The 116,773-nt window shown below is 43.4% G+C and overlaps 2 protein-coding genes across 2 annotated transcripts in view; both read left to right on the forward strand.

The window, feature by feature from the left end:
- Positions 1–3,885: 3,885 nt before the first annotated feature.
- On the forward strand, positions 3,886–80,462 carry KIF5C (kinesin family member 5C). The gene is made up of 26 exons (XM_053982644.1): positions 3,886–4,068; positions 32,444–32,534; positions 35,663–35,736; positions 37,697–37,801; positions 40,452–40,500; positions 41,827–41,882; positions 42,729–42,816; positions 45,228–45,352; positions 47,742–47,846; positions 48,576–48,724; positions 51,998–52,146; positions 54,819–54,994; positions 56,803–56,871; positions 60,169–60,375; positions 61,193–61,339; positions 64,213–64,401; positions 67,220–67,337; positions 67,922–67,998; positions 68,934–69,043; positions 69,846–69,947; positions 70,499–70,559; positions 70,900–70,971; positions 71,537–71,641; positions 75,524–75,740; positions 76,708–76,821; positions 80,062–80,462. The coding sequence occupies exons 1-25, from the start codon at positions 3,943–3,945 to the stop codon at positions 76,812–76,814; spliced, it is 2,874 nt and encodes a 957-aa protein (XP_053838619.1). The 5' UTR covers positions 3,886–3,942; the 3' UTR covers positions 76,815–76,821; positions 80,062–80,462.
- A 5,140-nt stretch (positions 80,463–85,602) lies between these two features.
- The window catches only part of LYPD6B (LY6/PLAUR domain containing 6B), a 49,412-nt gene continuing 18,241 nt past the window's right edge, over positions 85,603–116,773 (forward strand). Inside the window, 1 exon segment of the mRNA XM_053983163.1 lies at positions 85,603–85,962. Coding sequence (XP_053839138.1) covers positions 85,603–85,962 — 360 coding nt within the window.

The raw sequence follows: 116,773 nt of genomic DNA on the forward strand, positions 1-116,773 counted from the left end.
TTTAACATCCCTTTCCCCTGAGCCACATCTGAGCACCGATGACACCAAGATATCAAATTTCCTGCCTCTGGCCGCCGCTGAGGCCCCGGGATCAATGGGATGTGCATTAGCGCTGCTCTCCCTGCTGACAGCTCCCGCCCCTGGCCAGCACCGGTGTCTGCTCCTTGCACGGAATTGTTCAGCACAGCAGAAATTCAACCTTGCTGCTTCCTCCTGCAGCTCCCTCCCAAATCCAGAGCCCATTCCTGGAGCCTGGAAGCAGTGAAAGGGAGCAATGGTAATGCTGAAATGTTCCCTTGATGCCTCAGGTTTTGGCTTTTATTTAAATTTCCAGGCTCTGTGCTGCTTTGGTGTGCAGCTCTGAGCTTCACATGAAGTGTTGCTGAGCTCTCTGCACAGAGCAGGGAGACAAAACAATTCCTGCTCCAGCTGGGCACCAAGGACAAATGATCCAAAGCTCAGGCCCAGGAGCACAAACAGCGTGGGCTGCAGAGAGAAAAACAAGCAGGATGGGACTTGATCACCTCAAGCTGGAAGTGGCCAATGAACTGCAAGGTGCAAATGGAGCAGAGCTGATCCCAGTGAGAGCCCCCGGGAGCGCTCGTGCATTTTGGGACCATTTGGGTTCCTCTTGGCTGCAGCCCTGGCTGGGCTCTGGTGCTGCCCAAGGTGGATCCATGGAGGAGATCCTTTAATAAATCCCTGCTTTGTTCTGTCACTCTGCTCTGGGGCAGCCTGCTCAAGGTGTCACCCCCATTTCTGTGGCATCACCTCTGTCACAATCCCTGTCACCTGTCCCCTCCCTGGTTTTCCTGCAGCCTCAACACCTTGGCTGCCCTGGAGAGAAATGGAATTTTCTCATTCCTTGATGATCCCAGTCCTCGAGGAAGGGATTTGTTATTCCTTTATTATTCCTATTCGTTATCCTGATATCTTGGGGTGTTTACTGAACTGAAGTTGGCTCAGCTGGGGAATTTCTTCAGGAAAGATCAGAACTTGCTGTCACACCATAGCTGATCTGCCAGGGTGAGCTAAACTGGGGAGCTGGAGAGCTGGGAAAGTGGGAAAAGGAGAGAACATCCAGGTTCTCTTTCTGTGGTGCTGGTAGGGAGGCAATTTTCATATGTGCAGGTGTAAGTAAGCTCAGAAAAACGTATACCTAAGTGGATTTCTTGCAAGTGTACAGCTGAAAAATGACATGGTTTGAGAGGTGAAAGAAATGAATGAGGGTGAAAACAATAAAGTATTTAAGCTCTGCTTTTCTGTATTTTCATGGTTTTTATAAAGCAGGTTCCCACCAAGCTGTCCATCCCACCTTCAGGCACCCAGCCCAGCCTGGGAGCAGCTCACAGACCCAGGGAGGTGCTGATCACCCCCAAATCTGGCTGAAAATTCTCATTCCTACCAGGCTGCTTCACCTGATCTGGTGGTAAGCAGTAAAACCAGCAGCAGCTGGGTGACAATTCAGTATTGTCTGCACTCCAGACAATGTCACGTTGTTTGTGACAAAGCTGCTGGGAAAAGATGGCTCTCTGCATTCTTCCTGATGGCAGATTATACCTGCTCCGAGAGAAAAATCGAGTTTTGCTTATCTCACTCCAAAATGAGCTCTCCATAATGGAGGAAAATAAGGATTAATTCATCCAAAGACTTGTCTCTTATGACTAAGCCCCTACTTGTCATGACTAACAAATTTGCTATTCAGGGTAAAAGCTTGAAACATAAGAGAAATAAAAGGGATAATTGGTAATCCATGGGAATAAATCCCATTATGTAATAATGGCTTATCACATGCTGCACATTGCTAACTCTCCCCCATGGAATTGACTTTAAGAAGGGTGTGAGAGGCTTTGTTGCCAGCCTGCTCCTCACGTCCACCTCAGGTAATGACTGCAAGGAAGGGAGATTTCCATCAAAATGCTGCAGGATTGTCCACCCTCATCTTAATTGTGCAGCTGAGGGTGACTGAACGAAACTCTGGTGGAAACCAGGCCCAGGAGTTGCTGGAGCTTCTGCAGCTTCCCAGAAGACATCATGGATGTTTGGGTTCTTCTTTAAGCAGGAGATTCTTGTCGGGAGAAACTGATGGAGGAGGAGGAGGAGGAGGAGACTTCCCGTGGTATTTCAGACTGTTTCAAATCCTGTGAGTGCAGGGAAATAAATGAGCCAGGAGGGAGAGCTGCAGGTGATTTCAGCAGGTAAGGAAGGAGCGTTTTTAGGGAAGGAGGATGAGGACAGCCCCCGTGGTGAGGAGGAGCAGGCTCCAGGCTGCTTTTCCCAGATGCTGATTCACCACTGGCTGCATCGTGACAAAACTTCGTGTCAACCAAACAAGGTCAAAGCGTCACCCAGAGGCACCACTGCTCCTGCTGCTCTTCCCAGGAACAGGCACGGAGCGACATTCCAGGGAAAATATCCTTCAACCTGGCCGTAGATCCAGCTGTGGCAGAGGCAGAGGGAGAAAAACGCTGAGGGGAGATGCCAAGGGCAGCTTGGAGCTTGGAGAGGGGCTCTGTTGGAGCAAATCCAGAGGATCACCACGAAGCTGATGTGGAAACCAGAGCACCTTCCCTAGGAGTCAGGCTGGGAATGCTGGGGAGAAGGTTGTGTGTGTGGGGAGCCCACAGCAGGCTTCCAGCAGCTGGAAGGAGCTGGAGAGAGACTCGGGGAAATTTAATTTAGATAGATGGAAGGAATCCTTCGCTGTGAGGGTGGGGAGACCCTGGCAGAGATTGTCCAGAGCAGCTGTGGCTGCTCCTGGATCCCTGGAAATATCCCAGACCAGGCTGGATGGGGCTTGGAGCAACCTGGGAGAATGGAAGGTGTCCTTGAAGGCAGCGGAAAGTGACCCTGGGGACAGAGGAAGGTGTCCCTGGGCAGTGGAAGGTGACCCTGGGGACAGTGGAAGGTGTCCTTGGGGACAGAGGAAGGTGTTCTTAGGCAGTGGAAGGTGTCCCTGGGGCAGTGGAAGGTGTCCCTGGGCAGAGGAAGGTATCCCTGGGGTGCTGGAAGGTATCCCTGGGGTGATGGAAGGTATCCTGGGGACAGTGGAAGGTGTCCCTGAGCGGAGAAGGTGTATCTGGGCGGTGGAAGGTGTCCCTGGGATACTGGAAAGTGTTCCTGGACAGAGGAAGGTGTCCCTGGGGTGATGAAAGGTGTCCCTGGGGTGATGGAAGGTGTCCCTGGGGTGATGGAAGGTGTCCCTGGGGCAGTGGAAGGTGTCCCTGGGGTGATGGAAGGTGTCCCTGAGCAGTGGAAGGTGTCCCTGGGGTGATGGAAGGTGTCCCTGGGGTGATGGAAGGTATCCCTGGGGTGGTGGAAGGTGTCCCTGGGGCAGTGGAAGGTATCCCTGGGGTGATGGAAGGTGTCCCTGGGGTGATGGAAGGTGTCCCTGGGGCAGTGGAAGGTGTCCCTGAGCAGTGGAAGGTGTCCCTGGGGTGATGGAAGGTGTCCCTGAGCAGTGGAAGGTATCCCTGGGGTGATGGAAGGTGTCCCTAGGGCAGTGGAAGGTGTCCCTGGGGTGATGGAAGGTATCCGTAGGGCAGTGGAAGGTGTCCCTGAGCAGTGGAAGGTATCCCTGGGGCAGTGGAAGGTATCCCTGGGGTGGTGGAAGGTATCCCTGGGGTGATGAAAGGTATCCCTGGGGCAGTGGAAGGTGTCCCTGGGGTGATGAAAGGTGTCCCTGGGGTGATGGAAGGTGTCCCTGGCCGGTGGAAGGGCCACCGGCGGTCCCGGGGCTGCTCGGGGTCGCTCCGGCGCATCCCCCGCGGGCGCTGCGGGGGGAGGCCCCGCGGTGGCCGCGCAGCCGCGCCCGAGCGGGGCCGGTCCGGGGCGTGTCCGCGGGCTCCGAGCGGCTGCCAGGGCTCCCGGCCCCGCCCGCCCGGCGGCCCCAGCCCCGCCGCTGCCGCACCTGCCCCGCGCAGCCCCGGGCCCGCCGCCGCCATGGCGGACCCCGCCGAGTGCAGCATCAAGGTGATGTGCCGCTTCCGGCCCCTCAACGAGGCCGAGATCCTGCGCGGCGACAAATTCATCCCCAAATTCAAGGGCGACGAGACCGTGGTCATCGGGGTGAGTCTGCCGCATCCCGCGTCCCGCTGCCGCCCGCTCGGGCGGGGCGAGCATCCCTCCTCTCCGGGCGAGCATCCCCCCCACGCGCTGCCCCCCGAGCGCTCCCGGCGGGTCCCCCCATCCCCTCCATCCCCCCCATCCCTCCATCCCTCCATCCCCCCATCCCCTCCATCCCCTCCATCCCCCCCATCCCTCCATCCCCCCATCCCCTCCATCCCGCCAATCCCCCCCATCCCCCCCATCCCCTCCATCCCCCCAATCCCTCCATTCCCCATCCCCTCCATCCCCCTAATCCCCCCCATCCCCCCAATCCCCCCCATCCCTCCATCCCTCCATCCCCCCAATCCCCCCCATCCCTCCATCCCTCCATCCCCTCCATCCCCCCAATCCCCCCCATCCCTCCATCCCCTCCATCCCTCCATCCCCCCAATCCCCCCCATCCCTCCATCCCCCCCATCCCCCCAATCCCCCCCATCCCCTCCATTGTTGCCGCAGCCGCGGAGCGGGATGGGGGCGGCAGCGCTGCCCGCGCCCCCCCCGGCCGGGCTGCCCCCGACCCAGCGGGCGAGCGGCGCGGGGGTCCCCGCGGGTGCCGGGGGTCTCGGGGGAGCCGGGGGGCGCGGGGGAGCCGCGGGCTCGGGCGCTGATGTCATGCCGGGCACTGGGCATGCTCGACTGGGGCGGCCGCCCGCGCCTCCGCCGCGCCCCTGCGGCAGCGCCGGCACCGGAGCTGCCCCGGGGCCGGGAGCCGCATCCCGGGATCCCCATCCCCATCCCCAGCCCGGGATCCCCGTGCCCGGCGGCGGCACGGCGCTGAGCAGCGCTGCGGCATTGCCACCCAAGTTTGGGTGTTGTTTTTTTTTTTTATTATTATTTCCGCGTTTAAAACGACGAAATGGACCCAAATCGCCTCCCCCCGGCCCGGCCCTGCGCGCCCCCCGCGCTCTGCTGGGGCTCGGCTGCTCCAGGGCTTTAATGGGAACAAAGGGTCGGGATGCGGCTCCTTCCCAGCCCAGCACCTTCCCTTTCCCCTTTCCCTCTCCCTCTCCCTCTCCTTTTTCCCTCTCCCTTTTCCCTCTCCTTTTTCCCCTTCCCCTCTCCCTTTTCCCTCTCCCTCTCCCTTTTCCCTCTCACTTTCCCCTTTCTCTCTCTGTTTTCCCTCTCCCTTTTCCCTTTCCTTTTCCCTTTTCCTTTTCCCTCTCCCTTTTCCCTCTCCCTCTCCCTTTTCCCTTTCCTTTTCCCTTTTCCCTTTCCCTCTCCCTTTTCCCTCTCCCTCTCTATTTTCCCTCTCCCTTTTCCCTCTCCCTCTCCCAGAGCAGGTCCCTCAGAGAGCAGCGCTCAGAACCCCCCGGTGCTGCTTTGGCTGGGGGTTCAGGGGCAGATTTTTGGTTTAGCCTGTTCTGTGGTGCTTTATTTCATATATCTTTATTATACATATCATATTATATATAAATATTTCATATACTGGTCCTCTGTGACATCTATTTCCTATACTGGTCATCAATAACATGTTCTGTGCTGTATGGTGATGAAGAGACCCTGCAATTAATTGCCAGCAGAGCTCCTTGCACAATTTGTTAAAACCCTTACCAAAACCTTGAGGCCCTCAGAAACTTTGCTGGTGAAAGTTGCAGAACAGCTGCGAGAAACAAACAAACAAACAAAAAAAAAAAAAAAAAGGTGAATTATGAGCATGAACAGCTTGTGGTTGTTATTTTTTTAATATGAAATGCCCTCTGTCCTGCCAAATTAATTGTCTTTCTGTGAAGGTTAAAGCTGTGGCACCCCCAGCAGCCTGTTAACAATAGAATAATCAAACTGGTTATCAATCTTGGGCAGCAGCAGAGGGCTGGATTTGGCCAGCAGATATTGGGAGGGAAAATGTCTCTGTGCCATTGTGATGTTTGAGAAACAAATGTCAGCAAGTTCCCCTCCCCCTAAATAAATAAGCCCTCAGACATATTAAAAGCAGATTAAAATACAGCTCCTGTAAATCCTTTACAGCGCTGTGTTTTGAAGAGAATTGGAGTTTAGAATTCTCTTTTCCCCACTCATAATGTGTCTTTGTCTAGAAAGTATCTGTTGGCTGGGAAAACAGTAACTGTGATGGTTTGGAAAAAGATTTTTTTTGTCTTGCAGGCAGGAAATAATTCGTTTGGTGAGGGTAAAAAAAGGAAAAAAAAAAACCCAGCAGCTGGTAATTTCCTACCATGGAAGTTAAAAAAAAATAGAGAGAAACAAGGAAAGTGCATGTATTTCTTGATAAAGATATTTCTTTTACATGGATATTCAAGTTGGGGGGTGGTTTGCTATCTTGAAAAATCTACTCAGAAGCTCAGAGTTTGCCTTTCCCTTCCTAAGGCAAAAATTGTAATTATTTAGGATTTTAATCAGCTCAACTAATGCAATGTGTCCTCAAATCCAGCTTCTGTTTTCCGAGGAGGAGCCATCAGCTGGAGCTCGGTGGGAAGGGCTGTGCTTTGGTGGAGTGGAAGGGAGCACAGAAATCTCCCCTTCTTCTTTGTCCTCTTCATTTGCAGCCCTGAGCTCTGGTGTAACTCGATCCCCAGTGGATCCCACTGCAGTAGGAGTGGGAAGTGCTGCTGGTTTTTTAATTATTTTTATTTTTATTTTAATTAGTTTGGAGTGGCTGCTTTGCTCCAACAAAGAATGCCTGGCTGGGGCAAGGAGTCCTGATCTGTGGAAAGGCACCACCAGAGCAGAGTTCCTTAGGAAAAGTAGGATTTCAGTCTTCAAAAAGCTCTTGGGAGCAAAAATAAGCCAGGACCAACCAGTTTTGTTTTGTTTTTTTTTGTTGTTTTTTTGTTTTACTATAGCATTTGAAAGCACTGCAATGCAGCTTTTATTTTTGATCCGTGGATTGGAAAGAGAAGGGTTCTATTAAAATTTAAAAAGACCAAACAAAACTATCCACTTCCCCTCGGAGGAATTATGTCATCATGTAAGAAAAAAATAAAATACAACTGATTTAAGGGAAACATCTAATTTTTTTTTTTTTTTTTTTTTTTTCTGACTAGTAAGTCCGAATAAATTTATTTCTTCCCAGTAAACACGGGGAAAAGGCTTTCTCCCTGAATTTCCCACTGTCATCTCCTGTTACACTTCCCTGGGGCCTTGGGCAAAAAAATTACAGCTGATGACTTGGTATTTCTGGGAAGGAGCAGCAAAGAGGGGAAGTTTAACCACTTAGGCTGGAGTTTCCTTAGGCTGGGCTGGGGCTGTGTGAGCAGAGCTGCCCCAGGGCAGTGTCCTGACTCCTTTCCAGCTGGATAAATCACTGGCATTGGGATCTGAGCCCGGGTTTTGGGATCTGAGCCCTGGGTTTTGGGATCTGAGCCCCGGGTTTTGGGATCTGGGCCTCGGGTTTTGGGATCTGGGCCTCGGGTTTTGGGATCTGAGCCCTGGGTTTTGGGATCTGAGCCCCGGGTTTTGGGATCTGACCCCCGGGTTTTGGGATCTGACCCCCAGGTTTTGGGATCTGATCCTTGGGTTTTGGGATCTGATCCTTGCGTTTTGGGATCTGACCCCTGGGTTTTGGGGTTTGGTGTCTCCCGTCCATCTGTGTGTGAAGCACGCAGGGTGAAAACCTTTTCCCTTGAATTCCCCTTTCCTCCAACCAGACAAAAACTCTGTGTTTCCGTTCTGCCAGGACGTCTAAAACCCAAAAAGCCTTGGAGGTGAATCTCCCCCTGTGAGCAGGGCAGGAAAAGGGGATAAAGGGGATAAACCCAGGGCTTCCCTCTGCGCTTGGCTGCCCAGGAGCCTCACCGGGCTGCAGCTTCCTTTTATCTCCCTCTGCTCCTCTGCAGCCTCAAGGTGACTCTCTGGTGGATTGTGCTGCCTGACAGACCTAAAAATGTGGTTTTCTGGCTGCCTTGCTGCTCGTGGGGAGCGTGGAGCTGTTTGCCCAGCAGCTCCCGGAGCGTGGCCGTGTCCTGCTCCTCCAGGTGCTCCTATCCCCGAGCACCTGGGAGGGAAGGATGCAGAGAGCCTCAGCACCTGCTGGGATAATCCCTGGGCTGCGTTTTAGGGTTTGGGTTTATCCTTCCAGCCAGCTCTGATGGGAAAACAAATAAGAATTTAGTTGTGGAGGGGAGTGGTGGTTTCAGGTTTTCACCTCCTTTTTTCTCCTAGCAGCCAGCACGGGGCTGGTCCGGGGGGGGTTGTTCAGGCAAACATCTCCTGGTGGGAAGCAGAACATCCCAAAGCAGCTCGGGAAGCTCCTGTTGTTCCCGGGCAGGGACAAAAGGCTCTCCACCGTGGGGTCAGCTGCTCCTGGCGCTGGGAGGGATTTGTAAAGCCCGGCTTAGCAGGAGCTGCTGAGCTCTGCAGAGTCCGGCTCAGGCAGAGCCTCCCCCTTCCCCTCTCTGCCCATCCCGGGGGGGCTCCAGCCCCGGGGAAATCCAGGAGAGCTCCTGGATCGGTGGCAGGACCGCCCAGGACTGGGATTTACTCGCGGGGGGGGGGAGATTCTGTTGTCTCTCCCGTGAAATATTGCACATAAATAAGTGATGTGGCCCAAAGCAAACAAACCATCACCTGATCCTGCTGTGCCTGGTCACTGCTGCTCTGCAGTGTCACATTCCAGGGGAGGAATTCCTGTGCAGGGCTGAGAGCTGGATCAGCCTTGTGGGTCCCTTCCAGCTGGGAATATTCTGTGACAGGAAGGAAAACAAACGTTGGTGGCCGATTCCTGTCTGAGCAGGGTTGTGCTTTTGTTTAATTAATTTTTTTTTTTAATGCTTTCTGCTATAAGTACTTTTTGGAATGTCTTGTGGAGAGCTTCTCGCTTATTTTCATCCCTTTATCTTTTATTCCATATGTATATAAGTGAAGCCAGCAGAGTTTGTGCTAGTGAAGAGCACGTTCTAAAATCCCTCCTGTACAAAGACCTCTGAGTGCTGTTAAACACTTGTCACTCTGTGGGTAAAACAGACCTTAAAAAAATCAATAAATCCTTGAGATAACGAGCAAATGGCTGGTTTAAAAAAATATAAAAAATTAAAAATTAAAATATAAAAAATATAAAAATTAAACAACTGCCCTGCTGGGATTTTTTTTTTTTTCTTCTGTGTGTGCATCTTTTACCAAAAGCCAAGTGTCCATCTCTGCCCCCAAAGTCACAGCCCCTGTGCCTGTGGAGGATTTGTTCCTGGTGTGACTATAAAAATCTCCTGCCAGGAGCTCCTGCTGGATGGGAGATGTGAGGCTGTGTCTTGCTGGAAGAACTGGCAGAGAATGGGAGGTGCTGTTCTCCTTGCTTTTTCTGTTCTTTCCCAGCTCCTCTTTTCCACTGAGGACTTGTTGGAAAATCCCAGCTCTACAGAGACAGGGCAGCTGAGAGGGGTTTTAAAAGATTTTATTCCATTTTTATTCCATTTTATTCCATAAAAATCTTTTAAAAGATTTTTAGTCCCGTAGAAGGGTGAGACATAGAATGGTGCTGAGTTTTACATCTCTTATCAGAAACCACCCCATTTCCTGGTTGCAATCCCTTATAAATGTTTTTCAGCCCTTTAGCTTTTCCCACACAATGCTGCTCATACTTCTAACACCAATCACCTGTAATTTTTCCCCCACGTGGTCCTGCTACAACGCATTTTTCACAGTCCTAATTCTCCAAAATGCCTGGTCATGGTTTGAAGCTTGTTGGAACTTGTTTCTAGTTCAGTCTCTCTCTCCACAATGCCATCTCTATCCCATTCCTTCCTCAGTCAGCACACCTTATCTCAGAGTTTGCATGCAAGCTTTATTTTTGTGTACAAACTTTTTGTCCAAGGCTGTGTGAGCTTTCGGGCAGGTTTTTGGGAATCCTTTACAAACCCAATCCTCACAAGGACCGGGCAGGGTTTGGTTTGGAAGGGAGAAGGACTGGGTTTGGGTTTGCTGAGAAGGACTTTGGGGATACAAACACTTATTTTTTTTTCCCCCCAGTTCCTGGGGAATTGGTGTTTTCAGGCAGCTGCCAAAGGCTTTTGTGGGAGCTGTGTGTCCCACAAGTGTGCCCACCCTCCCTGCACACCCTGGCATTTTCCTGCAGCCTGGAATAACGCCTGGGTCTTGCTGCTGCTTCTGATTCCACGGAGGAGCCAGGCTTGATGTGCTCATCCCCTGTGGCTCTGGTGCTTTCAGGTCAGACTATTTCCAGAGCTCAGCACTGACAGATCTGGCTCTGGCTGGTTTTATTTTTCCCTTTGGGGTGGTTTTGCTCCGTAGGTACCTCGGGAAGGAGCAGAACCCTGCGGATCGCGTCGCTGTTCCTTTGGGAAAGAGCAAACACGGGCTGGTCCCACTGGGTCGGGATCACTTTTTTATTCCCTGCACAAAACCAATGCCATTTGCTGAAGAACTGGTGTGGCTGCTCAGGGAGCTGCTCCCAAGTTTGGTATTTAAAGCAACTCCTGTGCTCCACACTTGTTCTGGGGGGAAGATTACAACCAGGGGCCTGATGAGGTGACTGAGGAGGGGTTTGGTTCTGGTTTGGCAGTGTGTTGGTAAAGGATGGAACTGTTCTGGGGCTGATTATCAAGAAATATTTTAATTTCTTGTGGCAGGGAGACTCCCATGAAGCGCTGAAGCAAAGGTGCCGTAATGTCAGTGGAAAAAAACATCTGTACTGATAAGGATTTCTCCAAATATTCTCCTTTTCCACTGTGCCTTTGTCTAATCCCACAAGCACGGGTTTTGGGATCAGTGGCAGCCAGTCCAGCTCCTGGGATTCTGCTGGAACTGCCCCACGTTTGGGAGGTGTTCCCAAGACAGGGACACTTCCCAATAAATTTCAAACCAAACTCCTTTTCTGCTTGGCCCGTTCTTGCTGGGTTTAAGCCAGTTCTGTGGGGACAGCGTGGTTTGGGGGGGGTTAGTTTGATTTTCCTCTGGCTCCTCAGCTGTTCTCCCTCTGGAATGGGCATTCCTGCTCTGCCAGGCTTGTCTGTCAGGGCTGAGCTGGTCCAGCAGGGATCAGGATGTGTTTTATGGATGCAGCTGCTCCTGTGTTTGCTCTCCTGTTTTCTAAAAGAGTGGTGAGAACTCAGGTGTGAAAATGTCTTCTGTGTGTTGGTGGTGCTGCTGGAAAGATGATTTACTCGAAATGAAGAGCACATTTCCTCACCCAGGCGATTTCCCTCTTGTGTTTTCTCAGGGCATCTTTTTTCTCCCTTTTCCCAGTCCCCCGTGGGCATCCTTCTCCAAACCTATCCCATCAAAAATATGGATTCTTCCTTAAACCTTCAGAACCTAAAATACAGGTGATGGATTTCAACAAGCTAAACTGTCAAACCACAGGGAAAATGGAGTTTTAAGCCACCCTGTGTTGTCTTTTCCTCTCTGGTACCTCATTTTTTTTTGGGATCAGAAGGTTTAAACACTGAGCATCATTCCTGGGTATAGTCCCAGTCCTTTTCCTTCCCCTGGGATGCACCAATCAACCACTGGGGCTTGGATTTGTTTTGGCAAGTGTTTGTTGAGCCTGGTGCGGTGAGATTTGGGGTTTTTGGGGTTTTTTGGGGTTATTTGGGGTGCTTTCTGTGCTCCACTGCAGAGGGTTTTTCCCGAGGCTCCCTGCCCCAGGGAAGCTCCCGTGTGTGCTCAGGGTTTCAAACTGTGCCAGGAGAATCAAAGCTGTTCAAAAAGAGAAAATTAGGGGAGCAATGCCATTTGTAAGGCTCTAATGTTGATCAGCTTTTCTCTTTTTGTAGAAGTTTCTGTGGGGAAACGGGCTTGGGAGTGATATTAAATTTTGATTTTTATTGATTTTTATGTATTTAACTTTGATTTTTATTACTCTGCTGCTGACACCCGTGGTATTATCCTGGGTGTCCTTCCTGTTGTCACGAAAATGCCTCACTTAGGATTTGTTTTCTTCCAAAATTCCTTGTTCTGTGCTGCCTGAGGTGTCTCCAGGTATTGCCACATATTCCTAAAAACCCCACACGATCCCATTTCCCCCTCAGCTCCCATGGCTTGGGGCTGCTGAGGCTTTTTTGGTTAAACTCTGGCTGCTGTCGTTGAATGCAGAAGCTGATCTGGAATTTTGGTGTGAATCTTTTCCTCCTAAGATCCCTCCTAGACAGTTTGCTTGTAGTTTGTTTTATTTTTCTTAACACCCCAAAGATGCTTTTGTGCCTGTTTCTGTTTGGTTCTTCGAGTCACCCATACTTACCTCCCAAATATTCTCTTTATTTTCCCTTTTTTTCCTTGATTTGGTGTTGCTGCAACCTTTTAAAAGCCAGGTGTGGAGGCAGAAAAGAGATTTGGAGTTGCTCAGTAATGGTTTGACACTTTGCATTTGCCTGTGGTGTTGCCAAAGTTTGTTTTTCCAGCTCCCCTGGAAGGTGCACGGTGCTTGTGTGTGAACTGAAAAAAAAGCCTTAATTCAGTTTTATTGGGGTTTGCAGTGTGAAAACATTGCATAAACAATCCTGGCAAACACAGCAGCAAAAAATTACCTCGGAGTATCCAAAATGGGATCTTTTACAGCCTTAAAGGTGTGGAGTCTCAGGCATGGGGTTGCTGATGGATTTCTGGGTTGGTCCATCCATTTCTATATATTTATGGCCTCTTTGGTTTTTGGATTTAGAAGAAAAATTAAAAATTTTCCATTTTTATGGGAAATGCTTGTGATTGTTATCAGATTCCTGTTAAAATATCAATAATTGGTGACAGGACAGCTTCAGAAAATGTCTATTTTCCAACTGTGAGACAGAGCCTCGTTGACACCAAGAATGTGGGATTTTCTTTCTTTCCCCCCCCCCCCATGAGAAATGAGTATCCAGAGACAAAAACTTAAATATTTAATAGTATTCTTTGCTAAAAGTGATTCATTTTTTCCTCTCTCTGCTGAGAGAACTCCCTTTCCACTGCCTCGTTGTGATGATGGACAGGAGATGCTCTGGGCTGGTGTAAAAATCTCTCTCCTGGCTCAGGGGATGGAGTGAACCCTGGAAAACTGGGCTGGTTCTGAAGCTGCTGCAGAACATTTCTCTTCCTCGAGGAGGATTTGATACCAAAACCACATTAAACCACCCCAAGGCCTTCCACACCTTTTTTTTGCAGTACCAAACATCCCCGAATTTCCGAGATATTCTTGCTATGGCAACAATTTCCAGTCAGCAAAATACGGTTTTTGGCAGGTCCTGAGCTGAAAACCTCTGGTTCTGAGGGGTGAAAGTTGAATTTCCAAGCCACACTGACACCCAGGAATTATCCTGGCTGCTGAATTATTCCCCCATTTAGGAGAGGCTGAGCAGGAGAGCATTTCTCTGAATTGGGGGAACTGGGTTAGGGAGTATTTTTAGCCAGGCCTTTGCAGAAGTTGGGTTTTTCTGCAGCTGTAATCTCTTTTTTTCCCCTGCCTGCACTGCTGCAATCTCTGCTGGATTTAGAGCAGGGAGATGAGGGGTGATGCTGCAGCTTCTCCCAGGGCTGGGTGAGGGGGGGGTCTCACCTCATTCACTTGGGGAGGATCTGCCAAAAATCCTCCCAGAAAATCACCTGGATTTCTGTTAATGCACCTCCAGTCACATCCATCCTCTGCTTCTCTCTCCCATGGCCTTTTATCAACATCATCACCTTTTATTTTACTCCCCCCCTCTCTCCTTCTCTATTATTTCCCCCTCTCTCCTTTTCTATTACTTTTCCCTCTCTCCTTTTCTATTACTTTCCCCTCTCTCCTTTTCTATTATTTCCCCCTCTCTCCTTTTCTATTATTTCCCCCCTCTCCTTTTCTATTATTTCCCTCTCCCTCATTTTCTTTTATTTTCCCCCCTCTCTCATTTTCTTTTATTTTTCCCCCCTTTCTCCTTTTCTATTGCTCTTCTCCCTCTCCTTTTCTATTATTTCCTCCTCTCTCCTTTTCTATTATTTTCCCCCTCTCTCCTTTTCTATTATTTCCCATCATCTCCTTTTCTATTATTTCCCCCTCTTTCCTTTTCTATTATTTCCCCCCTCTCCTTTTCTATTATTTTCCCCTCTCTCCTTTTCTATTATTTCCCCCTCTCTTCTTTTCTATTACTTTTCCCTCTCTCCTTCACTATTATTTCCCCCTCTCTCCTTTTCTATTACTTTTCCCTCTCTCCTTTTCTATTATTTTCCCCTCTCTCCTTTTCTATTATTTTCCCCTCTCTCCTTTTCTATTATTTCCCCCTCTCTTCTTTTCTATTACTTTTCCCTCTCTCCTTTTCTTTTATTTTCCCCCTCTCTCCTTTTCTATTATTTTCCCCCTTTTATCTTTCATTTTTGCATTATTATCTCCCCTTTTATCTTGCATTTTGCCTGCTTTTCTCCTCTCAGGACCTCTCCCTGTGCTTTTTGTGTTTTCTCCCCCATTTCTGGCTCACCCACAAACACCCACTGCAAAGCTGCTGCCCCTTGGTCTGATTTTTTCCCTCCCTTCACGGCGTCTTTCACAGTTTAACTTCAAAGCAAAAGCCAGCTCAGCGCCACAAACAAACCCCAAAAGCAAAATTAATCTCAGTGCTCAGGAGCACGCGGAGAAACATTTTCCTGGAGAGAAAAGAACGTTTGCTCGTGCTGGTGCTGGAGGATTTATTCTCTGTGTGGCTGGCTTTGTGCGCAGCCCAGATTTTCTGAGGATTACGGGGTAAACTCGGCCATAAACTTCAAACAAAGCTCTGCCAGCAGGAAAAAAAAAAAAAAAAAATGTATATATATATATATATTTCTGTGCCTCGTGGGATGCTGGGGCTGGGCAGGAGGAAGGTGGGAATGCTGGGAGGGGCTGGGGGAAAAGGCAGCCTGAGGTGGTTCTGTGCCAGAATGGATCAGAGTGAGTCACTAAATGTGGCATATTCGTGCTTGCCTTGAAATGAGCCATTCTTTATTTCATATATCATATATACCATAAAATATTGACTAGATACGATATACTATATAATAGATATGCTATATAATAGATGATATGTGATTTATAATATATACTATGTAATATATACGGCATTATAGATATAATATATATTTATATATATAATATAAATGCATCATATATAATATATAATATACTATATATAGTATATAATATATATAATATATTATATACTATATATAATATATAGTATATATATAATATTTATAATATATATAATAGATGTAATAGATGTAATATATAATATAAACACAAGATTATATTATATAAACACATTATATATATAACAATATATAATATTTTAATATATATATATTATTATAATATTATATTATTATAATGCCATTGTCATATATTATGATATATTAATGTAATATATTGATATGCAATATATTAGAATAATTGAATAATACGGATATTATTTATATATGATATCTACATTATATATTATATATGTTATATATTAGATATTATATAGTATATAGTATATAGTATATAGTATATAGTATATAATATATAGTATATAGTCTATATATTTTTATATATTTTATATATTTACATTATATATATATATATATATATATATATATAATATATATTTTCCCCCTCTCTCCTTTTCTATTATTTCCCCCCTCTCCTTTTCTATTACTTCCCCCCCCATTATATATATATAAAAAATATATTATATATAAAAATATAAATATATATTTTATATAAAATAAATATAAATAGAAATAGAAATAGAAATAGAAAGATATTTCAGATTTTTGGGGCTGTGGGAGCTGCCTGGGCATGCTTCAGGCTGATTTGGGGAAATTCATTTGGGGTTCTCTGCAAGGCCAGAGCCTGGAAGCTGCAGCAGCTGCTGGGCTGGGAATTGAGAGCAAATTCTCCTGTGCTGGAGAGAGGCACCTGCAGCCCCTGGCTCTGGGGTTGGCTTTGTTTGGGATTGTTAAAATGAAAATACTGCGCAGTGCTGAGGGGGCTGGAGTCCTGCAGAACGGCTTGGGGCTTATCAGGAAGGGCAAGTGCTTATGTTAATATTTAAAAATTCTTCTTCTCCTTCTCCTTCTCCTTCTCCTTCTCCTTCTCCTTCTTTTTCTTCTTCTTCTTCTTCTTCTTCTCCTTCTTCTTCTCCTTCTTCTTCTTCTTCTCCTTCTCCTTCTCCTTCTCCTTCTTCTTCTTCTTCTCCTTCTCCTTCTCCTTCTTCTTCTCCTTCTTCTTCTTCTTCTTCTTCTTCTTCTTCTTCTTCTCCTTCTTCTCCTTTTTCTTCTTTTTCTTCTTCTTCTCCTTCTCCTTCTTCTTCCTCTTCTTCTTCTCCTTTTTATTCTTTTTCTTCTTCTTCTTCTTCTTCTTCTTCTCCTTCTCCTTCTTCTTCTCCTTCTTCTTCTCCTTCTTCCTCTTCTTCCTCTTCCTCTTCCTCTTCCTCTTCTCCTTCTCCTTCTTCTTCTTCTCCTTCTCCTCCTTCTTCTCATCATCATCACCATTATTATCATTATTATCATTATTAATTTTTATAATTTAAAATAACAGTTTATTAAGTTTTAACACTGTATTTTTTTACAATAATTTAAATAATTATTTAGTCTTTTATCATCTTACTGCATTTTAATAATTTAAAATTTTAAGAATTATTTTAATAATTAAAAAAAAATTAAATCATTAAGATTTTTTTTTTTTTTCAATCCTGTATTTCTTGCTGCAGGAAGGGTCACGAGCCACAGAAATCTGTTTTTTCCCATTTAAAAAACCCCAAAAAATCAGCAAAGAAAGGGCAAGCAGTGCAGCTGGAAAAGGGAACTGCAGCCCTTTGTGCTGTGGGGGGCGGTGCTGTGGGGGCGTTTTGCCAGCTCAGAAATGGCAATTTTATTCACATTTCTTGTTGAATGAATGAATGAAGGAAATGAATCAATAGTAGTGATAAATTCAATTTAATTCATTTAATAAATAGCATATCATTATATATATTGATATCTATAATTATATATAATAGAATATATTTAAGATATAAAATATGTATAGATAATATATAATAAATAATTATTGTATATCTTGATATATAATAATATATAATTATACATATTATATATATAAATACTAAAATATATAAAGAAATTATATAAATATAAATATATAATAAATACATGAATAAATATTATATATAATATATGTTTTTATATATTTATATATAATATATTATATATATTATATATATTATATATAATATTTAATCAATTATTTATTTATGATATATTTATATTTCTATATATTTACATATACATAGATACATATACATATAGACACATATATATATTTATATATATTATATAAATTATATATATAAATATATATACATTAAAAATTAATTATACATAAATATAAAAATAAATATTTATATTTATATATTATTTATATTTATATATTATCTATATAATATATATTTATATATTATTTATAGATTATATATTTTTATATATACATATATAAATGTAAATATAAATATATAATAATGAATAAATATTATATAATATATATTTATATAATATATAATATATATATTATATATTATGTATAATATTTAATCATTTATTTATTTATGATATATTTATATTTCTATATATTTATATGCACATATACATAGATACATATATATACATATATATAATTTATATATATGCACATATACATAGATACATATATATATTTTTATATATATATAAATTATATATATAAATTATATATATACATACACACATATATATTTATATATTATATATATATATTTTATATACATATAAATTTTATATATAAATTAAATATATAAATTATATATATATATATTAAAAAATATATATATATCTGAACGAAATGAATTCCTTTACCAGGGATGCAGAACTGCAATGCTCTGTGTTCCTCCTGCTAACGGGTGCAGAACCGGGGGAAGCAGCAATTCTGCTTTTTTGTGCTTTTGTGAGGGGTTTTTTGTCTCTCTTTTTATTCTAATTACTGGTGGAATTTTATGAACGGGGACACTGAGCATCACCAAAGCAAGCACTGCTCGAGGCCCTGCCCCCACACATAAACAGCTTTTCCAGACAAATAAAATACATTTTATTTTAGGTTTTTCCTATTTGGGCTTTCCTAGACCCTGCTACATCCGGGAAAGAATCCTTACTTTTCCAAAATACGATTTAAATTTACGATTTTTGGTATCGTTAGCTCTTTCCCACGTGCTCGTGCTTGAGGAGGACACGTATTTAGGGTGTGGCACGGGAATTGAGGAAGTATTTCAGGTGTGCTATGGGGTTTGAGTAGGGTTTTTGGGTGTGGCACAGCGTTTGAGCAGGTATTTGGGGTTTGAGCAGGTATTTGGGGTGTGGCACAGCATTTGAGCAGGTATTTGGGGTTTGAGCAGGTATTTGGGGTGTGGCACAGCATTTGAGCAGGTATTTTGGATTTGAGCAGGTATTTTGGGTCTGGCTCAGGATTTGAGCAGGTATTTCAGGTGTGCTATGGGGTTTGAGTAGGGTTTTTGGGTGTGGCACAGGGTTTGAGCAGGTATTTGGGGTTTGAGCAGGTATTTGGGGTGTGGCTTGGGATTTGAGCAGGTATTTGGGTTTCAACAGGAATTTTGGGTGTGGCAAGGGGTTTGAGCAGGTATTTGGGGTGTGGGATGAGATTTGAGGAGGCACTTCAGGTGTGGCACGGGGTTTGAGTAAGGTTTTTGGGTGTGGCATGGTTTGAGCAGGTATTTGGGGTGTGGCACAGCATTTGAGAAGGTATTTTGGATTTGAGCAGGTATTTGGGGTTTGAGCAGGTATTTGGGGTGTGGCACAGCATTTGAGCAGGTATTTTGGATTTGAGCAGGTATTTTGGGTCTGGCTCAGGATTTGAGCAGGTATTTCAGGTGTGCTATGGGGTTTGAGTAGGGTTTTTGGGTGTGGCACAGGGTTTGAGCAGGTATTTGGGGTTTGAGCAGGTATTTGGGGTGTGGCTTGGGATTTGAGCAGGTATTTGGGTTTCAACAGGCATTTCAGGTGTGCTATGGTGTTTCAGTAGGGTTTTTGGGTGTGGCACAGGGTTTGAGCAGGTATTTGGGGTTTGAGCAGGTATTTGGGGTTTGAGTTGGTATTTCGTGTTTGAGCAGGTATTTGGGGTGTGGCTTGGGATTTGAGCAGGTATTTGGGTTTCAACAGGAATTTTGGGTGTGGCAAAGGGTTTGAGCAGGTATTTGGGGTGTGAGCAGGTATTTGGGGTGTGGCTTGGGATTTGAGCAGGTATTTGGGTTTCAACAGGAATTTTGGGTGTGGCAAAGGGTTTGAGCAGGTATTTGGGGTGTGGGATGAGATTTGAGGAGGCACTTCAGGTGTGGCACGGCGTTTGAGTAAGGTTTTTGGGTGTGGCATGGTTTGAGCAGGTATTTGGGGTGTGGCACAGCATTTGAGCAGGTATTTTGGATTTGAAAAGGTATTTGGGTGTGAGCAAGTATTTTGGGTATGGCTTGGGATTTGAGCAGGTATTTCAGGTGTGCTGTGGGGTTTGAGAAGGGTTTTGGGTGTGGCACAGGGTTTGAGCAGGTATTTTGGGTGTGGCATGGGGTTTCAACAGGAATTTTGGGTGTGGCATGGGGTTTCAACAGGGATTTTGGGTTTCAGCAGGTATTTCAGGTTCGGCATGGCATTTGAACAGGATTTTTGGGTGTGGCATGGGGTTTGAGCAGGTATTTGGGGTTTGAGCAGGTATTTGGGGTGTGAGCAAGTATTTTGGGTGTGGCTTGGGATTTGAGTAGGTATTTCACGTGTGCTATGGGGTTTGAGTAGGGTTTTTGGGTGTGGCACAGGGTTTGAGCAGGTATTTCATGTGGAATGGGGTGTGGGCAGGTATTTGGGGTTTGGGGTGGGGTGTGGGCTGGTGTTTGGGGTGGGGTTTGAGCAGGCATTTGGGGTGGGGTTTGAGCAGGCATTTGGGGTGTGGGGTGGGGTTTGAGCAGGCATTTGGGGTTTGAGCAGGTGTTTGGGTGTGGGCAGGTTTTGGGGTGTGGGGTGGGGTTTAAGCAGGTATTTTGGGTGTGAGCAGGTATTTGGGGTGTGGCGTTGGTTGTGAGCAGGTATTTGGGGTGTGAGCAGGTATTTGGGGTGTGAGCAGGTATTTGGGGTGTGAGCAGGTTTTGGGGTGTGGCGTTGATTGTGAGCAGGTATTTGGGGTGTGGGGTTGATTGTGAGCAGGTGTTTGGGGTGTGAGCAGGTTTTGGGGTGTGGCGTTGATTGTGAGCAGGTATTTGGGGGTGTGAGCACGTATTTGGGGTGTGAGCAGGTATTGGGGTGTGAGCAGGTTTTGGGGTGTGGCGTTGATTGTGGGCAGGTGTTTGGGGTGTGAGCAGGTGTTTGGGGTGTGGTGTTGATTGTGGGCAGGTGTTTGGGGTGTGAGCAGGTTTTGGGGTGTGAGCAGGTTTTGGGGTGTGAGCAGGTTTTGGGGTGTGGCGTTGGTTGTGAGCAGGTGTTTGGGGTGTGAGCACGTATTTGGGGTGTGAGCAGGTTTTGGGGTGTGGCGTTGATTGTGAGCAGGTGTTTGGGGTGTGGCCTGGCCCGGGCAGTGCCCCACTGCCCCAGGGCAGGGCACGGGGGGCTCAGGGGGTCCCTCTGTCCATCCCTGGGCTCTGCAGGTGGTGGCTGTCCCCTCTGCCCCCCTCCCCCAGGGCTGCTGAGCCGGGTCTAACGCTGGGCTCAGGGCAAGGCTTGAAAAGGAGGCACACAGGACTTTTCTGTCTTCAGCTTCTTCTGTTTATTGTTATCTTATCAAAACTTCAGCACTGTCTGCACCAGACTCTGCGTGCAGGAAAAGCAGCACAAAAATGGCCAACAATCTCTTGTCACGAGGCTTTTTAAGTCTAATCAAAAATGAAACTACCCAATTAAGAAGTGACACCTAGATTATTTTCCTTTCTAACCCAATAAGTGACCCCTAAAGACCCACAATGAGGATTTTTCTGCCCATTTACAAGATACCACCCAAACCCATGAAGAAGAAAAAAAGAAAAAGGAACACAACACCCTGTACCATCCATCTTGTCCCCATCTACGACATACTAAAACCCCTAAAACCTAAATTTCTCACCCAGGTGACATGCTAGGCTACTCTTTATAACTTATTTCACACTTTTGTAGTCTCCAGTTTATTCTGAGGCTTTGGAGGCTTTCTCCATGAAGGAGGGTCAAAGTCAGGGCTTCCCTGGGAGTCAGAGAAACATTCCCCTTTTCCTGGGTTTCCACAGGGGCAGACCTTGCCCTGCAATGACCTCTTGGCAGGACTTGTTCTGGCAGAATACCCCAAAAGGGCATCACAGTGGTTCTGCAGGTGCTGCAGTTGTTCTTGTGCCACGTGGAACTCCAGGAGTGCCCAAATCTGGCTGTGACAAAACCCCAGCCAGCTCCCTGCTGCCCTGTCACTGCAGAAGTGAAGGGATGGGGCTATTTTCAGGCTAAAAACGATTTATTGCTCAGATAAACATCAGTCTCAGGGGCTGTGAGGTTTTAGAGGAGCAAGCATTCAGCCATAGCTCAGAGTAGTCACAAGTTTCTTCATTACAAGAAGAAATATATATAACTTTCTAAACAAACATATAACTTTGTAAACAAGCAGTTGTCACAGGGTTTATTTTACTTTTCTGACCTATCACCTTTACTTACTTTTGCTGCACTATGGATATTTCCAATGGCTTCTGTCTCACTTGCACAGAATGTTGCTGTTGTAACTTCTAAACTCTGTTTCTGTTATAACTTCTAAACTCTCAGCTCACTCTATACAACCCCACCCCTACATTACAAACCCTTCACCATCTTAACCCATACAGTTTCTCATTTATTTAAAGCATATTCTTACTTACATCTGTAGAAACACAAGTTTATGGGTTTTTTTTGCTTAGTCTGTGTGTTGTATTTTTACATCAAATCTCCCAAGGCTGCAGATCAAACCCTCCTGTGTCTGTGGAGGTTTCTGTTTTTCTGATTCCCACGCTGCCCTTCCAGCCCTTTGCAGCATCCCTTTTCCATGGAAATGCTGCAGGGAAGTGCAGGACCCTCCTTTGCAGTTCTGGGCTGTGTTTTCTGTTCCTGAGGTTTTCATCTGGTGCAGAGCAGGGAGGATGTTCCTGTTCCAGCCCAGGCTTTGGCAATCCTGCTGCAGCATCGGATCCCTGGGCATTCCAGCTTCCAGCACTCGGCTTGTGAGTGAGGAAGGGAGAGGAATTCCGAATTTTAGCTGTTGTCTCTGGTGACCAGGAGCTCCAGCAGGGAACCAGGGCATTGTCCCCTGAGCCCTGGTTGCTCTGAGGTGTTCTGGCTCTGCACAGGGGAACGTTTGGGGGGGGCACAGATGTCAGGATTGAGCCCCTCCAGGAATTCTTATTCAGCCACACAATAATTTGGGCTCTGCATTAATCCCTGGATAATGTACCCAGAGCGAATGTTGGAATCTGAAATGTAAGGAACTCTCAGAATTTTGGGTTGGTAAGCTAAAGCTCCGAATTAAACTTGTTATTTGGTCTGAGACCTTAGAAAAGACTTCTAAACTTAGGTGTTAGAAGTGAGAATGTGGATTTATAGGTTAAAGTAGAAACACATACAGTGTTTCTAATGTGTATTTACAGTGTGTGTATTTATTTTCTATGGTGTATTTATTTTCTATAGATTATTTATAGTGTATATATAGTTTCTATAGTGTATTTACAGTGTGTGTATTTATTTTCTGCAGTGCATTTATTTCCTATAGATTATTTATAGTGTATATATAGTTTCTATAGTGTATTTACAGTGTGTGTATAGTTTCTGTAGTGTATTTATTTTCTATAGATTATTTATAATGTATATATAGTTTCAATAGTGTATTTACATTGTGTGTATTTATTTTCTGCAGTGCATTTATTTCCTATAGATTATTTATAGTGTATATATAGTTTCTATAGTGTATTTACAGTGTGTGTATAGTTTCTGTAGTGCATTAATTTTCTATAGAATATTTATAGTGTATATATAGTTTCTATAGTGTATTTACAGTGTGTGTATTTATTTTCTATAGTGCATTTATTTCCTATAGATTATTTATAGTGTATATATAGTTTCTATAGATTATTTATAGTGTATATATAGTTTCTTTAGTGCATTTATTTCCTATAGATTATTTATAGTGTATATATAGTTTCTATAGTGTATTTATTTCCTATAGATTATTTATAATGTATATATAGTTTCTATAGTGTATTTATAGTGTGTGTATAGTTTCTGTAGTGTATTTATTTTCTATAGAGTATTTATAGTGTATGTATCATTTCTATGGGGTATTTATTTTCTGTAGTGTATTTATAGTGTATATATGGGTTCTATAACGTATTTATAGTTTAAGATAGCAACTAAGTAAAAGAAAGTTTGGAGTTTTAGAGTTTAAAATAGAAAAAAAAATTAAAGTAAGTACAAAGGTAAGCAAAGAAATTAGAATGCAGGGCTGTAGGTTTGTGTCATAACTTAATTAGCTAAGAAAAATTACAAGAGCATGAGTCCATAAGACAAAATATTTAAGAGTTAAGTAAAAAACACAGATATCCTTGTTGGCAGTGTTTTATTGGTCAATAAATCCTTTAAAGGTCTTGTGACTAAGGGTCTTGTGACCTTCTGAGCCATGCAGGGAAGATGTGAGCCCAACTCACCCTTCCTACCCATGCAGAGGATAAGAAAAGCAACCCACATCATCAAAACTAATTCAGGAATCCCGCCTGGAATTCCTTCCAAAATTCCCCCCACGTGAATGATCCCACCTGGGAGATGCTTTCCCTGCAGGGGGGGGTGCCAGGATGTCCCCGTGCCACCCTTGGGGGATGTCCCCTGGCCAGGATTGTTCCCTGATCCCCCAGTCCTGGCTGCTGCTGCCAGGGCCAGCTCTGCCCAGGCTGAAAAGCTGCAAATGTAAAACACCATCCCATAAACGAGCTCCACAGGCCAGGTTTCCTCCTCAGGAGTTTTTTTTGGGTTTTTTTTTTTTTTTGGGAAGCTGAAAGGTTGGAAAAATCTGAAGGAAATAAAGGAATGTGGGGAATCACAGAGCAATGTAGGAATTGGAATGAATCACAGCATCTTCACACAATGGGAGCAGCTGTGGGGTGCCCTGGGGTGGGTTTGGCTCCACGCTCAGGATCCCCTTCCAAATCTCCTGAGCCACCCCGTGGCCCCATCAGCCTGCCAGTGATAGGTTTAACAAAGCTGAGCTTAACTCATGGCACAGCTGGGATGGGGCTTTTGGGGCTCCGTGGGGCTTCCCCCAGATCGGCTTTGCTTGGAAGCCTCCACCTGTTCTGCTTTTTTTTTTTTGGGATATCCTAACCCCTGCTCCACCTCCACACCCCATGGTGGCCTTGTCTGACCCTTCTTCCTCTGCTGCTCCTGGATGGGTTTTATTTTCCTGCTGGGAAATTCTGGTTTTGTGAAAAGAAAGCCAGAAAGTTCCCTAATAACATGATGTTCCCTTAAACAGCAGTTTAAAGTACTTCAAAGTGTTGAGTTTTGACAAAACAGACAATCATGGAGTTTAGGTTGGAAAAGACCTTTAGGATGATTGAAGCCAGCCTTTCTCCAAGGCCACCACTGCCCCATGTCCCCAAATGCCACATCCAAATGGATTTTAAATCCCTCCAGGGGTGAGGACTCCACCACTTTCCTGATCACTTGGCCACCCTTTCTGGGAAGGAACTTTTCCTAATATCCACTGTTCTCTTTTCATTCTCAATTTCCCTCATCCTCTCAATTATGGCACCTTTCTTTCCCTTTTCTTCTACAAAGAATATTTCTCTGCCTTTTCCGTCTGAACTGTTAATTTGCCTTGTTTTATAATCAAAAGAAACTCCCAAATCCTCTTCTCCCATTGCTGTAAGGGACCAGGTCAGCTGAAATGCTGGAGCCTGGGAAAAACTGGAGAAAATGTGGATTATTTTGAGTCTGGCAGTGACTTGCTCACACCAGTGCAAGTCAATAATGATGAGAGAGCTGCTGCTCTGAGTATTGCTGTGTCAGAACTACACACAAATGTTGCTCAAGAGGATTTTTTAATAGCTGCCTCTGTTTTGGGAGGTCTTTATGCTTCCTTTCTGGAAGAGTCTTTTTTCCAGGTTGTGCATCAAGGTGGAAATAGTTAATTAATGATTTAATTTAAAAGAATTCCCAAGCTTTGATTGCCTGAGTTGCAGTTCCACGCCCAAATAAAACGATGCTTTCTGAGGGGGAGATTTGGTGCAAGGAGTTAAAAGTTCTTTCTGCTGGTGCCGAGGGCTCAAAGTGGATCACTGGCCTCGAGCCAGACTCCAGCAGCTCCACAGAAATATTCACAAGGGAAATCAATAATTAAGCCCCCTCTGCTAAAGCAATGCTGGGTTTGACTCCAGTTGCTCTGCAGTGCCCGTTCACACAGGGCTGCTTGCTTCCATTTCTTTTCCAAATGACTTTTAGGAATATTACCAAGATTTAAGGATTTTTGGGTTTTTTTTTTTTTTTTTTGACGCTTTGGTTGGACTCGGTAGCGTATTCAGGTTATTCTGAATAAATTTCCTTATTCTTTTCCTTTCCTTATTCTCTTCCTTTCCTTATTCTCTGTCTCTCAGGGGTTCTGAATTTTCACCCACTGGGTGATTTGCTGCTGTTCCAATGTTTTTACAGGGCAGGCTGACACAGAGGAGGGATTGGGATGGCAGCAGCATTCCCTGAGTCACTACAGCTGAATTTTGCTGGTTTTCTGACATTCTTTTATTTTCTCCATTTGTTTTCAACCGTGTTTTCAATTCCCATCAGAGATAAATGGCTTTAGGAGAATGGGATCCTGTTTATTTCTTGGGGCTTTACCAGCAAAACATCAACAACCTTGGAGCTGTGAGTTGTGGGGAAAAGAATTCCCTCCATCTAAAAAATTCTCTGTAATTCCAGGGGGGAATTTCCAGGGCCTGCAATTCTCCCCACTTGGGAGTGGAGGGAGCCTTCAGCACTCGTGGCCTCTCCCTTTTCAAAGGGAAAAGGCTTTTAATTCCTGCTCTGCAGCTGGGGGGAAGGAAGGGGATTTATCCCACCCTCCGATGGAGCAGCTCCGTGCCTCCGCTCCCCAGCCCCACTGGGAGAGTTTGCTTTGAACAATTCTGTCCCCCAGGCCTGCAGCTTTCCATCTTTTATTTAGAAACCCTCTCCTGCAAGAGCACTTTGGGTGCTGGGAGCTGTCTGGGAGATGATTCTTCATTAATTCATCTGCTCCTTTAGACCCCAAATGCAAAACGCAAATTTCCTCACCTGGATGAAGAGTCTGGAGGGGTTTTGGGAGGGGATGGGGCTGTGCAGGTGCAGCGTGGGCACGGCAGAGCAGCACAGGAGCAGCAGCTGCTGCTTCCACCTTTTGTCCCTTCTGTCCCTGTGGCTCCTCCTCGGATCAGCCCTGCCTCTCCCTTTCCTTGCCTTTTCCTCCCCTGTGCAATCCTGGAATGGCTCAGAGCACCCCACACTGCTGTGGGGTGGAAGGGACCTGAAATCCCACCCAGTGCCATGGCAGGGACACCTGCCACTGTCCCAGGCTGCTCCAGCTCCAGCCAGCCTGGCCTGGGACATTCCAGGCATCCAAGGGCAGCCCCAGCCGCTCTGGGGAACTTTTCAGGGTGCTTTGGTGCTCCTGTGAGAATCTCTAATTTTGGGGGATGGTTTCAGGCTAAAATCCCTCATCCCCAGCCCCCCAGAATCAAAGAAAAGCAGCATTTTGTTGTTTCTCTGCTCCCTTTCTACTCCAGCAGTTGGGAATTCTGTTCTGAGCCATCTCACCCGGTTTTTAGAAGGGTTTTATTTGGTGGGTTCAGTGCCTGGAGGGGAGGGGTCACCTCCCTGCACATCCCAACCTGCCTGTGGGGATCACAGGGGCTTCATCCTGCAATTCCAGCAGGGCTTCTCACCCTCAGCAGGAGCTCTGAGCTCTGCTCATTTCCTCTCTCTGGGGAGTTGAGGTTGATTTATTTATTGATCAAGCCAGGAAATGTATTTGGTTATTTTTAATTTCTTTAATTGAGACTGCATTAGCTTTCTGCTCTCAGATGTTGCTCGGAGGAAAATTTGGGGTTTGTGGTGAAAATCCTTTTTTTTTGTGCTTGTGAAATCCTCTTTGCTTTATTTATTTTTTTTTTTTTTTTTCAAATGCCTTTAAACTCACTAGGAAACCACAGAAGTGAAATAATAATTGTCAATATGTCTGAGTTCCTGGTGCTATCCAGGGGCCAGCATCTCTCTGGCTGTCGATGCGATCCAGCAGGAATTGTGTGGGTGGATCCCAGCACTTATCCCAGCCATTATGCAGCAGTGGCACAAGTTAATGGAACAGATTGTCAGGGGGGCTGCTGGAAGGAAGGGAAATGTGATTTATGGATGGCAGATAACACACTGCATGTCGTGAGAAACTTTGGAAAATAATACGTGGAGGTGCACGGATAAAATCATTGGCACCGCTCGGAAAATAACATTTTCCTTCTGGCTGCTTATTTGCTTGAATTACTGCCTGATTTTGGTGTTTAATGCAGGATGAGTTACATCTGAAAAAAAAAAAAAAAGGCAAAAAAAGAAAGCAGTTGTGTCACTTGTGAGGGTGACAATAGGGAGAATAAGGCTGAAAATCGGGATTTTCATGGTTGCTCATTCTCCCTTCTGCTGTGGGGCAAACCCCTTGGATCTGGAGGGTGTTGCCTTTGTAGGGTGGATGTGGCTTTTGTTGCCTTTGAGGAAAACCTGCCAGAAAGGAAGAGATTACAATAATAACACAAACACCCTCCCCAGAGCTGTGTGGATGTGGCAGCGAGGAGCTGGGGGTGCAGCAGGAAGGCTCAGGAAGATCCCAACATTTCTCCAACATCAGAGACCCAAGCAGGAATTCCTGGGCAAAGAATGAGGATGAATGTGGGTTTGAAGCACAAAAACCCCTCCCCAAAACCCCACAGCTGCTCCTGTTGTGTGCAGTCAGTGAAGATGCTCTGTGATTCCCCACATTCCTTTATTTCCTACAGATTTTTCCAGCCTTTCAGCTTCCCCCCCAAAAAAAAACCCAAAAAACTCCTGAGGAGGAAACCTGACCTGTGGAGCTCATTTATGGGATGGTGTTTTACATTTGCAGCTTTTCAGCCTGGGCAGATAAATCCCATTTGCAGGCAGTGCCTTTTCTTGTGTTGAGCACAATTGGGATAAAATTGGGTTTTTTTTTTGAGGCTCTCTGACATTCCAGGTGTGGGGTGCTCTGTGGAAGGGTTGGATTGATGGCAGCAGAGGATAAATGGATGTTTGAGATTGTGAGATTTTTGGCCTGGAGTTTGGGGTGAGCAAAATGGGGGTGAAGAGGTGAAATTCTGAGAATCTGGGAGATGCTTCTGGAATATTTGGGCCCTGCTCATGCTGGGAGTGCAGAGCTTTGGCTGGCTGGGAGCACCCCGGTGTGGGAAGGTGTGGAGAGAGAATTTGGGGTAGGTGCTGGCTGCTGCCCCAATTTCCTGGGAATGGGGGAGGTCTGGAATCAGGAGTCACCTCTTGTGTCTTACAGGGGGGTCCTTGGGTGGCCCCAAACCTGGGGATAACCGCCTGGGAATCCCCTCCTCATCCTGCAGCCCCAAAACCCCAGGCTGAAACAGGGTCACAGATCACAGGCACCCCCCTCCCTGCCTCCTCTTCCCGGAGCTGAAGGAGCAGAAGCTCCTGACGGGATCTCTGGAAGTTGAATCAAAGCTGAAAAAGTGACCAAAATGGTAAATTCGGCAGAGCCTCGCCGCCAGCGCCACTGGTGGCACCTCCCTCAGCTGAAGCTCGGTTCCAGCCTCCTCCTCAGCTGTGGAGAGGTTAATTTCTCTCCGTTTCCAAGACATCACCTCCTTAGTGGTGCCTTGGCAAAGGGGGGGAGCTTTGATGGGAGATGAGAAGGACGCTGCACATCCCCTTTGGAGAAAGGATTCGTGTTTTCAATGGAAACACCGAGCTGGGCCTGGAGGATTGCTCAGCCTTTGAAGCGCCACAAAAAGCCGGTTTTAGGCTTGTAAGCAGCGACAGTCGCTGCAAGGAAGGGATCGAGGTTTTCTGGGGGTATCCGTGTGGGAATGTCAGTGCTGGTGCCACCTGGGAGCCAGGCAGCTCAGCGCTTGGGCTGCCACCAACCCCACCCAAAAATGTCACTGGGGAGCACACCGGGATCTCTTGGTGCTGGGGGTGAAAATCGCAGCAGTTCCTCAATAAAATCCGAGTTCAAGACGCCGTGGCTGGGATGGGCTCCCGGTTTGGGTCCGAGCTGTGCTTTTGGTGACACGTTTGTATTTCCAGCAGGGAAATGAAGCCAGTGAGGTGCTGGGATAATGCTGGGACAGTTCTGGGTCACCTTGGGCTCAGCAGAGCAAATTTCATTTTCTCTCAGCTCTGGGCTTTTCTTACAGCACAGCTTTCACTGCTTGGTAGGAGTGAACAGCAAAACTTCTGCACAGATTTACAGGGATACTGCCCCAATATTTACATGGCTATTCCCCCAATATTTACAGGGTTATTGCCCTAATATTTACAGGACTATTGCCCCAATATTTACGGGATTATTCTCCCAGTATTTACAGGGTTATTGCCCCAATATTTAGAAGGTTATTGCCCCAATATTTACAGGATTATTGCCCTAATATTTACAGGTATTCCCCCAATATTTACAGGGTTACTGCCCCAATATTTACAGGATTATTCTCCCAGTATTTACAGGGTTATTGCCCCAATATTTACAGGGTTATTGCCCCAATATTTACAGGTATTCCCCCAATATTTACAGGGTTATTGCCCCAATATTTCCAGGATTATTGCCCCAATATTTACATGGCTATTCCCCCAATATTTACATGGCTATTCCCCCAATATTTACAGGGTTACTGCCCCAATATTTACAGGATTATTCTCCCAGTATTTACAGGATTATTGCCCCAATATTTACATGGCTATTCCCCCAGTATTTACAGGGATACTGCCCCAATATTTACATGGTTATTCCCCCAATATTTACAGGTATTCCCCCAATATTTACAGGATTATTGCCCCAGTATTTACAGGATTATTGCCCCAGTATTTACAGGATTATTCTGCCAGTATTTATAGGGTTATTGCCCCCATATTTACAGGATTATTGCCCTAATGTTTACATGGCTATTCCCCCAATATTTACAGGATTATTGCCCCAATATTTACAGGTATTCCCCCAATATTTACAGGATTATTGCTCCAATATTTACAGGTATTCCCCCAATATTTACAGGATTACTCCCCGAGTATTTACAGGGTTATTCCCCCCATATTTACACAATTATTGCCCTAATATTTACAGGGTTATTGCTCCAATATTTACAGGATTATTGCCCCAATATTTGCAGGGTTATTGCCCCAGTATTTACAGGATTATTCTGCCAGTATTTACAGGGTTATTGCCCCCATATTTACAGGATTATTGCTCCAATATTTACAGGTATTCCCCCAATATTTACAGGATTATTGCTCCAATATTTACAGGTATTCCCCCGGTTATTCCCCCAATATTTACAGGATTATTCTCCCAGTATTTACAGGATTATTGCCCCAATATTTACAGGATTATTCTCCCAATATTTACATGGCTATTCCCCCAATATTTACAGGGTTATTGCCCCAATATTTTCAGGATTATTCCCCCAGTATTTACAGGATTATTTCCTTGCTATTTACAGGGTTATTGTCCCAATATTGACAGGGTTTTTCCTTTGATATTTACAGGATTATTGCCCCAATATTTACAGGTTTATTTTGCCTGTACTTGCAGGGTTATTGCCCCAATATTTACAGGGTTATAGCCCAAATATTTACAAGGTTACACCCCCAGTATTTACAGGGTTTTTCCTTTGATATTTACAACGTTATTCCCCCCAATATTTACAGGGTTATTGCCCCAATATTTGCATGGTTATTTCCCCAATATTTACAGGGTTTTTCCTTTGATATTTACAGGGTTATTCCCTTAATATTTACATGGCTATTTCCTCAATACTTATATATATATTCCCCCAATATTTACATGGCAATTCCCCCAATATTTGCAGTTTTTTTCCCTTGATATTTATAGGGTTATAGGCCCAATATAGGCCCAATATTTACAGAATTATTCCTCCAATATTTACAGGGTTTTCCCCCCAATATTTACTTGGCTATTTTCCCAATACTTACACAGCTATTCCCCCAATATTTACAGGATTATTTCCCCAAATCTTGCAAGGCTATTCCCCCAGTATTTACAGGGTTATTTCCTTGGTATTTACAGGATTATTCCTCTAATATTTACAGGATTATTCCTTCAATGTTTACAGGATTATTCCCCCAGTATTTACAGGCTTATTCCCTTCATATTTGCAGGGTTATAGCCCCAATATTTACAGGGTTTTTCCTTTGGTATTTACAGGATTATTCCCCCAAAACTTACATGGCTATTTCCCCCAATATTTCCAGGGTTATTTCCCCCAGTATTTCCAGGGTTATTTCCTCGATATTTACAAGGATATTCCACAATATTTACAGGATTTCTCTCCCAGTATTGACAGGGTTAATCCCTTGATATTTACAGGATTATTCCCCCAATATTTCCAGGGTTATTTCCCCAATATTTACAGGACTATTCTCCCAGTATTTCCAGGGTTATTTCCTCGATATTTACAAGGTTATTCCACCAATATTTACAGGATGATTCCCCCAATATTCCCAGGGTTATTTCCCCCATATTTACATGGCTATTCCTCCAATATTTACAGGGTTATTTCCTTGATATTTAAAAGGTTATTCCCCCAGTATTTACAGGCTTATTCCTTTAGTATTTCCAGGGTTATTTCCCCAGTGTTTACAGGGTTATTCCCCCAATATTTACTGGATTATTCTCCCAATATTTTCATGGTTTTTCCCCCAATATTTTCATGGTTATTCCCCCAGTATTTACAGGATTATTCCCCAATATTTACAGGATTAATCCCCCAATATTTTCATGGTTTTCCCCCCAATATTTTCATGGTTATTCCCCCAGTATTTACCTGGCTATTCCCCCTGAATCCCCAGGAGGGGAAGGAAATGCCTGACTGCTGCTGCTGTTGCAGCTGATTGTGTCCCACATCCATGGCTGTGAGTGACCCCAGTGTGAGCACACAGGGGTCACACTTTTCACCTTTTATTTACCAGCCACAGGAAAAAAAAAAAAAAAACAAACAAAAAAAAGCCTTTGGAGCACCCAAAACGTCCCATCTGCTCAGCCTATAAAATATCCTGCTCTGCAGTGCCCTGCACAGCTTCCTCTGTGGGAAATTCTGCATTTCAGCCTGGGAAACTTGGGATGGGAGAGTGCATGAAATGTTCTTTATCTCATGGAGTTTCTCCTTTTGTTGTTTTTTTTTTTTTTTTGCAGCAAGGGAAGCCCTATGTCTTTGACAGGGTGTTACCTCCCAACACAACCCAGGAGCAAGTTTATAATGCCTGTGCCAAGCAGATTGTCAAAGGTAGGTGTTGTCTTTGGTTATTGTCCCTCCTTAGGGGAGGGGAAAGGACGTCCCTGTGCCCTCAAGCTGTTTAAACACTGGCTAATGAATGTTTAGCATAAGTATTTCCAAGTATTTCCTTTTTTTTAAGGGGTTGTGTGGGTGGAAAAAAAAAAAAAACAACAAACAAAAGAGCTAAAGGAATTGCAGCAGTTGTTCTGTGTTGTCTCCTTGTTATTCCACACAAACTCTTGGTTTTTTGGGATATAAGGGGCAAAAAGTGTAGTTTTGGTGCAGGATGGGCATGGAATTTCTGTAAAACTGAGTGGGAGGATGGGCCATTGAGGGGCCTGGTTTGGGAGCTGCTCTGCATGCAGAGTTTGCATTTCAGACTGGAATGAGAGCACAGGTACCTCGTGGAAAACACCCTGGTTCTTGGAACAAAACCTTCATAAACTGTGGGATTTCCCAGATTTTCACTTGACAATCCATTTTTTGGGTGCATTTTAATCACAGGCTGTACTCCCCCGTAACTTAAAATATATATAATATTTTATATAGTAGTATAAATAATATTTTATAGAATATTTCTATAATAATATAAAAATAATCATCACCCTCACAGTTGGATCTGGTGCTGGGTGCTCCATCCTCGGTGATAAAGATAAAACTGTGAAGATGCTGAGCTGGGGAGCACCCACATCCTCCTCAGTGCAGCTCCTGGCCCTGCACAGGACACCCCAAAAATCCCACCAGGATTTTTTTGTTTTATTTTATTTCTCTGGCTGTCCCAACAGCCCTGGAGCTGAGGGCTGGATGTGTGACCACACTGCAGCACCAATACTGGGTTATGAGCAGAGCCCTCGTGCTTGCCTGGCCTCGGGGGGTGGCCCTGCCCCCTCCAAAGTCCTGCCCTTGGTTTCTATTTTGCATTTTATTTTGCATTTTATTTATTTTGCATTTCCTGCCCTTGGTTTTTATTTTGCATTTTATTTCGCATTTTATTTTGCTATTTATTTTGCACTTCCTGCCCTTGGTTTTTATTTTTGCATTTTATTTTGCATTTTATTTTGCATTTTATTTATTTCGCACTTCCTGCCCTTGGTTTTTATTTTGCATTTTATTTTGCATTTTATTTTGCATTTTATTTATTTTGCACTTCCTGCCCTTGGTTTTTATTTTTGCTGTTTATTTTGCATTTTATTTTGCTGTTTATTTTGCATTTTATTTTGCATTTTATTTATTTTGCAGTTCCTGCCCTTGGTTTTTATTTTGCATTTTATTTTGCTGTTTATTTTGCTGTTTATTTTGCATTTTATTTTGCACTTCCTGCCCTTGGTTTTTATTTTGCTGTTTATTTTGCTGTTTATTTTGCATTTTATTTTGCATTTTATTTTGCACTTCCTGCCCTTGGTTTTTATTTTGCATTTTATTTTGCTGTTTATTTTGCATTTTATTTTGCATTTTATTTTGCATTTTATTTTGCACTTCCTGCCCTTGGTTTTTATTTTGCATTTTATTTTGCATTTTATTTTGCATTTTATTTATTTCGCACTTCCTGCCCTTGGTTTTTATTTTTGCATTTTATTTTGATGTTTATTTTGCATTTTATTTTGGTATTTATTTTGCACTTCCTGCCCTTGGTTTTTATTTTGCATTTTATTTTGCTGTTTATTTTGCTGGTTTATTTTGCATTTTATTTTGCATTTTATTTATTTTGCACTTCCTGCCCTTGGTTTTTATTTTGCTGTTTATTTTGCATTTTATTTTGCATTTTATTTTGCTATTTATTTTGCACTTCCTGCCCTTGGTTTTTATTTTGCTGTTTATTTTGCATTTTATTTTGCGTTTTATTTATTTTGCACTTCCTGCCCTTGGTTTTTATTTTTGCATTTTATTTTGCTGTTTACTTTGCATTTTATTTTGCTATTTATTTTGCATTTTATTTTGCATTTTATTTATTTTGCACTTCCTGCCCTTGGTTTTTTATTTTGCATTTTATTTTGCATTTTATTTTGCATTTTATTTATTTCGCACTTCCTGCCCTTGGTTTTTATTTTGCTGTTTATTTTGCTGTTTATTTTGCATTTTATTTTGCATTTTATTTTGCACTTCCTGCCCTTGGTTTTTATTTTGCATTTTATTTTGCATTTTATTTTGCATTTTATTTTGCATTTTATTTATTTCGCACTTCCTGCCCTTGGTTTTTATTTTTGCATTTTATTTTGCTGTTTATTTTGCTGTTTATTTTGCATTTTATTTTGCATTTTATTTTGCATTTTATTTTGCATTTTATTTATTTCGCACTTCCTGCCCTTGGTTTTTATTTTTGCATTTTATTTTGCTGTTTATTTTGCTGTTTATTTTGCATTTTATTTTGCATTTTATTTTGCACTTCCTGCCCTTGGTTTTTATTTTGCATTTTATTTTGCTGTTTATTTTGCTGGTTTATTTTGCTGTTTATTTTGCATTTTATTTATTTCGCACTTCCTGCCCTTGGTTTTTATTTTTGCATTTTATTTTGCTGTTTATTTTGCATTTTATTTTGCATTTTATTTATTTCGCACTCCCTGCCCTTGGTCTTTATTTCTGCATTTTCCCTGGCAGCAGCTCTGCAGGAAATTGGCTCGCTCAGCTCAACCTCGAGCCCCCAGGCTGGGTTGGGGTGACGGGGGAAGGACCAGAGGGGAAATGATTTGGTGTTGGGGAGCAGAACTGGGTGAATTCTCCTGGGAGGGGGCTGATTTCAGCAGCTCTGCCCTTGAATAAAAAACTGCATTTGTGGAGCTCAGGGATCATCAGTTCAGGTTGCTGACACAACATATTTTCCTCTCAAAAAAAACAAAAAAAAAAAAAAAAAAAAGGAGAGATATTCCACTAATCCCCTAATTCTCTAATTTAGCTTTTATTATTATTTTTTGGGGGGGGCCTAAAATTAGCTCAAAATCTGATATTTCCCCCATTTTTTTATTGCACAAACCGCTTTTTATTTCAGCTTCAGCGCGGTGAAGAGTTGAAAAATGCTGATAATTCAGCGTGAGGGCGTTATTAAATCAGAGTTTTAATCGTCGTTAATGAGTTTTAATCGTCATTAATGAGTTTTAATTGTCATTGATGAGTTGTTTTAATTGTTTTCCTTCTCCTGGCAGATGTTCTGGAAGGCTACAACGGCACCATCTTCGCCTATGGACAGACCTCGTCAGGAAAAACTCACACCATGGAGGTAGCCGGGCAAAAGGAATCCAAATTCTATCGGTTCGCTGGGAAGGAGCAAAATAAACCACAAATCTCTCGCAAGAAATCAAAATTTATCACAATAAATCACAAATGTATCTGTATAAATCCCAAATTTGTCTCAATAAATCAAAATTTATCGCAATAAAACAAAAATTTGTCGCAATAAATCAAAATTTGTCTCAATGAATCACAAATTTGTCTCAATAAATCAAAATTTGTCTCAATAAAACAAAAATTTGTCTCAATAAATCACAAATTTGTCTCAATAAATCACAAATTTGTCGCAATAAATCAAAATTTATCACAATAAATCACAAATGTATCTGTATAAATCCCAAATTTGTCTCAATAAATCAAAATTTATCGCAATAAATCAAAAATTTGTCTCAATAAAACAAAAATTTGTCTAAATAAATCAAAATTTGTCTCAATGAATCACAAATTTGTCTCAATAAATCACAAATTTGTCGCAATAAATCAAAATTTGTCTCAAGAAATCCCAAATTTGTCGCAATAAATCAAAATTTGTCTAAATAAATCAAAAATTTGTCTAAATAAATCAAAATTTGTCTAAATAAATCAAAAATTTGTCTCAATAAATCACAAATTTGTCTCAATAAATCAAAATTTATCGCAATAAATCAAAAATTTGTCTCAATAAATCACAATTTGTCTCAATAAATCAAAATTTGTCTCAATAAATCCCAAATTTGTCGCAATAAATCAAAATTTATCGCAATAAATCAAAATTTATCGCAATAAATCAAAATTTGTCTCAATAAATCCCAAATTTGTCTCAATAAATCAAAATTTATCGCAATAAATCAAAATTTGTCTCAATAAATCACAATTTGTCTCAATAAATCAAAATTTGTCTCAATAAATCCCAAATTTGTCTCAATAAATCAAAATTTATCGCAATAAATCAAAATTTGTCTCAATGAATCACAAATTTGTCTCAATAAATCACAAATTTGTCTCAATAAATCAAAATTTGTCGCAATAAATCACAAATGTATCTGAATAAATCCCAAATTTGTCTCAAGAAATCAAAAATTTGTCTCAAGAAATCAAAATTTGTCTAAATAAATCAAAAATTTGTCTAAATAAACCACAAATATATCTAATCAAAATTTGTCTGAATAAATCACAAGTTTGTCTAAATAAGTAACAAATTTGTTTAAATAAACCACAAAGTTATCTAAATTAAAATTTGTCTAAATAAATAACAAATTTATCTACATAAACCACAAATTTGTCTTCAATAAATCACAAATTTACCTAAATCACAAATTTGTCTAAATAAATCTAAACAAATCCCAGATTTGTCTCAATAAATCCCAAATTTGTCTCAATAAACCACAAGTTTATCTAAATCAAAATTTGTCTGAATAAATCACAAGTTTGTCTAAATAAGTAACAAATTTGTCCAAATTAACCACAAATTTGTCTAAACAAACCACAGTTATCTAAATTAAAATTTGTCTAAATAAATAACAAATTTATCTACATAAACCACAAATTTGTCTTCAATAAATCACAAATTATTCTAAATAAGCCACAAATTATTCTAAATAAACCACAAATTTCTCTAAATCACAAATTTGTCTAAGGCAATCCCAAATTTGATCTAAATCAAAATTTGTCTGAATGAATCCCAAATTTGTCTAAATAAATAAGAAATTTATCTAAATAAATCCCAAATTTCTCTAAATCACAAATTTGTTAAATTAATTATTATTATTATTATTATTATTAATATTATTATTATTATATTATATATATAATATATATAAATATATAATATATATAAATATATAATATATATATAAATATATAATATATATAAATAATATATATAAATAATATATTATTATTATTATTATTATTATTAATAATAATAATAATAATATTAATCCTGGGTTACTTTTGGGTTTTGTGTCCAGGGGAAGCTCCACGACCCTCAGCTGATGGGAATCATCCCCAGGATTGCACACGACATCTTCGACCACATCTACTCCATGGACGAGAACCTGGAGTTCCACATCAAGGTCAATTTCTCTGGAATTTTCTCTGGAATTTTTGAGTTTTCTCTGGAATTTTCTCTGGAATTTTCTCTGGAATTTATATGGAGCTGCCCCTTTTGGGTGGGAGGAGTCCATGGGAAATCTGCTTTGGGATGTTCTGTGGGTTTTTGGTTTTTTTTTTTTTTTTCCCCTCCATCCCTTTTACAACGCAAATTCCAAACTTTATTCCTGATGTTCCTTTATTCCTGATGGTTTTTTTTGTTTTTTTTTTCTTTTTTTTGTTGGTTTGTTTGTTTTTTTTTTTTTTTTTTCTGGAGGCTGTGTCCAGCTGAGGTTTGCTGGGAGCAACCCTTGGGCAGCCAAAATTTGCTTTACAGCAGCTCCTCCAGAGACTGGACCCTGCTGGTTCTGCCCAGAAACACCACGGGGCTGCAGGGAAAATCCTGACATCCCATCCCCAGGATGTGGGGATGGAGGTGGGGAGAGCTTGGGCAATCCGTGGAAGGGCGTTCAGAAGGGATTTTTTGAATTCCATTTAGGATTTGGTCTCTCCTCTGCAGGAGTGATGGTTCTCAGTGTAAAATATTAACTCTGGCCTAACTGGGCTGTTGGAATCAGCTGGTCCAGAGGAGGGCTTTCAATGGGGAAGGAAAGGCAAAAATGCACAATATATTTGTGCTTAATAGCAGTTTCACGTGGAAAGTTCAACTCGTCCGGGTAAAAAGCCCAGACATCATTTTTTTCAAATGAGAGAGGGATTTTTGAATTCCTTCTGATGTGATATCCCAGATTTTTGGGAGCGCCCTTGAACTGCCACTGCCCATTTGGGGGGCTCTGGTCCCTCTGCAGAGCTGGGCTCAGGCTGCAGCTTCTCTCCAAGCAGACATCAGAAAAATTGGATTATCAGTAAAAAAGTGGGAAAAGGGGTTTTCTGTGGCATCCCTGCCCCAAAACTAAGCCAGACCTAAATGCTCCAGGGGCTGAGCACAGGTGGATGTGGAGCCACTGTCCCTTCTCCTCACTGAGAGCTCTTTTTGCACCTAAAAGTTAGAGATAAGTGACTTTTCAATTGGCATTGAATCCCTTGAAGTGGCCCCAGGGGAATATTTGTAAAGCTAATCAGTGTGAGGACGAAATGATTCGTAAAAGTCAATCAGTGTGAGGACAGAAATGTCTGTCTGTCTATAAATTATTGTTTTAATCATCTCTGAACCAGCTTCTGGAAGGGCTCGGTCATGTATTGGGAACCTTCTCAGCAGCGAGGTACAGACAGAAAAAATATTCCAAATAAACCATGAAATGCTTCCAGAGACCTTGGATGGTAAAACATGGAGAGAGACCCCTCTGAATGATCCCTCCCCTCCTCTGGAATGGCTGCTGCAATTCCACAGAGCCCAGGCTGGAGGGAATTCCTGGCCTGTCCCGTTGGAAATCCCACAGTTTTCCCAATGATCTCCCAGCAGAGCTGATGAATCTCTCCCAAAAAAAAGCTGCCTGAGCAGTGAGGTGGCTGTGCAAGGAGCTGTCAGGGAGAGAAATGTTCTGTCAGCAGCAGCCTGGCTTTAACCAAACTGTCACACTCTCCTCATGACTGAACTAATAATCATTGAATAATTGAAGCTCGGAGAATTAATGGCATTTTTTCCCTCTCTAATAGGGATCCATTTAGGATTTGGTCTCTCCTCTGCAGGAGTGATGGTTCTCAGTGTAAAATATTAAGTCTGACCTAACTGGGCTGTTGGAATCAGCTGGTCCAGAGGAGGGCTTTCAATGGGGAAGGAAAGGCAAAAATGCACAATATATTTGTGCTTAATAGCAGTTTCACGTGGAAAGTTCAACTCGTCTGGGTAAAAAGCCCAGACATCATTTTTTCAAATGAGAGAAAATGAGACTTTATGAATTACCAGGGGTTTATTGACACCTAGAATGCAGCCATGTGGTATTCCAGGTAAATAATCTGGATAAACCTTAGTTAGGGAAGGGTTAGGCCCTACTCTCCTCACAAATTTCTGTTTCCTTCTCTGAGTCAAATCCCCTTGGATTAAGAAACTCATTCATTCAATCATTCTCCCTCTTTTTTTTTTTTTTTTTTTTTTTTTTTTTTTTTTTTTTGAGGACAATTGTCTCTCTTTGTTACAGCACAGCTCATTTTCATTTTCTTCTCTGGAAGATTTGATTCAAGGCAGAAGCACCACGTGTGCTTCATTTAAAAGTTTAATTTAATATTTATTGCTAATGGAGGCTCATGGAAATGGATTGGTGAAGGTGCTCTCTGTTTTTGGTGGGGGTGAAAATCAGTGTACAGCTTTTATAATCCTCAAACCTGCAGCTGCACAGATATGGAGGAGCTGGATTGGTTTGATTCAGTTCAGTATTTTTTTGTCAATTTTGCCTATGTTACCAAAAAAAAAAAAAAAAAAAAAAGAAGAAGATAAGGTTTGCCTGCAGGTTTTTTCTGTGTACTATCCTGATGAACCATTGTTAAATGGAGGAAGATCAATGGCTTGTAAATCGTAAATCATTCAAGGTACAAATGTGCTCCCATGAAAGATGGAATTCAAACTGTGTGGGAGGTGGGGTTTTATTTTTAGTTTGCTGCTTTGACAGGGATGGAAACACAGAGACAGCAAGACATTAAATCAGCAACGTTTGATGTTTGTGATTATTTAATTAGGTTTCCTACTTTGAGATATATTTGGACAAAATAAGGGACCTGCTTGATGGTAAGTTCTGTGTTTTTACTTGATATATGGTGCCTTGGCTTCATCCAGAGCTTTGCACCAAAGCCTGAGGGGGGGACAGTGACTTTATTTGGGAGGGGATTAAATTTAAACTGGAGAATTTGGCAGTTTCAACCATCTGATCCTGGGCACCTGCCTCTGCAGAGCACGAGCTTTGTTGTGAATCAGAGCTCTGAGGATCCCACAGCCTGCGAGGCAGGGCTGGGGCTCCCTGGCAAGGGGTGTTCTTCAAGGGAAAAATGATGAAAAAACCTGATTTCAAAATGCAGGGAGTGTTTTAGGATGATCCCTCACTTCTGGCAGGAGGTCTGGTGGGGAGCATCTGCTTCTCTCACAGCTCATGTCTCTTCCTCTGCATGGTGTGCGTTCATAAAAGTGGGTTTTGTTCACCAGTGTGGGGATGGAAAGGGCTGTAGGGGTAGAGATTCCTGTAAATGTAGAGATTCCTGTAAATGTAGAGATTTCTGTAAATGTAGAGATTCTTGTAAATGTAGAGATTCCTGTAAATGTAGAGATTTCTGCAAATGTAGGAATTTCTATAAATGTGGAAATGGCTGCAAGTGTAGAAATGGCTGAAAATGTAGAAATTTCTGTAAATGTAGAAATTTCTATAAATGTAGAAATGGCTGCAAATGTAGAAATGGCTGCAAATGTAGAGATTTCTGTAAATGTAGGAATTTCTATAAATGTGGAAATGGCTGCAAGTGTAGAAATGGCTGAAAATGTAGAAATTTCTGTAAATGTAGAAATTTCTATAAATGTAGAAATGGCTGCAAATGTAGAAATTTCTGTAAATGTAGAAATTTCTGTAAATGTAGAAATTTCTGTAAATGTAGAAATGGCTGCAAATGTAGAAATTTCTGTAAATGTAGAAATTTCTATAAATGTAGAAATGCCTGTAAATGTAGAAATTTCTGTAAATGTAGAAATGGCTGCAAATGTAGAAATTTCTGTAAATGTAGAAATGGCTGCAAGTGTAGCTCTGAGCTGCTCTGAATTCCAGGCTGCTCTCCTGTCTCCTCTGCTTTGCCAAACCCCAGCTTAGTCTGGGTTTATTTAATTCACCCACGCAATAAACAGAAGCTTTTGTGCCCCAGAGTTAAATTTAAATGAACAGGTACAAGATTGACAGAGCAGGAAAGGATTTTTGTGTGTTGGAAATATTGGGGGTTCATAAGGAGTGGGGAACGACTGCAGATCTCAAATACAAATTTCCACCCCTAAAATGTGTCTGTCATGCCTGGAGCTGACATTTCATTTATTTCTTACCTCTGGAATGTTCCTAATGATCTCCACGTCTCTCTCCAGTGTCAAAGACAAACCTCGCTGTACATGAAGATAAAAACAGAGTTCCCTATGTTAAGGTAAAGGAATAATTTAATGCTCAGCTTTTCATTCTTTCCCACAAATGCGTTTATTTACACATTTCCATTTGCATCCAGTGTTATTTGCTGAAATAATTCAACTCCTGTTTGAAGCCTTGAGTGTTCCAAGTTGTGTTGGTTCCTGGGTTTAAACAAGTTTCCTGAAATATTAATGGGCTTGAATCATGTTTGTTTTATTCTCCTGACTTTGAACATTGCCATTTTGTTAGGATGCTGTTAAATTTTAAGCATTCACATTCCCCTTTCATGTCAGATGTGAAAGAGAACAACTTGAGGAATTTTGTTCTTTAATATTTTGCTGCAGGGGTGCCGCAATCTCTCAATAGTTCAGAGCAGATTGGTTGGGTTAGGAATTTATTTTATGACTTTCTGGGCTCTCACTTGAATGCAATATGCTTGATACGAACATATGTGAGCCTAAAGAATGTCTATCTAATGTTTTTCTGTTTATTCTCAGCTCGAGGAGCAAAAAGAAATTGATAAGATGATTTATTCAGTAATATTGCATTGAGAGAGAAGAACTTTGAACTTTGTCTTGTAGTTTGAGGGAGAAAAATTAACTCGGGGTTGATCAAATTAAATTAAATTGGGCATGAAATCTAACCCAGATTAGGAATATGTGTTGTATCACTCCATGTTTTCTGTGGAGGATTTCATGCCGTGTGTCTGGATTGCACTGACATTTAAAAAATTGGCTCCAGGGTTCCCCTGGAAGCCACCCCGAGGCGGGGCCGGGTCCATTGCCCCGGCGAGGATCCTGCTTCCCTAATTAGTGCGTTCATTAGCGCGAAATGAGCGGTGCTGACTCCCACCTCCTGTGCCCAGGGCTGTACAGAGCGCTTCGTGTCCAGCCCTGAGGAAGTTCTGGATGTCATCGACGAGGGGAAGGCCAACAGGCACGTGGCTGTGACAAGTGAGTGTCCCCAAAATCGCCCCCGCGGGGCTCCCGCTGCTGCCAGGGATTCCCTGGGAGTTTGGGAGCTCCGGCCTCGCGCGGGCACCGCTCTGCTGCTGCTGGGCTCGGGCTTTTGAATTTTTTCTTGCTGTCAGGGTTGGGGTTGAAGGTGTTCGAGATGGTGTTTTGGGTTTGGACTCGTGTATCTTTTTAAAATGGGAAATTTTGTATTATTTAGTTATATAGTTACAGGTTTATAGTATAGAATTCATTTATATATGTATATATTTATATATTTTTATTTCTATATTTCTATATTTCTATATTTACATATATATTTATATATTTATATATATTTATATTATATATCTTTATAGTATATATTTATATTAAATATATAATATTTGTATAGAGAATATATTATTAATATCTATATATTTATATATGTATATCTCTATATTTATATTTCTATATAAATATATATTTATATATCTTAATAAATGTTTATATATTTATATATTTATACTTTACACATAGTAATATATTTATATATTTATATATTATATCTTTATAGTATATATTTATATTAAACATATAATGTTTGTATAGAGAATATATTATTAATATCTATATATTTATATATGTATATCAATATATTTATAATTTTATATAAATATCTATTTATATATTTTAATATATATTTATACTTTACACATAGTCATATATTTATATATTTATATAATATATAAATATAGTATATATTTATATTAAATATATAATATTTGTATAGAGAATATATTATTAATATCTATATATTTATATATGTATATCTATATATTTATAATTTTATATAAATATTTATATATTTTAATATATATTTATACTTTACACATAGTTATATATTTATATAATATATCTTTATAGTATATATTTATATTACATATATAATATTTATATAGAGAATATATTATTAATACCTATATATTTATATCTATATATTTATATATTTATAAAAATATATTTATATATTTTAATATATATTTATGTATATTTATATATTTATATATTTATACATTTATATATTGCAGTTTCCCAAGCCGTGAGTTCTATGGCATTTTACTAAGTAAAATACTGTATAATGATAAAGTATATAAAGAAATAACATAAATATAGTTTATTATTAAAGTAGATAAATAAAATATTGTATATTATTAAACAATATAAATAAATACTGTATAATAACTTACTAATAAGTTATAAAAGTGGTTTTGTATCAATCTTTACAAGGCTTTTAAGGAACCTTAAACAATATAAGTAAATAAATACTGAAAAATAACTTACTAATAAGTTATAAAAATGGTTTTGTATCTATCTTTACAAGGTTTTTAAGGAACCTTAAACAATAAATAAATACTGTATAATAAGTTACTAATAAGTTATAAAAATGGTTTTGTATCAATCTTTACAAGTTTTTTAAGGAACCTTAAACAATATAAGTAAATAAATACTGCCAAATAACTCACTAATAAGTTACAAAAATGGTTTTGTTTCTATCTTTACCAGGTTTTTAAGGAACCTTAAACAATATAAATAGATAAATACTGCATGATAACTTACTAATAAGTTATAAAAGTGGTTTTGTATCAATCTTTACAAGGTTTTTAAGGAACCTTAAACAATATAAATAAATAAATACTCTATAATAACTTACTAATAAGTTACAGAAATGGTTTTGTATCAATCTTTACAAGGTTTTTTAAGGAAAAGCTATCTAATTAACAAATGACACAAATTACTTTTAACGTAATAACTGATTACTTGTGTCTCGCACTGCAGACTTTTTTATCTAATTATGAAATGAGGAAGAAGGTGAAGAGATGCATTAGCTACTGCTTTAAAACTTTTCTCTGAGTTTTAGAAATATCACTGTGTTCCAAAACCTTAAACTCTTACGTTTCCTCCCGTGCGGTGTTACACACTTCTGTTCAAATTGATTTTAGTGTCAATAATCACTTTTGGAAGGTGAGAGGTGGCTGTGCTCGGGTGGGGTTGGGCTCCTCCTCCAGGAACTGACAGGAGCAGAGGTCACAGCCTCAGTGGAAATAGAGGTTGGAAATTGGGGAAACGTTTTTATGGGAAGAGTGGTAAAGTTCTGGAATGTTCTGCCCGGGGAGGTGGTGGAGTCCCCATCCCTGGGTGTGTTAAACAAAGCCTGGATGTGCCAGGGTTGAGTTCAGGGGTTGGGGCTGGGCTGGACCCGATGATTTTGGAGATCTCTTCCAACCTAATAATTCTGTGAATTCCGTGAGTTTACACCAAGACCAGCTTCTCTGGGATCTGGGGATTTGGTGGGGCCAGCTCAGGTGGGATGGAATTCCCTGCCAGCTTTGAAAGGCATTTTTGACAGAAGCTGTGCCCTGTGATTTCAGACATGAACGAGCACAGCTCGAGGAGCCACAGCATTTTCCTCATCAACATCAAACAGGAGAACGTGGAAACGGAGAAGAAGCTCAGTGGGAAGCTTTACCTGGTGGACTTGGCTGGCAGTGAGAAGGTGAATTCTCCTTTTTCCCCCACTCTGAGGGTGTGAGAGTGTCTCACATCCTCATTAAAAAGGATAGATTCTCATTAAAAAGGATATTTTAATTTTTATTTTTCAATGTGGGAAGCTTTACCTGGTGGACTTGGCTGGCAGTGAGAAGGTGAATTCTCCTTTTTCCCCCACTCTGAGGATGTGAGAGTGTCTCACAGAGCTCTCAGCTTAGATTCTGATTAAAAAGGATATTTTAATTTTTATTTTTTAATATGGGAAGCTTTACCTGGTGGACTTGGCTGGCAGTGAGAAGGTGAATTCTCCTTTTTCCACCACTCTGAGGGTGTGAGAGTGTCTCACATCCTCATTAAAAAGGATAGATTCTCATTAAAAAGGATATTTTAATTTTTATTTTTCAATGTGGGAAGCTTTACCTGGTGGACTTGGCTGGCAGTGAGAAGGTGAATTCTCCTTTTTCCCCCACTCTGAGGATGTGAGAGTGTCTCACAGAGCTCTCAGCTTAGATTCTGATTAAAAAGGATATTTTAATTTTTATTTTTTAATATGGGAAGCTTTACCTGGTGGACTTGGCTGGCAGTGAGAAGGTGAATTCTCCTTTTTCCCCCACTTTGAGGGTGAGAGTGTCTCACAGAGCTCTCAGCTTAGATTCCCATTAAAAAGGATATTTTCATTTTTATTTTTCAATGTGGGAAGCTTTACCTGGTGGACTTGGCTGGCAGTGAGAAGGTGAATTCTCCTTTTTCCACCACTCTGAGGGTGAGAGTGTCTCACAGAGCTCTCAGCTTAGATTCCCATTAAAAAGGATATTTTCATTTTTATTTTTCAATGTGGGATGGAGAAAAGGAGCAGATCAGAATTATTGGCATGAAAAACAACCCCCCAAAATCTGCGTTTACAGTGGAGTGAGTTGAACCAGTGTATTTTTATATGCTTTCAAAAAAAACCACCCCAAAATCTGCATTATAGTGGAGTGAGTTGAACCAGTGTATTTTTATATGCCTTCACATTTACATCTGTGTAGCTGAAAAAGGAAATGCAATTTTTCTATAATTTATATATAATATAAAATTTATATATTTTAAATATAGAAATATTTTTAATATATAAATTTTAAAAATAATGTATCAAATTAGACATATTTTAAGTTGCTTATGTTGTCATGTCCTGTTTCTAGGTTTTTTTTGTAATTATTTCACATACTAAATGAACGAAATACCAGCAGTTAATGCAGTTTTCAAGTCTACTCGAAGCTCCCTGAATCTTGATTGTGGTGACTATTTCTGCTTTCCAATGTAGAAAAATAAACCCCAGAAAACGACTTTTATCTATTTACCAAAAGAGTCATGGTTTGGAACAGTGCTGCAATGCAAAAACGTTCCCAAATTCTCGTTCTGATGTCTTCTGCAGAGCTCAAAATCAGCTTTATTGGGATTTTGGGTTGCTCGTTGGGGCACCTTAATTGATAACCCAGGGGTACAATGCAGAAGGGATTTGTCAGAGTAATGAATCACGATTGATTGCACAGATTTGTTAAATTAAAAGCTCTTTATGATGTTCACAAAATGAGGGCCCGGGCAGGCACTCCTCTCCTCTGAAAAATCAACTTTTGTGGCTTGTTATGGTACAGAAAACCTGAAATAAAACCTGAAATTTCTTGGGTAGGCTGGCTTCTTAAAAGACACAACTGCTTTTCCTTCATGTTGTGGGGCATTTTTAGGTGAAAGTAGAGATGGTTTTAATGTAGAGGAAAAGCTACGGATTTATCCTGTGTTTGGACGCTTTAGGAAAATCCAAATTTTGTTTTATTTGTGTAGTAGCAGAAAGGAAAAATACCAGCAGGTTAGGATTGTGTAAAATAAAATTTAGCAGTTGTAGAACACAATACCTTTGTCTTGCTGTGAAAATTGGATTGTTTTCCACCACATGTCATTTTTGGCCTGCTAAAGGAGGCAGTGGCCATGAACAAAATCTGTGATTTTTGGTACTTTTTGGTCCATGCAAGCATAAAAAGGCGAGAGATGCTCATTTTGGGGCCACTGGGGCGGTGCTCCCTGTCTGTATGGACAGCTTGGCTTCCCAAAAGTCCTCAGGTGAGCACAGACTTCCCCCTGAATAAAATTTTCCCCTCAATAAAACTCTCGCTGAATTAAAATAAAATGACAGCTTGCTCTTGGAGGAGGAGAAAAGTGGAATTATTGCAGGCTTGCACGAACAAAATAGTTATAAAAGTTGATATAAACATTTGATGTAAAAAGCTGACGTAAAATTCTCCTGGCCCACGCTGAGCTAAGCCAGGTTTTGCTCCTCCAGGAGCATCTTTAGGCGCAGCTTTGCAGGGCTGGAGCTTTGTGCTGCAGCAGAACCTGACTCTTCCCTGCTCTCTTTGCAGGTCAGCAAAACTGGAGCAGAGGGGGCAGTTCTGGATGAAGCTAAAAATATCAATAAATCTTTGTCTGCTCTGGGCAATGTGATCTCGGCCTTGGCAGAGGGAACTGTAAGTAATCCTGGCTGGGCTGCTGCGGGGTTTTTATTTACCTGTTTCTTTGCCATCCCCAGAGGGAAAAAAGGAAAAGAGTAACAGGAGCTAACATTTCAGCTCTGAAGGGAGAAAATATTGGCTGTCAGTAAAATATCAACAAACAAAATATTGTCACAAACCAGTGACGAGCACTTTGGCTGTTCTGCCCCGAGATGAGGAATTAATTCTCAGTGGTGGCACTGGAGCAGCTCCCAAATCTGGGCACGGTCACAGCAAATTGTCCCTCCTGCCAGCGTGGACTCACCTGGTTAAAGACATCAAAAAAAGACATTAAAAAAATCAGTCTGCTGATACAGACTGGCTAACTGGACTTTTGAAAGGATGGGCACTCTCGGGCTGGGTCGGGTCTATTTTAAAAACTGGACTTTTAGTTATATTCGTCATTGTGGCGATACTGATGGGCCTTGGGGTCGTCAAGGGGATGGTGCTTAAGCTAATCAAAGACATCACATCTCCAGTGGAGATAAACAGGGTAGAGGTACCCACTGCTCCTGAAGAAGAGCAAGAAACAGCTCCAGCCCATCAGCTGTGGTTTGGGGATCTCCAAATACCTCCCCCAAGCCGAGTTCACCTCCTTTTAAATTTAGGTTTTCACTCCTTCCTTTTTTAAAACAAAAAAGGGGGAACTCTCTTACTCCGCTGGTTAAAAGAATCGTTCTTGTCTTTTGCTCGTGTTTGGATTAGAAAACCCACGTGCCCTACCGAGACAGCAAAATGACCAGGATCCTGCAGGATTCCCTGGGGGGGAACTGCAGGACCACCATCGTCATCTGCTGCTCGCCCTCCGTGTTCAACGAGGCCGAGACCAAGTCCACCCTGATGTTTGGCCAGAGGTGAGTCCCACTGGGATCAGCCTGGATGCATCCATCCTCCTTAGGAATCCGCAGCTTGGGGTTTCTGGAGTTGGTAAAAAAAAAAAAAACCCAAAAACTGGAGAACTTCAGAGAGATGTCTCTTTGTTCCCAGTGATTCCAGGAAAATCCTCCAGGAAAGTCGAGCTGCTCTGCTTGGGAGCAGAGTGGGGTTGGAAAGTGGGGAAGGGTTGGGCAATCCGTGGGAGGATGTTTAGAAGGGATTTCTTAATTCCTTCCTGGTTGATTTTCCTGCAGAAAGTGTCATCCTAATTCCTGTGGATATTCTCAGTTCAGTCAGAAAGAAAAAGAGAAAGATTTCTGCCAGGCTAAGCCTGGGAAAAATCTTTTTCTTTTTCTCTCTGACTGAACTGAGAATATCCACAAATTCCTTGAAATGTTATGGGAAAGATAAAATCACTGGGCAGTTTTCTGTGGAAAAAAAAACAGTTTTGCTTTATTGGATACGTCAGAAAATCCAAATTTTTTTTATTTATTTATTTTTTTTTTAATAGTAACAGAAAGGAAAAACACCAGCAAGTTAGGACAAAATAAAATACCAGCAAGTTAGGACAAAATAAAATAAAATGTGCAAAATAAAATTTAGCAGTTGTAGAACACGACACCTTTGTCTTGCTGTGAAAATGGGTTGTTTTCCACCACATCACATTTTTGGCCTGCTAAGAAAGATGAAGCCACTGGGCAGTTTTCTGTGGAAAAATCCAGTTTTGCTTTACCTGACAGCGCTGTTGGTGCTTTTAAGAGGTGTCTTCTCCTTGATTTCCACCTCAGGGGTCATTGTTATGGCTGTAAAAGGTTTTAAATCGTTGGTTTTGGTTTAAAAATTAGGAAAATTCAAGAGTGTGGGCTCTGTAATATTGTCAGCTTTGGGAGCTTGCCTTGGCAGCTCGTGGACCTGATGTTTGGAGGATCTGGACAACTCAGGAACACAAAATATGGAAGGATCCAGAAAGAAACTTTCTCCTCCATGTGTGTTTATTGACAAGAGTGATGTGAAATGCATTGGGAAGGTTTGCAGAAATAGGTCAGGCTCATTATGTAATTACTGCTTTTGTGGTAATTGAGGAGAACTCGGGTCCTTTGGAAAATTACTCGTTTTGTTTGACTTGTGTACTAGCAGAAAGGAAAAATACTGGCAAGTTAGGAGTGTTTAAAGAGAGTTGAACAGTTTGAGGGCACAATAGCTTTGTCTTTGTTTAAAATTGGGTTGTTTTCCACCACGTGGAGTTTCTGGACTGCAAAAAGATGCAGTGGCCATGAGCAAAATCAGGTTAAAGAGTTGCTTTGTAGATATTTTTTCCCCCCCGTCGTGAGCTGAACATGATTTTTAGCTGTTGAAGATCCAAACTTCTACTGATCAGATCATGTGTTGAGCAAAAACAAGCATCCTGAGATGCAGGAATGAAATCAAGAGCATGAACAACTCTGAACTCCAGCTTCCAAGTTCAGCTTCAGTTTACATTCCTCCTCCTGGTTTCGTTCCTCTTTCCAGTAACCAGTAAAATTTGCCTTTTTTGGGGTAGCAAGGCAGTTTTCTGACTGACTCTGCACATCCTGGCTAAATATTCAAGAGTTTCCTGGGAGGGGGAACATTTTGGGGGTGATCCTCACTGAGGACCAGGATGGCAGTGCAAGAACTGGGAAAACAGGGAAATTTTTGTGAGGAGCTCCTCATGGGCAGCACTGAAATGTCAGGAAGGAAATAATTTGTGTTTCCCTGGGAGGACTGTGCAGAGCAGCCCATGGATTATCCATGCACAGTGTTCTCTGGCAGGATTTTGGGTGGGAATGGTGGGAATGGGGCTTCTTTTCCAGGCTCTTGGGTTGTTGTGTCTCATTTTCTGGTGTGACACAACTGAGGACCTCAGTGGCATTAAAGGGAAGGTCCATGACTCATGGCTGATTGCTGATTTTTCCTGGGAAAAGAAAGAATTATGTCACCATTAAAATAAATGTCAGGAATGAAATCCATCTTCAGAGGAGCTCTTGTACCAATCAAACTGTACAAGTGCTCCTTTGATAGTAGTGAATCAGCCTTTTCTTTTTCTGCTCCATCTTTTCTCGTGTTTTTATCTCATTTTTAATTTTAGTTGTCAGTAAGGGCTTCATCCATCACCAGGAGAAACTTCCTGGTGTGGTGGGTTTTTTTTTTTTTTTTTTTTTGCCCTGGTACAGTTAAATGAGTGGAAACTTGAGCTGTGCTTTTAGCAGAGACAAAGTGTAAACCCTGACCATTAGGAAATGATTTTAAAAGCACGGGGTTATTTAAAAAATACTTTTAAGGTAATAAAAGTCCTGCTTGCCACAGAGTGCAAATCACTGGAGCTTTATAAACTGCTGAGGGTTTATCTGTTATCCTTTTCCTTATCCTCTGCTTTATTCAACAACACTGGAGGCATTTGAAGGGACTCAGTGTCTGAGCAGTGAAGGGCAAAGATCTGAGGCTTTCTTAATTCATAGTGATTGGTTTGGTTTCCCTTTTCAACGTGGATTTGCTGGAGTAGGTGCTGGGCATTGTTTTCTGCTTGCTTTGCATTTCCTGGCACAATTGGTTGGGTTGGGTTGGAGCTGAGCACTTTCAGAGTAATAAAGTGGTGGTGGTTGTTAGGAGGCTTGAAATTTGGGACATTTTTGCCTAGTGAGGACCTTTCCTTCCTCTTCCCTTCTCCCTTTTTCCTTTCCCCTCCCCCTCTCCCTTTTCCCTTTTTCCCTTTTTCCCTTTCCCTCTTCTCCCTTCCCTTCCCTTCCCTTCCCTTCCCTTCCCTTCCCTTCCCTTCCCTTCCCTTCCCTTCCCTTCCCTTCCCTTCCCTTCCCTTCCCTTCCCTTCCCTTCCCTTCCCTTCCCTTCCCTTCCCTTCCCTTCCCTTCCCTTCCCTTCCCTTCCCTTCCCTTCCCTTCCCTTCCCTTCCCTTCCCTTCCCTTCCCTTCCCTTCCCTTCCCTTCCCTTCCCTTCCCTTCCCTTCCCTTCCCTTCCCTTCCCTTCCCTTCCCTCTTCTTTCCCTCTTCTTTCCCCTTCTTTCCTTTTTCCTTTCCTTTTTTTCCTTTCCTCTCCTTTCTCCTCTCCCTTCTCCTTTCCTCTCCTGTCCTTCCTTTCCTTCCCCACCCTGGACACTTCCAGGGATGGGAAATCCACAATTTCCCCGTTTGTTTCCCTCTGTGTGATGGGAAAATCCCCAATCCCCACCGTAGCACTGGATAAAAACCCCAAAGCAGCTGCCCTGGGATTTGTTTGCAGGGCCAAGACCATCAAGAACACGGTGTCTGTGAACCTGGAGCTGACAGCAGAGGAGTGGAAGAAGAAGTATGAGAAGGAGAAGGACAAAAACAAGAGTTTAAAGAATGTTATCCAGCACCTGGAGCTGGAGCTGAACAGGTGGAGGAATGGTAGGTGCCAAAAACTGGGAGCTGGATGTGTCTGCGTTGAATTCTTGCCCTAGATCACAATTTTTATGAACTGTGTCTGGCCACTGAATCTAAATTCACATTATAACTCACGCTTCATCATAATAATGGAAGGTGAAGAAGCAAAAACCAGGCAAACCAGCAGCCACTTGTGGGAGAAACCAGTGAAAATGCCAAAATTAGTGAGTTCAGGGTAGAGCACACAGGAGGCATCACTGATTTTAATATTGTTAATGATAGTAATAAGGAAAGGAAGAATGTCATTATATTTGGGGATTTTTTTTTTAAATAACTCTGCTCCTCAGGCATGAGAATCATTGTGCTTTGAGGTAATTGGACCTTGGGTTTGGGGATTTTTAATAATTGAATTTCACATTAGAATAATTAGTCCTTTAGTGCAATGACAGGGAGTGGCATCTGCTTAGAAGAATTTGTCAGCTCCTGTGGCTTCTAAATGAAAATTTTTGTTGAGAACAGCCACTTTTCTGATTAGAAACGTGGGGAATTGCTGTAGGATGGTACAGGAGACAGAATATGGATGCACACAAATGAAAGAATTCTTACTGAAAACCAAATTTTAAAAAATCGAATTTAATCTGGAACGCCGGCAGACAATTTTAGCAAACCAGCCTGAGTTTGAATTCTTTATTTCACATTTTAAAAATCAACCAACAACAAAAACAACCCAAACCAAATCCTATTTTTTTTTTTTTTTTTTTTTTTAGAAAAGCCTGGATGGATCCTTTTGTTTAAATATCCTCCTCCCCTCCCTGGGTGCTGCTGTTAGCCAGCAATGCATTCAAAAGATTATTGATTTCTTGTCTGACCTTGGGCACTCCCATCCTCTGGAAGGATGGAGGCTTTTTACAAAGGCAACTGTCCCAGCAATCCCATCTTGGATAATATTCCATGGGTACAGCTTATTCCAGGAATTAAGGATTTATTCTACAAATTAAAAGGGTGAGCTGAGCATTTCAGCTTCCAGGTGCTCAATTTTTCTGTGTTTTACAGGCAGGAGGTTCTCATCCGATGAATGAGAAATTAAACATTCCTTTTGGGAATCCCAAATCCCAAAATGTTTATCCTGGTGGATTCTCCACAGCCTGAGGAACATTTTTTTGTGTACAAGGCCCTGCAGTCTAACCAAACCCACCTTTCCTTCTCTGCTCCAACAGCAAAAAAAATCAATTCACATTTCCCTCATGAATAATAGAAAATACCAGCAAGCCTTCAGAAATAGGGCAGAAAATATTTGGAGTGAAGTACCTCGATAGAGGTGATGCTGCTTGATTTCAAATTCCACTTTTTCCATGCTTTAAGCTGGGGAAAAAAAATCATCTGCTTCGTTGGTTGTGCTTTTTTTTTTTTTTTTTTTTTACCCTTTTTGTTTTGCTCTGGGGCCTCACTCGGCCTTTCTGGGCTTTGATCTATTGGTCCTGTTGACCTGTTCCTCTGCCAGTGAGATAAATTGGCAAGAGGAATGGCTGCTAAAGCTTTCAGGAGCTAAAATATTGGAGATTTTTCCTGGAAAACGGAAAAACCTTTACCCTTCCCACCCCCTGAGCAACGTGTGCAGCATCCAGGGGCTTCCCCAGCTTCTGGTGAGGGTGGATTTAATTTCTGCCATGAGCAGCTCACCCATCCCTCATCTCTGAGCCTGTAATTGTAACCCAGGGCTGCTCCAAAAGGAAGTATTCCTTGGGGATAGGGATTTTGTAGGGAATGTGTCTGCTGTGCACAGGCAATATCTGGAAGTTGGTGTTTGTGCTGGAATTTGCAAGGCAAAAGTTGAATATTGTTTTAAACACGGCTGTGCTGGTCCATCCTGGAGCTGGAAATCCCTGGAGGAAGAGATATTTAAGTGCCAGCAGATTTTTAGGCTGGAATTTGGGGGCTTTCCCTCCTTTTTTGCACCTCTGTTAATCCATGGAGCTAATCCTGATTTATGGAGGGAGTGAAAGGAGAGCCAGGAGTTCTGTGCTGGATCTTATGGGATCATCAAGGTTGGAAAAGACCTCACAGAGTCCCTGTGATGCCTTGAGCAGGCTGCCCCAGAGCAGAGTGACAGAACAAAGCAGGGATTCATTCCAAGGATCTCCTCCATGGATCCACCTTGGGCAGCACCAGAGCCCAGCCAGGGCTGCAGCCAAGAGGAACCAAAATGGTCCCAAAATGCACGAGCGCTCCCGGGGGCTCTCACTGGGATCAGCTCTGCTCCATTTGCACCTTGCAGTTCATTGGCCACTTCCAGCTTGAGGTGATCAAGTCCCATCCTGCTTGTTTTTCTCTCTGCAGCCCACGCTGTTTGTGCTCCTGGGCCTGAGCTTTGGATCATTTGTCCTTGGTGCCCAGCTGGAGCAGGAATTGTTTTGTCTCCCTGCTCTGTGCAGAGAGCTCAGCAACACTTCATGTGAAGCTCAGAGCTGCACACCAAAGCAGCACAGAGCCTGGAAAATAGAAAATCTAAACCTGAGGGATCACATGGAGTTTGTATTTCCATGGGATCATCACCCTCACAAACCTTCCCACACCTTTTCCTTGTCATTTGTATCCCTGGAAGTGGCACAAAGCCCTTCATTGACCAGGAGTGACCATCCTGGAGAATCCATGGATTAGGGATTGCAGGATTTTCATGAGCTTGTGTGTCCCTGCAGGAGAAGCTGTGCCCGAGGAGGAGCAGATCAGTGCCAAGGACCAGAAGAACCTGGAGCCTTGTGATAACACCCCAATTATTGATAACATCACCCCCGTGGTCGCCAGCATCTCCACAGAGGAGAAGCAGAAATACGATGAGGAGATCGCCAGTCTCTACAGGCAGCTGGATGATAAGGTGGGAATGTTGGATTCCAGGTGGAAATGTTGGATTCCAGGTGGGAGTGTTGGATTCCAGGTGGAAATGTTGGATTCCAGGTGGAAGTGTTGGATTCCAGGTGGGAATGTTGGATTCCAGGTAGAAGTGTTGGATTCCAGGTAGAAATGTTGGATTCCAGGTAGAAGTGTTGGATTCCAGGTAGAAGTGTTGGATTCCAGGTGGGAATGTTGGATTCCAGGTAGAAGTGTTGGATTCCAGGTGGGAATGTTGGATTCCAGGTAGAAGTGTTGGATTCCAGGTGGGAATGTTGGATTCCAGGTGGAAATGTTGGATTCCAGGTGGAAATGTTGGATTCCAGGTGGGAGTGTTGGATTCCAGGTGGAAATGTTGGATTCCAGGTGGGAATGTTGGATTCCAGGTGGAAATGTTGGATTCCAGGTGGGAATGTTGGATTCCAGGTGGAAATGTTGGATTCCAGGTGGAAATGTTGGATTCCAGGTAGAAGTGTTGGATTCCAGGTAGAAGTGTTGGATTCCAGGTGGAAGTGTTGGATTCCAGGTGGGAATGTTGGATTCCAGGTGGAAAAGGAAAATTATTGCCAAGATCTTTGCATTTTTGCTCTATTCCTTCTAGTTGTGTGTTTTTGCTCTATTTCTTTTTTTTGCTCTGTTGGTGTATTTTTGCTTCTATATCTATTGTGGACTGGGAAAACATTGGAAAATTCCAAGTGCTGCCTAAAAGCAGATCCTGCCTGCTCTCCACCCCTTTTCCCTGTGCAGTGTTTGGGAGCACTCCCCAGCAATTCAGAGCCCAGTTTTCTGACAGTTTTTAAGTCCAGGCTTTCCCTTTTCTTTGTGTAAAATCCCTCAGCAAACCGTAATGTCATCTTGGAGTCACCAGGGGAAAAAATATCCTAGAATTTTAAGGAAAATACATTCCCATCCCCTTTTGTTTGTGTTGTTGGAGCTGTAAACACAGCACAGAGGGCTCATTAATTTGTCTTTTTTTTTTTTTTTTCTTTGCACAGCTTGAAGGACATCAGTGGCACTTCAAGCTCTCAGCAATTCCCTTCTCCAGCCATTAAGAGCTTTGCCTTGTGGGAAGATGAAAAGTGGGGGGGAAAAAAAAGGGCCCAGAAAAAGCTCATTCACCACTCTCATCATGAATCAATACTCAGTTTTAAAATTCACTTGTAATTAGCAGGAAAAGAGCAGAGAAAAGCCCAGTGTGTCCTTGCCTGTTAATATTGAGGTTTGGCTGCTTGTGAGCACAGAGGAATTGTGTTTAAACCTGAATTTTGGTCTCCCTGCACAGTTTGGTGGCACTGAAAAGAGCAGTTTGCTGTAAGAAATGACAGCTTTTCTCTGATTTCATCCCCAGCTGCAATCTCCAGCTTTTCCATATTGATCAGGAAAAGGAAAAAAAAAAAAAAAAAATCAGTCATTCTTTCACTTTCCTCATCAAAAGCAGCAAAGCACAGTGAATTATTCTGGAGGGAACTGGAGCAGGTTTGAATTTTTCCCTAGAAAACATGGGAAGCATAATTTGGCACAGGACTGTAGGGAATGAGAAGATATTTGATCCCAAACACAGGGATCCCAAGCCCAAAATATCACCATTTATACCAGTGTTGGCAGCTTTTCCAGCAGAGCTCTGTGTATATTTATTTATGGTATATTTATGCATATTTATTTTTCTCTCCCCTCATACCACTCAAACATGCACAAAGTTTTATTCCCCTTTCTTTTCTAGGAAGAGGAAATAAAAAGTAATCAAATGAGAGCTGTGAAAAGAAATTAAAAATCTCCACCCCTGTTTCATTGCAGGATGACGAAATCAACCAGCAGAGCCAGCTGGCTGAAAAATTAAAGCAGCAAATGTTGGATCAAGAGGAGGTAAGAAACTAAAATAAATAAACTAACAAAAAAAAAAAAAAAATCCCTTTACATTTTGCTCCTGAGCCCCTTGTTTAATGATTCTGTCCCAGGTGTTCATATGAACTGGCTAAAATTCAAGTGGAAAAGGTGTCAGCCAGCTTTAAACTTGAAATTTCATAATATTCTCATTGATAAAAGTCCTTGAAATAACAATCCCTCCTGCTGGGAAGTGATGCTGGAGGTCCAAGGTAGGAGTGGGGCCGGGATTTTTCACTCCAAATGTGATTTTTGATGTGTCTGTGCCCATTCAGCTATCCAGGCACTATGGACTACAGGCAGTTAGAGATTTCCTGATATTAAATGACTAATTATCATTATTTTGGCAATTAGAGACAGCAATCTGTGAGATGGAAAAACCTGATAATTGGTGCTGCCCCAGATTTGCTGTGAAATCTTGGGTTGCTCACTTCAAACATTTGATTGCATCGTTTCTGTCCCCAAAATGAATTTTGGTTGGGTTTAGGATGGAGAATGTGATCACTAAACTCAGTCAAGCCGTTCCCTTCTATGAGGAGTTCTGAAGATGCAAAATAATACAAATGAAATAAAAATAAAATAACACCAAATTCCCCAAATGTTGCTGTGATATTTCTTAGGAGTTGCTTTTATTGTGTATCCAGGCCCTCAGAAAGGGTTTCCAAGGTGTTATTAGAGGAAAAAAAAAAAAACAATTTATGAACATGTCTGGTATTCATCCCTCAGGGTTCACCTGCCCCCTCTGGGGAATCGTCCTGGCTAGGGGAATCTCCAGCTATTTTATTTTATTTTATTTTATTTTATTTTATTTTATTTTATTTTATTTTATTTTATTTTTTATTTTAATTTTCCAAGATGAAGTTCCTCATTCTCTTGCCACAGCTTGATTCGATTGCCCTGCACTGCACAGTGTTGCCTGTGGCTACACCAGCATAATAATAAAAATAATAATAATAATAATAATAATGCACTTTATGCCTGCTCAGCCCCTTATTTCCTGATGTGTGTTAGGAGTTTATTTGTGCCACCTCACTTCTCCCAGCTTTTTTACATCCCTCTGCTCACCTGAGGCTGATTTTCTCTCACACTTGTGCCTTGGTTTTGGTCTGGGAGCAGAATTATTCCCCACCCTCCCTGTCCCAGTGTCACCTCTGGAAGGTCAATCAGGTTTTCAGTGTCCATTTTTCCCCCCCCTTTTTTTTTTTTGCACATTCCTGGCCCAGCTTTGCTAAATTCCAAAACCTCTGCAGCTGGTGCTGTTCAGAGCCTTTTTCTGCCTCATCCCAGCTCTTGACCAGCCCTTACCTCGGAAGAAGAAGGTGATATTTTATTATTATTTTATTATTTTCTTATTATTCAAGGTGTTTTTCCCCACATCAGCTGGCCCTGCTCTCCCCTGGAGATGTGATGAGCTCACTGATCCAGCAGCAGCTGCCTCACTCTGCTCCCCCTAATTAACCAGCCCTTATTTCTGCTTGATTAAGCCAGCGGGTTAATTATAAACCCGAGGCCTGCTGCAGATGAGGCTGATTTTTTTTTTTGGGGGGGGGTTTGGTGCCTTTTCACCTCTGCCTGCTGCTTCAGGTGGGTGTTTTGGGGGGTTCTGGATATTCCATCCCCACGTGGAGCAGGCCCATGGGCTGCTGCAGCCGTAGCTCTTTTCCCTTTCTTTACAGCTCACCTTTATAATGTTTTTTTGGTTTTTTTTTTTGGTGGCTTTTGAAAAGGCTGCTCCATTTTTCCACACAATATCAGCCAGGATCTCCTTGTTTGTGCTGCAGGTGATGCTCACCTCTTCTTGAAGCCACGGCGATGTTCGCGCAGGAAATTTCTTAAGTGGACGTAAATGATAGCTCCATCTGTGTTTAGCAGGAAGATTATTTGAAGCTATTTTGTTGTTTAAATATTTACATGCCATCTGGCTCTGGCAATCCAATGGCTTTTTCCATAACGTGAGTGCACTTCTGAGGCTGCAGCATTACCAGGGAGATAAATTTCCCTTACATCTGAATCCTCTCTGGGCACGTGCCAGCCTCCAGAGCTGCCTGCCTGCTTTCCTGTTTTCCACGAGCACTCTGAGCCAAAAAAAAAAAAAAAAAAAAGCCATTTCTTCTGGGACATTCTGCTTTTTGGGTGGTCTGCTTGAGGAAAATGGTTTTTTTTGTTTTTTTTGTTTTTTTGCTGGGAGTCTCTCTCAGCTGCTTGGTGGGCAGATCAGGAGAAATCCACCCGAAACACTTCAGCAGGGAAGGTTTTATTCCACTGTCTGCAATATTATACCAATCCATAATCCAGATTTCATGGGAAGCAGTGAATTCTGTGAATGAATGCCCAAACTTTGCTGTTAGGATGAGCATGAGGCCCTCCCACATCTCGTGCACTGGTTTCAGCTGCTGTAATTCCCTATTTGATGTTTTTATGCCATGTCAAGCCCTGACTTTGTTATTATTCTTGAAAGTGCCGTATTAGCAATAAATGTTAGGTGTCACTTTTATTTATTTTCGCATCATCCTGAAGTGCAGGGCTGCTGGTGGGGCTGGGGTTGTGCTGAGGACACCACAGCTGACTTTTCAAAGCTTTAACATCTCACTGAGCATTGCTTCAAGGGCAAGGGACAGTGACCTCCCACAATCACTGAAACCTCAGCAGTGTGCAAAGAGTCAATTTAATAACTTTTCCAGCTTGGAAACACTCACTGAAGTGTGTGTGTGTGTGTGAAGTCAGTCTTTTCTTCTGAGATTAATCATTTCCCCCAGCAAACAGGAGCAGCTAATCTGTCCTCAGCATCATCCTTCAGATGATAACTGAGAATAATCGTCTTAGGTTTGCTTATCAAAATATTTCTGTGAAGCCACGAGGTCTTTGAGGCTGCCTCAGAGAGCCCTTTTCCCTCAGCTCAGCTCAGAGCCCTGAGCCTCTGGTGAAACATTTTACTTCGTGGGATTTTTTTTTTTGGTCTGAGCTGCAGCACTGGATTGAGGGCAGAAAATGTCTTTGGAGCTGAGATGCTGTTTAAAGTCAGTTTCTCTGCCTCAGTCTTGGGTCATAATAGGATTTGATGAAGATTTTTCTCATTGAAGTTCAGAGCCTTTTTTTTTTGTGCTTCCTTCAAATGCTTTTATGCTGGAACTGCCGCTGTTTTCAGGATTTCTCCCCTCCTGCACGCACGAGTTGTGCTCACCCTTTCCCCCCCCCTTTTTGCCTGTATTTCTCCTTCTCAATATTGTCTTTTGAAGGAGTTTTTGGGTCACTTAATGCTGCTGTGATATTCCTCCCCAGCTTTTGGCCTCCACGAGGAGGGATTATGAGAAGATCCAGGAGGAGCTGACCCGGCTCCAGATCGAGAACGAGGCAGCCAAGGATGAAGTGAAGGAGGTGCTCCAAGCCCTGGAAGAGCTGGCTGTCAATTATGACCAGAAATCCCAGGAAGTGGAGGACAAAACCAGGACCAACGAGCAGCTGGCAGATGAGCTGGCACAGAAAAGTGTAAGAGCAGCTTGGTTCATCCTCTTGGCTCTCTCCTTGCTCCCTAAACATCCCCAAAGGGCTTCCCAAAAACCTGCTGGTGTCACCCTCTCTTCCCTGTCTTAATGAAACAACGGAATTAAGGGAATTCAGAAGCTGCTCTGTGGAAGTTGGTGGCAGATTGTGGCTCTTGCAGCAAGGGAGTGGATGTGAGAAGTGGCCATCCTGTGTTTTGGATATTTAAGAGCTGTATTTTGCCAAGAGAGCTGTGAAAATCTGCCTCGTGCAAACGGCAGCATTTTGTGGTTTTCTGGACTCTGAGCTGTGAAGCTGGGATTTTACAGGGATCTCAAGGAAGGGATCAGGAAAAAAATTAATCGGCTTTTTCAGCTGATGTGTCCTGATCTTAAGCAAAAAATGGGATCTGAGGAAAATCAAGATTGGTTTAGTAGCTTAAAGCATCCTTTTCCCTTAATTCATTACACCAACTTAAGGAGCTGTTGTTAACAGATCTGTTTCATTAAAGACTTTGTTATCTCCCCCAGTAAACCCGATTACCACGAAATCCATTGGAAAAAATTGAATTTTCTATCCCTCTCTACCTATTTCTCTGTGATTAACCTCCTTTGATGTATTATGCAAATCAGATTCTTAGCGGATTTGCTACGTTTAATAGATCTAAAGTAGCCTTTGGTGGCAAGTGAGTTGTGAAAGTGGATTATGCCAAGGTGGAACTGGATGTGTCACTACATTGTGCCAGCAGGCATGAGGAAAATACCCCATGAAAACTGCCCAGCCTGCAGGGGGGAGGGTAATTCTTGTTTTTAAACCCTTCCAGAGTGCCCTGACAGCGACCCAGAGGGAGCTGGGCCAGTTGCAGGAGCTCAGCAACCACCAGAAGAAGAGAGCCACAGAAATCCTGAACCTGCTGCTGAAGGACCTGGGGGAGATCGGGGGAATCATCGGCACCAACGACGTGAAAACCGTGCGTGGGCTTTGTTCTTGTGCTTTCCCCAGCTCCTCCTGCAGGAAAACACTCCAGCAAAGCAGGGAATCCCACTGGGGTTTGCCTTGGAAGGGGCTTAAAGCTCTTCTGGTTCCAAATCCCCTGCCAGGGGCAGGGACACCTCCTGCTATCCCAGGTTGTTCCAGCCTGGCTGTGGACACTGCCAGGGATCCAGGGGCAGCCACAGCTTCTCTGGGAATTCCAGCCCAGCCAGGAATTCCCAATCTCCCACCCATCCCTGCCCTCTGGCAGTGGGAGCCATTCCCTGTGTCCTGTCCCTCCATCCCTTGTCCCCAGTCCCTTTCCAGCTCTCCTGGAGCCCCTTCAGGCCCTGCAAGGGGCTCTGAGCCCTCCCTGGAGCCTTCCCTTCTCCAGGGGAACATTCCCAGGGCTCTGAGCTCTGCCTGGAGCCTTCCCTTCTCCAGGGGAACATTCCCAGGGCTCTGAGCTCTGCCTGGAGCCTTCCCTTCTCCAGGGGAACATTCCCAGGGCTCTGAGCTCTGCCTGGAGCCTTCCCTTCTCCAGGGGAACATTCCCAGGGCTCTGAGCTCTGCCTGGAGCCTTCCCTTCTCCAGGGGAACATTCCCAGGGCTCTGAGCTCTGCCTGGAGCCTTCTCCTCCCCAGGGGAACATTCCCAGCTCTCCCAGCCTGGCTCCAGCCCTGGGAGCATCACAGGTGTGGAATGTGTGGATCAGCAATCCTTGTCCCAGGACACTCTGTGTAAATCCTGGCTGAGCACACGGGAGGGGGACACTGCAGAGCTCTTTGTCTGGCTGGGAGTGATGCCTTGAGCAGGCTGCCCCGGAGCAGAGGCTGGGCAGAGTGACAGAACAAAGCAGGGATGCATGAAAAGGATCTCCTCCATGGATCCACCTTGGGCAGCACCAGAGCCCAGCCAGGGCTGCAGCCAAGAGGAACCAAAATGGTCCCAAAATGCACGAGCGCTCCCGGGGGCTCTCACTGGGATCAGCTCTGCTCCATTTGCACCTTGCAGTTCATTGGCCACTTCCAGCTTGAGGTGATCAAGTCCCATCCTGCTTGTTTTTCTCTCTCCAGCCCACGCTGTTTGTGCTCCTGGGCCTGAGCTTTGGATCATTTGTCCTTGGTGCCCAGCTGGAGAAGGAATTGTTTTGTCTCCCTGCTCTGTGCAGAGAGCTTATTATCCCCTAATATGAAGCCTAAACTTAAACACTAAAGTAGAACAGAATCTGAAAAATATAAAAGCTGAAACCTGAGGCATCAGGAGAGGCTCACTGTCTGGGCTCACAGTTCTCACAGTTATTCCCAGCTCAGTTTTTGGGCCCAGAGCCCATCTGGGAGTCACTGAACTGATTAATGGGAGGTCTGAATTCCCCCCAACACAATACACACGTAGCCCAACTCCCTCCCTAGCTGGCATGACTCAGAATTGCCAGAATATGAAAATATTGGCTTCTGAGGTGGCCACTTTTTGATCTGAAGTTTGATGCACATTTTGGTCAGCCCTGCTTTGAGGTTTCCCTTTGTGTGGCTCTGTGTGGTTTGGGGATACAGAAGAGGAGGGAGCTGCTCACTTTGTCACATTTGTAGAGGAACAAAACGCTGATTTCAGAGAAAATATTTGTGTGGTCATTGCTAAATGGCAGCAATGGAACCTTTCCATGGCCTGGAAAATCTCCTTGGTGGTGTTAATGCCATCCTTGTCTATTTAAGACCACGTGAAAAGTAGCAGTGGTTGAAAGTGGCTAAGTTCATTTTTGAGATGTATGACAATTCCTTGCAATACGTTGTTGTTACTTTTAGTTCACTTTTTGTTGACGTCCTGCCAAGGCTCCAGCCTGTCCTGCCGCAGAGGACACAAGCCCCGCTGTGCCTGTGGTGCTGCAGATTCCAGCCTTTGGAGGTGTCACAGCAGCCTCTGGTGGCGGCAGGAGCAGGGACTGGGAGAGGAGATCTTTGCAAATGGAGGCAGAGGCAGTTTGGTGCAAGTTTTTGTGGGAACTGAGATGTCAGCACTTCAGGGGACAGCTGTCAGTGGAAATCAGGCCAGACTGAGGAGCGGTTAGAGAATAATTTCAGATTTGTTGGCAATTAGCATCTTCTCCAAGTGTGTCTCATCTCAGAGCAGACTGAAAATTTTGGAAGAAGTGTCTTTTTTTTTTTTTTTTTTTTTTTTTATTTTTGGGAGAAGCAGCAGCACATGTTCCCTTCCCCTTGGCAGTGCTGGGAAAAAAGGGGAAGCAGATGAAGTTGAGCTGTGTTACTGCTCAGGGAGAACCTACACAGCTCCTCAGTGGAATTTCCTGAGCTGGAAGGGACCCACAGGATCGTGGATCCAGCTCCTGGTCCTGCACAGACACCCCAAAATCCCACCCTGGGCATCCCTGGCAGCACTGTCCAAACCCTCCTGGAGCTCTGGCAGCCTCGGGAATGTGCCCATTCCCTGGGGAGCCTGGGCAGTGCCCAGCACCCTCTGGGGGAAGAACCTTTCCCTGATCTCCAGCCTAATACCTGGATGTGATATCCCTATATGATATCCTTTCACACAAATGTGAACTATACAAGATAAATTAAAATAAAATATACAAGATAAAAGGACAAATCAAACCAAAAATTCTGAAGGAAGATACCTCATTAATATAATAAGCACTCTTTGCTTTGCGAAAAGATTCGAATTCTGATTTTTTTGTTCTCCAAATATGAGTTTTATGTTTTCAGAAATAATTCATACTCTTCTCCCCTGCCCCAAAGTCTCTTTCTAAAATACCCCTGGCCTATAAAACCATCCCAAATCGCAGACCCAGGCTCCAGGCTGGTTCCCAGAGCAGGAGATGCTCTGGGTGCGAGCAGCTGGCCGTCCCTGTGTGCTCAGTTGGCAGATGTGAACGGGGTGATCGAGGAGGAGTTCACCATGGCCAGGCTCTACATCAGCAAGATGAAGTCGGAGGTGAAGTCTCTGGTGAACCGCAGCAAGCAGCTGGAGAGCGCCCAGATGGACTCCAACAGGAAGATGAACGCCAGCGAGAGGGAGCTGGCGGCCTGCCAGCTCCTCATCTCCCAGGTGGGTCTGCTCCTGCCTGCTCCAGCCCTCCTTCCCCACGGAATGCGCGCGCCAGGAGTGAGAAATGGGCCTTGTGGAGCAGAGCAGCGTGGTCTCGTGGGTGTTTTGTGGCCTCGTGGGCGTTTTGTTGTCTCGTGGGCGTTTTGTTGTCTCGTGGGTGTTTCGTTGTCTCGTGGGCGTTTTGTGGTCTCGTGGGTGTTTTGTGGTCTCGTGGGTGTTTTGTTGTCTCGTGGGTGTTTTGTTGTCTTGTGGGTGTTTCGTGGTCTCGTGGGTGTTTCGTGGTCTCGTGGGTGTTTTGTGGTCTCGTGGGTGTTTTGTTGTTTTGTGGGTGTTTCGTTGTCTCGTGGGTGTTTCGTTGTCTCGTGGGTGTTTCGTTGCCTTGCTCTCTCCTCTCTCTTTCCTCCCTGTCGTAGTTGAGATGGGGGCGATACGAAGCAGCAGCCTCCATTTCCAGAAGGCTTCTGTCGCGCCACAACGCGAAATAACTCGCGCGTTCACGCTAGATGTAAAAGAGGGGAAAGAGAGGAAGTTTATTCCTGACCTCGCAACATACAGAATTCCAAAAGTGACAGTGGGTTGGAGGGTGGAATTGCCACCTCTCCAACCACACTGGTCAAACAAACAGCCCAGCAATTCTCTCTTCTCACAAAGAAGAACGCAAAACAATCGTTATTGACATGAACAGTGTGTGAGAAACTTTAGTAAAAATATGTAAACATCAGAAGGTATAGAAAACTTTTAGAAGAACTTTAAAAGAACAGGGCGACAGGCCTCAAAACTGTTTTTATTGTAGCATGTGTGCTTTTTACACATTCTTACAAACCTCACAAGTTTACTCATTGGTCATGAGAAACAAACAAAGTGCTCATTGGAACAGGCAGCTGCAGCTTTCTCTTATTTATCCTTCTTTCTTTCTTGGTTTCTATGTCAGTGACCTTGGTAGGAAATTCTTCCAGGAGTAAACGTGGATCCTCTTGTCAAACTTCTCTCTGGCTTGCAGAAGTTGCTGTAAAACCTCTTTCCACACCTCCCTGTCCTGGTTTAGGGCAAATATGGGAGAAAACCTCCAAATCTCCTTTTCTCTAGAAAGCAGATTTAAGCAGCCCCTCCCCCAAGTGGTTTGGGTAAAGATTTCCTTGGAGAAAAGTGGAAAAACTCTGTTTGTTTAACAGGCAAAGCATTCACCAGCACAAAAAATGAACAATATTAAATAATAAAACCTTTTGCTGCTACAAAAGAGATGACAAAGTCAGAAGTCCCCTTGGTGGGCTCTAGCTCAGCTCACTCAGTCTCTTATCAGGAAATGCCACGGCCCAGGCCTCGCCCTGTGGGCCACAGGTGTGAGCTGCCGGTGCTCTTCAGTCCAGAGCAGGTTTAAACAGTCCCAAGAAAAAGAAAAACCACAGTCCAGGGAACTTCTCTGCCTCAGCTAGCTAAAAACAAACTAAAAGCAAAGGAGAGCCCTGTCCCGCTGTCTGTCCATCCACAGATATTGCAGGAATGTGGAGGAGCGAGTGCGGCTCCTGAAAACAAACTCTGCGCTTCTTCTCCCCCCCCTTTGCTCTCGGAACCTTAAAGGTGCAATAATAATCTCAATCTTAAAGGTGCAAAACTTATTTCTGGGCTAAACAGACAAATGGGGGTGCAAGAATCATGAAGTCACCCCAGGACATCCCCCCTCAGTGTTTTTCAGCACATCCTGAGCTCTGGCAAGGTCACGTCCTGCTGGAGGTCTCAAAATGTGTTTGGTGGAATGGCACTGGAATTCCTCCCTGGAGTGGTTTCCTCACCAGGAATTTGTTACTCTCGAAGGTCTTTTCCAACCTGGTGCATTCTGTGCTCCTGTAATTTGTATCTTGGATCACTTTAAAAGATCACTGACCGTGTTTTTCACAAGCCAGACCTTTGGGGAGCTCCCTGGACCTGCTCTGTGGGTGTGCTGCCGAGGAAAGGAGGCAGCGAGCTACAAAATGCCATGGAAAACTTTCTGGGATAGAAATCCAGGGGGTGGGAGGTTCTGAGTGGGTGGCAGGGATGGCTGTGGAGAGGGGCTGAGAGCTCTGACACCCTCTCATGCATGGAAGGGGACAAGGGAAGGGAAAGACATGATCCAGTTTCATTCCCTAGCAGTTATCCTAAGCAAACCTGGAGCAGGGAGAGCCCCTTTTCCTTCAGCAGAGCATCTTTGTTAAATTCTACTTAATCTTTTTAATTAAGATGCAATTATCCAGACAATATCTTAATTGATATCCTCAAATGGGATCCAGTTCTATCTGTCACAGGTGGAGTTGTACAAGTGAATAAACAGGGGAAATAAGAAAGGCTTGCTGTAAAATCAGTGTCATTTGTGGCCAAGCCCTGGGTCTTCATGGGGTATTTTTGCAAGAAAATGAGTTGAAATTGTTGCATGTCAAACCTTTTGAGTGTTTTCACTACACACTTCGCTGTTTTCTGTTTACCCATAAGCTCTTCTCGTTCAGAAGGTTGTTGGCCAGAACCAAACCATCGGGATGGCTGGGGAGAGCTTGAAGATCCCAAAGCCAACTGGTGCTTTTAGAAAGCTGCTGCTGTTGGTTTAACACCAAGTCAGGAGCTTCCAGGGCTGTTCTGGGATTACTGCCTGAATTCCAAACTGGGCTACTAAGTGAGACCTCTAAAAGCACAGCCTGCTTTGATCTTCGAGCTCTTAGCTCCTTCCCAGCCATTTTGCTGTGACTTCTCCCAGTCATCACCTCTGGATGTGGAAATTCTTTGTTTCCTCTCCTTTATGGGCACGGCTGTGCTCCTCCCATCTCACTGCTGTTCCTTGCCTTTGAAGCACGAAGCAAAGATCAAATCCCTGACGGACTACATGCAGAACATGGAGCAGAAGAGGAGGCAGCTGGAGGAGTCCCAGGACTCCCTCAACGAGGAGCTGGCCAAGTTACGCGCTCAAGGTACAGCTCTGGGTCTCGTCGTTGCTGTCTTGGGAGACTCAGCTTTGTGTGTCAATGATGTGAGAAACTATAAAAACCCCACACAGGTCCTTTACCAAACAGCACCAATCAGTCTTGCTGAACGTTCTGTGAAATTCTGGATTTGTGTAAAATAAGGATTTATCTAAGTTTCAGTTGTCCCCCTGCCTCATTCCCAACAAAGCTGCTTCCCTCAGATTCCCCACAGCACAAGCTGTGTCTTTCCCAGCTGACTTCATTTTTTAAGGTTTGCTTGGTTTTCCCCTTCCAATTTAATGTGGAAAATGTGTAGGTATCAAAAGAAGTTCTTGTAGATTTGCTGAGCTGGGTTATATCAATTTATAACCTTGCAGCCTTAAAATCATTCTGGAATTTCTGCACAAGGGATTTTCCCTCTCTGAGGGAGCAGCAGGTGGGGACAAGGCTTTTTATTTATTTTTAAAATTTTTTTATTATCTCCTGCGTTGTTAGAACAGAATCTTTATTCCATCTCCTGGAATAAATTAGATTTATTTAAAAATCCAAAATTTAAATTTAAAATTAAAACTGTCTCCACCTTTAAACAGAAAAAATGCACGAAGTCAGCTTCAAGGACAAGGAGAAGGAGCACCTGACACGACTCCAGGATGCAGAGGAGATGAAGGTAGTTTGGCACAGTGGAAATTATGAGGGAATTTCTTGGTGAGATTGTCCATTGGGGTGGAATTTTGTCTTCCTGTTCACGTGGCCAAAAATTACATTGATTCACCTCTGTGTTACACTAATTTTTTGCTGCTGGGGCTCTGCAGAAAGTCAATTTGCTCAGCAGTGAAGGATGCTGCTGGGGTTTAGTATCATTTAGGTACTTACAAATTTGATTTTAAAAGAGGCTACTTCCCCAGAGTTTGGCTGGAATTCTGATTATCTCCTGGAAATAATAATAAAATATATAAACCCCTTTTCTGGTATTTTTCCTTTGGAATGCCAGGAAATGTTTGCAATAATTGCAGACAAGGAAAAATACAGTTTCACAAGGAGGTTTGCCAGCTGCAGAACTTTTCCCTCCATCATAAAAATTTTAAGTGATTAAAGCAGTTGTAAAGTGATTAAAGCAGTCGTGACAGCTCCGAGGAAAAAAGCAAAGCTTTTGTTAGCAGTCTAAAAGACGTAAATTTATTTTGTCCTGTTGCTTGAGGCATATTTACCCCTAGAATTTAAATTTAAATAACAATTTCAATAGCAGGGCTGTGTTTAAACAATTCTCAGAGGTTTGGGTTTTATTTCTGTCACAGGTAGAGCTGTGCAAGTGTTTCCTGGGTGAATAAACGGGGGAAATAAGAGAGGATTGGTGTAAAATCAGTGTGATTTGTGGCCAAGGCCTGGGTTTTCATGGGGTACTTTTTGCAAGAAAGTGAGTCCAAATTGTTGTACATCTGTTGCTAAAAACGGAATTAAAAGGTTGGACGAGCAGGCACAGGGTTTTGTGCTGAAACGCCAGGCAGATTCCTGGATGGATTTGGTAGTTCTCCCTCAAATGCAGAGGCTGGCTAGGAGGGAGCTGCGTGTCCCTGGTTCTGATTGCCAGCTCTGTGTTTGCAGAAGGCTCTGGAGCAGCAGATGGAGAGCCACAGGGAAGCCCACCAGAAGCAGCTGTCCAGGCTGAGGGATGAGATCGAGGAGAAGCAGAAAATCATCGATGAAATCAGGGAGTAAGTTCGCCCTCTCCATCCCTTCCTCCGTCCTGGGCTGCTTTGGGCTCGGTTTTGTTAGGTTTGATTGATGCTTCTTTGCAAGTTCTGTCCTTACACGCAGCAGCCAACCCTGTAATTATTTTGCAGGGTGGATTACAGTGCCTAATTCTTTATTGGGGAGCTTTAACAAGGCCATAAAATCATAGAGAGTTTTTTAAAAAAAAGGGGGATGTTGCACCTGCGGGTCAGTAGGTGAGAGGAGCTTGGAGGAGAGCAGGTTTTAAAGGATCATGGAATCGTTTGGGTTGGAAAATCCTTTAAGGTCATCAAGTTCAGCCACCACTGAACCACATTCCCAGGAAGGTTTTGAGATTCTCACAGCAGCCAGCCCTGCCTCAGTCCTTCTGAGCGTCTGGGTGACTCCAACAGCTCCCACTTTCACACATTTTTATATTTTTTCCTCACACTCCAGTGTGATTCTGTTATGTTTTGCTCCTGTGGTTTTCTTTTTCTAAAATCTAGGCATTCTTTTATCACATTTATTGTGTGGCCAAAGATTAATTGTAGGGAAATGAGGAAGCAAGGCAGAAAGTTGTCAGCAGCAATTTGGGTCCTCCTTTAAGGCAAACAAAACAAACCACTGAATTTAGCTCTGCAATATTTTAAAATAATGTCCTCCAGGTTCTTTATGCTTCATTTCTTCCAGAGTTTTTCATTAGGGAGTTACAGCTTTACTTTTTCTCTGCCCAATCCCATTGTGTTTGTGTATATTTACCCTCCCTTCCTCCTGGGGTTCAGGCTTTTCCTTTCACATTTCCAGCATGAACCAGAAGCTGCAGCTGGAACAGGAGAAGCTGAGTGCTGATTATGATAAATTAAAAATTGAGGACCAGGAAAGAGAAACGAAACTGGAAAAGCTCATGTAAGTGCACAGTTTCTTCACTTGGTATCCCTGAACCTCTTCGTGTGTGCAAAATGTGCCAGGGAGAGGGATTTGTGTAGGAAATATTCACACTGAGAATATCATTTCAGTAGCAAAGCCAGCAGGAGCTACTAATAAATAATTACCAATAGTGGCTTTGATAGCCACCAAAAAGAGTTCATTAGAGCTCTGATTTTATAAAATATCCCAGCAAGTTTTAAATCTCTCATTCCTTAATACACAGCAAAACAAGCATGAAGGAAGTTGGGAATTTTTGGTGGGGTTTGTTGATTTTTTTGGGGGGTTTTAAATCAGATGTTTGAGTCAAAGCCTTTCCTGGAAATAAGAGAAAAATCCCGTGTGTGGACAGGAGGATGGAGGTGGTGACTCAGCCCTTCCAGGTGATAAAATTGGATATTTGGGGTGGTCAGAAGCGAAATCAGAGATGTGCAATTTGCTGCCACCTGCAGATCTGCTGCTCCAGGTGGATGCTGGTTGATTCTCCTCTGTTTATTGTGACTGATTTGTGTTCCATGTTGTGATCTCTCCAGACTCCTTAATGATAAAAGGGAACAAGCAAGAGAAGACCTTAAAGGGCTGGAGGAAACAGTGGTAGGTCTTAATTACACTTTATTCAGCTTTTCCCCCTATATCTGTATACCCTGGTGATACATATTTTAATTTTTGGGTAAACAGCTTTGAACTACGTAAACTAAAATTAAAAAAGGTTGTTTTTACCAATTTTGGATAAATTGTTCTCTTCAGTGTGGTTTTTAGGGCTGGATGGGGTTTATTTTGTGGCATTCAGAGTGATTCCTAAAGAGAGAAAATCCAGAGTTCTTTTCTCCTGTTACCAACTCAAATCCAAGGAGAACTTTTGAACCAGAGTATCTACTGTGTCCCAGTCATTTGTGCTTTTCTAAAAATTATTGTTTTGTTATTTTTATTCCAGGCAAGGGAGCTTCAGACTCTTCACAATCTGCGCAAGCTGTTTGTCCAGGATCTTACCACCCGTGTTAAAAAAGTAAAACCCTGCTCTTTTAAACCCAAATCTTCTCCTTTTTTTTGCACTATTCTTGTGATTTGCTGGAAGCCTTTAGTGCATGCATTTACAAAATGGGATAATATCATTTTTAGTAGCGGTGAGAAACAAGATTAAAACTGTTGTGATGTTTATCAGCTTTTATTTGGCCATAATTTGATGAGGAAAATATTGGTGGGTGAGGGAAATGAACTTATCCAGTGCAGTTCAGCTACAAAATTCTCAAAATTCTCAGCTACAAAATAGCTCAAATTTTGAGCTACAAAATTCTCAAATAATTTCTGATGAGCTTCAGAAATTATTTAGTATAACTTGATTTTCCTATTCAGGATTCCCCCATAATTGTTCAGTAAAAATTGCTTGTTTTTCTTTTTTATTTAAGGGGAAATGTTATTCCTAAATATCAAACAAAGAGTTAAAATAATTTCTCTTAAATCTGGGGCTCTGTAAGACTTTTCTGCCCTTGGGGAGGTCAAATTTGCCAAAGAGCTGAGCTTCCCCTTGAGTTTGTGCCTGGCTTTGCTGAGTGCTGCAATTTTGTGTGCAGAGTGTTGAACTGGACAGTGATGATGGAGGTGGAAGCGCTGCGCAGAAGCAGAAAATTTCCTTTCTTGAGAACAACCTGGAACAACTTACAAAGGTTCACAAACAGGTAAAGGCTCCCTTTCCCTCCCTTTCCCTCCCTTTCCCTCGCTTTCTGCCCTTTTCCACCTTTTTTCCCTCTTTTCCCCCTTTTTTCTCCCCCTTTCCCCCCTTTCCCCCCTTTCCCCCTTTCCCCCTTTCCCCCTTTCCCCCTTTTCCCCCCCTTTTCCCCCCTTTTCCCCCCTTTTTCCCCCCTTTTTCCCCCCCTTTTCCCCCCCTTTTCCCCCCCTTTTCCCCCCCTTTTCCCCCTCTTTTCCCCCCCTTTTCCCCCCTTTTCCCCCTTTTCCCCCTTTTCCCCCTTTTCCCCCTTTTCCCCCCTTTCCCCCCCTTTCCCCCCCTTTCCCCCCTTTTCCCCCCTTTTCCCCCCTTTTCCCCCCTTTTCCCCCCTTTTTCCCCCCTTTTTCTCCCCCCTTTTCCCCCCCCTTTTTCCCCCCCCTTTCTCCCCCCTTTTCTCCCCCCTTTTCTCCCCCCTTTTCTCCCCATTTTCTCCCACTTTTCCCCACTTTTCCCCCCTTTTTTTCCCACTTTTTCCCCCCTTTTTTCCCTCTTTTTTCCCTCTTTTCTCCCCCTTTTTCTCCCCCTTTTTCTCCCCCTTTTTCTCCCCCTTTTCCCCCCTTTTTCCCCTTTTCCCTCCTTTCCTCCCTCCATCAAAACTTGCACTTTTTGAATATTTGCAAGGGTAATTTTGGAAGGTAACCTGTGCTGACTGAGGAAAAGGTACCCACTAAACTCCTTGGAATTAGGAATTAGAGCTGCTCTTCCCGCTCCCTGTACTTCTAGGAATGTGGTAAATAAGGAATTTTTTTTTTTTTTCTGTGAAAATAGGTCTGTTTTGGCACTAGGAAATACATAAAAATAGCTGTTCTCTGGATGGATTGTGCATCCCCAACTTGACTCCTGGCCTGAAGCTGCTCAGAGGCACCTTGGAGGTGGCTGGAGTGGATTCAACCAGCAGAGTTTTCAATGAAAACAATGGAATTGGGGTTCTCTGTGCCCAGGTTGGTCATTTCTGGGCTTGTGCACTTGTGTGTCCTCCCTCCATGGAATTCCTGTTTTATACAGTCTCAGATCTGGAATTAAAGCCCATCCAGTCCCATCCCAGCCATGTCCCTCACCTTCCACTATCCCAAGCTGCTCCAAGCCTTGTCCAGCCTGGCCTTGGACACTTCCAGGGATCCAGGGGCAGCCCCAGCTTCTCTGGACACCCTGTGCCAGGGCCTGCCCACCTTCACAGGGAAAAAATTTCTCCTTAAAATCTCAATTTCTCCTTAAAATCTCCTCTCCCACTATGCTGGAGCTGTGTGCTACTGTTCAGGTGCACAACACAAAACACCAAAACTGTTTTGATTTCTTTTTTGAGCAGTGGCATAACGCTGTGCACTGCACTCTCCTGAAGCTGTATTAGTGACCCACACTCCCAGATTAGCTTTAATTATTCCTGTGGAAGTGCCAAAAGAGCGGGAAGTGCTGGACTGCGACGAGCGTCCGCTAAGGTTTGGGGTTTTCAGATTCCCAGGGAACAGATGGTTTTAAGACCTATTTTCTAAATGTGGAAACTGGGACATGTTCAGAGTGGTTTTTCTTTTACCATTTTTGCCTTTTTTTTGCACTTGTTTCATGCATCTGCTGTGTTTCAAATATGGATTTTTATAGCTCTCATTAGCGTGTATTTACTCAAAACCAACTTGGAATCCATATCTTGTAGGAAACTTAACAGGGAAAAGTGACATTGGACTTGATACCATCCTGCTTGGATTTTGCATAATAAATACTTCACACAACAAGGGTTCAGCACTTGCAGAAAAAGCACATTGTGACCATGTTTTTTTAGCTTGTTTGTGTTTTTCTCCAGCACTAAGCCTGGCCCAGCAGGTGTAAAATGCTCTGATTGTTAAACAACGTGTGAATGTCAGGACATGCTGTTGCTTTGCTGTATTATTAATGTGGTTGTTAATCCACTTTTCGCTCCAGAAAAGGGAGAGTCACTCCTTTGGAGCAGATTTCTGTTGACTTCCAGCAGTGGTGTAATCTGTTCAGTAGAAATTGTGCTGGATTTTCTGCCCGTTTGCATCACTTTTGTGTTTATTAAAAATCAATCCTCTCTTGGCTGTTGCTGCATGGGATGTGATTTGTATAGTTGATAGACCTCGCTCAGGTTCATATTAAACTGAGGAAGTGCACAAATTCAAAGTTGGATATAATCATTATATTTGTAGCTACAGGCCTAAAAGTGATTTCTTAGTGAAGTTCCCAGTTCTCCCACATGGCTGAGTAGGGAACACACAGGTGAACACATCAGAACCACTGGAAATTACGAATTTGGGGTGATCCCTGGTGTTGTCTGTAAGACATATTCAAGCATTATTATTTTAAAAGAATGAGGTGATCAAGGATTTACAAAATCTTGGAGATCTCTGTGTTCTGAGGAAATGTAGAGTTTCTGCTGGAGTTTTTGATGTGTAGAGAAGCAAATCTGGCTGTCAAGTGCTCTACAGTGGCAGTCCTCATCTTTCAGGATCTGCTCTGTGGAATCTTGTTGAATGGAATAAACTCTATTTTTCTTTGCTCTTTCTGGACAATTTAAATGAATATAACTTCTCAGCCAGATAAGTGAATTTTGTGAGTAAAACTGAGCTTGGACAATGCTCTCAGGCACAGAGTGGGATTGCTGGGGTGCCCTCTGTGGGGTAAGGAGCTGGACTTGATCCTTGTGGGTCCATTCCAGCTCAGGGCATTCTAAATTGCGATTTAACCCAGGATTTTTACATAAATTTCTGGAATAAACATGTTTAATTTTAGTACATGACATATGGAGAGCATAGTGGCGTTTTCTGTCTCTTTGTGAGGCGACTTTTCCCTCCATTTCTCTGAGGAGAATTTTACCACTTTCTTTTGACCTTGTGGGTCCATTCCAGCTCAGAACATTGTAAATTTCTCTTTAAACTATGATTTGGACATTAATTTCCGGAATAAATCTGTTTAATTTTAGTACACGAGGCGTGGAGAGCAGCCGGTGGCATTTCCTCCCTCCTCGTGAGGGGACTTTTCTTGCCATTTCTCTGAGGAGGATTTTTGCCACTTTCTTTTGACCTTGTGGGTCCATTCCAGCTCAGGACATTCTAACTTTTTCTTTAAACTATGATTTTGGCCTTAATTTCTGGGAGAAATCTGTTTAATTTTAGTATACGAGGTGTGGAGAGCAGCCGGTGGCATTTCCTCTCTCCGCATGAGGGGACTTTTCCTGCCATTTCTCTAAAGAGAATTTTACCTCTTTCTTTTGACCTTGTGGGTCCATTCCAGCTCAGGATATTCTCAATTTTTCTTCAAACTATGATTTTGACATTAATTTCCGGAATAAATCTGTTTAATTTTAGTACACGAAGCATGGAGAGCCGCCGGTGGCATTTCCTCCCTCCTCGTGAGGAGGACTTTTCTCGCCATTTCTCTGAGGAGGATTTTTGCCACTTTCTTTTGACCTTGTGGGTCCATTCCAGCTCAGGACATTCTAAATTTCTCTTTAAACTATGATTTTGACATTAATTTCTGGAATAAATCTGTTTAATTTTAGTACACGAGGCATGGAGGGCAGCCGGTGGCATTTCCTCCCTCCTCGTGAGGGGACTTTTCCCGGCATTTCTCTTAGGAGGATTTTTGCCACTTTCTTTTGACTTTGTGGGTCCATTCCAGCTCAGGACATTCTAACTTTTTCTTTAAACTATGATTTTGAAATTAATTTCTGGAATAAATCTGTTTAATTTTAGTACACGAGGTGTGGAGAGCAGCCGGTGGCATTTCCTCTCCCCTTGTGAGGAGGACTTTTCCCGCCATTTCTCTGAGGAGATTTTCGCCGCTCTCTTTTGACCTCCTTTAATTTTGCACCGCTTTCCCACAGCTGGTACGTGATAATGCAGATCTTCGTTGCGAGCTTCCTAAGCTGGAGAAACGCCTTCGAGCTACGGCAGAGAGAGTTAAGGCCCTGGAGAGTGCACTGAAGGAGGCCAAGGAAAACGCCATGCGCGACCGCAAGCGCTACCAGCAGGAGGTGGATCGCATTAAGGAGGCCGTGAGAGCCAAAAACATGGCCCGGAGAGCACACTCTGCCCAAATTGGTGAGGACATGGAGCTAAAGGGGCTGCCCACGTGCTTCAGGCTCGGGCTGCTTGCTGGGGGTTGAGTGGGGAGAGTAAAACATAGGGGCTGCCTCTCCTCTGCTGCACAGGAATCTTCAAAGGCCTCGCTTTGTCATGGAATTTGCCCCACCTCGAGTTTTAAGAGGCTCTGCTGTTCCACTGGGTAAATAAAGGGCATAATGGGTCTTGTGTGCCCTTCTAGTGACCTGAAAACTTGTCTCCTTAAATTAGTCGCTGACTTTCTTCCTCCTCCTCCCCCTACACGCTCCCTCTCTGCTTTCATTCTTTCCTTGCCTTTCTGGACCTTGTCCATTTCTCTTTTTTCCCCCTGATTACTCCTCCATGTGATTTAATTCCAAAAAATCTTCCTTTGTACTTCAGATATTGATATATCTCTGAGGCACAATGTAATGTGTGCACACAACAGAGGAATGGGGCAATTCTTGGAATGATTTGTTGGGATTAAAAGGGATAATGGTTTAGATTGAGATGACAATATTGGGGTATTAAATCCTGAGGGAGAATCACACAGCACAAAGTGTCACCTCCTGAATGCTTCCTCTTGTAGGGAGCCATCCAAGCTTTGTCTTGACACCTTCTGGAATGGTGTAAGTTGGAGATAAAAAGTGCCTCACTGCCCACCAAGTGACTTCCATCTGTTGTTGTTCAGTCCATAATCTTTGCAGATCCAATGCATGGGAAGGTGGAAGGGCTCTGCCAGCAGGAGAAAGGATCTGCCAGCAGGAAAATGGGTGTATTTGTTGTTGGCCAAGGCAAGGAGTGCTGTGCTCTGCACAGCTGGATCAGAAACCACTGAGTTGGGAAACAGTGGGGTTTGCCTTGGAGGAGAAGGGGAGGTGGGAAGCTAAAATGTGGGAAGCTAAAATGGGAAAGCTAAAATGGGAAAGATAAAACGTCTTGTTTGGTCGCTCCTTCCCCTCTGCAGCCAAGCCCATCCGCCCTGGTCACTACCCAGCGTCGTCTCCGACGGCCGTCCACGCCATCCGAGGGGGAGGGATGTCCAACTCCAGCTACTACCACAACACCAAATAAACGACAGGTAAGGCCAGAGTAACTTACTCACCTCTTCTCCCACTGATCACTCAGTTCCCTTCTATTTCATCTTGCTTTTAGGTGACCCACAGTAATTACTTTTCTATTTTTAACAGTTGTTTGCTGATAATTACAATACTCGTTAAGTGAGTGCATGTTAAGAGGCTTTGCCAGCTGCTGAGAAGGTTTTTTTTTTTAATGACTTAGCACTTTAAAGTTTTTTAAAAACTGCTCTGGTAAATCTGGACTGAAATTCACACATAGAGGTATGAAACTCATATAGTAAAAATACAGATCCAGAGGTTCTTTCTGCCAGCATCATCTTCTGCTTTCTGTACCATGGGTGTGTTTCCATGTTGGGATATTCCAGCCTGGGACAGGGGTAGAGCAGCTGTGAGTGGCAGCAAGAGACATCTCCAAATTTGAGTGTCATCATTTGGCATACTTTGCACTCTTAGTTCTCTTTATGAAAAAAAAAAAACAAAACAAAAAACCAAAAAAAAACCAACCAACCAAACAAACAAACAAACAAAAAAACCCCTAAATATTTCACTTTAATTGCCAGGGCTTGAGAGTTTCTCCCAAGCAAAACATGAGCAGCATATTCCCAGGAGACTGTTCCATGGACTCAGTCCTCCCATTTCTTTCTTTAAATGCTCATTATTGGAGAGATTTTATATCTGCATTATTTTACATGATCACTTAATGCCACAGACATGCCAAGAGCTGGATGGCAGCAAGTGGCTTTGAAAAGCAGCCTGGGGACAGCAAACTTGTCCCTCCAACTCTGGCTTTTTGCCCTCCTTGAGGATTAATTAATTGTGAGAGTCTCACAACTCTCTTCATGGTCTGTGGTCTCCTCGAGGCACTCTTGGGGGTTTTTAGCTTTTTTTTTTTGGGAATGTTTCATGTCAGGCTTGCATGCCAAGCATCCATCACGCCACACTCGAGCTGTTATTGTGCTGGGGGATTGTTCCTGCTCATTGTGTCTGCCATGAGCCTCCAGCAACAAATATTTCCTCTGTGGGTAAATTAGGGCAAGGCTTTGCTGAGTGGTTTTGTCCTTTCTGGTCTGAAATTGGCTTTTCCACCTCAGGAGTGAGGTGCCTCTGTCCATCTGCTTCATTGCATTCCCACCTCTGTGACCTGGCAAAGAGTGGGATGCAGAGCCTTGTCAAAGATTTCTAAACATTTCTTGTAACAGCTACTCTGAGGGGGGAAAGCTGCCACCTGCCTCGAGTAAATGCACCTTTAACTTGCCAGCTGCAGTGAAATGAAGAGTCAGACTCAAAACAGGCCACACGTGTCGAGTGAACAACTGTAGATTAATAAAAGGTATTAATAAAATTGTCACACTGCAAACTAGGTGGGTTTGTAATAACAAACAGGACTGTGGAAGTCAAGAAAAAGCAATCAGGAGACATAAAGTACCAGATATTTAAAATGCTGAGTTTAGATTTGAGGGCTGTGGAGATGAGCAGGTTCGGGCCAGGTTGCAGAAGAGCACCAGGGGAAATGAGGCTGGAGAAAAAAAAAGGTGGAAGATCTCAGGAGAAACTGGAAAAAGTTATGGACTTGGGGTTTCTGGAAAAACATTAGGAAAAAATCTGAAAACCAAATAGCAGCCCTAGAGGTTGAATGAAACCATTTCAACAGTGTGCTCTAGATTCTTTGCTCACATCCAGAAATAAGTGTGGAAGGTACAGTCCAGGAAGGCTGGGAAGTGATTGGAGAATTGTGATTGGAGTTCTCAGTTTCAGTCCTTTGGTTAAGAATTTTATTGGTAAATCCCAATTATTTGGCTGCCAAAATTGGGAGTATCTGAGTCATCTGAATTCTGAGCTTGGATGGAAAGCCAGGGGTTTGAGTAAGGGTGTTAGTAAAGGTGCTACCAGTGCAGGGAGAACTTTATCCAGATTATTTCCTGATTATTGCTGAGACATCCCTAGGCTCTGCAGAAAGTGCTTTGGAATGGTGCAGTTCTACCCAGCTGGCACTAGAACAAAACTCCTTTATCGTCCTTTAACAAAGAAATAAAATTGAGGTTCCTATTTCAACATTTGCTGAGGAGAGATTTATCTTGTTCATTCATTATTCACCATAAAGATAAAAGACACTTAGTGCTGTTAGACTGGTCAGTGGTTAGGATGGATTAACCCAGCAGATGGAAGAGAAGGAAATGTGGGTTTTAATAAAATGTGCTTCTATAATGTGCATATATAAAATTATAGAGTATATTTTTATAATATTATCATGATATTATATATAAAATATTTCAGGTATTTCTGTAAACACTTATTTTTAATATATATATATACACATATATTATATATACATATATAAAATATGTATGTATATATCATATTTTATCATATTATCTATATATATATATCAGGAAAAAATCTCTGTCAGAAGACAGAGAATAAAAGGATTGGTTTGAATTTGTATTTCTTCATCATTTGGATTTCATAATTTTCAAACTCTGCTGCTGTTACTTTCCCGCCCACTTATTACATGAGATAAACACACACCAGCTCTTCAGCACATCCAATGAGCCAAGAGAAAAATCCCATGAAAGAAACAGAAAATAAAAGGGGAAAAAAAAAAGTTAGACCTTCAGATAATGTTTGTGGGAAATGGATTTGTAGAAAATTCTTAAAACTCGACAGAAGGTTCACACAGTGTGTATCTGTGTGTGAACTTTGAGATAAGAAATGTTGATTTAGAAATACAATGGCATAGGAAAGACATTGCTGAGAGAGAAATTGAACTAGAAATAAGTTTCAAAGGATGGTTTCGTAGAAAATATTAGATATGTTGGAGAAATAGAACAATGCAAGCTGTATTGTATCAGGACTCACGAGGGGTAATTTTGGATTATTGGTTTTAAGGCATTTGTAGCATGGTGTGGTAAAAGCTGATAAGCCAAGAAACACTTATAGTGCGTTGTAATTAGGAAATAGTTGGGTTTTGATTGTGATGGTGTGAATTGTAATACTCGTGGAGAATTTTCTACAAACCCATTTCCCACAGTGTTTGGGCAAGACATAATTCCAGGCTGCAGGCGGCAGAGAGCGAATTCCATCAGGAGAATTGGCTCATTTTGTGACACCCAAATTCCATCACTTTTTTAACGTGACTGCGGATCCATCTCTTTGCTGCCCATCCCATTCGGGTGCTCCGCTTTCTAATCCCCCAAATCCACTAATTTTCCTTCCCTTTCTCTCTCTCTCTCTCTCTCTGGCAGGTCAGTTCCACTTAGCATGTTAAGGACAGTCATTAAGTCACATTAAGTTTCTTTTCTGCCCCTCTCCAACCCGGTCCACGTCCTGTCCATCCTGCGCTTCCCACGGCCGTCGGCGACGCCCCGCTCCAGGTACTCCGAGCTTCGTAGGATCTCCACGTGTACAGAAGTGTCCAGCTCAGCTCCTCCAGATCCTTGTACAATGTCTGGAACATTCCCACCTCAGTAAGGATGATAGGGAGTCTGCCACTCCGAATTCCACGACCCCTTGGCGCTGCTTAGGTTGGGGCTTCTCCACTCAGAGTGATGCTTTTCTTTTTTTTTTTTTTCCCGAGTCCTCTGTTGGCATCGGTAATTCCCGACTTCTGGCATCAAGGAATTAATTATTCAATGACCAAGTGCCATCAAAGTGCTCTGTCATGACTGATTTCCTGTATAATATACATATTATTTTATATTTTTAGGGGACGAAAATGTGCTGCTACGTGGTTTAATTTTACTGCTTAACATTTTCAGAAGGAGATTTCCCCAAAGAACCATTTGTAATATCCTGATTTAAAAAAAAAAAAAAAAAATATCCTTGGACTGTATAAAATAACCTTTATTGCAGTACCTGGTAAAGAACAAACGGGATGCAGAGAAATCTGTTAGTATAGACGTAGGATTTGAAGTTTGGTAGTTCCATGAATTGATCTGTGTGACCTGTTTCAAAATTAAGCTCCTATTCCCTTGTAGTTCTCCCTACAGTGGTGGGTTTTCCTGGAGTGGGATGGCTTAGCCACATGTTTGTAAGAGTTGTTCCCTAGGAATTTTTAAAGGATTTCAGAATGCTGTGGAAATCTTGCCTTGGAAAATCCGACAAGCATCTCCCCCCTCCCCCTCTCCCCAGACAAGCCCTGATCTGTTCACACCGGAATTCAGATCCCGGAGGGAACAGTCCCCTACCAGAACAAAGGAAAATAAAATCCCCCAAACCCTTCCTCAAAAAAAGCCCAAAGGAGGTGAGAGTTGTACACTCGAGCTGTCCTTTGCAGACCAAATTTGGGATTTTTTTTGCTGGCATGTGAGGGAATTTCCAGGGGAAGGGATTGTCTTTCTACGCCACTATATCCACTCATCCTATGGAAGGTCCAGAGGGAAGGAAAAGCCTTCCCTGGATCTCTCAGACAGCAAATTTCCATCTTCCCAGCAAGGGGGCACTGGAATTGCTCTGGGAAGGTTCTGCTGGCAGGCAGAAGTTGCTGCTGCTCCTCCTCCTCCTCCTCCTCCTCCCTCCCTCCCCATCTCCTGGGGCAGGTGGGACTCCAGGAAGCCGGGATTCCAGGAAGGCTCCGGCCGAGCGTAGCCCTCTGGTCTTCTTTTGCAGACATTTGCTCTTCTTTAATTTGAGATTGATTGGGATTTTTTTTTTTAATTTCTGAATGTGTAGATGTAGATCTCTTCAGTTCCATAGAGCGTTTTGGAAGATTGTGAGTTGACTTTAGATATTTTTTTCTACTGAAATTAGGGTGTTGCAAAGTAAGATGAACTTAATTTAACTGGTTTTTGTTTTTTTGTTTTTTGTTTTTTTAATGTTGCACTATTTTGGGGGAGCATTTTGCTACACATATTTAATGAAGTTGCAGATTTGCATGTATTTAATTTATTTTGTATTTTCCAAAGTTTTATATTTTCTTTCGTTACGTGCATGTGCACTGCCAGAAGAATGAACTGTGAACTTGCCATATGCAATCTTTAATAAAATCACTAACTCAGAACTACTCTGTGCTATCTTACCAGCTGGTCAGAGCTGAGGTTTCTACTAGGAATTAATAATCCTCTTGTTTTGGTTCTAGGAAAAGATCCCAAGCTTATTTGCTGTCAAAGATTTTTGTACTGCAGGCAAACTTTTTGTTGTGTCTCTCAGAGTTTGGTACGGAATTCTATTGTAAATGCAGCATTCACGACAACAAAAAGGCCTGGATTCCTCAAGGCATCACCAGGAATTCTCTGGGGACAGTTCTGCCAGCTCCCTGCAGCTTGAGGGAGAAGTGAACTTGGACATCTCTTCCTCGTGCTGGTGCTGATCAGCCAGTCAGTGCCACCAGCAGGAAAACGATGAAGTTTCTCCAAGTTCCCTTTTACACCAACACTGCAGGAGGACTTTCAGCAGTGCCCCAAAGATGCCTTAGGCTAAAATCCTCAAAATTAAATACCTGAGCTATTTAACAGTTGGAAATGATGAATTCTCAGTTGAGCATACTCTGCTTGTATCAATTTTTATTTTTGAAGCCTATTTTAATTAGGCAACTTCGGTTTGTACTGCGTGTTGTATATTCAACTTTTGTACCATTTCTAAGGCTTTCACATTTTATATTTGGAAAGGAAAACCATACATCTGCTCTGCAGGGATCAGAACCTGTCTCTTGCTGTTTCCTGACCCCATCTTCCTTTCTTTGCTTTTTGAGTGTTGTGTTCTATTTATTCCAGGCTCATTTTTAAAGTTGTGGTTTTGTACAGCGCAAATGAAATTTCACATCCAAAAATGTCATGCATGGGACAAATTGGGGTGGAAATACCATTCCCGAATGGAAAACGGATTTCAGATGGAACTAAAGTGCATATTGTTCTTTTTGCTAGTGATTGAAAAGTATTTCTGGCTCACTTGAGCTTCTCTTAATGATATGTTCAAATATCTTGTGTTTGTCCTTGAGTTCACGTTTCATCGACTTGTTTTCTGGAAAGCAAGGAAAGTTTTAAGCTTGGAAAGACCTTGGCTGATGCATTTTTAAGTTTTGTATTAAACTCAACAAGGGTGAGAGTTGGATTATCCTGAAGATACTGAAAACTTAAAAATAAGTCACAAAAAAAATTTTGCTACAACAATTCCTGCCCACAGAGCCTTGAGTAGCTTTTCAATTTCATTTTATAAAGCCTAATGGACTAAGATGCACATTTGTCTGAAATCTTTATAAAGTATAGGATCATGGAACGGTTTGGTTGGAAGGGATTTTAAAGATCAGCTGATTCCACCCCCTGCCATGGGCAGGGACCCCTTCCACTGTCCCAGACTGCTCCAAGCCCCGTCCAACCTGGCCTTGGACACTCCCAGGGATCCAGGGGCAGCCACAGCTGCTCTGGGCACCTGTGCCAGGGCCTCCCCACCCTCACAGGATTCCTTCCCAATATCCCATCTAACCCTGCCCTAAGGCTTGAAAACAAACAAAATCAAGAATTCTCCTTTGAACGTGGTTTTATTCGAAGAATTGTTTAAATAACGGCGACGAAGGTCCAAAAGAAAAGGGCTCATCAGATCCCCCTTGCCGGAGGAGAAATACCTCACATAACCACGACTGAAGTACTCCTCCACAGGTGGGAAAAAGAGGGAAACACGGGCAGGATAATCTGAATCTCCCCTTGCTTTGACTTTTGTCCTCGCTGTGCCGCAGGAGCGGCGCCGTGCGCCGGCACCATCCGCTGTGCGGGATGGCAGCACCGCTGCAGCGCTGCCCCGCTGCCCGCGGGGAGCCACGGGCTGAGGCACTCTGTAGATCTAGCCCTGTCTAGTTTGTAAAGTGTGTAACGTGTACTGCAGATGTGTATCCTCTGGGCTCTATGTATCTTTACAGTAGTGTTCAATTTAGGAGAAAAAATAAGAGAAAAAACATGCAAACAAACAAAAAAAGAAATAAATGGTGGACACGTTTTGCTGGTAACAAGGGGAATTTTTTTTTTTTTTTGGCCATTGCATCAAATGATGCTGAACTGTATTAAACTCTTGATAGCAGAACTGAACCCTCCTCCTCCCCCCAGCCCGTGGAGAGAAGTCTTTTATCTTCGTGCTGAAGTTCTGTCGGAGATGGATGGATACACTGGCAGACTGCATGATGTATCATTCGAAATCCGTTACAGTGGAAAATAAAACTGAACTGAACTCTGCCGTGTGGGCCTGGTGTGACACGGGACAGGGCGCTCCGTGCGGCAGTGACAGCTCCCTGTGACGGGGACAGGACCCAGGGAATGCCTGGAGCTGTGACCGGGCATGTTTAGGGTGGGTGTCAGGGAAAGGTTCTTCCCCCAGAGGGTGCTGGGCACTGCCCAGGCTCCTTGGGAATGGGCACATTCCCAAGGCTGCCAGAGCTCCAGCAGGGTTTGGACAGTGCTCCAGAGGTGCCCAGGGTGGGATTTTGGGGTGTCTGTGCAGGGCCAGGAGCTGGATCCATGATCCTGTGGGTCCCTTGCAGCTCAGCATGTTCCCTGATTCCATGGGGGACCCGTTCAGTGGAACCGCACTCCAAAGCGGGCCGAGTCCACGCTCTGGATTTCAGCTTTCCCTCTGAACCTGTAGAAAGTCACTCACAAAATGATAAAATCCCAGACTGGTTTGGGTTGGAAGGGACCGTAAAGCTCATCCCATCCCACCCCTGCCATGGGCAGGGACACCTCCCACTGTCCCAGGTTGCTCCAAGCCCCGTCCAACCTGGCTTTGGGCACTGCCAGGGATCCAGGGGCTCTAATTAAAAGATTTGGGTGACTGGGGAATGAACACAGCAGAATTTAAAAACTTTTAATAAATAATTTAATCATCTCTACTACCTCTCCATGGATATATTCCTTCTTCCTCCTCTTTTTCATTAGCCTGGAGGATGACAGAAATACATCCACTTCCCTTGTGCATGTATTTCCATTTTTATAGGAATATTACACTCACTTTATGTAAAAGTTCGTGTGTCCTTGCCACTTCCCCGAAGTCATACTCGGGAGTTTTAGAAACAGCTTATTTCCAGTAATTATTACTCTGAGCATTTCACAATTAAATCATTACTTTTCTCCTCAGCAATGCAAATTCCGGGTGCTCCAAGGTTTCTGTAGGAATGGATTGCTCTCTTTGTTTTTGCTGCTGAGTAGAGTCCCAATGAGGATTATGTGGTTTTTACACCATAAAAACATAAAGAGACTTAGAAATTAGTCCAGTAAAATTTGGAGTCGATTATTAAAAATGATGAATAAATTTTGGATTGTGATAAATTTTGGTTTCAGTGCCTAAAGAAGCACTTCCTCACCCTCTGAGAAGCCCCTGCAGGATGAGCATGGCTCCACCCGGGTAGAAGAGGCTTTCCAGTGGAGATGGTTTATAGTAAAGACAGCAGGCGGGAAGTCCAAACATTCCCCAAAAGTCCTGCAGAGGAAGGCAAACGCGGCTGGGTGCCAGAGCTCTTTCCATGAGTCAAAAAACATTCACCCTTCAAGATCTCCTCGATATAGCTCATGCCTGGAGGATGAACTCAATTAGAGAGCAGACTGTTTGCAAGTGCATCCCTACAATTTCGTTTTCGGAATGTGGGATTGCAGCAGTTAATTAACTCTGCGAAAACAGCGCAAATTACTGTATCCATTTCCAAGATCCACCTTTCGCAAGAGCGCAGCAAAAACAAAGGAATGGGAGCTGCATGCCTAGAAAAAGACCCACCGCAAGGCTGCCGCTATCGATTTCAAACACTTCTCAGCTCAAACTGCAACACTTTAAGCAGAGCTGCTCCCAAGGGAAGCTGTATTTATCCGAAAATGAGGATATTCGGTAGTTCGGGATCAAGATCCCCGGTGGTCACCTTGATGCGCTCTGATGGAAAACTGACGCGCGGGTCCCGGGGCAGGGGGTGTCGGGGAGGTTTCAGTTCCAGGGACCCCCGGGAGGTTCGGGAGCCGCCCCCTGTCCCCGCAGGTGTCCGGGTGCCGCCCTGCCCGCAGGTGCCGCCGCCCCGGGGGCGGGCACGGCGTGTCCGAGCCGCCCGCTCCGCCCCGGCCCCTCCTCCGCCTCCGCCCGCACGGCCAGGGGAGAACGTCCCGCTGTCCTGCTGCTCCGTGTCCCGCTGTCCCGCTGCTCCCGTGTCCCGTGTCCCGGTGTCCCGTGTCCCGGCACGGAGGGTGAGTGCGGGGAAGGGGCCCGGGAGGGGAGCGCGGAGCGGGGCGGGCTCGGGGCTGCGGGTCCCGCTCCGCCGCCCCAGGAGATGCTGAGCCGCGTCCCAGCCCCGGCGGGAGCGGGCACAGCGAGGTGGCACCGGGATCTGCGTGTCCCCAGCCCCACGGGGACTGGGAGGTGGCACCGGGATCTGGGTGTCCCCAGCCCCACGGGGACTGGGAGGTGGCACCGGGATCTGGGTCTCCCCAGCCCCACCGGAGGGCGAAGTGGCACCGAAATCTGCGTGTCCCCAGCTCCTGGGGACTGGGAGGTGGCACCGGGATCTGGGTGTCCCCAGCTCCTGGGGCCTGGGAGGTGGCACCGGGATCTGGGTGTTTCCAGCCCCTCGGGGAGCGAGAGGTAGCACCAAAATCAGGGCGTCCTCAGCCCCACCGGAGGGCGAAGTGGCACCGAAATCTGCGTGTCCCCAGCTCCCGGGGAGTGGAAAGTGTCCCTGAAATCAGGGTGTCCCCAGCCCCAGCGGTTTTGGGGAGTGGGAGGTGACACCAAAAGAGGCTGTCCCCATGGCCTGCTGGTTTTGGGGAACGGGAGGGAGCACCAAAACCAGGGTGTCAGCAGCTCTGGTGGTTGTGGGGAGAAGGAGGTGGCACTGAAAACAAGAGTCTCCAGCCCTGGCAGTTTTGGGGAGCGGAACGTGGTGTCCCCAGCCACACAGGAAGCAGGAGGTGTCACCAAAATCAGGGGTGTCCCCAGCAGCTGTGGCACTGGCAGGAAGGAGCCAGGCTGTGGGAAGAGCTGGGTGTGCAGCGTCAAGTGCCTGGGACCCAATTCACAGGCTGTGTTTAACAGGTCCCTTGTAAAAGTGCAGTTATTACACATCTCCTGATGATTATAGAGCTGTAAAAAGAACTGGGCTCCGTGTTCCGCAGGTGTGGACGCCAACCCCGGGCTCTTTAGCAGTGGGGCTTCACCGTAGGAAGTGACAGAACACGATAAAAATGTACTTAGTGCAGCAAAAACCGCGAGTGAAAAATACAAGCTGCCCACCGTGAAGGCTGCTGAGGGATTTTGGATAAGGGCCTGGAGTGGCAGGACAAGGGGGAAGGGCTTCCCACTGCCAGAGGGCAGGGATGGATGGGATATTGGGAAGGAATTCCTTGCTGGGAGGGTGGGGATGCTCTGGCACAGGGTGCCCAGAGAAGCTGGGGCTGTCTCTGGATCCCTGGAAGTGCCCAAGGCCAGGTTGGATGGGGCTTGGAGCAGCCTGGGACAGTGGAAGGTGTCCCTGCCAATGGCAGGGGTGGCTCTGGGATGTGTTTAAGGTCCCCCCCAACCCAAACCATCCTGTGATCCTATAAAAGCACATGGGCAAGTGCTGGGCTGACTCTGGCAGGTTGGAAAAATGCTGCCTCTTTAGCGTGGTGTTTTTCTTCAGAATGGACACAGGCTTCTGGTCCCTATTCCCTACATCCAGCTGCATATCCTTGTGCTGAATCAGGCTGTAAATCCCTTGGAAGAACAGCCAGCAGTGGTGTGGGGGATTGTGGGGGTGGTGGGTGCCGAGGGCTCGGTCCTGCACGAGGCCCTGGGTGCTCTGCTGATGCTGGGAGTGAAAACAGTTCTGGGGCTGAGGAGTGCACGTGGTCCACGCAGATAGAGCTGGTTTGCAAGGCCCAGCTGGCTGATTCCTGAGGGCAGTCTCAGGAAAATGGGATTGTGTGATTTCCCATCTGTCAGAGGGTAACGCAGCGAGCCGCCAAGGCAGAGATGGGAGCAGTTGCAGAGCCATGTGCTGCAGCCTCCTCCAGAAACGCCGTGCTGGTAATCCCAGATGCTCAGAGAATGAGTCAAGTTTCTCTCCCTCAATCAACATGTTTTTGTTTAAAATCATTAAATATTAAGTGCTGAGATCTCTGTTTCTCAGGTCGGTTCTGAACCTCTTAAGTTTTCAGGCTTCCTCCGCGACTTTGAACCTCCCCATTGTCACACCTCTGCTTGGATGAGTTTCTAGGGAAAGGACAAAAAGATTAAAATGCTTGTGATGACAAAGAATAAAGTGTGAGAGCACAAAGATCAGCTCGGAGGGGGAGAATTCAGAGCCGACTCTGTCCCCGTTTTGTGTGTCTCTTTCCCCTTGCCCAGCCAGGCCCTGTACCTGCAGCGCAGGTGAATTCCAGAGGTAATTGCAGAGGGATGTTTTATGGCACGGAGCAGGGGAGTTGTCCAGGTTGTTCCACAGCTTGGTGATTCATCAACCTTTGCATGGTGATATTTTACTCTTCAGTCAGCCCACAATTAACTCGCTTACCGGAGTTCCCCCTCTTCCCACCGTGCCTTCCTTGCTTTAAGTCAATTAGTGCTTCCCAGCGTGATAATTGCTCTGCTCCCTGCCAGTCCCATCCTCTCAGTGACATCTCTTCCAGAGGGATAATCTGCAGGCCTTTAGCCTCAGCCTGGCTCTGCAGGGCCCTCTCTCTGAGGTTTGATGTCTGGGTGATGCTCGCTGTCAGGAGCGGGAGATCCCATAATCGGCTTACACGGGATGGATCCCGCCTGCTCATCCTCCTGGGATGAATTCCCTTTGTCTGGCAGGAGGAGGAGGAGGGAAAGCACGGCCAAGGTGGGGGAGATGTGGTCTCTGGGTCAGGGAGGTGATTGTCATTAGCACTCCGAGGTGCTGCAAGGAAAAAAAAATCCTTTTTTTTTCCTTTTCCTGCACCCTCGGAGCTCTGTAGGAGAGACACCTGTGCCTTGTTAACTCAAGGCTGAGGCAGGTTATCCCAATCTCTTGCTGCCTGCTTTTCCATTTTCCCCAGTTTCATTTGTGGGAGAAGAAAGAGGGAGTATTTCCTTTTATCCTGTTTATATGATTGTGGTAATTACGTAGGAGAACCCTGTCCGGAATCAGGAGTTACAAACTTGGGTTACAAAGCAGAAGTCACCAAGTGGAAGATTCCCAACCCATGGAAGATTCCCTGCCTTTGGAAGATTCCCTTCCCATGGCAGGGGCTTGCAACAAGATGAGCTTTAAGGTCCCTTCCAACCCAAACCAATTAAAAATTTTAAAAAATAATACTTTTGCTGCATGAAGTCTGATACTTCTGAAAATTCCCCTCTTTTTTGTTTTTTTTTTTTTTTTCCCAAGTCTGTGTTCCTCAATACTTTAATTCCTTTCCTCAGATCTATTGGCTGGATCTTGTGGACTCAAAGGAAAGGAATGCTTCGGTTATTCCTGTGTGTGCCTCAAAGGCCTCCTGGGTGAGGTGCATGTCCAACAGTTCAGAAGTGGTGAAAAGGCACCTTTGATAGCTCCATGCCCATAAACTTCAGGAGGAATTGCAGGTGGCAGCTTTCCTGAAGGATTGAGGCGGATTGAGTGATGCGTGAGACGCTGGCAGGTACTTTTCCAGTAACTGCTGGGAGAATCTTTCAGCCTAAATGAGGAGGTTTCACCTGGGCTTCGGATGTGATTTCAGCAGATTTTTGATCGCCAGGATGGTCACTCCAAGTGCCAAATGCTGAAGGCCAGCTTGGACAGGGCTTGGGGCAACCTGGGACAGTGGAAGGCGTCCCTGTCCGTGGCAGAGGGTGCAGTGGGATTAGTTTAAGCTCCCTTCCAACCCAAACCATCCTGGGATTCCGTGGTTTTCAGTGAAGGCTCAGGATAACTGTTTGCATTCCTTGTTTTCTTGCTGTGTCCATGAGCAGGGAGCACAAGCTACGAGCCAACAAAGTGAGATTATTGGGATTTCTTGCCTGAAGCCTGGGGCTTTTTGATGTGCCTGGGTTGAGCTACAGGCTTTGGCTTTGGACCAAACTGGGGGTAAAGTGGTTTTTATTTGGGTTTTGTCTGGGTTTTGCTTTGATGTTCAAACAAATCAGAACTGTTGGCGTGAAACCTGCTTGGAAGAAACTTACAAACCCCATTGTTGATATCATCTTATGGGTCTGGAAGTGGGGCAGTAAAGGATTAGAACCTGAGGGTTTTGTGTTTAAAAAACCCCAAAGAATCATCCTGGAATGGTTTGGGTTGGAAGGACCCTTAAAGCTCATCCCATTCCCAGCAATTCTCCTGAGGTTTGTACAGGTGGCAGAGGTAGAACCCAGTCCTGCCCTCGCTGCTCTTCAGGGAAAATTGTGGTTTCTTAAATTCAGCGTTTCCACTCCCCAGCTCTCAATCCAGGGGAAGGCTCACTCCATGCTTCATTTTCATCCTTCATTATCCTGCGTTTTTTGTAACAGGAGTGCATGTTAAAAAACAAAGTGGGAAGAGATCCTTGCAACCACGGGGTGAAAAATCAGGTGTATAAATAGATTGGACATTCTGCTTCTTCAAAATGTTGAAATAGAGTTGTTCTCACACTCTTAATTAGTTTTGCCCATAAATTAGTGTGTCTGTGAGAACAATTGTCAAAATGTCTGTGTTTTCCTATAAAGAAATGTGGTTTTCTTCCTTGTAGCCCAATTACAAGATTATTTCCAAATGTTAGGGAAGCTAAGACTGAAATCCTTCAGCCTACCTTGAATTATATGGATGGAGAGTTAACAAGTTATAGGAGCAGCCTTGCCTTAGGTTTAAGTGCAAAATATTGTAATTTTTGTCTGTTCTTTCAAATGTAAGAGGCAAAAAAAACCTGTGTGAAACACCATCCTCAGTGGTGCCATAACAATTCCTTCCCTGGTGGCCCCATGGAACTTTTCACCCCTTCAATCTCTGCCACAGAGTGCAGGGTTGATGTTGGAATTATGGTTACCGAGAATTTTGGAATTTTTTGTGTTGATTGGTCTTGATTTTTAAGAGAATATTGTGTTTGATTTGAGGTTGTAGAGAAACCATTATAGAGAAAACTTTTAAAAATAGACACGTGTTAATTATCACCATAGTTATCATAATATTTATACCTTGTCTACTTCAGTATATCCGACAGAGATTTAAGAAAGATGTCAAAACAGTGTTCATAATTCACACAGGAGGGGTTCTGTTGGAGCCCTGGCTGCTGAGAATTTCAGATTTTCTGTGCTGCCAGGCACTGACCCCAGGAGAACACTGCACTGACCTGAGGCCGTGGAGAAGGTTCCAAAATGGAATGGCAGAACTGGGATTGTGGGTGTGGAGTTTGGATAGAAGTGTGTGATGTCACGGGGTGGGAAACTCAGAGTTTAAGGGTTTGGAATACAGGAATATCTGTAAAGCAAGAGGGAGGTTTTAGGGTGGATGCTGGACCTTTTTCCTCCTCCTTTTTTTCCTCCTCCTTTTTTTCCGCCTCCTTTTTTTCCTCCTCCTTTTTTCTCCTCCTTTCTTCTCTTTTCTCCTGCTTCTCCACCTTCTCCATGGGTTTGGGTGGTTTTGTGTAATTGGATAAAAAAGCCCACACTGCAGGCACGGGTGGTTGGTTATTGGGTTAAAAGTGAAAATAATTCAGGTGTCATTTCTTAATTAGACACTTTACCCTTAAAAGGCTGGTAGAGAGAGAGATGGGGCTCCATTTTTAGTTTGTTGAAGTCCTGCAGAACTCAGAGTTTGTGAGACTGTGACAGAGATAAGAACTAATAAACACCTGAGTCCCAACAAGAAATCCCATCTTACATTTAATCCCAACCTTACAAAAAAAAAAAAAAAAAAAAAAAAAAAACCAAACAAAAAAAAAACCCCAAAGAAATCCACGCAGGCTGCAGCTGTTTGGGGTTGGAAGGAGCTGCCATCCCAGCCTGGCTCCTCCGGGAGCTGCCTCTGGCTCTGGTGAATTCCTGGTGCTCCAGGGCGCTTTTCCACCCTCCCTTCCTCACCTCCCCTCTCGGGCCATGTCAAAAGCAGCGAGGCAGACACCAGATGATCTCCGCAGCCCTGGGGACGTGCCCTGGAGGGTGGTGATTACCTGCTCAGGAGTCTAAACACGCAGATGGGAGCACTTAGAGTCATCTAATCCCTTTTTTTTTTTTTTTTTTTTTTTTTGGGGGGGGGGGGGGAATTCTGCCCCGGTTTTGTCCTGATGTGAAGAAACCTGTTGTGGCAAATTGCACTAATTCAGAGCTCAGCTTAACAGACTGAAATGGAGCTAAAAGCTTGGAGAGAAGCACAGCCAGGGGCCTCGTGTGCCTCCACACTGCCTCAAACCTTATTTTCAGGGGCTGGTTTGGCTTTAATGTCATTTAAGGCTGGGCTTGAGGGTTTTGGTGCTTTGGATGTGAAGAGTTTTCGCGTGTTAAGTGCGGGCTTGGGCAGTGTGGCTGTTCCTTTCAGCTGGCAGCTAAGAAAATCCATTTTATGGAATATCCAGAGCTGGAAGGGACCCACAGGATCATGGATCCAGCCCCTGCTCCTGCACAGACACCCCAAAATCTCACCCTGGGCGTCCCTGGGAGTGTTGCCCAAATGCTCCTGGAGCTCTGGCAGCCTTGGGAATGTGCCCATTCCTTGGGTGCAGTGCCCAGCACCCTCTGGGGGAAGAGCCTTGCCCTAAAATCCATCCTAAATCTGCCCTGGCCCAGCTCCAGCTGTTCCCTGGGTCGCAGAGATGGGAGCTGCCCCTCAGGAGGAAGCTCCAGGCTGGGATGAGTCTCCCTCCCCTCGGTCTCTTCCCCAGGCTGGACACACCAAGTCTCTTTGTGGTTTGTCTGATAACATTCCAAATCCACAGCACAGAAGGGAAAAAATTCTTCCTGTTTCAGGAAGGGCTTCTGCTGTGGGTTTTTATGTTTTTTATGGCTTTTCCTTGGCTTTTACTTTGAGAGCATCAGGTGCATGCCCAGGTCCCAGCACTGTTTTCTGGCTGGGATCATCATTTTTCCCTTGGAAGTTCCCTGTCCCCATCTGTTGTGCCTGGCTGGAGAAATGAAACATCTTCCCAGGCTCATCCTTGTTCCCGTAATTCCCACCTTGGACTCTGTGGGATAATCCCCTCCTTGGCTGTTTCATTTTCAGCTGCTGGATCCCAGCTGCCCAGGAAAACGTGGCTGCTCCAAAATTGGAGTTTGCTCCTTTAAAACGAAGCCTGCACGTCAAAAACCCAAAAATGAAGATTCCAGTGGTCCCTCCCTCTCTGGGAAGGTTCAGGGCAGCTCATCTGCCTCGCGTGGATGGAGAGTCAGATCAGAGGGTGTTTATATGAGCAGGTAAAAATGAATTTCAGGTTTATTAATGAGACCCAACAGAGATTCTGCAGGAGTCAAGGAAGCAGAATGTCCAAGCAAACCCAGGAGATCCTGGCACTGCAGCTGCTCCTCGGGGAGATCAGTTTTTAGAACACCATGTGGGTGTAAGGGCTGGGGAATCTCTCCTAATTCCAGCCTGGGGCTGCTTTCTGTTCCTCGTAATTATTTTATTTTTCTGAGATTATTGCGACACTGCCTGATATCAATCTAGTCTGATAACACTGAAAATCCACAGCACAGAAGGGAAAAATTCTTTCTGCTGCAGGAAGGACTTCTGCTGTGGATTTTTATGTTTCGTTTTCTTGCTTCTTTATTTCAACTTTATTTATTTGTGTGTATATATATGCATGTATACATATGTGTGTATATATATATGCAATAAAATTTTTATTTATATATATATAAATAGAAATTTTATAGATATAAATTATATATATAATATATAAAATATAAAATTATAAATAAATAAATAAATAAATAAATATATATATATATATATATAATATATACAAAACTGTCTCTATAACATTTCAGAATTGACTATTTGGCTTCATTTCTTCAAATGAAGAAACAGAAATTCCTATCTTTCCTTTCCTTCCCTGTAATAATTCTCATATTTGGAGAGATTTGTGAAACCATGGCTAAAGAACTGACACTGGCACCAATGATCTCTAGTGGAGAAAAGCTTAAAGTAAGTGTTTATAATATTCATGAGGTACCAAGGAGCTGCAGATTTACAGCTGATCTGCACAGACTTGTGAAAATCTCTTTTCTGTGAAGCAATAAATGAAGTTAATAATTACAGTGCAATTAGAGCAGGAGAGTGATGTGTGGAGCCAGGCAGGATTTCTCCTTCACTGGTTACAGGAAATGAGAGATTTGGGGTGCTGGGCTCTGAGTGTCCTTTGACCTGCACTCTCTACTAGAGGTGGATAAAATACTCAGAGTAGTAAGGTTCTGGTTGAACCATCCTGCTAATTTAGCTAAAATCTGCATTTTTTTTCCTTTAGAAGGCAGAGATGAAGGGCTGTCACTGCCTCCCTGGAGTGCCCCAGGCTCTGTGAACTCTGTGCTAAATCTAACTGGAATTTGGGGCATTCACCACCCAGGAGTGGCCGGGGCTGGAAGGGACCTTAGAGATGATCCCATCCCACCCCTGCCATGGGCAGTGACACCTTCTGATGCCTCAGGTTTTGGCTTTTCTATTTTCCAGGCTCTGTGCTGCTTTGGTGTGCAGCTCTGAGCTTCACATGAAGTGTTGCCGAGCTCTCTGCACAGAGCAGGGAGACAAAACAATTCCTTCTCCAGCTGGGCACCAAGGACAAATGATCCAAAGCTCAGGCCCAGGAGCACAAACAGCGTGGGCTGCAGAGAGAAAAACAAGCAGGATGGGACTTGATCACCTCAAGCTGGAAGTGGCCAATGAACTGCAAGGTGCAAATGGAGCAGAGCTGATCCCAGTGAGAGCCCCCGGGAGCGCTCGTGCATTTTGGGACCATTTGGGTTCCTCTTGGCTGCAGCCCTGGCTGGGCTCTGGTGCTGCCCAAGGTGGATCCATGGAGGAGATCCTTTAATAAATCCCTGCTTTGTTCTGTCACTCTGCCCAGCCTCTGCTCCAGGGCAGCCTGCTCAAGGCATCACTTCCACTGTCCCAGGGTGCTACAACCTGGCCTTGGGCACTGCCAGGGATCCAGGGGCAGCCACAGCTGCTCTGGGAATTCCAGCCCAGCCAGGAATTCCCAATTCCCAATCTCCCACCCATCCCTGCCCTCTGGCAGTGGGATCCATTCTCTGTGTCCTGTCCCTCCATCCCGTGTAAATCCTCTCTCTCCATCTTTCCTGCAGCTCCAGGTGCTGGAAGGCCACAGTGAGGTCACCCCAAAGCTTTTCCTCTCCAGGCTGAGCATTCCCGACTCCCTCAGCCTTTCCTCGTGGGAGAGGTGCAGGACAGCCCTTGAGGGTCCCTTCCAACTCAGGCTATTGTAACCGAACAGATTAAATTTTGCAAATCAGGATATAGCAGCTAATATTGTTTATGGATTTGTCTCGTGGAGAATCAAACCACAGCTCCTTTGTTTTTATTGGTTTTGTCCCTTTGTGTCCCTCCTCGCCAGCTGCAATCACTCCTGGCTGTGGCATTGATTGTTTTGAACCAACTCCTCACGTTTATTTATGCCTCCCACCCACCTGCCAGGGCCGGGAGCCTCAGTTCCTGAGCTATTGTGAATTCCCCGGGGAATGCTGGAGTAGCCTTGACTCCCTTTCCTGGCCAGCCCTGACTCAGAAATGCCCTGGTGGTTTGACAAATGATGGTTGGCTGGTGGCAAAGTATTGTTTGCTGTGGTTTGAAGCCACATTTCAGAGGTAGAGAAAAATACAGCACTAAAAATTCCCAGGGGAGGAGGAAAAGCCCTTTGCTCACATATTTCAGTGCCACAGGATTTATTTTTCCCTGGCAGAACTTAGTGAGCCCACCAAGGGCAAGCTCTAGAAAAGGATAAAAATGAGATGTGGATTTTTGATAGAGAGAAGTTTCTTTCCTCTTCTTCTTTTTACCAGAAGGCACATGGGGTAACTGAAGTCACATCAGATGCTTTAAGTGCATTTTTGCTGAGTTATGTAACATATGAAAGGAGCAGAATTTGTCTTTCTTCATCAGAGTTTGGTTCTGTGCATCGACTGGAGCCAGCTGGGACAGCAGATCTGATCTGATCAAAGGCATTTTCCACTTCATTTCCATACCTTATCATGTCTTCCTCAGCAATAAAACCTGAGGATTTGGTCTTTCCAAAGAGGGTTTTTACTCAGGGAATTGTCAGGCATTGATGTGCTGGTGGGAGAGGATGAATGATTGCCTTTGCATCACTTATTAAACTGCCTTTGCTTTTTGTTTTTATTTAAAATTATTTTTAAAAAGTTCATTCTGCAATGGGATATTATTATCCCATAACAGCTGATCACCCGAACCTCTTGCTTTGTATTTAGGCTACTCTTGGGATTTCAGACCTCAAACTCTCACCCCTTCCTTGCAAAAGGCCTTGCCAGCCTTCAGGAATTGCAGCTGTAGGGTGGGACGGTGCCTCCCCAAAAGCTGGATGACAGAACGACCCAAAAGCAGCCGTGTTTTCCCTTCCTTTTCAAAAAGCCCAGGGCAAACAGCAGCTCTCCTGTGCTGCCTGGATTCAGTAAAAACTGCCCCAAGAGCTGCAGCGTGGCTCAGGCTGTGAGCACAGCTCAGCAGCTGAAGTCAGAGCTCTGTAAAATCCCTGCAGGGACATCGCAGGAGCGGCAACAGAGAGCCAGGAAGGACCAGGGCCACTTGGAGCTGCTTTTAGGGGCTGTTCTGCCTTGGGAAAAAACCTCTGCTGTGGTGTCCAAACACCTGAAAACGTCCTTGGACATGAATTTATTGACGAGCACCCTTTGTGTGCCAGGGGAGGCACAGTTAGGGACAATGCTGGGATTTTGAGGGCTGGGTGGTGTTGGTGATGGAGAGAGGGAAGACTGATGGGTGATCAGAATTCAGATTTATTGTGGACTACCAGTGCTTATTTACTGCTTTGGGGAGACTAGTAATGGTTGCTGCAGTGATCAGGTTAAAATCACATACACAGACTTAAGCATCTTAAACATCTCTTGTTTGCAGAGTTTAATGAAATTTTATTTTTCTGCTAAGTCGGTCTGACTTAATCTTCTTGCAGTCTTGATCCAGTTCTCAAAGTCCTGTTTGCTTTTGCCAAGGCATCTCTTATGCTAACCAGCTCCAAAGTCCATCATCTGTCTTGGTTCCCAATACCCCAACAGAGTGGACAGATTTTATACTCAATTTCTACATGAATTTTAACCAATTTTTCAATCTGTAGACACAGACATATATTTACACTTGGAGCTGGTTTTAAGGGCTGTTCTCCCTTGACAAAAATCCCGTCCTGTGGTGTCCAAACACCTGAAAATGTCCTTGGACATGAATTTATTGATGAGCACCCTCTGTGTGCCAGGGGAGGCACAATTAGGGACGATGCTGGGATTTTGAAGGCAGGGTGGATGCACTGTGGACAACCCAGAGGTGCCCAGAAGATGATTTTTTTTTTTTTTTTTGGCAGCACAGAGGGAAGAGTTTCCTCTCTTTTCTTTGCTTGAGGCAGCCCTGCTTTAATCCTGGGGCAGCTCTGAGAGGAGAATTTGGGAATGAGGGGCAAAATTGGGTTTGGGGTTGACCTCAGGGCCTGGGGGTCTTGGGGAGGATGAGCTGTGGGGTTGTTCCAGTTGGGTATCAGGTTGTGTTTAATCCAGAAATCCAGGATATTTCAGGCTCTATTTGGGTTCAGACTTGTTGTATGTAATGCTGCTAAAATTGCTTTTTTTCTGATGTTACGAATGGTGTTTTTATTCCACCTGGGTGCTTTAATTGTGGAGTTCCGTGGATGCTTGGTGACTTTCCAAAATAGAGAATGTCATTTCTAGGGTTTGGGGATTGTAAACTCACATCACCATTTTCTTTAATATTGCCAAAAATGTTGTTTTGCCTCTGTGAGGATGAGAAAATCCAATTTGTAGCTCTCTTCCCACAGAAACTTTCCTTTATTTTGAATATTTCCTTTATTCTATTTCCTTTATTGGTATTGTTTAATACCAATTCTTTTCTTCTTACATAATACTCAACTAAGTGCAAAGTATATATTTATTAAAAATAGAAAAAGGATAGAAAAGTATAGAAAGCATAAAAATATATATGATTTCTATTAAATATATGATTTATACACATCTATATTAGTAAATATTATATATATTTATTAAAAATAAATTTCTCTGTGTGGCTTTGTGAGTAGTTTGACCACCACAGTGAAGCAATTACACAATAAACTCTTCTAAAAAGAACGTTTAATTGCCAAAGGAATTTTTCCTTGTGTGCTTAGCTGCCAAAATAAAGGGAGCTGAGATCTTCTCTGCATTGTCAGGATTGTCTTAACTGGTTAAATCCATGTTTACAACCTTGCCTGTGGTTAACCACCCCTAGATAAGATCATGGCCTGTCTCCCTGTGCTGTAACAGGTGAGGGGTTGAGCTGCAATTCACATTTCAATCGCTTTGTGCTTTATTTTTATTTGTTTTTTTTATATCTCCGTGCCTTTGAGAGGGGTTTGCTGTGCGTGGGGGATGTTACCAGTTTGGGAAGCGCTTCTCCAGGTGATCCATCGTGGCTGGGGAGGGAACACTCTGCCTTCCCTGCCGCTGCACTGCCCCGCTTTTCCTGCGGTGCTTGCAGGAGGAAAAGGCTGCAGTGGTTGGGGATAATGTGCTAAAACCACATGTCCGGGCACATGCGGGAGGTGAAACCTGAAACTTGGCTCTTCAGACGCTTTTTAAGTCAACACAGCTAAAAGCAGCCACAGCACATCTCTTGAACTGTTCTGTTTCTTACACAGAAAAGCAGAGAAAAAAAAAAAAAAAAAAAAAAAAAAAACCTTTCAAGCGCTGCTTCAATTGAGCCCAGGTGCTGCTGGAAAGCTGCTTCGGTTTTCTCTGGAGCGTGTCAGGTGAAAGTGAGATTTGAGCTGGAGCATTCGGGCTTTGCCACCAGGGTTGTGCTTTAGTGCTGCTTGTTTTACACCAGAGCAATCGCTGAATTCTTCCCCCGGCTCTCCTCTCAGAGCTGCCCCAGGGTTAAAGCAGGGCTGCCTCAAGCAAAGAAAAGAGAGGAAACTCTTCCTCCTCCCTCTGTGCTGCCAAAAAAAAATCATCTTCTGGGCACCTCTGGGTTGTCCACAGTGCACCCACCCAGCCTTCAAAATCCCAGCATTGTCCCTAACTGTGCCTCCCCTGGCACACAAAGGGTGCTCGTCAATAAATTCATGTCCAAGGACATTTTCTGGTGTTTGGACACCACAGGACAGGTTTTTGTTTCAGGGCAGAACAGCCCTTAAAACCAGCTCCAAGTTTAAGTATATATCTGTGTCTATAGGTTGAAAAATTGGATAAAATCTATGCAGAAATTGAATACAAAATCTGTTAAAAATTAATTACCAGCAGTCAGATTAGGTAGGCAGATGAGGAGTTTGTCCTCCACCAGAATGGAGCTCGTTGCAGGTTGTTCTGCAGAGCAAATCTGAAAAATAATAAACTCTGCAAGAGTGAAGTTCTCACGTATTTCCATTTGAAACTAGCATTTAAATCAAGGATTTTGTTCTGGGCACCTGGAGGAGGATTTGATTTTCCCCAAGACAAAGGCAGGAATAGGAATTGTGTGGATTGTGGCAAGTGTCTTTCATTTTCATCCCTCCACCTGCTTGTAGCTTTTTGATGTTTTCTTCATGTACTTTGCCAGATAATTTGATTCAGGATTTACATTTCTTTGGTCAGCCTCAGCACCTGATTTCTAGACAGAGGAGGAACAGCTGGGCTGGGATCTGTTCCAAAATCCCTGGATGGAGAATGCTCCCTCCCATGGGGTGGGGATAATTTTGTCTTTGTTTTTAGAGGTGACCACTGGATTCTGCCCCACTGGAAACTCGAGGTTTACACCTGCAGAAAATTGACTTATTTGGAGCTACTGAAGGAGGAGGTCCAGCTCTCCTGGCTGAAGCAAAATTCATTTATTTCTGTATTAATATGGGATAAAACCATCCAGGAGGCACAGATCTTGTGAGGAGCAGATGGGGGAGCTGGGAAGGGGCTCAGCCTGGAGAAAAGGAGGCTCAGGGGGAATTTCTGCCTCTGTACAATCCTGACAGGAGGGGACAGCCCCAGGTGGGGCTCTGCTCCCAGGGAACAGGGACAGGAGGAGAGGGAACAGCCTCAGGCTGAGTCAGGAAAGGTTTAGATTGGATTTTGGAGAAATTCCTTCATGGAAAGGGTGCTCAGGTGGAGTCCCCATCCCTGGAAGGATTTCACAGCCCTGTGGATGTGACACTTGGGGACATGGGGCAGTGCTGGCCTTGGCAGTGCTGGGGAATGGTTGGACTCGATGGTTTTAGAGGGATTTTCCATCCTTAACAATTCCACGTGACTAAAATGAGCCTGGGTTTCCTGGAGCACCATCCCCTTGGTGGCTTCTCTGCTGTACCTTACTCCCATCGTATTTTATTTCTCTCCATGACGGGTTTGGACCCAGTCCTTGTGGGATTTGGCTCCCTGCTGGGAGGATTCCTGATGGGAGATGCCTGGCAAATTCCCAGCTCCTGCTGTTCCCACAGCCAGCCTGGAAATGGGTGGGGCTGAGCAGAGGAGGAGCACCAGAGGTACAAAACTGAGATTGCCTGCTGGAATGGCAGCTCATCAAAGGGAAGTCTATAAAATGAGCAATAAAGTTCCTTTGAAAGTTTCAGGTTTGCTCGTTTTACTACTGCAGGAAGATGTAATGTAGATACACGTAAAACACGGGTTTGTGTGGGGAATATGGGATTTATTCTCTTTGTGTGGGGAATATGGGATTTATTCTCTGGAAAAGGAGATTGGGGGGGGGGGAAATCCCTTCAGGATTTTTCTAACAACTGGTGCTCCTGCAAATGGGCTATTTTCTTCTGGGAGAATTTTAAACTCTTGTTTATTTGGGTTTCTTTACCTGAGTTGTTTCCTTTCTGCATCAAGGGTGCCGCAGTTAATCGACTTCTGAGTCTGATTGGAGGAGGGTTAATTGTTAATCAGCGTCAGAAGTGCCTGAACTCATTTGGTGAGATGCATTTTCCCTGCATGCCTTCAACAGTGTGCTCTGATAGACACTGATTACCCAGCTCTGCCATGTGGCTGGATCCATGAAAACTCTGATAAAGGTTTGAAAGCAACCCTTGAAATTGCAGTGAAATCCAGGAAATGCCACCCTAAAATCAGTGTCTGGGATTCTTTGGTGATAGCAGGGAATTCACAGCAGCTGTCAGGGGCCTCCTTCCACCTGTGGGAAGCTGCCTGGGGCTGTGGAGAGGGAGGAGAGGGAAACAGCTTTTAAAACCACCTCTCTCTTGGAAACAGGGAGCTTTACTCTGGTGTAGCTGAGAATGCAGATGTTTTATATGCCAGAGTCACCGGATAAAAGAGTTGATAAAGGGAAACAAAGCCTGGAATGCAGGTCCTCCTCCTCCCAGGTGATGCTGGGCTCTCTGTGGAGCGTGGAGGCTTTTTGGGGGGTGTGTGGAGCCTTTTTGTGTGGAAGTGGTGTTTTTCTGTACCTGTGGCAGTTTGTGTGTGAGTGTGGAGTCTTTTTGTGGGTGTGTTTTTGTGTGGAAGTGGTGTTTTTCTGTACCTGTGGCAGTTTGTGTGTGAGTGTGAAATCTTTTTGGGGCGTGTGGAGCCTTTCTGTGTGTGTGATTTCTGTGTGTGTCATTGGGCGTGCAGAATCTGTGTGCAGTCTGTGTGAGTGTAGACTCTTCTTGGGGGTGTGTGAGGTCTGTGTGTACGAGTGTGAATCTTTCAGTCTTTGTGTGTCTGTGTCAGTTCTTCTGTGTGTGGGTGTCTTTCTGTGTGTGATTTTTGTGTGCGTCATTTCTGTTTTTCTCTCCGTGTGTGATTTCTGTTTTTCTCTGTGTGTGATTTCTGTTTCTCTCTGTGTGTGATTTCTGTTTTTCTCTCCGTGTGTGATTTCTGTTTTTCTCTGTGTGTGATTTCTGTTTTTCTCTCCGTGTGTGATTTCTGTTTTTCTCTCTGTGTGTGATTTCTGTTTTTCTCTCTGTGTGTGATTTCTGTTTTTCTCTGTGTGTGATTTCTGTTTTTCTCTGTGTGTGATTTCTGTTTTTCTCTCCGTGTGTGATTTCTGTTTTTCTCTCTGTGTGTGATTTCTGTTTTTCTCTCTGTGTGTGATTTCTGTTTTTCTCTGTGTGTGATTTCTGTTTTTCTCTCCGTGTGTCATTTCTGGTTTTCTCTGTGTGTCATTTCTGGTTTTCTCTGTGTGTCATTTCTGGTTTTCTCTCTGTGTGTGATTTCTGGTTTTCTCTCTGTGTGTGATTTCTGTTTTTCTCTGTGTGTGTGTGACTGTTTGTGTGTGTTTCTGAGTGTGACTGTTTTTCTCTGTGTGTTTGAGTGTGACTGTTTTTCTCTTGTGTGTTTCTGTGTGTCTGAGTGTTTTTCTTTCTGTGTTTCTGAGTGTGTTTTTCTGTGTGACTGTTTTTCTCTGTGTGTTTTTCTGTGTGACTCTCTTTCTCTGTGTGTTTTTCTGTGTGTGACTCTTTTTCTCTGTGTGTGTTTCTGGGTGTGACTGTTTTTCTCTGTGTGTTTCTGAGTGTGTTTTTCTGTGTGTGAGTGTTTTTCTCTCTGTTTCTGAGTGTGTTTTTCTGTGTGTGAGTGTTTTTTCTCTCTGTGTTTCTGAGTGTGTTTTTCTGTGTGTGACTGTTTTTCTCTGTGTGTTTCTGAGTGTGTTTTTCTGTGTCTGAGTGTTTTTCTCTGTGTGTTTCTGAGTGTGTTTTTCTGTGTGTGAGTGTTTTTCTCTGTGTGTTCCTGTGTGTTTGGGAGAGTCAGAGTGTGAGTGTCGTTCTCTTTCTGGCTCTGAGCGAGAGGTTCTCAGTGTGTGTGCAATTCTGTGTGTGTGTAGTCCTTTTCTGTGCCTTTGTGTGTTTCCATGTCTTTCTCTGTGTGTTTTTCTCAGTGGGGCTTTGTGTGGATCAGTGCTGGGGCATGGTTGGACTCGGATGATCTCAGGAGGATTTTCCATCCTTAACAATCCCAAACTTTATTCCCCATCACTAAAATGAGCCTGGATTTCCTGGAGCACCATCCCCTTGGTGGCTTCTCTGCTGTACCTTATTCCCATCTGTATGTGTTTTTTCCTCTATGTGTCTTTTTGTGTGACTTTCTGTGGGTGTCTTTTTCCATGAATTTTTCCCTGCGTGTGATTCTCTCTGTGTTTCTGGACCCTTCCTGTCTGCAGGATGGATCTTTGTTGTTCCCTACGAGTTGTCTCAGCTTCCCTAAGTTCATTCCTATTACTATATTATTTATTTATATTCCTATAATTAGGAATTTATTCCAGGGTGGTTGATAGAACACTTCCTTGAAGAAACCATGTAAATCCAGCAGGAATTCCCTCACATCTCCCACATCTGAGTCTTGCTTAACTCCTTTGAGTGGAGCTCCCACGAGGGGCAGAGCCCCCTTCACCAGTTATTCCCTCCCCTCCTGATACCTCAGGTTTTAGCTTTTATATTTTTTCAGGTTCTTTGCTGCTTTAGTGCAAAAGGGATAATGTTTAAGTGTTGCTGAGCTCTCTGCACAGAGCAGGGAGACAAAACAATTCCTTCTCCAGCTGGGCACCAAGGACAAATGATCCAAAGCTCAGGCCCAGGAGCACAAACAGCGTGGGCTGCAGAGAGAAAAACAAGCAGGATGGGACTTGATCACCTCAAGCTGGAAGTGGCCAATGAACTGCAAGGTGCAAATGGAGCAGAGCTGATCCCAGTGAGAGCCCCCGGGAGCGCTCGTGCATTTTGGGACCATTTTGGTTCCTCTTGGCTGCAGCCCTGGCTGGGCTCTGGTGCTGCCCAAGGTGGATCCATGGAGGAGATCCTTTTCATAAATCCTTATTTTATTCTGTGACCCTGCCCAGCCTCTGCTCCAGGGCAGCCTGCTCAAGGCTTCACTCCAGAGTGGATCTGTCCCAGGGCCATCGGGATCAGCCCCTCGGATGGAGCCCTGGGAAGGGCCTGTGAGCACAGGCAGGAGGCTGAGCTGGAAGATGGGTGGGAGCTGCTCAGACCTGCCAGGTCTGGGTGTGCCTGAGATCTGAATTTCGTGTGATTACAGCATGGAAAACTTTGAGGTGCCTGGGGAATCCTGCTAGCAGCTGAGAGGGTGAATGTGAAGTTTGCAGTTATTTGTTGCTCTGGGTTTTTTTCCTATTTGTTTAAAACATAAATTCCTTTTGTGGATATAAAATCAGGTGCTTGAAGAGAATTGCTGTTTAATATCTGTTAAAAAAACCATCCTGTCATTGTGGGTCACTCACTTAAGAGTTGGGCTTGATGATCTTTGTAGGTCCCTTCCAACTCAGAATATTCTGTGATCCCAGGATCAGCTCCAAGGTCCAACCCCAGAAATAATTTCTGGTGGTGGATTGATGTGTAGGAATGCCATGGAGCTCATGACTCGTATCAGGAATGGTTCCACTGGAGTTTAGGGGTTTTTTTCAGCCCCTGTGTTGGTGGGGAAGGACTGGAATGGGAAGGACTGGCAGGTTGTGCTTGGCTGTGTTTTGCCATCCTGGGTGTGCACGAAACCCCCAAACCCCTCCCTGCCACAGGATTGACTGTCACTGCAGTGACCAGTGGTTCAGAAAGCTGGAATTGTCCCTTTCTGCTCTGATGGGAAAGCCTGAGGCTGTGAATGTGCATTGTGCAGTGCAATCCCCCAAGTGCACCAGGCAGAGAAAATTCCCTGTGCCTGTAGCTATATCAGGATGTTAAATACCAGGGTTATTAATCTTTCCTCACCTCAGCAACTCTTAGGCCACGCATTAATGTGGTTTTTTTGTGTGAGATTTAATTGCTCAGGCTTGTAACAACTCAAAACCTTAAGATCCTGTTTCCCCCTGTGACTTCAGTGCCGAGAAATTGGCTCTCTGGAAAAGCAGCACAAGGTTGTTTGGGTTGTATTCCATTTTCCATGGCATATGGGGGCTCATCTGTGGGTTATGGATCAGTGGAGAGCAAGGCTCAGACTGGGACAGGGATTTTCCAAAAATAAACAGCAGCCAGGAGCGATGCTGGGAACGGAATTCCAAAGGCAGGGCTTGCTGCACTCAACTTGAATTGTGTCAGCTCCATTTTTGCTGTCTTAGAGGAATTACCACAATGAAACACCTGAATGTTTATATTAACTTCATTAAAAAAAAAAAAAGGTGTTTCTATAAATAAAATATGATTAGACCCGTGAAATAAGAAATTGCTAAATAAACCTCAGATGAAGGCCAAGTGTATTTTTTTAGTCCAGGGCTTTGGCTTTCACATTGCATAAGCTCCAAGCAGCCAAGCTTATTTTTAAGAGTTAAAAAAAAAAAAAAATAAATAGTTAGAAAAAAATGTAAAAGGTCTTGACATCCAATCTGTCATCGTTGTCTTCCCAAGAATGTTCAGCAAAAAAGGCAAAAGGTTTTGTTGAATGACATTGATCTTTGGAGTTCTTGTTTGGTTTTCTGCTCATTAAGCTCCTGACATGGAAACAGACTTGAAAAGGCCAAGAACTGTGACACTGCGTGCAGATTTTAGCATGTCAGCAGGTCTGGTAATAAAATATACCCTGAAATTGATTTTATTAGCTTTTCTTTTAACAGCAGGAGCCAATATTTGGAAATGACAGACCTCAGTGCAGTGATGGGAGAGACAGCACAGGAGACATGAATCAAACACTCTGTGTTCTCCTATTTAAAAAAGGGTGTTTTGGGAAGTATTTAGGGATTCTATTTGTGAATTCCAGGCCTTAATTTGTATTATGGGCATGGGAGCAAATTGGGGCAATTAAAATATTTTAAATGTGTGCCTGCTTTTTTTTTTTTTTTTTTTTTTGGAGGGCGGGGGAAAAAAAACCCAGCCCAAACCACCAGCACAGTGTTTTTTGTTTGCAAAATCTGGCAAATCTTTGCCAGAAACGAAACTCCAGGAGATTTTTATCCTGTGATAGAGGGAGGCCCAGCCAATGTGTTTGTAGTGAAATTTGTTGCAGGGCAAAGGAAGGACCAGGAGAATTCCTTGGAAGTTGCCAAGGGCAAATGGGCCTCAGCAAGTGCCTGGATGGAGACTGGGAAATTAGAAGAGACATCTGAGAATATGAGAGGTTGAAACCATTTTTTTTTTCTTTTTTTCTTTTTTTTTTTTTTAAATTAAGTTGTACCAAGTGTAAGGCTTCAAACCATGTTTGAATTAGAGTTTTGGTTTTGGTCATAAATCCAAGTATGGCAGCTCCTGGAAAAAAACCAGAACAGTCCCAGCACAGTCCTGCTTGAATCTGCTGATGCTTTCTTTTAGGTTTCTGTTAATCCCAACACATTCTCCCCTCTGCTTTCATCACTTTAAAACCCAACCAAGCTTCTTCTTGCTGGGTAACACTGCATTTGAGAAAAGGCTTTTTTATTGATCTCCTTCACTTCAAAACGTGGTTCCACATTTGAAACCCAAAGCAATCTTTCCCCAGGGATTAGCTCTCCTCTAAAGACTTTTCACATTCTTTAATCTGCATTTTCTACTCTCTTGAAGTGTCAGGAATTGATGTGGAGCATGGGCTTGTTTATTGTCTCTGTCATCAAGAAATAGAGAAGTTGTTTATTTTAATGTGTGGGGTTTTCTCCAGGCCAGGCTCAAGCAGTTGTTTGCCTGGAGTGAGCATTAAACCCAGTTTTACTTGACACAAAACCCTGAAGTGAGCATTAAACCCTGTTCTACTTCACGTAAAACAACTCTGTGCTGTCATCCACTGCACAGAAGGAAACAATTCTTCTTGAATTCTCATTATATCCTCCCTCTTTCTAAATAAACCCCACACACTTGTCTGAAATGATTCCCCAATTAAAAACTGGGCTTCAAACGAGATGGGATTTGTGTGGAAAAGAGGGAGACGAGGGGCTCCGTGTGCGACGTGGTGACCTCCAGGTGTGGAATCCTCAGTCATTCCCTTGGCTCCAGGCCATGGAATCAGCCAACCCAGCTTTCTCCAGCGGGCTGGGAAAATTGCAAATGCCAGCTTCGTGTCTCCTTGGCACTCGGGAGTTTCTCAGGAATTGATTCCGAGGGGATTCCAGACAGAGTCCCTTTGTTTGTCCCCAAACTGTGCCAGGAGCTGCTGTGTGATTAATGAGCCCCCTTCTCCTCGGGATGCTGCTGGGCTTTCATCCTCTGGTAGCCACCTCAAAGGAGGAAAAACTCCATTTTTAATGAATTTAATTGTAGTGTGGGAGTCATTAAGTGGGGTTTGGTGTGGGGCAGGTGATGATTTCTCACCCTCAGTGTTGTGTTTCCCAGGTGTTGTGGGTTGGGGCTTGTGGCTTTCTCTGCCTCCAGCGCTGCAGGGATGAACTTGGTAGGGAAACTGATCCAGCTAAAAAACAAACCAAGGGGGGAAAAAACCCTGAACCACGAGGCTGGTAACAAAATACACCCTGAACTTGATTTTATTAGCTTTTCTTTTAACAGCAGGAACCAATATTTGGAAATGACAGACCTCAGTGCAGTGATAGGAGACATAAATCAAATACTCTGTATTTTCCTGTTTAAAAAAGGGCACTTTGGGAAGTGATTCCTTCTTTCCCCCTTTATCCCTCTCCATCCATCTCCTTTTTCCTCCACATCCCTTTCCTGCCCAGAAAAATTCAGTTCCATGGGGCTGCTCCTCCAGCTGAGGAAGTTCTTGGCTCTCCCAGCTCCTCCAGATGGTGGTGGCCAAGAAATCCTCTGGGATTTTCCTGACTCCATTTCCAAAAAACCAGTGGGGAGTTGGGAAAAAATTCGGTTTATAACAGGCTGGGAAAGGCCTTGAGGCAAACAGCACCTCGAGGCGATGCTGGGACTGGCTGTGATCCTTTCAAATGGCAATTTGGGATATTTCTGCCCATAGATATCAGAATTCAGAATTTCACCCCACTGCCCAGGCTGTGCTGAGCTTAGAAATTGGATTAATTAATTAGAAATTAATGAATTTAGAAATTATTCTTTTTAATCAGCTTTCAAAGATTGCTCCTGCTGACAAGATTAGAAGAGATTCCCAAGATTTTGAGTGAATTAGGCATCTCTTCTTGAAGTGTAACAATTCAGTGTTCTCAGATTTTCTCTGTTTCCTCAGATTTTCTCTAAAATGCAGTAAAAGAGGATTTCCAGTCCCAATTTGAGTCTCTGGGATGGGGGAAAGTGTCCCTGCCTGTGGCAGGAGGTTGGAATGAATTGAGTTTTAACCCCAAACCATTCTGGGATTTTTAAAAAGCCCATCCTGAAAGTCGTTTTTGGTTTCCTGTAAGAAACATTATTTAGGAGTCTTTGAAATTGCTGTAATTCGCAGTGAAACTTTCCTACTTTATTTATTGAAAGGGGATAGGAGGGGATTAGAGAAGATAAAATAAAACCAAGCAACCTTTGCATCCATTTAGAAAAAAATATTTGAAGGTGTAGCTCCTTTCAGGGAAACCCTGATTAATGACCCCTGAGCAAAGAAAATTAATCCAGAGTGATAAAAACCTCCTTGGTCACATCACCTGTATTAATTCCTCTTAAAACCAGTGCTGGGATGCAGCAAGGGCCAGGATAATCAAATTTAAGAGATTCTGTAAATGTCAAATATGGAAATCCATTTTTTTTTTTTTTTTTTTTTGCTCCAGAGCTTCTTGTGTCACTTTTATTTGGAGTCCAAATTTCTGGAAAAGCAAAAAAAAAAAAAAAAAATTGCAACTCTATTTGTATGCTAATCTGGTCCATAGGAAACCAGTTCAGATTTTATGGATCTATCTCCATATAAATACGGATATTTATGGATATTTGAAGGTTTTTAAGGTAATTGTGGAAAATCCTGTCGGTGGTTTTATCAGTGTTTAGAGTTACCTTTCCACTTTAAATCACTTTTTGATGGCCCGTGGAGTGCCAGCTGTGCCCCATGCCCACCCTGTGCCCACCCAGAGCCCTGAGTGCCACCTCCAGGAATTCCTGGGACACCTCCAAAGCTCCTGCCAAGGCCTGAGCACCCTTGCCAGGAAGAATTTTCCCCCCAAAATGCAAAAATGGGACTGAAAGGACTTTCAGGGCTCCTTTGCTGTTGTTGGCGTGAGGAGTTTGGAGCTGTGGGGGAGCACAAAATGTTCCCTGCCAGAAGGGGCTGGGGCAGGGACACCTCTGCTGCTGGGGTGGGATTGCATGGATATTCCCTTCTGGGAAAAGCCTTGGGACCCTGGTGCTCAGGATCCCAGAAATGAGGTTGGAAAAGAGCTCTGAGGTCCCAAAATCCCAGCAGTGCCCAATCCCCACCCTGTCCCCACCCAGAGCCCTGAGTGCCACCTCCAGAATTCCTGGGATACTCCAGGGATGGGCACTCCAGACCTCCCTTAGCCCCTGCCAAGGCCTTTTCCTGGATTAAATCCACATTAAAATGTGAATTATGGTAAATGTGAGTGCCCAGGGTGGGATTGTCAGAATTCCAGTGCTCCAGGCCTGGTTCTTCCCGAATTCCCTTCTCCTGAGGCACAGCCTCTCTTGGGTTTTCTCTTTCCACATGGCTGGCTTTTCCAAATCTCTGAGTGCCTGAGCTGTTTGATTTCTCTGTTCCTCACCAGTTTCTGCTTTTTCTTTCTCTGAAGAGAATCATGGAATCCCAGCCAGGTTTGGGTTGGGAAGGGACCTGAAATCCCATCCCAGCCCTGCTGTGCCAGGGACACCTCCTGCTATCCCAGGTTGTTGCAACCTGGCCGTGGGCACTGCCAGGGATCCAGGGGCAGCCCCAGCTGCTCTGGGAATTCCAGCCCAGCCAGGAATTCCCAATTCCCAATCTCCCAGCCATCCCTGCCCTCTGGCAGTGGGAGCCATTCCCTGGCTCCTGTCCCTCCATCCCTTGTCCCCAGTCCCTCTGCAGCTCTCCTGCAGTGTCACCAGCGTACCCAGCTCAAACCCAGCAGCCCGTGCTTCCCAAATTTGTTTTTTTTTTTTTTTTTTTTTTTTGGGACAGTCCCCACCCTTGCCTAGCTCTGCTGCCAGAACCCCTCAGGCTTTGCCTGCAGCTGGGGCTGCATTTTAGGATTTCAGCTCAGCTGTGTGGCTGAGGTTCCGTGCCCCAGCCCCAAAACACGCCAGGAATGCGAGGCAGCTCCCCAGGAAGGGCTGGGAGCGGCAGGGAAAGGCTAGGCTTGGTTTTAGGGCAGGCTGGAGTTCAGCTCCGTGACAGCACAAAGCCTGAGCTGCTCCCGAGTTCCTGCTCCGTGCAGGCTCTGTTTGTTCTGGGGGGGAATGGGGCTGGAAAAGTGGGATTTCCAGGGATTAGTGTCACCGGGGCTGCCACCCTGCTGCTGCCTCCTCCCCAGAGCCTTTCCCACTCCTCGCACCCCCAGCTCCTCCTGGCCCTGTCCCAAGGTTTTTGGGGATGCCGAGTTGCTGGATCAGTGCTTCAGCTCTGCCCTGAATAATTCCCCATCCCGCCACTTTTTAGGCAAAAATTCATTGTGCAAATCTTTAGGAGTTTGTGTACGATTCGGTTCTTGCATTTCCTGTGGGTGAAGCTTGGGGTTTTGCCCCTGCACTGTACAAAATGTGTTAAAAATGTGGTGGAAGGACAGAGATTTCGGATTTGGTTTTTCTTTCTGTCTTCTTCCTAAATCATGGAAGGGTTTGGGTTAAAAGGGACCTCGTGGATCCTCTGATCTGAACCCCCTGCCCCTATCCCGGGCTGCTCCAGCCTGGCCTGGGACACTTGCAGGGATCCAGGGCCAGCCCCAGCTTCTCTGGGCAGCCTCCCTCCCACTGAAGGATTTCCTTGGGTTTATATTTGAATTTGGTAGAAAACGCAGCACAAGAACCATTTGGTGATCATCAAGAACCCCTTTTGGTTAAAAAGTAAAATCCCAAAGTGAAAAGTGTGATGTTTGTGGGAATGTAGAGATTTCTGAAAGAAAAATCCCAAAGGGAAAAGTGTGACAGCATTTGTGGGATTGTAGAGGATTTCTGAAAGTAAAATCCCAAAGGGAAAAGTGTGATATTTGTGGGATTGTAGAGGATTTCTGAAAGAAAAATCCCAAAGAGAAAAGTGTGATGATGCTTGGGGAGGGTTTCTGAAAGTAAAACCCCAAAGGGAAAAGTTTGACAGCATTTGTGGAATTGTAGAGGATTTCTAAAAATTAAAATCCCAAAGGGAAAAGTGTGACAGCATTTGTGGGATTGTGGAGGATTTCTAAAAATTAAAATCCCAAAGGGAAAAATGTGATTATGTTTGTGGGATTGTAGAGGATTTCTGAAAGAAAAATCCCAAAGAGAACAGTGTACATTTGTGGGATTGTAGAGGATTTCTGAAAATTAAAATCCCAAAGAGAACAGTGTGATGATGCTTGGGGAGGATTTCTGAAAGTAAAATCCCAAACAGAAAAGTGTGACAGCATTTGTGGGATTGTAGAGGATTTCTGAAAGTTAGATCCCAAAGAGAAAAGTGTGACTGCATTTGTGGGATTGTAGAGGATTTCTGAAAGTAAAATCCCAAAGGGAAAAGTGTGACAGCATTTGTGGGATTGGAGAGGATTTCTGAAGAGTAAAATCCCAAAGAGAAAAGTGTGATGATGCTTGTGGAGGATTTCTGAAAGTAAAATCCCAAAGGGAAAAGTGTGACAGCATTTGTGGGATTGTAGAGGATTTCTGAAAGCAAAATCCCAAAGGAAAAGTGTGATTATGTTTGTGGGATTGTAGAGGAATTCTTAAAGCAAAATCCCAAAGGAAAAGTGTGATTATGTTTGTGGGATTGTAGAGGATTTCTGAAAGAAAAATCCCAAAGAGAACAGTGTACATTTGTGGGATTGTAGAGGATTTCTGAAAATTAAAATCCCAAAGAGAAAAGTGTGATGATGCTTGTGGAGGATTTCTGAAAGTAAAATCCCAAAGGGAAAAGTGTGGCATTTGTGGGATTGTAGAGGATTTCTGAAAGCAAAATCCCAAAGGAAAAGTGTGATTATGTTTGTGGGATTGTAGAGGAATTCTTAAAGCAAAATCCCAAAGGAAAAGTGTGATGATGCTTGTGGAGGATTTCTAAAAATTAAAACCCCAAAGGGAAAAGTGTGACAACATTTGTGGGATTGTGGAGGATTTCTAAGGGATTTTTATACGGCGGATGGAGAAGAACCCAACTCTTCTCAGCAGGAATGGGGGGAAATGTCCCCGTTGTGCCCCACACCCAGCACAGAGGGGCTCTTTTCCAGCACCTGGGACATTTATTGTGATAACAGAAACCTTGAAGTTTCTGCTCAGCGTTTTTGCAGGCAGGACACGAGGTTTGCAGAGCTCTGCCCACAGGCATTTTTGGATTTGGGTTCTGATTTTTCAGCCGGTGTCAAGGCTGAAGAAGCAAAGACTGGCGAGGTAGAGCAGGATTTATTCTTTCTGCCCAGGGTTCAGCCTGGCTTTTACAGTGGGAGGTTTGTGGGATGCGTTTCTGAACGAGAATTTTTTCAGAAAACCTCCCAAGCTCTGGGACCCAGCAGCGGCAATCTGGTGGAACCGGTGTGTTCAGGTCCAGATTGTCTCAAAAAAAAATGAGAATATTTCGTTCCTGCCCCGCGTGTGAATTGTGGAGAACTCCACATTTCCCACTTGGTGGTTTCAGACACTTCCTAGAATGTTGCAGTGGCTTCACTCGAGCAGCAGCTGCTTTCAGTTCAACCCAAAATATCCAAAAAAGGGTTTTTTTTGGGGTTATTTACAGTTATGTCACAGTCAGTGGTCAGCTCAGCACTTTATTGTGTTGTTTGTGGCAATTCTCAGTGCTGGAATAGCTGGCGTTTCAAGGAGTAATTTAATATATTTTTGTTGATATATATATATATATTTTTTATATATATTCATGTAGAATATTTCTATATTTTTAATATTTATATATTTGTCTATTATATATATTTATTTTTATATATTCTATATTTATATTTATACATAAATAATATATAATAGAGCATATACTATATCTTATATATGTATATATTTATTTTTATATTTTATTTTTATATAATATATAAAAATATATATTTATTATATAAAATATATTTATTTTATAAATAAATTTATAATATAATATAATATAATATAATATAAATTTTATTTTTATATTTATATATATTTTATATTATATATTTTATATATTTTTTAAAAGTAAATGCTGCTTTGTCCAGCGCCTTTAGCTGCTCCTCTGTTTTGCAGAGTGATCCTTGCACTTTTTATTCCATATTCCATTTATTAATTTATTCTTTTCCTGCTGAGATATCAGGAGTCACACTAAACCTGAGGGGGTGCATTTAGATGTCGTTGGGAATTATAAAATCAGGGAATAATAGGGAATATAATAATAATAATAATAATAATAATAATAATAATAATAAGTAATTATAAAATCAGGGAATAATAGGGAATATAGTAATAATAATAATAGTAATAGTAATTGTAATAATAATATTATATTTACAATAGGGAATTATGAATTTTTTGCAGCTCAGAAAAAAAAAAAGGAAATAGGGAGCACAGAAAGATCCCTGGACTTGCAGGGAAGTCCAGGAGAGCTTTTTGTTTGGCAGTGGGAGTGAGATCTCGAGGAATTCAGTGCAGAGCCGTTCCTGCTGTGGTTTGTACTCTCTCAAGGCTCATCCTGGCTTTTCCTTCTCTTCCACCCCTCATTTCTGCTCCTTCCTCTCGCTGTTTCTTGAAGGAGGGGGGTAAAAGAGTCAGGAACAACGAGGAGAGCAAGGAGAATAAAGAGAAATGATGGGTGAGCCCCAAAAAAACCCCACAAATCAAGTCAGCAAAGGAGGAAATCTCTGGGCCATTGGCAGGACACAACCACACCTCCACCCCCTGCCTTGCCCCAGAACCTCCAACCTGGAGCAAAACAACCAAAAACTCCCCCGGCTGGGTGAGGAGGAGCATCCCAGGTCCTCCTGGTGCCCAGGATTCCTGTCCCAGCTTTCCGAGCCCGGCAGGGACTCGTGGCACAGAGCAGGAGAATTTCCCCTGGCTGGGATTCTGCAGCTCTCTGTTGATAATTAAATTGGGATTATTTCTCTTTTCACCCCACCCCAGCCTGCCCTTGCCAGCCTTTGAAGAGAGGCCAGCAGGCTGCAAAGGCTGTCGTGGTTCTGGTCCTGGAGCCACTCCAGGCTCAGGGAATTCTGCCAGCTGGGAGCAATTTATCAAACACAGGGGCAGGAGATGATCCCAGCAGGGAAATTGCTGCTCCTTGGGGTGGCACGGTGAGGGGAGCGTGTGGGGATAACGTTTCTAAAGTTTTTTTATTCAGAATGGTCGTAAAGATGGAGGAAGAGCCTGGTTTGGGCTTCCAGCTCTACACCAGATTTACACCTCGGTGTAAATCCAGCCCTAGCGGGATTAAATTCCTCCTGGTTTATCCATAAGGGTCCTTGTGGCCGTCGCCCGGATTCGTTTCCTTCTGCTCTGCAGGAATTCCTGTGGCTCTCCGTTTTTCGTGGGCAAAATGTTCCTTTTTCCTTTAATTTCGGCCCTGGTTGGATAAATCCTGGCTGTTCCTGCTCTTTAGGAATGGACATAATCCCACTGAATGATATACTGGGCTTTGAAATGCAAGATATAATTTATATATAAGTAAATAAATAAATAAATAAATAAAAAATATTTATATATTATATTCTTTGTTATTCTATGTTATGTTATATTATGTTATATTATGTTATGTTATATTATGTTATATTCTTTCTATATTATGTCATATTCTTTCTATATTATGTCATATTATGTCATATTGTGTCATATTATGTCATATTATGTCATATTATGTCATATTATGTCATATTATGTCATATTATATTATATTATATTATATTACATTATATTACATTATATTACATTATATTACATTATATTACATTATATTACATTATATTACATTATATTACATTATATTACATTATATTATATTATATTATATTACATTATATTACATTATATTATATTATATTATATTATATTATATTACATTATATTATATTATATTATATTATATTACATTACATTACATTACATTACATTACATTATATTATATTATATTATATTTAGAAGATATATTTATACAGAAATAGACATTTATATGCTTATATACTACATCATTTTATTTATATATTATATTTATAATATATAAGCATATATTTTTAATATAAATTATATATAATTATAAATATATATTCTATATATTGGGCATATATATATATATATTTTTTTTTTTTTTTTTTTTTTTTTTTTTTTTGAGGCCTGGTCCTTAGCGTTTGACTTTTTTTTTCCCAACAAATCCTTAGAGGTTATGAAGTGTAAAATTCAACGCGTGTCTCTACAAACACAACATTTCTGGCTGCCTGCTCTGACACCTCCTCGTCTGCCGTGGATTAAATCACGTTTCAGGTGTGGAATTATTCCTAAATCTTGGAAAAAACCAGGAATGCCGGGGACTTCCTTGCGTGGGAGATTCCTGCAAGTGGCAAATTGGGCCCTTCCAGGTGTTTGCCTGGTAATTAATTGACTTTTTGGAGAGCACTTTACCCTTATCAGCAATAACGCTAATTACTCATTTGGCATCATTTCTGCCCCCGTCCAGCAGTTAATTAATTTTCTCCTGCCTGGCTGTTGATTAAATAATTTCCATTAATCTGCTCTTGCTTCCATACCTCATCTCTTGTCTGTGCCTCGCTCCTCACCTGCCCCTTTTTTCTCTCCAAATTTGGCTTTATTTGAAGGGTCTAAGCTATAAAACCCTGCCCCAGGTCACTTTTTTGACCTCTTTTTTTTTTGATAAGAGCAGCTGGAGAACTTTGTGCTGTTTCTGCAGTGTCTGATAAGGGCTGGAGGAATTCTACCCCCTGCTCCAGCATCTCCTCGCTCTGCTCCAGGAAAAAAAAAAAAAAAAAAAAAAAAAAAAAGGTATTTTTATGCTTAGATGGCTGCAGAAAGCAAAATATACATGAATTTTAAAAAATTCTAGATTCATTCTTTATCCTGTGAGGAAAAAGTAGAATTTTTTTTATTCTCTTCGTGGCCGACGAGTTCCTTTTTTGACTTAAAAATCCTTCCTGCCACAATTATTTATAAATTATTTTTGTGATTTGAGTTGTTTTTTTTTGGAAGAAACTGATGAATATTTCAATGGGATTTTTTTTTTTCCTTTCAGGACTGTTCTCCATCCATTAGATGACCCCAAATGGGTTTCATCCTATGGATTTTATTGTTTTTCCTGCTGGAGGATTTTACAGGGAGAGCTGGAGGGTGGATGTGGAGTTGGTGGGGTAATAATTGCTGGTGGAATTCTGTAAATTGAATTTTTTTCCTTCTGCATAAAAAAGCTGCGTTTTCATGGCTGAATTTCGTAAATTGAATTTTTTTTTCTTTTTTTTCTGATTCAATTAACCTCGATTAACTAAGGCAGCCCCTTTTCAGCCCCCAAAGTCCTTTCATGGTGGGTGTGAGCCCAGAATTGCAGCATAAAGTTCTCTTATTTCAAAAGGTTCTCTTTTTTTTTCTTTTTTCCCCTCTGTAATAAAGTTTATTGCTTCCCCTGTCTCTCCCTGGCATTGTGGAAGGGGGAGATTTCCACTGGCTGGGTCATTTTCTTCTCTAGAATCCTCCAGGTGTGAAAAAAAAAAACCTAAAAAAAACCTTAAAGCTCTAAAATGTGCTGGTTCAGCTCATTTTTTTTTAATATTCTCCACTGATTAATTTGTCCTGACCCTTGTCTCCATATTTTATATTGCTATTATATTTTATTTTAAATTTATTGTTGTATATTTTATATTGGGTCCATATTTTATCATTGCTTTATTGTGTCCATATTTTATTGCATCCAGATTTTATTTCTATAATCTTTTTTTTTTATTATTTTTATCCATTTTTATTTTTAATTTTATTTATTATCTATTTATACTGCACACTTCCAGGCAAATCCCAAATTTCGGCGTTTTATGCAGAAGAAAAAAAATTCAATTTACAGAATTCAACCACGAGAACACAGCAATCCATATT

This window comes from Vidua macroura, chromosome 7 (assembly GCF_024509145.1).
Source record: "Vidua macroura isolate BioBank_ID:100142 chromosome 7, ASM2450914v1, whole genome shotgun sequence".
Classification (NCBI taxonomy): domain Eukaryota; kingdom Metazoa; phylum Chordata; class Aves; order Passeriformes; family Viduidae; genus Vidua; species Vidua macroura.

Bases quoted from the DNA above. Each gene is read 5' to 3' on its own strand.
- KIF5C (XM_053982644.1), top strand. From the start codon at position 3,943: ATGGCGGACCCCGCCGAGTGCAGCATCAAGGTGATGTGCCGCTTCCGG. The intron at 35,737-37,696 runs GTAGCCGGGCAA...TTTTGTGTCCAG, and splicing joins GAAAAACTCACACCATGGAG to GGGAAGCTCCACGACCCTCA. The intron at 42,817-45,227 runs GTGAGTGTCCCC...CTGTGATTTCAG, and splicing joins CAGGCACGTGGCTGTGACAA to ACATGAACGAGCACAGCTCG.